Genomic DNA, 144,179 nt, shown 5'->3' on the forward strand with positions numbered 1-144,179 from the left:
GATCACCAGTTTCATGTTCCTTTTATTCTCTGCCAACATTAGTTGATAATTTTTTTTTTTTTTTCTGATGGGGTGACCCAAATCTTCACTTCTATAGAATCCAAATCTCTAGTGGTCCTGTCTTGGTATGTTGTCCCAATTTCCTATTGGCAACTGATAGAATGGTTGTATTCATAGGTATTAAAATGTTAAAATGAATTGCTTGGATTTTAAAATTCTCTTTGCCCCACTAGTTGGGAGCAATTTCTCCTTGGTAATTATTTCTTCAAACCAGTACATTAACCTTTATCTTTACCTGTTGGTTCATCAAAATTAGGAACCCAAGATAGCGTGAGGCCAATCTCAGTTTCTATTTCCATAGAATCTTGACTGGGTTCCCTGGTGAAAGCATCGGCCTTTGAAATACAGTGACATCACTTCTAATGCACTATTAGGTGAGATAATGAGAAGGTCTTTTCCCACCTCCACTCCTTGTTTCCCAGGCTCATGCAGTCTATCTACAGAGGAAATAACTCCAGTTATTGTTTACTGACCTATAGTATATTCTGCATCCTATAGAAGAGCACTACAAACTCACAGGATGTCTTCACTTACATACTGTCATTCCTAAGCCTTTGGTGGCTAATTTATCACTTTGTCAACCAGCTGCTCTTTCGGGGTATATGATAAGACAAGAAAATACCTTGAGAAGACACATTGCTTGCTGTATTTATTTCACTGTAAAATGTGTCTTCTCAGAAAAAGTGATTTTTTTAGGGTACTAAGTTATCCTAAAAATGAAGAAGGCCTCTTGTTAGTCCCTGCAAAGCAATATTGATAGAGTTTTGCAAACACAAAAGGAAATCTGTTTCTGGGATATGAGTATATTACCATGGTAACATCCTTTGTGATAAAAGGGCTCCAGAGTGATCAACTTTCACTTGATGAATGTCTAGCTCCCCAGGAAATGGTCATATCAGGGGCCTAGTATTCACTTCTGCTTTTGGCATGTTAAATACTCAGCAGTAATTGTGAGCAGATCAATCTTAGTGGAGGAAAGTCTATGTTGTCTGTTATTGAGCCCAATGCATAGCCTCCATCCCAGCCACAATGGCCACTTTGTAAATGGGCCCGTTAAACAGGCCATTTAGCGGCCAAAGATGGAAGCTGACTTATATTCACATAATAGGTAATTTTGTTCATTTGATTGGTGAGTGCCTTCACCTTACTGCAGAGAATTTATGTGGCCTGTGAATATTTTCATACTCTGAAATGTTGATTCGCTATCCTTTCTTCTAGATTCACACTTGTCACTTATTTTCCAATCTGTTCTTTCCAATACCATGACCAACAACTTAACTTGTTATCTACGGACTGTGAATTAATGTAGATGTTTATTTACACTGAGTCATCCATGTCTCCTTCCAGATGTTCATAGGAAGGGGACAAGCAGATATACTGACCAAAAATCCCTTTCCCAATTTTCAAGGTTCTATTTCTTTCTAATTAGTAGCCTTAAAGTTAGCATAAGAAACCTGAGGAAATTGTTATTCAACTGGCATTGCATCTTCACAGCACTTACAATCAGGCTTTGTATCTGTTGCGTGTCATGTGAGAAAAAGCTTCATGGAGGCTTTCTGCACTTTTAAAAGGAATTCTAGGTTTTGAGTTAATTTTTGTGTTCAGTCAGAAGCAATAAACATAAGCCAGATTTTTACATTAACGATGTTAACATAGCAACTAAATGCCATAGCAAATTGAACTCTCAGAGCTTTTTTCCACTGTACCTCATTTCATGCCACCTGTGATAATTTGAGTAACTCTGGTACCACTGCAATCATGAAGGTAGTACCACTGTCTTCTATCTGCCCCTTAATAAGGAGATAATCTGTGTGCTCATCAAATATGTGAGACATCATCCTAAAACTCAAACTTTAGAGTCTGTTTCCTGGGAACACTACAGGAAGAATTCTGTTATCAGCCATGGTATTTGGCAAGAAATCACTGATACTCCAAGAGGTCATTAAACAAAGTATGAAAATGGGATGATTTCTAAGTGAGAACTGAATTAAGGATAACAATAAGAAATGGTCTAGTCCCAAGGAATTAGCAACAATTATTTGAAGTTACCATGGACTGGACCAGTTTTAAGGGAGGAAGAAGGGAGAAACATTACTGGAACTCATTGAGAGGAGGCACCTAACTAATGATTGAGTGGAGAGGATTCTAGCTATGGCCAACACTGCAGATCCATAGGGAGAAGCTAATGGGCTCTTTCCTGATCTCTGCTGGCCTTCCAGTGCCTCCCGTTGATTGAATGCAACTGGAAAACAGAGGGGAAGAGATCCTGACTGATGGCAATTCATAAGGTTCAGAAACCAAAGCACAGAGAAGGATGAGGCATAGATCTAGAAGAGTATGTAGAGAATCCAACACAAAGCACAAATTATGTTTTATTTATTTATTTATTTATTTATTTATTTATTTATTTATTTTCATTTATTTATTCATGAGAGACACACAGAGAGGCAGAGACACAGGCAGAGGGAGAAGCAGGCTCCATGCAGGGAGCCCGATGTGGGACTCGATCCCGGGACTTCAGGCACACCCTGGGACGAAGGCAGACACTCAACTGCTGAGCCACCGGGAGTCCCACAAATTATGTTTTGACTAATAAATGGATTCTTTTGGATTGACATATTTTCATTTCATTCTTTTAGGTGCAAATCTGTAATTTTGTTAATTAGAAAAAACCCCTACAACTTCTTTGGAGGTGGAGATACAGAAAAATATGGTGATTTATTGCCAGCAACTGGAATATAGGCACTGTGAGGGTGGGAGATTCCCTGCTCCAGTACTGTATTAGTTTGATAGGGCTGCCATAGCAACATAGCACAAACTGGGTGGCTTAAATAACAAAAATTTGTCTCACAGTTCTGGAGGCCATAAGTCTAAGATTAAGGTTTTGGCAGGGTCAGTTCCTTCTAAAAGCTGTGAGGGAAAATCTGTTCCATGCCTCTCCCCTAGCTTCTGTTGGTTCGCTAGGGCTCTTCGGTATTCTTTGGCTTATAGAAGCAACATACCAATCTCTTCCTTTCTCTTCACAAAGTCCTCTATGTGATGTCATGTCCAAATTTCTCCTTTTTATAAGGATACCAGTTATATTGGATTGGGCCCAGCCTACTCTAATATGACTTCATCTTAACTGATTATATCTACAATGACTATTTCCAAATAACCTCACATCTGAGGTTAGGACATTAGCATATGAATTTGGAGGGATGCAGTTCAACCCATAATAGATCCTAATGCCTAATACAATGTATGGCCCAGAGTAGATGCCCAACAAATATCTTTGAGTGTGTGTATGAGTAGTAGAAGAATAGATGAGAACCCGTTTATCTATTTTTAAAATTTGGTAAGTGCTAAATTTTACACCCTATTCATTAATTCTACATTTGATTCTCTTCAAAACTATTAAGTTAAGAAGCTTGAGTTACTATCAGACAGGGTTTTCTATTTGCTCCTAATTAATTAGTAGTAATAAAAACTGTGTACTATGTTGGGTAATAAATCCTTTTACTCAAGTTCTACCTCTGGTGGTGCACACTCAACTAGTTTCAGAGATAGAAATCTCTCAATCCCATAAATGTCATTCTGATCTCTGAATGATCAGTTTACTTCCTAAATCATGAGGTTTGGTTAAAAAAGTATTGCTTGAACTGGTTAGGTGCAAGTACTTTTGAAGCTCATAAAATAATCCAGTCACTTTCAAATCTAATTTTTATATTTATTCCAGTGATAACCTGTGCATAAGAACAATTAAGGTAATTTTTGCCAACACCTTCTGAGTCATTTATCAAAGTTAATTTCATTTGCCATCCTGCTTCCTGTCCCGCTACTTCCTACACCTAAATCCGTCTTTACTCTCTAAAATTCAAAAACAGCTTTTTATTTTTCAACATCTAAAATATACAGGAAACTTTCTTTTTCAATAAACACTGTCCAACATTTTTTGAATATGGAAGCAAACATTATATTTTCCTTTTCTCTCTCTAATTTTCTCCTCTACCAAATCTTGAATAGCAATAAATGTTTATAAAGCCTTTCTGTAGGAGTCCATCCATAGTACTTTGCAGTATAGTGCTGTGTAGTGTAGAGAGCCCTGGAGTTGGAACCCAATCCTTGAGTTCGGAATGGTGTTAGGAATTTAGGTGTTAAATAAGATAAGGTTTTATATATCACTATGTATAAGCAAGTTTTCTATGTTTTCTGTGATTATTTAGCTGTTATTTGATCCTCTCATTTTTACTACAACCCTGTCATAAATTTCATTTAACAGATGAGCAACTTTTCAGAAATTGGCCAATCTGCCCAAAGACATGACTCAGTAGTGGTAGCAGAGTTAGATTTAGAACTACAGCTGTCTGACTTCAGAGCCCACCATCATTTCTATTACCTGCTATTTATTTAAGATCAAAGATCAATTCAACAAAATAACAGGCTGGACCTTCTTCTGACCACATGTGATTTTTCTGCCTTGAACTCTCTTTGAGTTAAAACAGATAACTAGATAGCACTTACTCATCCTTTGGGATTCTGCTTTGACATCAATTATGCAGTGATACCTTCCCTGCTCATACTTGTCTTTTCTCCTTGGTGGGATTTGTTTCATTCTTAATTTCTCAATGTGTAATGTCTATCTTCCTCATAAGATGGTAAATTCCCTTGGCGTAGGGATTGTCTCTGATTTCCTTACCACCATATCTTCAGCATAAAGTTCTCTTCTTGAGTGGGCACCATATGGATTCCTTGATACACAGATGAATAAGAACACATATATCACCATATTTGTCTTGCACAGGACCCAAACGGCAGAGATACAGTCCCGCAAGTTTTATGCTCAGTAAGTCTCAAAAACAATTCAGAAAAAAACAGAGTTTGTAAAGTAAGTACCTCTTTCTTCTCAAATGCTCTGAAAATTTATACAGGAGATAATAGCACAATGCCTACTTTAGAGGCCATTTAGACTCTGTGAAATGCTATAAAAACACATACACATATATAACACATAATACTCTTTTCTACTAAGCTATAAAAAATTGATGCATTTGATTAAAATAAGAATTAGTGCTCCAAAAGACACTAGCTTGGGGTAATATTTTCTATTTTAATTGGAATTTTTATTGTTCACAGCATATGTTCTTACAAACATTGAACCTATGCTTTGCATCTTCCATTTTAGAGATCATAGTTTATTTACTAGATTAGATCTACTTAAAATTCACCTTAATAAGGTTTTAATGCAAGCATGAATCAGAAATCAGAAATAAAATGATTTTCATTTAAGCATATCAAATTATTTCTTCATAGTAGAATGCTTAAACCTAAGATAATTCATTAACACTTGATACCTATTACTATGGAAAACCCACAGGAATTAGCTCTCCAAATTTTTGTCTAATAACTTGTAGTCAAGTGGTTCTCAAACCTTCTGAATATCAGAATCATTTGGGGGAGCATCATAGGCTAACACAAATGATAGCACCCCATTTCTGGAGATTCCTAATATGTCTGTGTAAGAGCCCTGAAATCTACATTTTGAGGAGTTCTCCAGGGACTTATATTTTCACATGGAAACAACCAAAGTCTTTAGTAACAAAAAGCAAATATGATAAGCCACGTTCTTAATGATGCATTAATAATTTGGGGAGATGAATTATTCCAGACAGCAGTCACTCATACTTTTAATATTCTTTTTCCAACTAAAATAGGGGCTGGGAACTTTCATTCATCCATAATTTAAATAAAATAGGACATAAGGGTACACAGTAATCTTAGGGGTGAAATTAAAATAATGGCACTTGAGTGCCATTATGTTTTTGCACTGCTACTATATTTCAAAGTGTAGTAGGAGGCCACATAAAACTCAATTTGCCTCTTATACATATCTCTCCTCAACATGTGGTTTTCTTTTAAAAGCAGAATAAAGATTCATGACCAGAAAACTGAGCTAAAAATGGGTATGATGAGTATGTAATTTTCAAATCTTAATTTTGCTATTTCTTAACCTAAATCCCAAATTACTTTCAAAAGCCTCCATTACTCCTGTATTATATAATGCTTCATTTAAGAAGCCAAGAAACTGTAGGAGAACTTTACTTAGAGCCGTTATGCATGAATACCAGGACTACCTTAGCCAAACTTCACAGAATTGATGCACAAAGAGATGGAGGTGGAATGGGAGAGAGCTTTTATTTCTTATGAATGCCTTTTTTTTCTTTTTGAAATGCTATATTTAACTGTGAAACCATTTTCCAGGTCCCAACAGTATTTGTGTAAGCTAGAAGCTCAATAAATGTTTTTCTACAGCAATCTTCAAAGTGTCTGATAGAAGTGTTAACAATGACAGAAAAGGCAGTTTAGAGTGGTGTTTACCACGATGGAGTGACATTACAAGAGGCATAGCCAGTCTGGATGAAGCTACATGCAGATCGCATATTATAGTTAGCTTGAGGACAGATAGTTCTTCTCTGTTGAACAAAAATCAGAAAATCTAATAGCTCATCTTTGTCTGTCAAACTAGCTTAATTTCTAAATATCTTCATGTCTCAATTTTTCTCCTAAAAGTCTAGAATTGATAAATTTGATTTACCTTGGGGGAGTTGAATTTGCAAATTTGTTTCTTAATGTTTTTCAAGTTTTATTCTGTACAATCTTAGGAAATAATTCATGATGGTCTTGAGAACCAGGAAAGAGAAGAAAATCTTAGAGATCTTCTTCCCTAATAGTTTCCAATTCTCATTTTAATTGGAGAAACAGTTTAGTTTTTAGTTTTGCAGCATTGTTCTAGCAATTTAGTTTGTAACGTAATTAAAGCACAAAGCATATTCATTGGGAAGGTTTGAATCACTATTTCAAATAGTCCTTTGACATTTGTGGATTTAACATTGGCAGTTTCAGCAATTTTCCAGTGACCATAAAAGGTTGTGTCATGCAAAAATTTATTATTTGGACTAGGCACAAATTTGAACTCCATATATTGAGACAATGGAGCCTCTCACTGATATAGACACTTAGCCAACTGGGTCTTAGGTCATCTTTGGGCCTCCATTCATTGTCACTCCTAAAGTAAGTGACTTGAGGTCCCAAGAACTTTATACTTCATGAAAAAGTGGCTAAAAAACAATTTTGTATGTATTACAGAGATAAATAGATTAGAATCTACATATAGGAAAACTATACTTTTTCTTGGAAATGAGGTTTGAGAAAAACTGGGAACCTGCAGCCACATTTCCACATTTATGAAGATAGCAAGATGTATCATATTCTGAATGTCAAGATTTATCTCTTGAATGTCAAATGTCTCAGGTAGGAGTCTCTACTTTGATAGGATGAAATTTATTATTTCTTCTCATGAAAGCTGTCATTGAACTTTGTAGCACTTTTAATTCAAACTCAAAAGTGAGGACTAATTTAATCCTCATTACCTTCTCTTTTCTTGCATTGTGCCACTGTTTGAATGGTAAATTTTAAAAATATGCTTCATGGGATCGAATTCCTCAGGCAACTCTTTTCTCTCTCCTACTCTCAGTGAATAAAAATCTGTCACAAAAAATAAAAATAGCCACAAAGAGGTTTTATTTGAAGCTATGGCTATGAAACATGTGTGTGTGTTGGGGTACCTAGATGGTGCAGTTGGTTAAGCATCTGGTTGTAGCTCGGGTAGTGCTCTGAGGGTCATGGGTTTGAGCCCCACAATGTGCTCCCCACTCAGCAGAGAGCCTGATTTTCCCTCTCCCTCTCCAGCTGCTCCACCTATTTGTGCACTCTCTCTCTCACTAATAAAATCTTAAAAAGAAAAGCAAAGCAGTAATCTATACAAGTAAGTTTCAGTGGTGCAGAGAACTAAGTTTTCAGGCCACGTTCTAGAGAAAGTGGAGGAGTTGCATTTATAAGAATGAATGACAAGCAAGTATCATTAGTCTTAATAGAGGGATCTGACTAGGAAGCTTGTGGATTTGGAAGTAATCTTGAAATAAAAAGTACATATGTGATTTAGAAATTATTAATTCAGGTGAAAACCTTATAGAGTTATAGCAAAATTTATGCAAATTACCTTCTCGAACTTTTGGAAATGTCATTCCCTTCCCCCAGCTTTCTATGCTACCTAAGATCCTTATTTGGCATATCTTTAAAATTAAGGTTAATTAATATAAAGTTTTATTATCCCTGACATAATTAGGCTTTCAAAACACCAAGATGAGCATTTTAGTAAATTATTGGCAGATAGAAACAAAGGGGATCAAGAGAGGAATATTAGAAATTCTTTTGAAAAGAGAGATAAAGAGCTATAATAACAACAACAGCAACATTAATAATGCAGAAAATCAGTCAAAGGATAGGATTAAGGCAGAACTAACTGACGGAAATGTAATAAATGTTTGAGTAGATTTTTATGCAACTTACAGGAGATATTAAGCAATTAAGGAAATTTGCCACATAGTTCCAGTTACTGAGCTGAGAAGCTAAACAATGAACTTGGGGAATGAACAGAGAATAAATGAAAGGATTTAGAATTGGGCTGAAGGAGATAAAGAGATGGTAAAACAATGTAAAACAGTTGGCTAAGTCTAGTGGTAAGTATTAAAAAAGAGGGATCCCTGGGTGGCTCAGTGGTTAAATGCCTGCTTTCAGCCCAGGGCGTGATCCTAAAGTCCCGGGATCGAGTCCTATGTCGGGCTCCCTGCATGGAGCCTGCCTCTCGTTCTGCCTGTGTCTCTGCCTCTGTATCTCTCTGTGTCTCTCATGAATGAATGAATAAATAAAATATTTAAAATATATATAAAAAAGAGGACATTAGAGAATGGTGAGTGCTTCAAGTATGACTGAACAAAGTTATACTTCCCCTAGGACTATATATCAGGATATTAATAGATTCAAAGCAAGTCCAAACAAAGCCAAGAGGTATAGAAAAGACTATGGAAATATGAACAGGAGATGCAAATACGTGATAGGAGTTTGTTCAGTGGAAGCTAATAAGTAGCAGTGACGAAACAAGGACAAAAGTAATGTAACACATCTGAGGCATGAAATACAGGATGCTCCTGAATCTGGACCACTGCTGACAAGTGAGGCAACTTAGAAAAGGACAATGTTAAATGAATATCTCATCCTTTTAGACTTCACCAACAATATCCTGTGGAATCAATTATCCAGTTGTTTTTTAAGACTTATTAAACTATTGAATACTCTACAAATTCTTCTGGACTTTTTGTTCTATGGCCTGAATGCTTGATTCAGAAGCGTTTAAGGTAGGATTGAAAACCAGAGAGCAGGGCCTCTGAGTTGCTCATTTCCCATCATTCTTTTCATCTGTGATCTGCCTCCTGGTTTTTCTAGTGTTCTGCTAATTTAGTATCAGCTCTTCAGGGTAAATGGTGTAGCTGGAGGCAGTCAATTAGGTTCTTTTTTTTTTTTTTTTTTATGGGTAAAGATTTATAGGACTTGTTTATTTTTACACTTAGAAATTAGGTTCTAACAGGATACCTGGAGGTCAAAAAAGAAGTCCTGGCCAGCTATTGGGAGTCAGAGGCCTGTCCTGACAGCACTTCAAAACCAAGCCAAAAGAAGCTGGATCAAACCAGACTGGCCCAAGATGGTGGTGGGTGCCATGACAGAAAACCCACAGCCAAATAAGGAAAAAACAAAACAAAAAACAAAAACAAACAAACAAACAAACAAAAACCCAAAACCCTGCTTTCAAGATATCCCTGTCCGAGTAATGAATATTCCTTCCCCTTGTTAACATTTATCTATAAAAGATAGAAACCCAAATCCCACGGCACACAGCTCTCTCTTTCTTGAGTTTACTTGCTTTCACACCCCTAGAAAGTGCTTTCAATTTAATAAACTTTCCTGGTTGTGTCACTCATCCACTGTGTTGCATCTGTTCTTGAATTCTTTCACATGAGGACGAGAGCCTTCAATGATGTCTTTGAGATGGGCTGCGCAGAGGCCTCAGGGCCGGGAGTCTTTCCAGTCCACTTGGCAACAGTGTCTCATCTTCATTTTGGAAGGATTAGAGACACACAGAAAAACATAGTGGTACACACCCAAGCTTTAACAAATAAATCATTTTTTAGGGTTTTGAGCAAATATGGTACCTAATTCCTAATTCTTTTTTAAAAGAAGTATTTATTTATTTGAGAGAGAGAGAGAGAGAGAGAGAATGTGGGCACATGAGCAGGAAGAGGAGGGATGGGGAGAGGGATAAGCAGACTCCCTGCTGAGTGGGATCCTACCATATCAGGACCCTAAGATCATGACCTGAGCCAAAGTCAGACACTTCAATGACTGAGCCACCCAGATGCCCCTATCCTACCTTGTGACACTCCTTGGATAGTTAGCCTGCATAAAATAAGATTTTTCCTTTCCTATCCTCTCATACCTATATTACAACATTACAACCCTTGAAAGTATCAGTTTCATGAAAAAGTAAGAAGCTATATAACTATAATCCTGGCAAACAGCTAATTTAAATTAATTTCATCCCTGTTCTTATGCATAAACATATGCAATTTTCAAAATTTTTATTATTGCGTTTTGTTGTAGTTGACATACAGTGTTATATTAATTTCAGTATTATATTATTTTCACATAGTGATTTGACAATTCTGTGTTTCACAGTACTCCCCACGATAAATGTAGTTACCATCTGTCACCATACAAAGTTATTACAATATTATTGAATATAATCCCTGTGCTGTACTTTTAATTTCCATGACATTTATTTTATAACTGAAATTTTGTACCTCTTGATCTCCTTTATCAGTTTTGTCCATTCGCCCCACGCCCTTCCCCTCTAGCAACAAGCTGTTCTCTGCATTTATGAGTCCATTTCTGTTTTGTTGTTATCATTTGTTTCTTCATTTGTTTGTTTTTTAGATTTCATAGATAAGTGAAATCATGTGGTGTTTGTCTTTAACTTATTTTTTTATTAAAGATTTTTATATATTGACAGAGAGAGAGAGAGCGCACGAGGGAGTGGCAGGCAGAGAGAGAGGGAGAAGTAGACTCCCCTCTGAGAAGGGAGCCCAATGTGGGGCTCTATCCCAAGACCCTGGGATCATGACCTGAGCAGAAGCAGATGCTTAACTGACTGAGCCACCTAGGCTCCCTTATTTAATTTATTTCTTGTAGCATAATACCCTCTAGGTCCATCCTTATTGTCACAAATGGAAACTTTGCAAGTTTAGTTTGAGTATAATCACGGTATAGACCACAAACTTACCCTACATCTTTTAATATGATTGGTAATAATCATGATACTATGCTATGTAATATTTTAAAAATCGCTTTTTAGAGGTCACTTAATATTTAATTGAATATTATGAAATCCTCCAAATAATTAATCTTTAGGGAAATGAAATGAAAAGTACACTAAAATACCACTACGAAACCACAAGAATAGCTAAAATGAAAAAGATTGGCAATATTAAACTTTAGTGAGCTTGAGGAACAAATGTAACTTTTATATATTGCTAGGGGGGATGTAAACTGCTACAGGCAAGTTATAAAATCACTTAGAAATACATTATAGAATTTATAGTACGTAATTATATTAGCTAGAGATAGCTCTTCTAGATATTTACCCACAAGCATTAATCATATATGTGTACATAAAGAGTTTTACACTTGTAAAACCTCAACCTGGAAATATCCCATATGTCTATCAACTGATGAATGAACAAATTTTGTTTTGGTTACATAATAGAGTGTAATTATTCAGCAGAAAAAGGGAACAAATTACTGATAAATTCAACAGCATATATGGAGTGCTAAAACATAGTAAGCAAAAGAAGCCAGATATAATACTACATGATATTATTGCATTTATGTGAAATTTGTAAATGGCATTGTTTTCTTGATTTCAAATTCCAATTTGTAGATGCTAAAAAATAGAAGTGCAGTCAATTTTAGTGTATTGATCTTATGTTCTATAATCTTGTTACACACATTTATAACTTTTTGTAGTTGTCTTCCATATTCCTTAGAATGTCTTATACAGACATAATTATATCATATGAGAGTGAAGAAAGTTTTACTGTGTTTTCTATCTGGATAAGCTTGGAATTTTCTTTTTGGAAAGCTTTAAAATAACAAATTCAATTTCATATATATATATATATATCCATCCATGTATCATATATAGACCTATTTATATGTATAATCATCATCTTTGAAAACTCTTATCTTTGAATGAAGTTGTCCATTTTATCTGAATTCTCAATTTATTGATGTAAAAATGTTTGTAATATCTATCTATTTATCTATCTATCTATCTATCTATCTATCTATCATCTATTTTTTTTCTATGGCTGTAATATCTGCAGTGATGTCCCTTATTTCAGTGTAGATATGGGTGGCTTTTTTAAAAAAATCTTGACCTAAGGTAAATGGTTATTTATTAATTATTTTCAGTTTTAAAGAATCATTGCTTAGCTTTGTTGATTTTCTCTGCTGCATAACTATTTTTTGTCTCATTAGTTTATACTTTTATGCTTACATTTTTTCTTCTGCCTACTTTAGGCTTAATATTAATTTGTAGTTTCTCAAAGGATGTTTTGTTCCTGGATGCATAGACTCTTATGATTATTAACTTCTTAGTGAATTATATCTTTTTCACTATAGGATGAACCTTATTATTTCTAATAATACTCTTTGTTCTGAAGTTTACTTATCTGATATTAATATAGCTGTTCTACCTTTCTATTGATTAGTGTTTGTGTGGCATGTATTTTTTCATCTTTTACTTGTAAACATTCGGAGTCTCTGTATTCAATGTGGATTTCTTTTAATAGGTTATAGTTGCATCTTGCTATTTTATTTCCTCTGACACTTTCTTGTCTTTTAATTAATGTATTTAGATCACTTAAAGTTCATGTAGTTTGGTATAAGTTTAAAATCTTGGTATTTGTGTTCTATTTTTCCATCTTCTGTTTGTTCTTCTTCTTTTTTTTTTTTTTTCCTTTCCTGGTCTTCTTTTCAGATTATTTTTTTGGTTCTATTTTGTCTCTACTGTCTACATATCTATCTATCATCTATCTATCTATCTATCTATCTATCATCTATCTATCTATCAATAATTTAGTAGCTCCTCTCAGATCTCAATATATCTAATTTATCACGGTCTGTAGTCAGATGATCCCAAACCAGTTCACGCACAGTGAATGAACCTTCCATTTACTCCCTGCTGGCTTTTGTGATAATGTTGTCATGTACCTTACTTCTACTCATGCTATAGTCCTGACAAACATTATTTTTTTTGTTACATATCATTAATTACCATCTTCAAAGACTAAACACTGAGAAAAATGGCTTTGGTATTTATCCACATAATTAAAATTTCTTGCCCTCATAATTTCTTTGTGTGTATAGATCCAAATTTCTCCTTGGTATCATTTTTCTTTTGTTGGAAGGATTTCTTTTAAGATTTATTTCAGTGCAGTTTCTGCTAGTGACAAGTTCTGTCACTGTTCTTTTAACAGTTTATAGATGTAAATTAATTGTATCTTACCTAGTGTCTTACCTTGTGTCTTACTGACTACGAAAGAAGCCAGGTCTTATTCTTAGATTTTTTAAAAATATAATGTATCTTTTCTCTCCTATAGCCACTTAAAAAATTTTCTCTGTCACTGATATTTTAGTAATTTCATTATGATGTCTTATCATATTTGTTATATTATTTTCTTTGGGATTAGAGTTTTCATTGACTTTGATATTATGGTAGTTATTTCTTCATTTTTTTCTTTCCTCACACCTTTATTTTTTCTGAGACTCTGATTACACATATTTTTAGCAACTTAATATTTTTCCACCATCACTGGTGTGCCATTCAGCTTTTCAAATTTATTCCTTATGGGCCTTATTTTGAGTAATTTTATTGCTTTGCCTTCAAATTTATTGATCTTTTCTTAATCTTCGAATCTGATGTTAATCTCATAATTACTCAGTTGAAATATTGTATTTTTTATTTTTACAAGTTCCCTTTGACTCTTTTTTATAGCTGCTTTTTGTTTCCCCATCATGTTCATATTTCTTTTATGTCCCTGATCATGTTTGTGATAGTTATATTTTTTAAAGCCTTTAGTCATTTCTTGCTCTGCTTTTATTAGTTAATAATTCTCCTGGTTATAAGCCTTTTTTTTTTCTGCTTCTTCGCATTCATAGTAAGTTTTTATTGTATGATGAATATTGAAAATTTTACATTGTTGAGTATGTGTGGATACTGAACAACGTTTAGTTAGGTCTAATTTAGATACACATCTGAGGTGATACCCTTCAGAAGATTGAAATTGCCTTGTAAATTTAATATCATACTACTTCAGATGGTAGGTATGTGAACCATTCCAATCCTTATGTAAACTGCAGGTATTACTTGACCTACTAAATGCTTTCCAGTATTTTATTTCTTGGTCCCATGGAATTTCAACCCATGCTTATTCAGATCAGTATTCCACAAACACGATAGATTTCTGGGACTCTTCCTTTAAATAGCTCTCTTTATTCCATTATTCTGCTCTAGCAAATAATGGAATAACAAATTCTAGCTGCCTTGACCTTGCTGAACTCCTTTCACTGTCTTCTCTCTTCAATTCTGTGAGTCCTCTGGACTTCATTTGTGCTCCCCTTTGTGATCTGCAGCCCGGAAACTGGCTCTCTGTTGTAAGCTTGGGCAATCATAGAGTCTACCTCATTTGTTACCCTTCTCTTAGTGATCACAGTATTTTGCTGCCAGTGTTCCAATGTCTGAAAATGAAGTTCCTGTATTTTATATGGTTCTAGGTATTTTTTTGTCTGTTTGTTTTTATTTCGTTTTTATTTTTGATGTTTGTGGAAGAGAAATATCTATGGCAGTTAAATTTCCATGTGTGGAAGTAGAAATTCTTTCAAGAAATTTCATAAATGCGTAATTCTTACTCTTCTGGTTACTTTTGCTGAGTAAAAATTACCTGAATGGAAAAAACTTAAAACAATCATTTTATTTAGTCCAGAGCTTTATATCTCAGAAATTTAAGGAGGTCTAGCTACAAAATTTTTGCTTGGGAGTCTTTTTTATGGTTGCCATTAAGTGTCTTGAAAATTGAAATAGACCGAATTCCAGTAAGGCTTATTCATATGGCTTGCAGCTGATACTGACTATCAGCTTGTCTCTCCAGCATAGTAGTCTGGGTATAGATAGTCTTTTTGCTTGTCATTTGATTTCTCTTATAGTAACTATCCCAAATGAACTGAGCATAAGCTTTATGATTCTTATGATCTAGATTTGGAAGTTATAGGAGAGTCTTATAATTTACCATATTGTTGAAGATCATATAATCCAGGTTTCAAGGAGAGAAGACACCAATCCTCTATCTCAGTGCGAGGAGTGTTAATGAAGTTGTGGTCATTTTTTAAAACTCTCACATGCCTTTTAAGTTTCTTCTCACTTGAAATATCTAGAGTGATTTGCTTTTCTGAATAAACTCTGACTAAATTCAGAAATTGGTGCCATGATTTGGGTGCTGCCATAAAAACAGAACTAAAATAGGTGTTAATTAAGCAAATAGGAGACGAACAGTAATGAAAATGCTACATAGCTAGAAGACTGTGATCCCTCATGCTATGGCAAGATATTTGGTAAAATTATCACTTTGATAGCTTGGCAGAAAGCAGAATCTTTCTTAGGGGAGAGTTTGAAAGGGAGTGACAGTGTGTGCCTGTTACTATTGGTGATATTTAGCCAAAAGATTAACTCAAGTAAGAATTGAGTGATTTTGAAGCAGAGATCAAAGGTAATAGAGCAAGTTTAGAATACAAGTGCCTTATGAGATTGGAAAAGTTGACTGTTTCACAAGACCAAATGCTAAGTTTGTAGAAGGCCTTAAGTAACCAGGATCTAATAAGACTCTTTGTTTAAAAAAGTGAATAATATGTGTGGTAATTATCAGATTAATAATTTTCCTCCCTTATGTAAACCTGGGTAGCCTTAGTAATATCACCAATACTGTGAGAAAGAAAGAAGTGGGCTGAGGAAGCAATGAAATAGGCAAGCTTTAATGCATAATCTAGAAAACAGCTTTGCATATAGTTACTGGGGGGTAAGGATTGGATGAGAAACAAACAGGAAAGAACCACCAGCTTAAAAGGATGGAATTTGTTAACATTTGGTAGTCTTCAAAAACATAACCAAAAAAGTCCTGGGATCAAAAGTGACTATAAAATTGGTTCAGCTCCAAAGGAAGGCAGACATTTTTCATACTTAGCTAGATAATGGATATTCAACAAGGAAATACTTCAAAGAGGGCAAAAACAAGGTTACCAAAGAACTATTCTTCCAAGAAAGAAGATTTACAGCGTAATTAAAATATTTCTTTATTCTCAGATATCTGGATTTTACAATGCTTTCCCAGCAGGATTTCATACTTTCTGTAGATTAGTAACTGCTTTGTGTCATGCATTCCTCTCTTTTCCAAAGGGGAGATATTACTGGTGTCTTCCTTTCCTACTCCATTATTGGGTGTTTTAGAGGTAGGGAGAAGACAACCTGTCAGTTTGGTTCCCAGGTTGCTGTGTCATAGAAAGATGTGACTTACCTGAAGATAAGAAATGTGTACCACTTGCAGTTTCTGGACATTGAACTAAATGCATGAATTGGTGAAACTTTGGGAATGAGTATGATGTGTAAAAATAAGTGTGATATTTGTAAGAGAACATTTATTTGATATTTTTATGAGAATAAGAGAATAGAGAATAGCAGCAAATTTGTGTGTTTATCACAACAAGTCCTCATGGACACACAGCTAGATTAAGTTCAGTCTGCCTTGCAGTTAGATGTGACCATATGACTAAATTCTGTCTCATAAAATAGGGGCCAAGTGATGTAAGCTATTTCCTGGATTGATGGATGGAAATCTGCCTAAATCTTATGTTTTCTTTTCCAATTTTATTATTAATATTATTCAAGAATTTTAAGGAATAAATAAGCGAAGGACCCGAGTCAATTGAATGACTGCATGGAAGGCTATGTAACTATGAACTTTTATAGGACTGAGATATGAAAAAAAAAAAAGACTTTTTATCATGTTAAACCACTGAGAATTTGAGGCATTTTTATTATAGCAACTAGAATTACATTAAGAAATATATAATCAGGGGATCCCTGGGTGGCTCAGCGGTTTAGTGCCTGCCTTCGGCCCAGGGTGAGATCCTGGAGTCCCGGGATAGAGTCCTACATCGGGCTCCTGGCATGGAGCCTGCTTCTCCCTCTCCCTGTGTCTCTGCCTCTCTCTCTCTCTCTATGTCTATCATTAATAAGTAAATAAATAAATCTTAAAAAAAAAGAAATATATAATCATTATGAAAAGTGGGGAGGGATGGCTGCTTTGTACCACAGAACCTATAGAAACAAAAGATAAATTTAAGATTTAAGATTCTCAACTCAAGCCACAGTTAAAGAACTAAGAAATATTTATGAATGCCCTAAAAGAATTTCTTATCTTTTATAATTGTAATAGGGCCAGTGGGGCTATAATCTGTCTCAAATATATCCTGTGGGAAGCAGAATTACAACATAGTTAATTTATTCGGCTACCCAGGTCTCATGTTAGAGAAGTGGCTGAGAAAGGGTGACTCTTAGGAGTTAGAACAGAAACCTATGTATATATTCAGATAATCTTGACCACTCAAATTTCAGTGAGCCTCTCTTGACACCAGAAGTACCCTGTAATAAACTCATTGAAGGCAAGCAAATTTCAGGAGGATCTTAATACCCCTGAAGAGATTCCACCAATCCTCTTGGCTTTTAGACCTATAACAAAGGGTCCCAGCACACCTAAGAGGAACTAATATACTGTGTAATCTGAGGGAAGATGATTCTCAGATCTAAATGATTGCAAAATTGTATTCATTTATAGCAACAGAATCCCAGAGAGTATATATGGATGATCAACTATAAAAGTATTTGACCAAAGAGAAAAGTGCCTAACATTGGATTGGGTTAACCTACTTATATGGGTTCACGTTTCATAGACTTCATAGATTCTATATTATAGGTGAAAGAACTAATAGTGAATCATATTGCCTTCTTGGTAGATTGACTGAAACCTGGAATACATTATGACCTACATTAAATTAAGTCAAGATTTCAGAATTTCCTTGGTAAAATATAAGAAAGTGAATCCAAGGTCTTAGTGACAAAGCAAATTTGGACTGGATTTACCATATGCAGCCTGATATGTCCCTACCTTCTTATATCCCACAAGTGATTTAAAGATACTCCCTGTATAATAACACTGAGAAATATATTTGTGAGAGAATATCAGAATTCTTTAAAATCTCTGTAGTAGCTTATTCATCAAGTTGGGATGACAGTAGTATTATATTCCACCACTGAAATGGGCTAACAGGGGCTTGATGGGATCCTGGAGTGGTAGTACTCAAGAATGTAAAAAATGGATATGATTTTTTACCCAAATGGGTAGCAAGGCTGAAGAAACAAACAGAATGGTCTAATTAATCTCAGTGTTTCTCTAGTACTGACATAGGTGGGACATCTACTGAAGCTATTTGATCCACATTAATAGAGAAAAGATGAAGAAATTTAGTTTGGGTGAACAGGGAAGGATATGACTTAAAACCACTATGCTGATGTGTTTTCCACATAGCCCATAAGATATGGGTGATTTTGAATGGAACCCAGAGTAAAAAAAAAAAAAAAGTTTCTTCAACTGAGCATTAACAGATAATACCTAAGGTTATTTGTGGAAGTTGCAGATGCTCTATAAAGTTCCAGCAAGCTCAAGTAGGGGAATCAAGCATAGGATCCTAGAGTTTTCAAGCAACACCATGCACTTCAAAGATGTAATAAAGGTTATTAATCAGTTAACTTTGAAATAGGGAAATTATTCACCATTATCCTAGTGGGCCTATTCTATTCTAATCAACTGAGCCATTGCAATACAGGTATTTTTCTCCAGTTAGTAAAGAGGAGAAAGTCAGAGATTTGAAACATGAAAGGGATTATGATACACTATTGTTGACTTGAAGATAAAGAGGGCCATATGTCAAGGAAATGGTGAGTTCAGTTTCATAATCTTAAGAAACTGAATTTTGCCAACAATCTGAATGTTCTCAGAAGCATCCAGAAAGAAACGCAGTCTTGCTTTGATTTAAGCCTTATGAGACACTGAGCAGAGAATACATTTATGCAGTGCCAGACTTCTGACTTCCAGAACTGTGAGCTTATCAATGGGTGTCATTTTTAGTTACTAAATTTGTGGTAATTTTTACATAGCAGTAGAAAACTAGTACATTATCTGATCCACTAAGTTCTAATGCCAGACGTATAGAGTGGTACTCCATCAGGAAATGGAAATGTGTCTATTGGCATAAGTAAATGTAAGTCACTGTAACTTCTAAGGCACTTGCTACAGCTACAGTGCAACCTATCTCTTCCAGTTCCATCTATGGCGTCATGGAGGGTTTATATGGGATTAACTGACTAAAAATAGCACATCAGGACCTTATTTAGAGAAGGTTTCACATGTTATGTTGGCACCAACCTGCAATATAGGTATTATAGCCCCACTCAAGGATGACCAGGAAAGACTGGGGGACAGGAAAAATGGAAATACTCCTAGTGAGTTGAACACCTATATATTCAGTTTATGTTGGAGGAACAAAGGCCAGAGGTGTGGGATTATATCTGTTTATGGGCAAGGGCTAGTTTGGCTAAGTGACCAGTGTCCTGGAAAAACAAGATGATTAGAGAATTGTTGCCAAAACAAATATGAAGAAGAGATACATGGATAGAATTCTCAGAGTTTAAAGATGTTCTTGTGCACACAAGTGCCCACCAGAGGAAGGGCCCTTGGGCGGCTCAGACAGTTAAACGTCCAGCTCTTGATTTCTGCTCAGGTCATAATCTCAGGGGTGTGAGATAGAGCTCCACTTTGGACTCTGTGCTGGTTGTGGAGCTTGCTTAAGATTCTCTCTTTCTCTGCCCCTTCCCACCCCTAAAACTCAAAAACAAAAACAAAAGAACAACAACAAAAACCCCAGTACCCACCAGAAGTTATCTACTCAATAGAGGCTCACAGTATTCAAGTAAACAAAATGACCCATTCTGTGAATGTCAAGCATCCTCTTTCCTCAACCATCCTTTTGCTACTTCAATGGGCTCACTAACAAAATGTTCATGATGATGGGAAGAGGGATTAGCTATAGATAAATAAAGTGCACATCCATTCACCAGGTCAGCTAAGGTTATTGCCACTGATGAATGCCCAATTTACCAATGGTAGAGGCCAGTGCTGAGTTCCTGATCATGACACTGGTTCCTGGGAGGTCAGCCAGTTTCCAGAGGGCAGGTGATTACATTTGATATCTTCCATTTTGAAGAAAGCCATCATATGTTCTCTTTGGAATTGCACTAAGTCTAAGTATAGATTTGCCTTTCCTATGCACAGTGCTCCTGCCAGCACCACCATGTGTTGACTTTCTAAATGTTTACTGCCATGTCTGACAAAGTAATATTTTTATAAGAAAAGTTGTGTTATATACAGTTTTATCATGTACCAAATCAACCATTATAATGGAAGAATGGTTTAATGGAAGAGTAGAATAACTTACTAAAGATACAGTCTCAGTTTCAATTGGATGATAGAAAATTGCAATATCGTAGTACAGTGTAAAAGATGTCCTATATGCTTAAAACCAGTGACTGGTGTGGTGTGGGAGTGGAGGCATCTCCTGTCACTAATAGCCTATTCATAAGCATTTTGTGTTCTATTCCCATGGCTTCGGGCTCTGATGTCTTAAATGTGAAGAGGAAAGTTTTCATTAGAAGACATAATGACATTCCCACTGCGATGCAGGCTAGTTGGGCCTGTGGGACCACAGGACCAGCCAAGAGGGTCCTTGGCTTTACATAGGATATAAATCAAATGTGACTGATAAGAAGTGAGAACAGAATTTATTAAAGATATACAGAGAATATCGATATGGACAGAGTGTCCAGGAAACTCAGAAAGGAAAGAAGAAAGAATCTGGTCTTTGCCTGGGACCTGAAGTTTTTATTGAGGACTGTGATCTGGTGCACATTTCTTCTCAGGTATCCAGGAACAAAGAAAAGTGTTTAGGAGTCTTCCTTAAGTCATTTACACTCTAGAGTGAGGGGTCTTGGTGAGTCAGTAGCCTTGGAAAACATTCATGATGACTCTGTCCAGTCACTCCGTAGAGGTTATCTATTGTTTTAGAAGACTCCAAAGAAATCATTAAATCCTTGACCTTTACAAGAAGGACATATATGATCTGTTCTATAAGGTGTATGTGAGGTAGGAGTGTAGGTCCTAGCAAGAATAGAAGCAGGAAAAGGAGAAAAAAATCAGTGTTTCATAGAGTCCCTTTAGTTTCTCTGTCTCAATTGGATAGGAAGTTGTGACTGCCACGTGGCCACATCGCACATCACTGAAAAAACAGTCAAACAAGAGAGTTAAATTTAGTACTTTGTAGAGTGACTAAACCTGATTTTAAAGGTAAAATTGGTTAGCAGGGATAGGATTGTTAGATAAAATACACGTTGTCCAGTTAAATTTGAATTTCAGGGAAATGTAAGTGCAATATTTGGGATATATTTACATTAAATAATGATCTATCTGACAATCAGATTTAACTGGGTTTCCCATGTTTTTATTTTCTAAATATGACAACTTTCACTGGATTTAAGCTAATGTTTTTCTGGAAACCGGAGGATTCTCAGGTACTCTTGAATGTTCTTTATTCCCCCTTGCTAATCATTTTAGTTCACATCCTTACTACCATACAAACTATTGCTATAGTCATGATAAACCTGCTTGGCTTTGGTTTTTCCTGTACAATCCTATATACCAGGAATAGAAAAGTCAACCTAAAATAGCTAACATACCATATCATTCCGCTGCTCAAAAAGCATCAAGGACTCTTCTTTGCTACACAGATAAAGTTCAAACTCCTAAGCGTCGAATTCAAAGCCTTTCATGCTTCATGCTCTTTTCCCACAACATCCTTAAGTGAACTCCTTAATCCAACCAGGGATGTTTTCTTCACTGATGCATGTTTTCTCACATGAACTTATCTAAATCTGAGATTTAAAGTTCCCCGTTTTTAAAGTTTCTCTTGCCATTCAAATGATTAAAAAAAAAAAAACTCCCTGTGAAATAATACAATAAGATAATGTAGATTTGTACTTCTTTCTCTATATATATTTCTCAGAATTGACAGTAATCTCTTTTCTTGGGATCACATTAAACTTCTGAAATATTTTAGATTATGTTAAGTTATAAGTATTAACAAGTATTATGTACTAGAAATGCTGCTAAACTCTTGAGGTATATAGAACATTTTAACTCAGTTAATCATTAAATATCCAAAATGATATATAAGTAGATGCAGTTTTTAATCTCTATTTTACAAATAAAATAAGCAAAGGAACAAAGAAGTTAAGGAGCTTGCCCAAGGTCACACATACGTAAATAGCAGAGTTGGAATTTAAAACCAAGCATTCTGGATTTCTAACCATTCTGTTATACCGTATCCATGAGAAATGCATTCTCCTGATTTAAAAATTGAAACAATAAGATTAAATTTTTCTTTGACTTACCAATTTTTGAAGTTCAGTTACTCACCCAGAGATAACTATTATTATAACAGTCTGGTTTGAATTTTTTCAGACCTTTTTCTGTGTATCTCTCTAAATATGAATGTGTACCAGAAAAAGCATATACTGTTGTTGAGTTTTAATATGTATGTACAATATGTATACAATATATATAAATAATAACACTATACTGTACACCAGTGTACATGTCTATTTGGGAATATATTCTGTAGGGTAGATGCAGAGCAAGTGAATTTTTAATTTAAAAAAATGCTTATATCTAAAAAACTTCTGCACAGTGAAGAAAATAATAAAACTAAAAGACCACCTACAGAATGGGAGAAGATATTTGCAAATGATACACCTGATAAGGGGTTAGTATTAAAAATCTATAAAGAACTTATCAAACTTAACACTCAAAAATCAAATAAGCTAGGTAAGCAATGGGCAGACATGAATAGATATTTTTCCAAAGAAGGCATCCAGGTGGCTAGCAGACTTATGAAAAGACGCTTAGCATCATTCATCATCGGGGAAATACAAATCAAAAGCACAATGAGATACCACCTCATAGCTGTCCGAATAGCTAAAATTAACAACACAGAAAACAACGGTGTTGGTGAGGATGCAGAGAAAGTGGGTGTGTAGTGGATGGAAATCAGTATTCAGATCAAATACTAGCTAATACTGACACTTTTGAGTACCACCAGTGAGAAGGCCCCAGAGGCACAGTCAACGAGTACAATTATTTTGTAACCAAGAGTTACACATTATCAGAACTTATTTTAAGGTAGATGACTGAAGTAGAGGATTTCTTTTCAAGACGGGGGGGGGGGCGGAGATATTTACTAAAGAGGAAAAATACTTATGAAAGATCAGGTTTTATTTTCTTCTTAATAGAGCACTTATTAATTTGGCTAAGGAATTTATAGAAAAGAATTACAAAAAGAGGAAAAAAGTTAGATCATCTAATATAAGAAGCTAATATATTTTTCCTTTATTTTGCATATTTATAGAATGCGAAAAAGCTGTTGCTGTCATATCAGGGTTATTAATGGCGCATTAATTTTAAAAACATAATTTTGGGTGGAAATTAGTTGTACCTGGTTGCATTCTTATTTGCTGAGGCAGTATATCAGGGAGGATTCAGTTGCAGAGTCAGGATTACTATGAGTAAAATAAAAAAAAAAAAGTTTATTGTATTATTAAGGTATCTACAATTGTGGGAGGTGGTAAAGAAAAAAATTCTCTAGAAGGCTGTTGTCTCTGTTCCTGGAGGTGGGCCTGAAATTACGTGTAGGTCAGCAGGGCTGAATGTGAAGAGAGGAGAAAGAGGATAGACCAGAATGAATGAGAACAAGCTAGAACCCACATTTGGTCTTCACTGCTTCTAACCTTGAATGACCTTCAGGATAAGCTGGACCTTTTCACTGTAGCTCTGTTCACCTGTCTGAACTAGGACTCGTAAAAGCTGAAAGAAGAAATACTCCAGAAGTTGAAGGAGACTCAAATGAAAAACATCCAGATTTTGTAAGGAGGGACTTTATTTGAAAGCAGCCAAGTTGGCCTTAACATTCCCCTCAGCTGGATTAAACTTGAGACAGTTTTCCTCCTGATGAAAAGTCCCTGACCTCCTTTTTTTTTTTTTTAAGACCCCTTACTTTAGAAAACTTGGAATTATATAGTCTTGCTCTACTTCTTAGAAATATATGTAAATCTTCAACCTCTTACCAGTTTTATCACCCAGGAAATGACTTTCTCAAAGATGAGGGATCATCTCTTTGACATGTAAACATTGAAGGAGATAGCACTTCTATGTCCCAGTCTTTGTGGGAATGTAGGGACCTGACTTCCATGGGCATCTATTAGTGAACACTGATGGCCTAGTCACAGAAAAAAAAAAAAAAAAAATTTGCAAACTCAACAATAACTCAGTGTGCTGGACACATTCCAGTGATCAACCTCCCCCTCAACAGCCTGCAGTACTATTCTACTAGCTCACCCCAGCACCTAGAAACTTTTCTGCCTTTTGTTTCAATGGAGTAGGGTTCAATCTCTTTCCCCTATCGCAGTATCTTCAATAAATTATTTCTTGCCTACTTAACTTCATCTGGTGCAGTTTTTATTTGACAAAAGAATTATTGCAAAGGGGAAGGAGAAAGTGAGGGAAGGGACAGTTGCAATGGGGTGAAAGCTGCGTCCATAAGACTTCAAGCATCTCAAAGTCTAGGTAGAGGTTTATTCTTTCTCCTTTCTTTCTTTCCTTTCTTTCTTTCCTTTCTTTCTTCTTTCTTTCTTTCTTTCTTTCTTTCTTTCTTTCTTTCTTTCTTTCTTTCTTCCTTCCTTCCTTCCTTCCTTCCTTCCTTCCTTCCTTCCTTCCTTCCTTCCTTCCTTCCTTTTTCATGAGAGGCACAGAGACACAGGCAGAGGGAGAAGCAGGCTCCCTGCAGGGAACCCGATGTGGGACTCGATCCCGAAACCCTGGGATCATAACCCGAGCTGAAGGCAGACACTCAACCCCTGAGCCACCCAGCCACCCACCCCCTCCACGAGGGTTTTTCTTTTATAGAGGAGTAAATAAGGCTAGAAAGAAAAGGATGTAGGGAGGTGGGATGAAAGCATGGCAGATAGTAGATCACAGACTGTTTCAATCAGAGGCCAGCTTATTCTCAGAAGTGGATGCTAAAGCAAATTTGTGTGTTGGCCACAGTTGAGCAACCTGGGAAAGGAGAGAAGTTTAATCAAAGTTTGGTTAAAAAGGATTTTGTTCCCAGTGATCAGTGGGAATGAGCAGATCAGCTTATCATTTATGACACAAAGTTCTGTGTCTGTCCTTGTCATAAGTAGACAAGTGGAACATATGTAAGTCATATCTAGTCATAAGGTAGGGATGGCTCTTTGCAGTAAGCTTTTTTTTCTGGAACACAAAAGGTTGTGGGAGAGGGAGGAGATTTCCTTTTTTTAAAAGATTTTATTCATGAGAGACACAGAGAGAGGCAGAAACATGGGCAGAGGGAGAGGCAGGCTCCATGCAGGGAGCACAATGTGGGACTGGATCCCCAGACCCCAGGATCACACCCTGAGCGGAAGGCAGATGCTCAACCACTGAGCCACCCAGGCATCCCAAGTGGGGAGATTTCATAACCATCCATGTTTTTGAGAATAAAAGGCTCAAGTAAGATTGAAAATTATTGGGATTCAGTTGTGGGACTGGCCGTTGCCGCCTCACACCCACAAGTTGAGGCAGCAGACCAGCAACAAGGTGTGGGAGCTACAATGACCCCTGGTTACCCTACACTGCCCTTTCAGAGGATAATGCCTGTTGTTTCCTTTCTACCTAAATGGAAATTTCTCTTGTGGCCAACCATGCAGTGAAAGAAATTCTGGAAAATATGGTTTCAGCTTGGTAAGTTGATACAATACAAAATGAACCTAGTGAATGAAACTGAAAACAAAGAAACTCAAAGAATCAAATAAACAAAAATCTAGTGTGATTCTGAACAACTCGAACTGTGAGAATAAATATATCCTGCTAAGGAAGTCTCAATTCTATATGGATTAGAAAATCATAGTGGATAGGATGATACGTGGATAAAAATTGCCATTTATTTCAGAAGCATCTTTGGCCTAATTAAGTGCAATGTCTTTGATGTGTCTATGGTACTTACACCTAATCTTGTTAAGAGTTATCACCTTCTATTGTAATTACTTTTCGGTGGTGTGGGTCTTCCAAACTAGACTTGGATTCCCAAAGTCATAAAATTTTTGCATTGTTTTTTAACTTGCAAATAAGATTATGCCCTACTCATACAAGGAGTTCATTATAGACTTGCTGAAAGAATGATTGAAAGAGGTAATGACTTCTTCTAGAAGGTAAACATTGAATTCAGGACTTGAACAAAAATATCATGATAAAGGAAATAAACAAGTTACATAAAAATGAATATTATCTTACTTTTTGGTTTGATTCAGCATTCTGACCAAAGACAAGCTTGTAAGGGCATTTTGAGCGTTTCAGCGAGAAGTCTCCAGAGCCACAGTCAACTAGCACAATTGTTTTGTTACCAATGGTTACAGATGAGCAGATCACTGAAGCAGAAGATTTCTTTTCAGGATGGGATTCTTTTCAGCATTTATTCTTTTTGTGCTTTTTGTTTCATTTTGTTAACAAGAACTATACCCAGAGAAAAGTAGTTCATGTACATAGCCACCTGTTTTTTGGGACAACACAATAATGCAGTACATCTATAGTATATGTACATGTACCCTATTAGAATCATTGCTGTTTTCTCATCTTAAGCCTGACACTGTCTCTGCCTTATTCAAAATGCTATCCAGTAGGCTCCCATTCTGGATCTGATGGAAGCCAGACAAACTTCATTATCCCTTTCACATTATCCTAAAAACCTTGTCACACTTCTCTCTGAGTTGTTACCTCTTTCCATCCCTATCTTCCTCCGACCCACTGTTCTTCTCAATCGTGCAGACCTCTCAGAAGCTTCCTGATTTCTCACCACTACTCATAAGAGAATCAGCTAACCCTCACTTTTAAATACAATTATGGTAACCAGAAAGACCATAAAGGCCCTTTTTGTATGTAAGTATTGCTTTCATCCCAAGTCCTTAATGTTCTGCCCCAAATCTTTTCTCTTTGACCCCCCTTTAGCCCACTCCAGTCATTGTTCCTACTTAATTCAGTATCACTGTCTCCATTACTATTTCTATAATATTTCTGATAATAAAAATTGCAATTAACCATTTAACTTAGTTAGCAAATGGCAATAGAGATCCCTATGAGGATGAATCAGAGAAAGCTCACAAAAACTGTATGAAAATGTTATTGTTATCTTCATTTTACAGGTGAAAAAACTAAAACCCAGGGAGTTTATGTAATTTATCCATTATTGCTACTAAGTGTGAAACTTGGTACTCAGACCTGAAAAGTCTGATTCCAGAGACCATACTCTTAACCTCTGTATTGTGCTGTCCTCTGTGATAATGAAATGAAAAAGGAAATATAAAAGAAAAAAAAAGTCAGAAAGTCAGCTATAAGAAATGACAAAAACTAAGAAAAAAAAAAAAAAGAGGGGATCCCTGGGTGGCGCAGCGGTTTAGCGCCTGCCTTTGGCCCAGGGCGCGATCCTGGAGACCCGGGATCGAATCCCACGTCGGGCTCCTGGTGCATGGAGCCTGATTCTCCCTCTGCCTGTGTCTCTGCCTCTCTCTCTCTCTGTGTGTGACTATCATAAATAAATAAAAAAAAAATTAAAAAAAAAAGAAAAGAAATGACAAAAACTGAAAGGCAGATTAAGAAAGAGACCTGCAAAGATGAGTAATGATACAGAATGATAGTAATCAGAGAAGAAAAAGAGAAGAATGGAGGATGATAGAAACACATATGCTCAGAGAGGCAGAAACAAAATACATTGTCACAAAAATAGCAGCATAGAGGTAGAAATTCAAGTTTAAAAAAAGAGTAAATAGCTTAAACAACTGTTAGACATAGTGGAACAGCTACACATAGATAAAGCAGCTTACATTTAGACACATGTGATCTATGAATAAAGATGATGAGGAATAATTGAAAACCAAATGTGGAGAAAGAATCTTAAGATGAGTAGCTTAGCAACAGTAGGCCAGTGACACATTTACGAGATAGTGGCGGTACTCACTGTTTGTAGGGAGACCCTAAAATTCGTCTTTTTCTAAGTTACTTGGTGGCACGTATGCTATGCTAACTAAACTTGGAAAGAGACATGATTTAGAACTAAGGGAGCTGTAGTCTCTAAATTGCCTGCACAAGAATCATTCCAGTGACATCTTTGAAGTACTAGTTTTATACCAGAAAAATGTATAGGCTTTCCTTTTTTAGGTCACAGTGGTTGTTGGAAGCTTGGGAATGAGTAGACCTGTAAAAGGTCTCCACAGAGGAAAGGTTCTGGTTGCCTCTTCAGAGCAGGGGGAAACACATGTATAAACTGTGTTGGAGGGTGGTCTGCTATTATTTCCATTTTTTCCCCCACATGTTCTATTCCTGAAGTGTGGATGGGACTACAATAAAGTATCAGACTCACCAAGCTGCCAGCCATGCTACTATCAGTTGAAAGGTGTGGTTTTTGTTCTGCAGTTGGCACAGAAGGAATGGGCAGAGATTACTGCCTATTTCCTCAGAATCTCAGACTAGCTATTGTATATTTCTGTAATTGAAGGCTTTGTTCTGCAAGTTACGGAAGCTCCTTCATTCATTCATTTGAACACGAACCAACAATTTTCTTCACAATTTCATTGGAGTATAACCGGAGTACAGCAGTTACACTGTAGTTGATCCTTGTTTGCAATTCCGTATTTGCGAATTCACCTACTTGATACAATTTGTTTGTTACCCCCAAATCAATACTCATGGCACTTTTGCAGTCAGTCTCACGCAGGTAGAGAACAGAAAAAAATTTAAAAAACAGTCTCTGTTTTCACACTTCACTTCTATTATAAATAAGTGTGCTCTTTTTGGCAGGTCTATTCAATAACACTTTGTTCACATTTCCGTGCTTTTTTGTTAGTGATTTTGCTGTTTAAAATGGTCTCTCCAGCCAAATGCTGAAGTGCTGTCTAGTGCTCTGAAGTGTTAAGAAGGCTGTGATTTGCATAACCAAGAAAATATGTATTTTAGATGAGGTTTGTTGAGGCATGAGTTCTATCTAGTGTTTCTGGCTCTGAGTTCAATGTTCATGAATCAACAATATAATACATACCCAAAAGGAAGAGGAAATTTATCAAGATATATGTGAGGCTGCTCCAGAAGGTACCCAAGTAACATCTATCGATGAAACTATCGAAAATGTGGAGAAGTAGATAAATTTGTAGATTCATCAGATGAGGACTAAGTGGAAAAGGCAATAGTGGACTGGAGTATGGTGAGGCTGAAAACTAAAGAAATTTATGTCCAGAAAATATGAAACCCTCCTTGACTGGTGCTGGCTGGCTTCTGTGTTTCAAAAGGCCATATGATGTGTTTCATTAAAGAAGACAATTTAGGTGACACAAACAAACAGTATTTCAGTATTTAACACTTCATGAAGTGATACTTTCCACTCCCAGGAGTTTAGAGAACTCCAAAGTAAGAGAGAAGGGTTTGAAGCTTCTATAAAAGAGGCAACCAGGAAACAAGGAGGTACTCAGCTTAAGTTGATTGGCTGGTTGATCTTATTTACAGAGATCGAGAAACAAGGAAGTAGGGAGCCCAGAGTTGTCTTGAAGTGTTTGTGGACTGGCTGACAGGACATTGCTGTGCTTCCGGTTTAATAGAGGCGTGTTTACTGAAGTTTCAGTTTGCTGACTGCTGATATGGTACCCTGAGGAAGGAGTGGCTCCATCTCAGGGCTAGAAATTTATTTCAACACGTGAAAAATGTTAAACTCACGTACGAGGTAAGTTCTGCAGATGAAGAGGCTGTGAAAGAATTTTAGAAATACCTGCTAAGTGGTAATGTGGAAGAACAGATTTTCAATGCTGAGGGGACAGGCTTATTTTACAAGAATGCTGGCAAATATAGAAATTGGTCAGTCCATGTGCATACATACACATAGGTGTCTATATGTGTGTATATATGCATATGTGTGTATATGTCTGTACACATGCAGGTGTGTAGATAGGTACAGATGTATTTATATCTGAGAAATAATTACAAGATAATGAGTGTTTTCATCACAACCAAAAGTTTTCTTGTGCTCTTTTTTTTTTTTTTTTTTTTTAGATTTTATTTATTTGAGAGAGATTGAGCGTAGGAGTAGGGCAAGGAGCAGAGGGACAAACAGACTCCCCACTGAGTACAGAGCCTGACATGGGGCTCAATCCCAGGATTGGAGATCATGACCTGAGCCAAAGTGAGTTGCTTAACTGACTGAGCTGCAGACCCAGGAGAGCTGGTGAAAGTTGCTTAACTTTCTTAAGCCGTTTTGTAATTCATTCCTCTCTTTACCATCCTCCCATCTCCAATCACTAAGTTGTTTTCTGAACCTATAATAGTTTGTTCTAGAATTTCATATAAATGTAATATACTTTAAAAAATCTGGCTGCTTTTACTCAGCATTATGGGTTTGATATTTTTTTTCTGTTCTTGTGTCCATCAATAATTTATTCCTTTTTATTGCTGAGCAGTGTTCTAGAGAATGGACATGCCCATTTCTTCCTTCCTACACATAAATTTATATTTATTTATATTTACATTTATATTTATCTCAGTGTTTGATTATTACAACTAAAGCTGCTAAAAACATTTTTGTATACATGTTTTGTGGACATAATGTGTTTGTATCCTTTGGTTAAATAGCTTGGAGTATTATGGCTGGGTCAGGTGGTAGGTGTAGGTTTGATTTTTAAGAATTAATTTTAGCCATTAATATCTCATTATGATTTTAATTTTCATTTCCCTGCTAACTAATATTGTTGAACATTTTTTTCGTGTACTTTTTGGCCATATACTCTTTCCTAAGATGACTATTCAAGTGTTTGTTTTATAAATTGGATTGTCTTTTTATTATTATTATTAAAGTTTAAGAGTTCTTTATATATGTTCCAGTTACATTCCTTTTGTCTGATAAATGTGTTGTGAATATTTTCTCTCAGTCTGTGGCTTGCCATTTTGTTTTCCAAATGGTGTCTTTCAATGAGCAAAAATTTTAAATTTGATGGGGTCCATTTTATCTATTTTCTTTCATGTTTTGATTTCTTAAGTTTCTTGTAAGAAAGCTTTATCTACACCTATGCTTCTAGATGGTCATCTTCTCCCTGTATCATCACATAGTCTTCCCTCTGTGTATGTCTGTGTCCAAATTTCTTCTTCTTATAAGGACACCAGTCATGTTGGACTAGAACCCCACCTTAGTGATCTTATTATACTTTATCTATTTTTTAAAAGATTTATTTATTTAAGGGAGAGAGAGAGCAGGGGGAGGAGCAGAAGGAGAAAGAGAGAGAATCCTCAAGCAGACTTCCCCACTGAGCGTGGAGCCTGATGTAGGGCACAAGCCCAGGATCTTAAGATCATGACCTGAGCCAAAATCAAGAGTCCACCACTCAGGTGCCCCTTTAATTACCCATTTTTTAAAAAGAATTTATTTATTTGAGAGAGAGAGAGAGAGAGAGAGAGCACAAGAAGAAGGTGAAGCAGACTCCTCACTGAGCAGGGAGCCCATTGTGGGACTGGATCCCAGGGACCTTGGGATCATGACCTGAGCTGAAGCCAGGTGCTTAGCCAACTGAGCCACCCAGGGGCCCTTAATTACCTAAGGACCTTATGTATAAATAGTTACATTCTGAGGTCCAGGGGTTAAGGCTTCAATATATGAATTTTAGAGGGACACAATTTAGCCTCTAACAAAATGTATCATTTTTCCAACTGTTTTTATTTTTTTTCATTTATGTTTTAATGTAGCAGTTTGATGATAATGTGCCTATATTTGTTGTTATTTTATTTTAGTTTAATTTTGTTTAGTATTCACTTAACTTTATGTCTTTCATCACACTGGAGAAAATTTGGGTGATTATTTCTTCAAATATTCTTTGTGCCTAATCTCTTTCTCCTCTCCTAATACTTTAATTTTCTTAGGTTAGGACTTTTGATATTCTCTCAGTTATTTGAGCATCTATTAATTTTTATTTCCAATATTTTTTCTCTGTTCTTCAGATTGGATAACTTCTACTGACTATCTACAAGTTAATTTCATCTCCATTCTCTCTAGCCCATCTAGTTAGGTGTTTTTATTTATTTGCTTTATTTTTTTAATATTTTATTTTATTTTGAGACAGAGCAACTGAAAGAGAGAGAGAGAGAGAGCATGAGCAGAAGGGAGAGGGAGGGGGGAAGAAGACTCCCCCTGAGCAGGGAGCCCGATGCAGGGCTTGATCTCAGGACCCTGGGATCATGACATGGGCTGCAGGCAGATGCTTAACCGACTGAGCCCCCCGCAGGCAGCCTTGTTTGCTTTATTTTTTTGAAACAGTATGTGAGTCATATTTGAAGTTATTTATTGAGGTCTTATAATGTAGGACATCTTGCTAATGAAAATGCTAGCACCTCACTTCTTGAGCTCTTACAATGTGTCAGATGCCGCACTAAGTACTTGCAAGGTGGGCAGATAGGCAAGGCAAGGCCCAGCCTTCACCCTGGTATAGTCAACCTTACAGAAAAAAAAAAAAAAAAAATTATTTTATTTTAGGTATTGCACTTTCCACTTCTTATCATTACCATTTGGGTTTTTGTTATATTTATCTGCTGAGAGCTCTTATCTTTTCATTCAATTTAGTGCCTTTTGTTTACCTCAGGAGCATAGTAATAATAACTGCTTTAAAATCTGTCAGATAATTTGCTCTATTTGTGTGATCTCCTGGTTGGTATTTGCTGATAATCTTTTCCCTTGATAATTTTTCAGATTTTCTTGATTTCTTTATATGCTGAGTAATTTTGAGTTGTGTCCTGAATATTGTGAATGTAAAAGTCTGTAGACTCCAAGTCATATTATAATCCTCTGGATAATATTGATGTGTTTGTTTTAGCAGGCAACCCATCCAGTTAGGTTTAGTCCTTAAGTTCCGTTGCCATCCGTGACTGCTTTGCTTGGCCTAAATTTATCTGGGGAGAACTGGGGATGATTTTTAAAGCTCTTATAAACTTTACCCTACCCAAAAAGTATAAAACAGGAAAAAGAAAAAGTTGTTTTACATTGGATTTATTTTAACCAAGTCTATTATCTCTTATTTTGAGCAGTCATAACTTTTAGCCATAGTTTATATAATTTGAGTATTTTTTCACTTCAGATTTAGATAGATACTGCTGTGATTTACTATTATTTAGTGGTAGATTTTGGATTAAAAGTTTTATTAAAAATAGTTGTTTTCAGCATTTTTGGAAATCAAACCTGACAAATCTTGATACCTCAGGAGTGGAAATATAGACCTAAGAGTTAAATGAATGTATGATTTTCATATGAAGCTTTTTCTTATATAGAGAAATAATCAGTTTTACAAAGTGTTAGGGATACATATTTCCCAATGTGCCTGACTGACCTTCAAGGCCTAGAACAGTAAGAACAGTGCCAAAATGCTTCAAATACTCCGTCTAGTCGCCCCATGATGATGTTTAGTGGTGGTGGTGGCTCCCTGTACAAAATCTTTAAGCTCCTCTGGCCATCTCTACCAGAGCAACTAAGTGTATCACAGGGAAATTATGTTTCACATATTTTTTTCCACACTAAGCTATAAACTCCCTCAGGCAGCTTCTGTTATTCGTTTCTACACTCTCAAAACTTAACAAAACAGTTTGGCATATTGCAGACATACTTTAAGTATTTGTTAAACTGAAGTAAAATGTTTGAGAAATACCAAGAACACTTCCATGCTATGGGATTTATTCACATATTTTCCTGTTTGCTTTCACAAATAACTGTTAACAATTATATTGAATAAGCAGGAATTTAAGTGACTGAAATCATAAAGTAAGATTCCTTTTCTCTCTAATTGTCCCTACACACCACCTAGGCTTTTTTTCCCCAGGCTGTGGAACAGATCTTAATCAGTCCTTATAGATTTTTCCAGTTATTCTTAGACAGTAAAAATTTCCTGGTAACTGCCAGTGTAATAATGTAACTCACTAAAGAACATATCAAATCCGCTCTGTGAATTTAAACACCTGGGACACAATTTGAATACACTTGCTTCAGTCTGGGAAGCCTGCTGTGAGTTAAGGAAGTGAGCATGATCAATTTGGTGAGCTCTCTGTTTCTTCCATTTTGTGACCATTCTTGGATTGCAACAGGGGAAAGGAGAAGAGATAAGGGTCATAACCATCTACTTTGAAAATATAATTTTGACCTGGCATCTGTGTGCTCAAGTTCAACACTAAATCTTTCTCTCTTGAGACATTCTGATGATTTTCTTGGAGATTTCAAAGATTGCAGCCTGCCTTGTATTAGGCAATGCCTCTTTGTTGTTGGGAGCTATGTGGTAACACCCTCAGCCTCCCCATCTAACAATACATCTCCAGTCTCTTTGAAAGTGACCCTAAAGGCAGCTACCATTTGCATGATCTCTTCTAGACTATGGGAAGCACTCCTCTACTCTATCAGAAATGGCAATATAATTTATTTCCAGTATGGTCATCTCTTGACAGTTTTAGCTGAGCCAAAAATCAAGAGGTTCTCCAGAGAAAACCAATAGAATGTATATATATTCCTTATAATAAATCTTTTGTATATCTGTATTATATAAATCTAGATGTATATAGTATCTTATTATGTATATTTCCATATAAGCTGCAGACCCAGGAGAGCTGGTGATTTCATTTTGGCCCAGTCCAAATGCCTGAGAACCAGGAGACCTGATGATGTAAATTCTAGTAAACAAGCAAAACAAAACAAAACAAAACAAAAAAACACAAAAATCCAGGAGACTTGATGGTGTAAATTTAGTCTTGAGACCGAAGAAGAGCCAAGTTTCAGTTTGAGTCTATAGGCATAAAAAGACTGATGTTCAAACTCAAATAAATGGTCAGGCAGGAGGAGCTCTCTCTTACTTATGGGAATGTCAGTCATTTTATTCTATTTAGGTCTTTAATTGATGAAGGCCACCCATCTTAGGGAGGGCAATTGGCTTTACTCATTCCACCTATTCAAATGGTACTCTTGTCCAAAAAACCCCTCACAGGTACACCTAGAAAAATGTTTGGCTAAATATCTGGGTGTCGCCTGGCTCCATCAAACTGACACGTTTTTATAAAATTAAATTTCATGTTAGCTATATCTTTTTATATTATATTTCTCCATTATATATATCAAAAACTAACTTCATGATATGTCAAGTTGTAAAAAATATAGCTCTTTTGAAGCTTTTCTCACCTACTTGGAGTAAAGATGAAGTATTTACCTCTCCTCCCTTATGAATTGGATAGGGAAAATACCATAAAAAGCCAATAATTTTCTCTGAAAAAGCTTCTTTTTTGGCTTCTCACCCTCAATTCATTTATACCTTTGAAGTTCTATTGAGTTTCAGGATGCAGGGATTTGATTTTCTCTTGTTATGGGGCTGAATTGTGTTCCTCCTAAATTCATTTGTTGAAATCCTAACCCCCAGGACCTCAGAATGTGACTGTTTTTGGAGGTTAGGTCTTTAAAGAGGTGAAAGGAGATTATTGGAGTGGGCCCAAATTCAACATGACTGGTATCCTTATAAGAAGAGGAAATTTGGTCATAGATGTATAGGGAGAAAACCATGCATTGCATAGACACAAGGAGAAGACAGCCACCTACAAGCCAAGGACAATGGCCTCAGAAAAATAAACCAACTCTCACAATACCTTGATATTAGAGTCTAGCTTCCAGAATTGTGAGGAAATAAACTTCTATTGTTTAAGCCAGCTAGTCTGTGGTACTTTGTTATGGCAGTCCAAGTAAACTAATATATCTCATTTTTAAGTCTTGCTTAGATGGTCTAGCAACTGTAGTTTGGAAGGCTTTCCTTTATTTTGTTCTTGACCTGTGGGGGTTTTAGCAGAAACTTTGGAGAGAAAAAAAATCCTATTATAATGTTACTATATATTTCACATTCTTTAGAATTTACTATGTTTGTACCCTTTTCTAAAAATTTCTTAGCTTGTTTTAACTAACCCCATCTTGTAAAATTTCAGATTTATGAACATATATTCTAAGAAGGCCAAACCATTGGCCAAACCGTTCAAGGTAATGCTGTTCTCTATTTAGGAAATTTAGGAACATCAATAGAGGGAAGGTTTTTAAAAGGCATGTAAAGTCACCAATATAACCCCATTTCACTACTCAAAAAAGAAGAAAATGAATGAATATATGCTTCTGATTACTGTCATTAAAAATGGAACCCATATTTTCTTCCATATCCTAGTGGGACTTGCTTGGATGAGCAAATGTGATGATGATAAAATAGACCAAGACATTTCTGTTGCCTCTTATGTTAAACTATAACACTTAGAGATAGCCAGTGTCTCTGTAAATGTAGATATCTGCGAGTTAAAGGTTTAAACAAAACAAACAAAGAAGAATAGTGAATGAAATACTATTTTTTTTGTGGTCCAACAGTAAATCAACATTCTGTTAGAACATAATTGATTATGTTAGGACATAATTGATTTATCCTCAGTTGTAAAGAATAACAATGCTTCTAAAAATATATAGCCATGCCATACCTCTGATTTGGTCTCACAATGCCATTGAGATATGATCAGTGTATGCTTATAACATGGAGATTTAAGTTTGCCTTTCTTCGCTAAGATAAATAAACATATTGATGCTACATACTTTAGTTGACAGCTTATACATTTCTTAAGGAAAACGTGTAAGTTGGAAACATAAACAATATTTGAAAATTAACATTTGCACCCAGAATAACTCCTCATTAGGTTTCCTAAATTTATGTACCTTGTCATATTGTAGCTTTATCCAGGAAGCTTAGCGAAATCCTGAACATAGAACATACTCAGGTCTGCAGTTTGTCAGATACTTTCACATTCTTCTCCTCATGGTGCCCAGACTTCTGTAAACATACAGTCTTCATAGATTCTTTTTGTTAAGAGCTTATTGGAAACAGAAGTCTATTCTGTCTGCTAAATGTGAGATTGAGGTTCTGGCACAGTTAAGCTGTCAACAAAATGCAATGATTGGGCTGATGTCCAATTTTCTGATATTGACCTGGGTCTTAGGAATCCTAATAAAGTACAAATGACAACTACAGCAAAAGGCATGCTTTGGACACCTTCATGTTTTATGGGGACCCATATCAGTTTTCTGTGGCAACATACAATATCTGCTTTATTACCTGTGATGTGTTAGCACCAGGCTCCTGATGACTAACAGGCTCCCAACCCCGAGGCATTACACAGCCATAGAAATCAAACACTCAGACCCTGGTATTCAGAACTCACATGAGCCACTTTTACAAAAAGTCCAAATATGCTTGGGGATCTGTGAAGATATTTCAAATGAAATTCTTAAAACCTTTCTGATTCAAATTGGAAACAGTTGAATCTTCTCTTATAAGTTTGGGGTAAGAAAAGGTAGGAAGTTTTGTTTTGGTTTAGTTAACTCTTTCCTTTCAGGGAAGACTGATTTTAAAGAAAGTGTAGAAGTTTCAAACTGTCTCTCCATGTTTCTTTAAATTTTACATTTCCTCTGTTTAAGAGGAAATTGTCCAGGGTTTGTTTGTTTGTTTGCTTTGTGAACTGAATGTCAGCTTAAGTCACTCGGTTGAGCTTGGAGTAAAAATCAGGAATCCCCATCTCATGTGCTGTGCAGACTTGAAATTTCTGCAGATTCCTAGGGAATTATAGCCTTGTTGTCTCTTCTGGCTCTGACTTCCTACATATACTGATCTCTTATTATCATTTCTAGTCCTTTCTGTCCACAGGACACTGAACTAGACTGATAATCTCTCTTCCTTAATTTTCCATGAACTACCCAGACAAATCATTTATAGGTACAACAGAGTCTACTGAGATTTTAGGGCAATGGAAGGAACTCTGTGTTTCATCTCTGCAAATTGTCTTAACCTAAAAAAAATCTTTTAGTCACTTTGCTACTTGAAATTTTTCACTGGCTGTGATTTACTGTTAAACTATGGTGAAGCACCTCTTTCCTGTGCTGCCTTCCCCAATGAAACCCCTTTCATTGTTTGTTTGTTTGTTTTTCCTGGCTTCTGGTGTTTATCTTCTGCAAGTTTGCTGAAAACAAGGTTTTACCCTTTCAATTTAGTTTTTCTTACTCCTAACTTTTCTCTGGGACCCTACTTTATATCCAGAGAGTCATTACTGTGTGTGGTAAAACCAACTGTCACCACTCTTTGTCTTGTCCTTGAACAAACTCAAATGTTGGAGTTTTTCTTTCTCATTCTCCTTCAGTCATTTTAACTTAGAAGAAATAAACAAAATTGTTTTTCCTCCTCTGGAAATTAAGCACACACCCTCAAAGATGGATATGGTTATATTTTGTCAGCTTTGGGTTTAAATTATCAAAAATCATGGCATATTTAAAGCTTAGTTTGGATTTTATATTTTCTAGGAAAAAATACCCATTGCCAGCTTTTTTGGGTTGGATTTCACCAATGTGGGTATTTGAACTTTGCATTGGCAGGACTTCTGGGAAAAGGAGGATTAAAAATAGTTCCCCTAAAACTTTTTCTTCTTTTTTTTTTTTTTAAGATTTTATTTACTTATTTATTTTGAGAGAGAGCACAAGAGCATGAGAAGTGCAGGGGGACAGAGGAGAGGGAGAGAGAGAATCTCAAGCAGACTCTGTGGTGAGCACAATCCCAATACAGGGCTTGATGTCACAACCCTGAGATCATGACCTGAGCTAAAATCAAGAGTCAGAGGCTTAACCAACTGAGCTACCCAGGTCCCCCCTCCTAAAACTTTCCTTAATGATTCCATATTAAATATATTAATCTTTTAGATTTAATTAAGAACATGTTTAAACACTCCTGAATTATTTTCCAGTTGCTGGATCAAAGAATTGCCTTCCCCTGCAAGAATAGTTCCTGTGATTATTACAAAACAAGTTAAAACATATACTGCTAGTCATTTTCTGAGATGTTCTGAGAACGGTCTTTTTTTTTAATATGGATATATTTTTTTTAATTTTAATTTATTTATGATAGTCACAGAGAGAGAGAGAGAGGCAGGGACACAGGCAGAGAGAGAAGCAGGCTCCATGCACCAGTAGCCCGACGTGGGATTCGATCCTGGGTCTCCAGGATCGCGCCCTGGGCCAAAGGCAGGCGCCAAACCACTGCGCCACCCAGGGATCCCCTGAGAACTGTCTTTTTAATCACTGATTTCGAAGCCAAAGATTGAAGTACACCAACACATATGAAAGTATTGCAGATTCAGACCTCCAGGTGCTCAATAAATGTTCAATGAATCAGAAAGACATGGAGCTTCTCCACTTTGTTTCGTGATTGGTTATACCAGTTGATGATTTTTTTGCTTGTTTATTCATTCATTTTCCTTCTAGTTTCTAAAATATTATCTTGCAAGAAGATAATATTAGAAATGAGAAAGAAAGAGTACAGAACAAACAAAAAACTAAGGCGTATAGAACAAAGAAATTAGGAGCGAGACCTAAAAGAATATAGTAGCAAGGAATAAAAGAGCACATACATTGGAACTAGGGGTAAAACTTAACAAAATAAAAAAAAATAGCAAAATAGCATAATATCCTACTAAAAGTCATTTTAGATGTGTATACCAAGAAATTGGTAAGAAATAGTAATTTGAGATAGCTTATTTGGCTTTGTTCATTTGGGGTAGGGCCATAACTTTCAGACTTAATCCCAACAGGATGTCTGCAAATTTGTTCTGATTGTTATATTGAGGAAACCCTGACATTAATTTAGAGAGGCTCTTTTGATAATAGCATATGCTGCAGTTTAGAGGGAAGAATGGAAGAAAGTCTCCAAATATTTCCTTTTTCTGGAATATCTTCATGGTGCTCGTATTTATCACTAAAGAATGCTAGCAACATTTTCTTTAGGAAAGCACAAGATATCACGATTAAACTTTGAGTGATAAAAAGTCTTCACAAACTCTCTAAAATTCAGTGACTTCTGGGTAGAAATATACTTTGAATTGTATGAAAAGAAAAGTTACTTTGCTCTCTGAAGTCTGTTGGTAGCTTTGAAGTGATTTTGTGGATTTTTTTTCCCTCTAAACCCCACTTAAATCGGCTTCCTAGAGTTTTGGAGCCAAAGAGAAGCTGTCGCTCAAATCAAGGGGGTTAAAGATTTGAGAGAAAAAAGGAATTAAATATTTTTCACATTTGCACTTGACTGATTGCTATGGTAGGCTAAATAAAACATGCATTATACTAACTACTAATAGTTTAGGATTCATTGGTAATGTAAAATGAAAAAAAAATAGGATTTATATGTGTTTCTGCGTGTGTATGTGTTACTCTGTATTTGATGAATTAAATGCTAACTCTATTTACATACTATAGGGTGGATATGCATATGATAAACTATCGATTAATTATTATAAAAGTGATCATTTTCATAGGGAACTACCCCAAAAGAATTTAGTATAAATTAAAATTCAATGTGCATATTTTCAAATATAACTAGTCTTTGACTTTTAAATATAAGCTTATCAGATACCATAAAGTGCAATCAAGTCTTGTAGAAAGACTTTGTTGTTAAAATACTGCTTCATAAAGGGATTATAATAATTAAGAGTATGGGGAGTTTGGGTGATTTCATGAATTCATGTAGAAAATAGCTTCGTTTATCTTTTTAAAGGACAGGCCTGAGAATGGCCTAAATCTTTAATGTTTTCTTTTCTATTAACTTCAGTAAATTACCAAAATCCATTTCTGATTTCTCTTTTTAAAAAATTTTGCATCTGTGGGTCAAAGCTTGGCTCCTCTAATTGCTAATATTTTAAACTTGGCCAATTTCTATGACCTTTCTGTGTTTCCTCAACTGCATAATAGGGATGAAAATAGTACCTACCTAATGAAGTTACTGCAGCGGGCATTAAATAATACGTGTGAATGCCTGAAAGAGTAACAGATGCATAAATGTTAGTTATTATTATTACTTTATTACTTAAATGAAAAATGAATGCATGTGGTGGCTTAGGTATTTTCTTGGGAAACACATATGAGAAAAATCTGGATCTACCTAGAGTGCATCATGCTTTCCTTGCCCAGAGAAAGGGTGTAAGCCGCTGCAGAAGAAACCTCTTTGATTTTTGCCTGATACACCCTGTAAGACTGCAGAATGGAGTTTATCTTTTGGACTAAGACATTTTGATTTTAAAACCGTTGATTACTTACCTGTTCTAAAAATGTCCTCTTCACCCAACCTGCTCCAAAGAGAATAACTTTGCTTTATATACACATGTTAATGAAAACCTATTGACCCTGTTTATCATTTCTAAAATCTTTTCTCTGCCCTGCTCTTCTTCACCTTGAATACAAGTGGTGCATTTCATGTAATACATTCTTCTATTTCGTATTTTATGACCTGGTGCTTAGATGAGGACTGGTGGTTTTGTTTTGTTTTTTTAAAACACTGAAATTCACTGGAGCTCAACTAAACATTTAAAAGAAACAATTAAAATCTCCAAAATTGTATAAACTGGTGTGCCTTAGACTCTGTTTTACGGATTGGATCACAGACAGAGATAAAGAAGAGTTTAATTGGGATTCTGTTTCACCCAATAGCACAGCACTCTCAGTGGTAGGAAGAGCAGTGAAGGAAAAAAAAAAATATGATCTCCAATTCCAATTTTTGTAAGCTTCAGTTTAAGTCAGCTAATGTGGAGAATTTGCTGAGAAGTTGCTTTGAATCTTTGTTTATTTACTTATTTTTATGTAGTTAACAAAAAGCCTGCATTTACTATTTACTATTAAGATATTGACTGAAACTAGGAATTAATGAAAATCTTAGCATCCTCCAAAGATTATTTAATAGAATAAAATTTAGAACCTATAATAGATGGATCATTTTTCTTAAATAAATAAATCCTCTTTAATACCATATTGTATTTGGAAACATAATGTGTTTTACCATTCACAAAGCATACAATAATTAGGATATTTAGAACTAAATATATCCATTTACACATATATGAAAAAGGTAATTACTTTTTAAATACTAATTGGGTGAAATACATTGGACAGATTTTGCTTTTTAATTACAGAGGAAAATATATTTCTAAATAGTTTTCTAGATTTTAGCCCTACATCATTTTTTATTCAGTTCTTTTTCTAGAAGGATAAATAATCTCATGAGGATTTCTTTTAGAAATTTGTTTTCAGGGATGCCTGGGTGGCTTGGTAGTTAAGTATCTGCCTTTGATTCAGGGCATTATCCCTGGATCCTGAGATTGAGTTCTGCATTGGGCTTCCCACAGGGAGCCTGTTTCTCCCTCTGCCTATGTCTCTGCCTCTCTCCCTGAGTCTCTCATGAATAAATAAATAAAATCTTTAAAAAAAATTTAAGGATGATATTTGCTGTGGGTTTTTCATAGATGGCTTTTAAGATGCTGAGGAATGTTCCCTCTATCGCTGCACTCAGAGTTTTGATCAGGAATGGATGCTGTATTTTGTCAAATGCTTTCTCTGCATCTATTGAGAGGATCATGTGGTTCCTGTTTTTTCTCTTATTGATGTGATCTATCACATTGATTGTTTTACGAGTGTTGAACCAACCTTGCATCCCAAGAATAAATCCCACTTGGTCATGGTTAATAATCTTCTTAATGTACCATTGGATCCTGTTGGCTAGTATCTTGTTGAGAATTTTTGCATCTGTGTTCATCAGAGATATTGGTCTACAATTCTCCTTTTTGGTGGAGTCTTTGTCTGGTTTTGGAATTAAGGTGATGCTGGTCTCCTAAAACAAGGTTGGCAGTATTCTGTACCTTTCTATCCTTTGGAACAGCTTTGGTAGAATAGGTATTATTTCTTTAAATGTTTGATAGAATTCTCCTGGGAAGCCATCTGGCCCTGGACTTCTGTGACTTGGGAGGTTTTTGATGACTGCTTCAGTTTCCTCTTTGGTAACTAGCCTGTTCAGGTTTTCCATTTCTTCATGTTTTAGTTTTGGGAATTTGCGGTTTTCCAGAAATGCATCCATTTCTTCTAGATTGCCTAAGTTATTAGTGTATTAAAATTAAAAATAGTGTATTAAAATAAAAAAATAGTGTATAAAATACATTAGTGTATTAAAAATCATTTGTATTTTCTTGGTATTGGTTGTGATCTCTCCTTTTTCATTTAAGATTTTATTAATTTGTCTTTTTTCTTTTTAATAAGTGTGGCTAATGGTTTATCCATCTTATTAATTCTTTCAAAGAACCAACTCCTGGTTTTGTTGATCTGTTTTACAGTTCTAGTCTCCATTTCATTGAGTTTTGCTCGAATCTTTATTATCTCTCTTCTTCTGCTTGGTGTAGGTTTATTTGCTGTTCTTTCTCCAGTTCCTTTAGGTGCAAGATTAGCTTGTGTATTTAGTTTTTTTCCAATTTTTTGAGGGATGCTTGTATCACAATGTATTTCCCTCTTAGGACTGCTTTTGCTATGTCCCAAAGATTTTGAATGGTTGTATCTTCATTTTCATTAGTTTCCATGAATCTTTTTAATTCTTCTCTAATTTCCTGGTTGACCCATTATCTTTTAGTAGGATGCTCTTTAACCTCTATGTGTTAGAGCTTTTCCCCTAAGATCAGGAAACATGACAGGGATGTCCACTTTTACCACTGCTACTCAACATAGTATGAGAAATCCTAGCCTCAGCAAACAGACAACAAAGAGAAATAAAACGCATTCAAATTGGCAAAGAAGAAGTCAAACTCTCCCTCTTTGCAGATGACATGATACTGCACATAGAAAACCCAAAAGACTCCATCCCAAGCTTGCTAGAACTCATATAGAAATTCAGCGATGTGGCAGGATACAAAATTAGTGCCCAGAAATCAGTGACATTTCTATACACTAACAATGAGACTGAAGAAAGAGAAATTAAGGAGTTAATCCCATTTACAATTGCACCCAAAAGCATAAGATACCTAGGAATAAACCTAACCAAAGAGGTAAGGATCTATACCCTAAAAACTACAGAACACATCTGAAAGAAATTGAGGAAGACACAAAGAGATGGAAAAATATTCCATGTTCATGGATTGGAAGAATTAATATTGTGAAAATGTCAATGCTACCCAGGGAAATTTACATGTTCAATGCAATCCCTATCCAAATACCATGGACTTTCTTCAGAGAGTTGGAATAAATAATCTTAAGATCTGTGTGGTATCAGAAAAGACCCTGAATAGCCAGGGGAATACTGAAAAAGAAAAACAGATCTAGGGGCATCACAATGCCGGATTTCAAGCTGTATTACAAAGCTGTGATCATCAAGCAGTGTGGCACTGGCACAAAAACAGACACATAGATCAATGGAACAGAATAGAGAACCCAGAAATGGGTCCTTAACTCTATGGTCAACTAATATGCAACATAACAGGAAAGAATATCCACTGGAAAAAGGACAGTCTCTTCAATAAATGGTGCTGGGAAAATTGGACAGCCACATGCAAAAGAATGAAACTAGACCACTCTCTTTCACCATACACAAAGATAATTTCAAAATTGATGAGAGATCTAAACGTGAGACAAGAATCCATCAAAATCAAGAGGAGAACACAGGCAACACCCTTTTTGAACTTGGCCACAACAACTTCTTGCAAGACACATCTATGAAGGCAAGGGAAACAAAAGCAAAAATGAACTATTGGGACTTAATCAAGATAAAAAGCTTCTGCACAGCAAAAGAAGCAGTCAACAAAACTAAAAGACAAACTTACAGAATGGGAGAAGATATTTGCAAATGACCTATCAGATAAAGGGCTAGTATCCATGATCTATAAAGAACTTACTAAACTCAACAGCAAAGAAACAAACAATCCAATCATGAAATATGCAAAAGACATGAACAGAAATTTCACAGAGGAAAACATACACATGGCCAACAAGCACATAAGAAAATGCTCTGCATCACTTGCCACCAGGTAATACAAATCAAAACCACAATGAGATACCACCTCATACCAGTGAAAATGGGGAAAATTAACAAGACAGCAAACAACAAATGTTGGAGAGAATGTGGAGAAAGGGGAACCCTCTTGCACTGTTGGTGGGAATGTGAACTGGTGCAGCCACTCTGGAAAACTGTGTGGAGGTTCCTCAAAGAGTTAAAAATAGAGCTACCCTATGACCCAGCAATTGCGCTGCTGGGGATTTAACCCAAAGATACAGATGCGGTGAAATGCCAGGACACTGCACCCCGATGTTTCTAGCAGCAATCTCCACAATAGCCAAACTGTGGAAGGAGCCTCGGTGTCCATTGAAAGAGGAATGGATAAAAAAGATATGGTCTATATATATAATGGAATATTACTCAGCCATTAGAAATGACAAATACCCACCATTTGCTTCAATGTGGATAGAACTAGAGGGTATTATGCTGAGTGAAGTAAGTCAATCAGAGAAGGACAAACATTATATGGTCTCATTCATTCAGGGAATATAAAAAAATCGTGAAAGGGATTGTAAGGGAAAGGAGGGAAAATAAGTGGGAAATATCAGAGAGGGAGACAGAACATGAGAGACTCCTAACCTGGAAAACGAACAGGGGTAATGGAAGGGGAGGTGGGCAGGGGGATGGGATTACCGGGTCACGGGTACTGAGGGGGGCACTTGCCGGGATGAGCACTGGGTGTTATACTATATGTTGGCAAATCGAACTCCAATAAGAAATGTACAAAAATATGGGGCAGCCCGGGTGGCTCAGCGGTTTAGCGCCGCCTTCAGCCCAGGGCCTGATCCTGGAGACCCAGGATCAAGTCCCACATGGGACTCTGCATGGAGCCTGCTTCTCCGTCTGCCCGTGTCTCTGCCTCTCTGTCTCTCTCTCATGAATAAATAAATAAAATCTTAAAAAAAAGTACAAAAATAATTAATTTTAAAAAGAAAATTGTTTTCAATAATATAAATATGAATTATTTTCTAATAATTATAAAAATACAGAATGCTTCGTTAAGACAGCTTTTTAAAGGAATGATAATAAAACACAAGACCATTATTTGGATACTCGAATAAAATTCCAAGATACCAATGTGACATTGAGAAACACATAGACGAGGCAGTGTTAAACGTAACAGTGAAGAAAGTTTAATGAATGATAGAGGAAATCAATACCTGCTATTTACACTGTACCTGATATGCAAGGAGGAGAAAAACTGCATAATATGCAGATATGGTCTAAGAGTAATAGACTAGAGTGGATAGTTGTGTGATTTCTACAGGTGAAGCAATTAAGCTTTCACTTTTTGGTGTAACACACACGCCCACGCACCTCAGTATTTTTTCCATTTCTTCTGTTCAGTTTTGCAGTGTCTCTCACCTTGGTTCTAACTCCTTTATCTCCCTTTGACCTGTTTTTGACCTCAGCTGTCAATGGCTAAAGTCTCTCACAGGAGAAAAATTCTTTTTCCATTTTTATTCTATTTCACTTCCGCACACACTCTACATTTCAGCACCGTGGCCTAGGTCCTCAGTGACCAATGGCTATGTAGAAATGTGTCTTAAAGTTCCACAACAATGAGTGTATAGGGTAGGATGTTCCCACGACAAAGCAGATCATTTCAAAGAGTGTAAAACAGCTCATTTTTGACCCCCCCCCCGACTCCTTTGCCTTTTATTTTGAAGTCATTTTGGCTCAATGGCATAATCTGCATACATGGGCCATGATCTAGAAAGCAGAATTTTAAAATTGTGAACCAGGAATCACTTCAGTGAAGAATTTATTATTCTGCCTTAGGTGTTCTCAAAAATTATATATCACCCATAAAAAACTTAAATAATTATTTAAGGGTAACTACCCCACGGAGTTTGATTATAGAATATCTCTTACTTCCATGAAGTATTTTAATTTGCCTTCATTATGCAAAGATTCACTTTGAAAATAGTTTACTTGGCAAAGCTATCGATGTGGGGGGCAAAACACCAAATGTTTCATTTCAGCCTTAAACAGAAAATGTAGCAGAAACAGAAACAGGCCTCGGTCACAATTAAAGAAGAATCTTCCTAGAAGAGGACTCTGTTGACACAGGTGTTTTCAGAAGCCAAACCTTGGGGACAATTCCATCTTGTTAGGTAGATAAATATTTTTACCTATTTGTGGTTGCAAAATGTAAGTTAAATCTTTATTCTACTTAGCATAAAGTTGAGTCCGTCTAAAACTGTATGCTAAAAAGGACAACGAATTTTCCTCTTTAACTGAACATTTCATATAATGGTCTCAAGAAAGATTGTTATGCAAATTTGAAATCAAATGCCTTTTTTGGCTTCAGTTTTCAGGGTTTGCGCTAAATAACCATCTTTGTTAAAATATTTGTTAACTGTGTTCTCTCAAACTTCTGAACTACAGTTACAGTTAGAGATTGAATTTGATTATTAATCTGCTAATAATTACTTATATATTGCTAACAGTTCTAAGTAATCCAACACGTATAAAAAGACTAAGTAGATTTTTCTTAAAGGTAGGAACATTATTAAAGACACATTTTCTTCTTTTAAATTGACAAATAAAATGACTTAAAAGCCAAATAAAGTAACCAAACCATTAACTTTAAAACACAGTGCAAAATCTTAGTTTTTGATGATAGGGAAACTACTTAGCTTAATGCTAATCATGGAGTTAACATTGCAAAAATTAAATTTGAGATTAATATTTTAAAACTCTTCATTCTAAATTTGAAAATATTACACGCATATTTTAGGATAAAGAAAATAACTATGGGGATATCATTTGGAAATCCAGCAAAATTCTTTACTTAAAAAAAAGAGTTTGTTTATTTGAGAGAGCACATGTGAAAGAGTACAAGCTGGGGGGGGGGGGAGTAGGGGGAGAGAGAGAGAAGCAGGCTCTTCACTGAACAAGGAACCTGGCTCTGACTGGGACTGGATCCTAGGATCCCAGGATCATGACCTGAGCCAAAGGCAGAGGATTGACTGAGCCACACAAGTTTCCCAGTTCTGTACTATTTCTAATAATTTATCTGTAGTTACTTTTAGATTTTATATATAGACAATTTTATATTCCCCCACATAGTGAAAATCATATTTGTACATTTTCATTCAATGTACATTTTATTTTTCTCTCTTTTTTTTTACTGTAACCGGCTAATACCTTCAGAACATTATGGTATAGAATCTGTTGGGGTGGGTATTATCTCTTTTTCTGATGTTTTTAATATTTAATTATTAAGTAAGATGATGATGACTTAGTTTTATTAAGATTTTCACTAGATATATTTTCTCCTGCTCTTAGTTTTCTAAATGTTTGGTTTTATATCCAACATGTATTGAGTTTTTATTTAAACATATTGCCTCCTTTTAGTGAGATCAAAGTATGATTTTTCTGCTTTAGCCTGGAAATGGGGTGGATGTCTTTTTTTCTCTTTTTCTTTGTTAATAAGGTTTTATTTTAATTCCAGTTAGTTAACATACAGTGTTATATTAGTTTCAGGTGTCCAACTTAGTGATTCAACAATTCCATCATGCAGTGCTCATCGCAAGTGTGCTCTTTAATCCCCATCACTTATTTTACCCATCTCCTCCCACCACCTTGCCCCTTGGTAATCACCAATTTGTTATCTATATTTAAGAGTCTGCTTCTTGATTTCCTTTTCTTCTTTCTCCTTTGTTCATTTGTTTTGTTTCTTCAATTCCACATGAGAGAAGTTATATGGTATTTGTCTTTTTCTGACTGATTTATTTCACTTAGCATTATACTCTCTAGATCTATCCACATTACGGCAAATGGCAAGATTTCATTCTTTTTTACAGCTGAATGATATTTCATTATATATATATATCACATCTTCTTTATCCATTCATCAAGCAGTGGACACTTGGGCTACTTCCATATGTAGGCTATTGTAGATAATGCTGCTATAAACATTGGGGTTCCTGTATCCATTTGAATTAGCGCTTTTGTATTCTTTGGGTAAATAACCAGTAGTGTGGTTACTGGAGAGTAAAGTACTTCGATTTTTAACTTTTTTGAGGAACCTCTATACTGTTGTCAACAGTGGCTGTACCAGTTTGCATTCCCACCCGCAGTGCAGGAATGTTCCTTTCTCTCCATATCCTTCTCAACACCTTTTGTTTTGTGTGTTGTTGATTTTAGCTATTCCGAAAGACATGAGGTGATATCTCATTGTAATTTTAAATTGCATTTCCCCAATGATGAGTGATGATGAGCATCTTTTTAATGTATCTATTGGCCATCTGTACGTCTTTGGAGAAATGTGTTCATGTCTTCTGCATATTTTCAATTGGATTATTTGTTTTTTAGTGTTCAATTTTATAAGACCTATTATGTATTTTGAATTTATTTTTGTGTATAGTGTAAGGAAGTGATTCGATTTCTTTCTTTTTCATGCTGCTATCCAGTTTTCCCAGCACCATTTGTTGAAGAGACTGTCCTTCTCTCATTGCATATTTTTGCCTCCTTTGTTGAAAATTAACAGACCACATAATCGTGGGTTTATTTCTGAGCTCTCAATTCTATTCTTTGTAATATAACTTGAAGTCTAGAATCATGATGCCTCCATCTTTGCCTTTCTTTTCCAAAATTGCTTTGACTATGCATGGTGTCTTGTGGTTTCATACAAATTTTAGATTGTTTGTTCTAGTTCTGTGAAATACACTGTTGGTATTTTGATAGGGATTACATTAAATGTGTAGATTGCTTTGGATAGTATAGATATTTTAGCAATACATATTCTTCCAATCCATGAGCATGGACTACCTTTCCATTTCTTTGTGTTATCTTCAGTTTCTTTCATCAGTGTTTTATAGTTTTCAGAGTATAGGTTTTTCACCTCTTTGATAAGTTTATTCCTAGGTTTCTTATTACTTTTTGTACAATTCAAATTGGACTATTTCTTAATTTCCCTTTCTACTTCTTCATTACTGTTGTATAGAAATGCAACAGGTTTCTGTATAATGATTTTGTATCCTGTGACTTTATTGAATTCATTTATCAATTCTAGCAGCTTTTTGGTGGAGTCTTGATTTTTCTCTATTTAGTATCATGTAATCTACAAATAGTGAAAATTCTACTTCTTCCTTGCCAATTTGGATGTCTTTGACTTCGTTTTGTTGTCTGATTGCTGAGGCCAAGACTTCCCGTACTATGTTAAATAACGGTGGTAGAGAGTGAACATCCCTGTATTGTTCAAAAAAAGTGTATGATATGACTTTGATCTTCCTGAATTTGTTGAGGCTTATTTTGTGGGCTAATATGTGTTCTTTTCTGGAGAGTGTTCCATATGCACTTGAAACAAATGTGTATTCTGCTGTTTTAGGATGGAATGTTTTGAATGTATCTATTAAATCCATCAGTTTCAGTGTGTCTTTCAAAGCCATCATTTCCTTATTGATTTTCTGTTTAGGTGATATATCTATTGATGTAAATGGGGTATTAAAGTCACCTATTATTATTGTATTATTATCGATTAGTTCCTTTATGTTTGTTATTAACTGTTTTATGTATTTGGGTGCTCCTATATTGGGTACATAAATATTTACATTTATTATATTATCTTATTGGATGATCCCTTTTATTATTGTATACAGTGCTCTTTTTTGGCTCTTGTTACAATCTTCATTTTGTTTATTTGAGAGAGAGAGTGAGAGAGAGAGAGAGAGATCATGCATGAATGGGGGGAGGGCCAGAGGGAGAGGGAGAAGCAAACTCCTTGCTGAGAAGGGACCCTGACATAGGGCTCAATTCCAGGATTCTGAGATCATGACCTGAGCCAAAAACCGATGCTTAACCAACTAAGCCACCAGGTGCCCCGTCTCTTGTTACACTCATTGTTTTAAAGTCTATTTGTCTGAAGGGGGGAGGAGCAAGATGGCGGAAGAGTAGGGTCTCCAAATCACCTGTCTCCACCAAACTACCTAGAAAACCTTCAAATTATCCTGAAAATCTATGAATTCGGCCTGAGATTTAAAGAGAGACCAGCTGGAATGCTACAGTGAGAAGAGTTCGCGCTTCTATCAAGGTAGGAAGACGGGGAAAAAGAAATAAAGAAACAAAGGCCTCCGAGGGGGAGGGGCCCGCGAGGAGCCGGGCTGGGGCCGGGGCGAGTGTCCCCAGGACAGGAGAGGCCCGTCCCGGAGACGCAGGAGCTGCACCGACCTTCCCGGGCGGAAAGGGGCTCGCGGGGAGGTGGAGCAGAACCCAGGAGGGCGGGGATGCCCTCGGGCTCCCGGGGACAGTAACAGCAACTGCGCACCCAGGAGAGTGCGCCGAGCTCCCTAAGGGCTGCAGCGCGCACGGCGGGACCCGGCGGGACCGGAGCAGCTCGGGGGGGCTCGGGCGGCGGCTCCGCGGAGGGGGCTGCGCGGCCCGGGAGCGCGAATCCACCAGCGCAGGCTCCGGAGCACAGGGCGCCGGGACACAGCCCAGGATCCGGCCTCCTCCGGGACAGGCAGAGTCCGGGAGGGCCCAGGACAGCGAGGACGCTCCTGCCCCAGCTGAGCACATCAGCGGCCCCGCCCGGAGCCTCCAGGCCCTGCAGACGGAGTTCCTGCCGGAGCTGAATCCAGGTTTCCAGAGCTGCCCCGCCACTGGGGCTGTTCCTCCTGCGGCCTCACGGGGTAAACAACCCCCACCGAGCCCTGCACCAGGCAGGGGCACAGCAGCTCCCCCAACTGCTAACACCTGAAAATCAGCACAACAGGCCCCTCCCCCAGAAGACCAGCTAGACGGACAAGTTCCAGGAGAAGCCAAGGGACTTAAAGAACACAGAATCAGAAGATACTCCCCGGTGGTTCTTTTTTTGTTTGTTTTTGTTTTTGTTTTTGTTTTTGTTTTGTTTTGCTTTTTGATTTGTTTCCTTCCCCCACCCCCTTTTTTTTCTCCTTTCTTTTTCTTTCTCTTTTTCTTCTTTTTTTTTTCTTTTTTTTTTCTTTTTCTTCCCTTTTTTTTTCTCTTTCTCTTTTCTTTCCTTCTTTCTCTCCTCTCTTTTTCTCTTTTTCCCAATACAATTTGCTTTTGGCCACTCTGCACTGAGCAAAATGACTAGAAGGAAAACCTCACCTCAAAAGAAAGAATCAGAAACAGTCCTCTCTCCCACAGAGTTACAAAATCTGGATTACAATTCAATGTCAGAAAGCCAATTCAGAAGCACTATTATACAGCTACTGGTGGCTCTAGAAAAAAGTATAAAGGACTCAAGAGACTTCATGACTGCAGAATTTAGAGCTAATCAGGCAGAAATTAAAAATCAATTGAATGAGATGCAATCCAAACTAGAAGTCCTAACGACGAGGGTTAACGAGGTGGAAGAACGAGTGAGTGACCTAGAAGACAAGTCGATAGCAAAGAGGGAAACTGAGGAAAAAAGAGACAAACAATTAAAAGACCATGAAGATAGATTAAGGGAAATAAACGACAGCCTGAGGAAGAAAAACCTACGTTTAATTGGGGTTCCCGAGGGCGCCGAAAGGGACAGAGGGCCAGAATATGTATTTGAACAAATTCTAGCTGAAAACTTTCCTAATCTGGGAAGGGAAACAGGCATTCAGATCCAGGAAATAGAGAGATCCCCCCCTAAAATCAATAAAAACCGTTCAACACCTCGACATTTAATTGTGAAGCTTGCAAATTCCAAAGATAAGGAGAAGATCCTTAAAGCAGCAAGAGACAAGAAATCCCTGACTTTTATGGGGAGGAGTATTAGGGTAACAGCAGACCTCTCCACAGAGACCTGGCAGGCCAGAAAGGGCTGGCAGGATATATTCAGGGTCCTAAATGAGAAGAACATGCAACCAAGAATACTTTATCCAGCAAGGCTCTCATTCAAAATGGAAGGAGAGATAAAGAGCTTCCAAGACAGGCAGCAACTAAAAGAATATGTGACCTCCAAACCAGCTCTGCAAGAAATTTTAAGGGGGCCTCTTAAAATTCCCCTTTAAGAAGAAGTTCAGTGGAACAGTCCACAAAAACAAAGACTGAATAGATATCATGATGACACTAAACTCATATCTCTCAATAGTAACTCTGAATGTGAACGGGCTTAATGACCCCATCAAAAGGCGCAGGGTTTCAGACTGGATAAAAAAGCAGGACCCATCTATTTGCTGTCTACAAGAGACTCATTTTAGACAGAAGGACACCTACAGCCTGAAAATAAAAGGTTGGAGAACCATTTACCATTCGAATGGTCCTCAAAAGAAAGCAGGGGTAGCCATCCTTATATCAGATAAACTAAAATTTACCCCAAAGACTGTAGTGAGAGATGAAGAGGGACACTATATCATACTTAAAGGATCTATTCAACAAGAGGACTTAACAATCCTCAATATATATGCTCCGAATGTGGGAGCTGCCAAATATATAAATCAATTATTAACCAAAGTGAAGAAATACTTAGATAATAATACACTTATACTTGGTGACTTCAATCTAGCTCTTTCTATACTCGATAGGTCTTCTAAGCAAAACATCTCCAAAGAAACGAGAGCTTTAAATGATACACTGGACCAGATGGATTTCACAGATATCTACAGAACTTTACATCCAAACTCAACTGAATACACATTCTTCTCAAGCGCACATGGAACTTTCTCCAGAATAGACCACATATTGGGTCACAAATCGGGTCTGAACCGATACCAAAAGATTGGGATTGTCCCCTGCATATTCTCGGACCATAATGCCTTGAAATTAGAACTAAATCACAACAAGAAGTTTGGAAGGACCTCAAACACATGGAGGTTAAGGACCATCCTGCTAAAAGATAAAAGGGTCAACCAGGAAATTAAGGAAGAATTAAAAAGATTCATGGAAACTAATGAGAATGAAGATACAACCGTTCAAAATCTTTGGGATGCAGCAAAAGCAGTCCTAAGGGGGAAATACATCGCAATACAAGCATCCATTCAAAAACTGGAAAGAACTCAAATACAAAAGCTAACCTTACACATAAAGGAGCTAGAGAAAAAACAGCAAATAGATCCTACACCCAAGAGAAGAAGGGAGTTAATAAAGATTCGAGCAGAACTCAACGAAATCGAGACCAGAAGAACTGTGGAACAGATCAACAGAACCAGGAGTTGGTTCTTTGAAAGAATTAATAAGATAGATAAACCATTAGCCAGCCTTATTAAAAAGAAGAGAGAGAAGACTCAAATTAATAAAATCATGAATGAGAAAGGAGAGATCACTACCAACACCAAGGAAATACAAACGATTTTAAAAACATATTATGAACAGCTATACGCCAATAAATTAGGCAATCTAGAAGAAATGGACGCATTCCTGGAAAGCCACAAACTACCAAAACTGGAACAGGAAGAAATAGAAAACCTGAACAGGCCAATAACCAGGGAGGAAATTGAAGCAGTCATCAAAAAGACACAAGAGTCCAGGGCCAGATGGCTTCCCAGGAGAATTTTATCAAACGTTTAAAGAAGAAATCATACCTATTCTCCTAAAGCTGTTTGGAAAGATAGAAAGAGATGGAGTACTTCCAAATTCGTTCTATGAAGCCAGCATCACCTTAATTCCAAAGCCAGACAAAGACCCCGCCAAAAAGGAGAATTACAGACCAATATCCCTGATGAACATGGATGCAAAAATTCTCAACAAGATACTGGCCAATAGGATCCAACAGTACATTAAGAAAATTATTCACCATGACCAAGTAGGATTTATCCCTGGGACACAAGGCTGGTTCAACACCCGTAAAACAATCAATGTGATTCATCATATCAGCAAGAGAAAAACCAAGAACCATATGATCCTCTCATTGGATGCAGAGAAAGCATTTGACAAAATACAGCATCCATTCCTGATTAAAACTCTTCAGAGTGTAGGGATAGAGGGAACATTCCTCGACATCTTAAAAGCCATCTATGAAAAGCCCACAGCAAATATCATTCTCAATGGGGAAGCACTGGGAGCCTTTCCCCTAAGATCAGGAACAAGACAGGGATGTCCACTCTCACCACTGCTATTCAACATAGTACTGGAAGTCCTAGCCTCAGCAATCAGACAACAAAAAGACATTAAAGGCATTCAAATTGGCAAAGAAGAAGTCAAACTCTCTCTCTTCGCCGATGACATGATACTCTACATAGAAAACCCAAAAGTCTCCACCCCAAGATTGCTAGAACTCATACAGCAATTCGGTAGCGTGGCAGGATACAAAATCAATGCCCAGAAGTCAGTGGCATTTCTATACACTAACAATGAGACTGAAGAAAGAGAAATTAAGGAGTCAATCCCATTTACAATTGCACCCAAAAGCATAAGATACCTAGGAATAAACCTAACCAAAGAGGTAAAGGATCTATACCCTCAAAACTATAGAACACTTCTGAAAGAAATTGAGGAAGACACAAAGAGATGGAAAAATATTCCATGCTCATGGATTGGCAGAATTAATATTGTGAAAATGTCAATGTTACCCAGGGCAATATACACGTTTAATGCAATCCCTATCAAAATACCATGGACTTTCTTCAGAGAGTTAGAACAAATTATTTTAAGATTTGTGTGGAATCAGAAAAGACCCCGAATAGCCAGGGGAATTTTAAAAAAGAAAACCATATCTGGGGGCATCACAATGCCAGATTTCAGGTTGTACTACAAAGCTGTGGTCATCAAGACAGTGTGGTACTGGCACAAAAACAGACACATAGATCAGTGGAACAGAATAGAGAATCCAGAAGTGGACCCTGAACTTTATGGGCAACTAATATTCGATAAAGGAGGAAAGACTATCCATTGGAAGAAAGACAGTCTCTTCAATAAATGGTGCTGGGAAAATTGGACATCCACATGCAGAAGAATGAAACTAGACCACTCTCTTTCACCATACACAAAGATAAACTCAAAATGGATGAAAGATCTAAATGTGAGACAAGATTCCATCAAAATCCTAGAGAAGAACACAGGCAACACCCTTTTTGAACTCGGCCATAGTAACTTCTTGCAAGATACATCCACAAAGGCAAAAGAAACAAAAGCAAAAATGAACTATTGGGACTTCATCAAGATAAGAAGCTTTTGCACAGCAAAGGATACAGTCAACAAAACTCAAAGACAACCTACAGAATGGGAGAAGATATTTGCAAATGACATATCAGATAAAGGGCTAGTTTCCAAGATCTATAAAGAACTTATTAAACTCAACACCAAAGAAACAAACAATCCAATCATGAAATGGGCAAAAGACATGAACAGAAATCTCACAGAGGAAGACATAGACATGGCCAACATGCATATGAGAAAATGCTCTGCATCACTTGCCATCAGGGAAATACAAATCAAAACTACAATGAGATACCACCTCACACCAGTGAGAATGGGGAAAATTAACAAGGCAGGAAACAACAAATGTTGGAGAGGATGCGGAGAAAAGGGAACCCTCCTACACTGTTGGTGGGAATGTGAACTGGTGCAGCCACTCTGGAAAACTGTGTGGAGGTTCCTCAAACAGTTAAAAATAGACCTGCCCTACGACCCAGCAATTGCACTGTTGGGGATTTACCCCAAAGATACAAATGCAATGAAACGCCGGGACACCTGCACCCCGATGTTTCTAGCAGCAATGGCCACTATAGCCAAACTGTGGAAGGAGCCTCGGTGTCCAACGAAAGATGAATGGATAAAGAAGATGTGGTTTATGTATACAATGGAATATTACTCAGCTATTAGAAATGACAAATACCCACCATTTGCTTCAACGTGGATGGAACTGGAGGGTATTATGCTGAGTGAAGTAAGTCAGTCGGAGAAGGACAAACATTATATGTTCTCATTCATTTGGGGAATATAAATAATAGTGAAAGGGAAAATAAGGGAAGGGAGAAGAAATGTGTGGGAAATATCAGAAAGGGAGACAGAACGTAAAGACTGCTAACTCTGGGAAACGAACTAGGGGTGGTAGAAGGGGAGGAGGGCGGGGGGTGGGAGTGAATGGGTGACGGGCACTGGGTGTTATTCTGTATGTTAGTAAATTGAACACCAATAAAAAAAATAAAATAAAAAAAAAAATAAAGTCTATTTGTCTAATATAAGTTTTCCTACTTCAGCTTTATTTTGACATCCATTTGCATTATAGATGTTTTTCCATCTTCTCACTTTTTTATCTTCAGGTGTCTTCAGGTCTAAAATGAGTTTCTTGAAGGTAGCATATAGATAGGTTTTGGTTTTTTAATCAATCTTCTTGCCCTCCATCTTTTGATTAGAGTGTTTAGTTCATATACATTCCAAGTAATTATTGATAGATATGTATTTATTGCCATTTTATTATTTGTTTTGTTGTTGTTTCTGAAGATTTTCTCTGATTCTATCTTGTATTTCTCTCTTTCATAGTTTGTGGTTTTCTTTAGTGTTGGGATTTTTTTCTCTTTTTTCTTTGCATATTTATTAGTTAGTGGTTTTTGATATATTGTTACAGTAGGTTTGTATATAACATCTTTTGCATATAGCAGTCTATTTAAGTTGATGGTCTTTTAGGTTTGAACCCATTCTTTACTCCTCTCTCCCTCATGTTTTAGATATACATTATTATATTTTACATACTTTTATTTCGTAAGTTCCTTGACAAGTTTTTTTTAACAAAAAGATTCATTTTTAATGCTTTTCTGTTTTCTACCTTAATACTGTCACTTTTGGTCTCTCCTTTCCATTCAGTCCCCTTTAATACTTCTTGCAGGGCTGGTTTAGTGGTCATAAACTCCTTTAGTTTTTGTTTGTTTGGGAAACTCTTTATCTTTCCTTCTATTCTGAATGACAGTCTTGCTGGGTAGAGTATTCTTGGCTGCAGATTCTTCCCAGCACTTTGAATATATCATGCCACTCCTGGCTTGCAAAGTTTCTGTTGAAAAATTTCCTGCTAGCCTCATGGGTTTTACCCAATAAGCTACTGTCTTCTTTTGTCTTGGTACTTTAACTTTTTTTCTTTTTAAAAATATTTATTTATTTGAGAGCAAGAGAGCGAGAGAGCAAGAGAGAGCACAGAGGGAGTGGCAGAAGCAGAGGGAGAAGCAGGCTCCCCACTGAGCAGGGGGCCTGATGCAGGGCTCAATCCCAGGACCCTAGGATCTGACCTGAGCCAAAGGCAGACCTTAGCCAATTGAGCCACCCAAGTGGCTCCTCCAATTTTTTCTTTATCACTATATTTGGCAGTTTAATTACAATATGTCTTGGCATGGATCTGCTTTTGTTGATTTTTATGGGAATTACCTGTGCCTCATGGATCTAAATATCTTTTTTCCCCCAGATTATGGAAGTTTTTAGCTATCATTTCAGATAAATTTTCTGCCTCCTTTCCTCTCTCTTCTTCTGGGACTCCTATAATATGAATGTTCTTTCATTTGATGTAGTCACTGAGTTCCCTAATTTCATTCTTGTTTTGCATAATTCTTTTTTTTTCTCTTTTGTTCAGCTTGATTATTTTTCATTATTTTGTCTTCTTGGTTCCTAATTTGTTCCTCTGCTTCTTCTATCCTGCTATTCATTTTATTAAGCATGTTTCTAATTCCATTTATTGAACCTTTTATCTCTGCTATATTATTCATTATCTCTGTGTTAAGGATCATGTCTTCTACTCTTTCTCAAGTCCAATGAGTATCCTTTTGATTATTTTTTTTAAAGATTTTATTTATTTATTCACGAGAAACACACACACACACACACACACACACACACACACACACAGAGGCAGAGACACAGGCAGAGGGAGAAGCAGGCTCCATGCAGGGAGCCCGACGTGGGACTTGATCCCAGGTCCCCAGGATCACACCCTGGGCTGAAGGCAGCACTAAACTGCTGAGCCACCCAGGCTGCCATATCCTTTTGATTATTGATTTACATTCTCTATCAGACATTTTATTTATAAGTTTTGCTTAGATCTCTGCCCATGGCCTTGTCCTGTTCTGGTATTTAGGATAAATTTCTACTTCCACATTTTGTCTGCCTCTCTCTCTCTCTTTCTCTGTGTTAAGGAAGCCAGCTATGTATTCTGCTCTTCAAAATATTGACGTTATGAAGAAGAGGTCCTGGAGTGCCCTGGAGTGCAGTGTGCCTGTTCACCAAATTCTGGCACTTTAGGAGAATATCCTAGCTGTGTTCCTTATGCCCGGCTGTTGTGTCTGAGTTACTTTTCCTTTCAGTGCTGTCTTTTGCACTGACTTGTGCTTATTGTGGGCTGTGGTTATTCTCTGTGATGTTAGTGGGACATAGGCAGGCCAGTTTAGGGGGTTCATGCCTGCCAGGGAACTTGGGAGTGGAGCAGTGGTGTTAACAAAATTTGTACTGGGGCACTAGTCCTATACTGGATCCCTCATAGTGCTGCAGCAGCCAAGGATACAAGGTTGGGTTCAGCACCCCTGCAGCTAGGCCTGGCACCCAAAGGTGGCTGGGGACATGTGGCTGGGCACAGCACTTTGGCAGCTGTGCACCTGGTGCCTGGGTGCAGCACCCTCAACTTTAACAAAATTTGCCCTGAGCCCAGGGCCAAGGCTACCAGGCTTGAAGTGAATAAATCTTCAGGAGAATTGGTGGGTGTGGCACATTGCTTGCAGCTAGGTGCCAAGTGTTTGTGCAACCCTGCCTCCCATAGATGGCCTTGTGTTTTTGCTGAGGGGTGAGGTTAAGATAGCATCTGACAGGTCCCTAATTTTCAGTTAAGTCCCCAACATGCCGTAATTCAATATGAACAGATCTCTCTCCCGTTTGCCTTCATTGTTGAGTAAACTGATGTTTGCCTTAAAGTTGCCTCTTTAAGAAGGCTACTGTCTCATTAAAGTTGGCAACCCAGCTATCACTCACCCTCCTGGCTAGACCTATGCTGAGTCAGCTGACTTTTTTTTTTTTTAGAAAAAATATTTAAACTATTTTATTAATGTTTCTGTTTATAGACATATTTGAGGATCAAATTTGGTGTTTTCTGAACATGAGGTGTAATATGAAAGGAGATGATTCTAGGCTTGGGTCTATGGTTACTTCCAATAAGTTTGGTAATAATTGCAATCTTCAAAGTCATTTCAAAGTAATTGAACCAAAGAAACAAAGGAAAAAACAAAGCTACATCACCAATAATAACAACAAATCCTATTTTTTACCATGAAAACAGGTATCGATTATTTTTACACAAGTTACCAATCCCAGTTATCTAATTCTATTGTACATAGAGGGTGGCCAACCATATCAGGGCGAGGCACAAATACAAACCACGGTCACTTGACAAGGAAAGCTTCTTGAAGACTTCAACTCAGCAAATGTTTTTTTAAAAAAAATATTTGTGATATTCAATGAAGAGTTTCAAGAACTAAGTTATTTAGTGGTGGAAATTACTATCCCAAAAAGGAAAAGTTACATAGTCAGTAAAGACATAATGATAGAAATACATAAAATTACAGCAATAAAATGCTAGGTTAAGAAGCAGTTAGATAAATTGAAGACTCCACTCTCTGTTGGTATAGTAAGTTGAAAGAGTGAAGACATATCACCTGAAACTGAAGAGATTTGAGAGCAAATAAATAGAAAAACAAGTCTTTTCATATTGATGAGTAAACAGATTTCATCATTAAATATCAAGACTCAGTATTTGTAAAAATTGTCAATGTTGATGAAATTCACAAATGATGTTTTCTTGCTGCAACAACAAAAATCCAAGATATATTTCATGTTTTGTCCTCATATCTAGAAGGTTCTGTCCAGGAGGAATTGTGTTGGCTTCTTTACTAATGTTATGCCATTAGTGGTTGGCTCCATGAGAGCTTTTGCCTCTTGGTATAAAATAAAATATTTTTTTTCTAGCTTCTATTATTATTATTATTTTATTTAAATTCAATTTGCCAACATATAGTATGAGTTGACTTTTAAAGCACCAGGCTCCAAGTCCCACTGGTCAAATAAACATGGAATTCAGTCCTTTTGGTTTTTGAAGCCTGACCTTATGGGGATTAGTCTTTCCTGAGTGAGTTTCCTGGTATGAGGACCCATTCCTCAGCCCTCTCCATGCTCAGCCATCTCCCTCCTGTGGGCAGCCTTTCTCTGGCTTTGTGACCTTCCTAAACTTACAGATGCAGCTTCTTCTCTATATTTAATTGTAGAATTTGCTCTGCCAATCTTTGGCTTCCTCTCCACTTTATTCGTAAACATGAAATGGGTCTGATTAGGGTTCTCCTACTCTGCCATCTTCCCTTAGGGTTATAATTTCTTTTAATAGATTTTTAGAATATTAAAATAATATTGCATTCTTGCATAGAAACAAGGTAGGTATTATATATTCATAAATTTTATATATTTATATATTAAATTTTATATTTTATATAATTATATATATTAAGTTACATATTATATATTTATAATTTTTAAAAATTTCTTGATATGGTTTATCATTCCTTTCCTTAGGGTTTTTTTTGTTTTGTTTTTGTTGTTGTTTTTCTCTTTAGGGATTTGCATCTGTTATTGCCTTTTAATTTTTCTTTAATAAAAAAAATTTTTTTCTTTAATATACTGTGTTTGTTGGTTTATTTATAATTGTTGTACCAGCATATTTTATAAATGAGTTGAAATATATTTTCTGGTTTTTCATTTTCTAGAAGAGTTTGTATAGGGAAGAAATAATCTTTCTTTTTTTTTATTTATTTTTTTTAAAATTTATCTATGATAGTCACAGAGAGAGAGAGAGAGAGGCAGAGACACAGGCAGAGGGAGAAGCAGGCTCCATGCACTGGAGCCCGACGTGGGACTCGATCCCGGGTCTCCAGGATCGCGCCCTGGGCCAAAGGCAGGCGCTAAACCGCTGCACCACCCAGGGATCCCTCAAGAAATAATCTTTCTTTCAAAGTATAAAACAGCCACTGTTAGGTGGTTGGTGTGGTGGTAGGAGATTTTAACTATACCTTCAATTACTTGTAATTGTGAGCTGTGCTTCTGTTGCTCAGGCCCCACTAGGCTACCAGAACGTTTGAAGGTAGTAATATCCCAGGTACACTGCGGGCAATTGTGCAAGAAGGACTATACAGACATTCTAGTTTTAAATCTTTGCTGTAGTCACAGTTACTGGCTCCCATTTGTTTGTGCTTTTTATCCTTTCCCTTAACGTCATTAGATGTTTTCTTATTTATTATTCATTGTATCTATCTATCTATCTATCATCTATTTATTTATTTATTTATTTATTTATTTATTTATTTATGAGAGAGAGAAAGAGGGAAGGAGTATGACAAGAGGGAGGGGCAGGGGAGAAGAAGAAGCAGACTCCCTGCTGCGCATGTGGGGCTCTATCCCAGGACCCTGAGATGTGGCCTGAGTGGAAGTCAGACTCTTAAATGACTGAACCATCCAGTCACCCCTGCTATTTATTTTAAGGAATTTTTAGCTATTTTTATCTTACCTATTATACTGGTTTGCTATTGCATTTATTCTGCTATTTATTTGTTGCCAATTATTTTCTTTGGGTTTGTTCTCTTTTCTTTATAACTAAATTTAGATAACAGCCTCCTAATTATCTTACTTTCTTCTTTTCTACTGTAAGAATAACTTAACGTTTCTTTAAGATTTCTTCTTTGACCTTTGAATTATTTAGAAGTGTAATTTTAAATTTCTAATTTATTCATTAGTTAATTTAGTCAGATAATATGTTACTGATTGTTTGAAAAAAATTTCAAATATGCTTTATGGATGAATATATCATTTTTTGTCTAATACTCAATTTTTAAAATATTCTGTATGTGCTTGAGAAGTATGGCTATTATCTATTTGTGAGGTGCAATGACCAAATATATGCTTATTAGATCAAGGTGTTAATTATGTTGTTCCAATTTTCTACATCCATAGTAATTTTGTTTGTTTCTTTTGTTTTTTGTCTGCTTGTCCTAACATTTTCTAAGCAAATTGCATCAAGGTCTTCCAGTGATGGTGAATTTATAAATTTTCTTTTGTTTCTTTGTTTATGCTTTTTAAGAGTACCTTATTAGATACATATGTTTGGAAAATTTTAAATTACATTGTAAAAGGAATCTTGGTCATTACTTAAAAACCCTCTATAGCTTTGATAATGCTTTTTGTTTGGTTGCCTGATATTAAACTAATTTTTAACATACTGTCCAGTTATCTTTTGGTAATTTTTTGTTTGGTTTGCTTCTAGCTTCTTTTGTTTCAATTGTCTCCTGAAAGTCACATCTAGATATAAATATGTAGACATGTGTATATTTTATCTGGAAATTATATTTGGAAATCTTTGGTCTGCCTGATGTATTTTGCCCATTTATCTTTCATATACTCATAGATTCATTTTTTTACCATATTATTTCATATTTTATATATATATCTCATTCATTTATTTTCTTCTCTCTTTTTCCCTCTTTTGAAGATAGGTTATCTTTTAATATTCTGATATATTTCCTTCAACTAGATTAGAATTTATGTACTTATAATTTTTTATCATTACTCTTGATATTTTACCACAAATAATTTCAAAGTCTAAAGTTTTTTTTGCAAAGTCTAAAGTTAATTAGTATTTTTTTCATCACAAAATAGAGCAAAAGCCCTAGTACTATTTTAAACTCTGAGAAACCCTCTTAAGTTCAACAAGAGTAGTGTTTTATTTCTATTGTTTATTTTAGCTTCACACTTTAGGCTTGTTTTTAATACTTGAGTTTAACTAATTGTCTCTGCTATTAATTTTTCATTTTTGGATTTAAAGGATTTATTAAATCTTTTATCAGGCATATTAGGGCCATGAGTTAAAATGTATGATATCCATGTCATTAAGAAGTTTCATGTGTAGCTAAAAGGAGTGTCAAAATCCTCACTATGGGTCTTCATTAAGAGTGATGTGAGTGCAGAAGGTAATGTGACTAAATAACCAGGAATATTTCATTTAATTTCTATTGATTTTATAAGCAATTATTTTTAGATTTACTTCCATATTTATGTATATATTTTTGCGCACAATTCTTTCTTACATCTTATACATTTTTTTCTATATAGATAATTAAATTGTGAAAAGACAATTTTCTTTTCATTCTGTATATCTTTAAAAAGTCTTATTGTCTTGTGCTGGCTTGGACTCCAGTTTTTGTTGAACAGAAGTGAGAGTGAGCTTCCAAGATTTATTCCTGAATATAAGGAGGAAACCTTCAGATTTTTACTATGTGTAATGTTACCATAGGATCTTTTTGTAGATATCTTGTGAGTAATAGTTTAAGAAATTATTTTCTAATCATGATTTGCTGAACATTATTATCCTGTTTGTAAGTTGAATTTGGTCAAAGTTTTTCTTCTATCAATTTATATGATTATATAATTTTCTTCTTTAGTCTGTTCATATGAAAAAATATACTGACTTATTTTGGGAAGTTAGAGTACCCTTGCATTTTCAAATCAATCAACACAATACATCACATCAATGAGAGAAAGATAAAAACCACATGATCATTTCAATAGATGCAGAAAAAAACATTTGGCAAAGTACAACATTCATTCATGATAAAAGCCCTCAATAAAGTAGTTTTAGAGTGAACATTCCTCAATATAATAAAGAATTTATTTATTTATTTATTTATTTATTTATTTATTTATTTATTTTTAAGGACATATATTTAAAACCCACAGCTAACATTATCCTCAATGGGGAAAAACTAAGAGCCTTCCCCCTAACATCAGAAACAAGACAGGCATGTCCACTCTCACCACTTTTATTCAATATAGTACTGGCAGTCCTAGCCACAGTAATCATACAGGAAAAACAAGTAAAAGGCTTCCAAATCAATAAAGAAATAAAACTTTCATTGTTTGCAGATGACACGATACTATATAGAGAAAAACCAAAAGACTCCACCAAAATTCTACTACAACCGAGAAATGAATTCAGTCGCAGAATACAAAATATACAGAAACCCATTGCATTTCTGTACACCAGTAATGAAGCATCACAAAGAGAAACTAAGGAATCAATCCCATTTACAATTGCACCACAACAATAAAATACCTGGGAATAAGCTTATCCTGTAAGTTTGAGAGATGAAAGTCCTGTACTCTGAAAACTATAAAACTCTGAAGAAAGAAATTGAAGATGACACAAAGAAATGGAAAGGAAGTGCATACTCATGGATTGGAAGAATAAAAATATTGCTAAAATGTCAATGCTACCCAAAGCAATCTACACATTTAATGCAATCCCTATCAAAATACTAAGAGTATATTTCATAGAACTAGAACAAACAAGTCTAAAATTTCTATGAAATCACAAAAGACTATGCATAAGCAAAACAATCTTGAAAAAGAAAAAAAAACTGGAAGTGTCATAATTCCAGGCTTCATGTTATACTACAAAGCTGTAGTAATCAAGGCAGTGGGGTACTGGCACACAAATGGAAACATAGATCAATAGAACAGAATGGAGAGCTCAGAAATAAACACATGATTATGTGATCCATTAATCTTCAACAAAGAAGGCAAGAATATGCAATGGGAAAAAGAAAGTTTCTTCAACAAAGAGTGTTGGGAAAACTGGACAGCAACATGCAAAAGAATGGACCAAAAAAATTGGACCAATTTCTTACACCATACACAAAAACATACTCAAATGGATTCATGACCTAAATGGGAGACTTGATACCACAAAAATCCTAGAGGAGAGCATAGGCAGTAATTTCCCAGACATTGGTTATAGTAACTGTTTTCTAGATATATCTCCTGAGACAAATGAACCAAAGAATACACTGCCGAGACTACATCAAAATAGAAATCTTCTGCACAGCAAAGGCAACAAGTCAACAAAATTAAAAGACAAGCTACCAAATGGAAGAGGTATTGGCAAATGAATTTCTGATAAAGGGTTAGTGTCCAAAATATAGAAAGAACTCAATACAAGAGAAATAAATAATCCAATTAAAAAGTGGGCAGAAGACATGAACAGACATTTCTCCAAAGAAGACATACAGAGGGCCAACAGTCAAATGAAAAGATGCTCAACATCACTGATTATCAAGGAAATGCAAATCAAAACCACAGTCAGATATCAGTCACCTCACATCTGTGAGAGTGGCTAAATAATAATAATAAAAAAAAAAACCCACAAGAAATAATAAGTGTTTGAGAGGATGTGGAGAAAAGGAACTCTTGTGCACTGTTAATGGGAGTGCAAACTGGTGCAGCCATCATGGAAAACAGTGTGGTTTCCTCAAAAAATTAAAAATGGAAATAACATATGATCCAGTAATTCCATTACAGGGTATTTACCCAGAGAGTATGAAAGCACTAGTTTGGAGAGATGCATGACACCCCTCCTCCCCCCATATTAACTGTAGCATTATTTACAATAGCCAAACAACGGAACCACTCAAATGTTTATCAATAGATGAATGGAAAAAGAGGATGTTAGATACACACACACAATGAAAATTATGTAGCCTTATAAAATGAAATCTTGCCTTGCAGCGATATGTATGAATCTAGAGAATATAATGTTAAGTGAAATAAGTCAAAGAAAGAAAGATACATGATTTCAATTATGTGTGGAATTGAAGAAATAAAATAAATGAATGAAGAAAAAGAGAGATAAACCAAAAATCCCAAACGCTTAGCTGTAGAGAATAAACTGATGGTTACCTGAGAGCAGATGGGTGGGAGGAGGAGCTAAATAGATGAAGAGGATTAAAAGGACATGTATCTTGATGAACACTAAGTAATGTATAGAATTGTTGAATCACTATATTGTACACCTGAAACTAGTATGACATTGCTAAGTATACTGGAATTAAAAATAAATAATAATAATAAATGAAGAAGCCTTGCATTCTCAGATTAACCCTGCTTGTATATATTATCCTATTGATATATTTCTGAATTTAATTTGCTAATATTTTGTTGAGGACTTCTTCATCTATGCTCATGAAGACTATTAGTCTGTTGTGTTTTTTTTTTTTCCTTGTAATACTTTGTCCAGTTTTGGTATCAGACTAGTCTCAGATTCATAAAAGGAGTTGAGTAGTGCTCTCATCACTTCTATTTTCTGAAAGATTTTATTTTATTTTCTCCTTAAATATTTGGTAAAATTTACCAAAGAAGGCATATGTGACCTCAGTTTTCATTGTCTATTATTCTTTAATAAATATGGGGATATTCAGATAATTTGGTTTTTGGAGTGAGTTCTGGTAGTCTGTGTCTCTCAAGAGATTTGTTTATTTTATCTAACTTGTTGAACTCAGGGGCATAATATTACTTTTAGTATTGCCTGATTAGCTTCTTAATGTCCTTCTTTTACCTTTGATACTGATAATTTATGTCTTTTGTCTTTATATTTCTTGGTCAGTTTGCCTAGAGATTAAGGAATTTACTCATGTTCTCTTTTGGTTTTATTGAGTTTCTCTATTATGTTTTTAATTCCATTCTTTTGTATTTGATATTTAATATTACTTCCCTCCAGTTTGCCGTGAATTTAATTTGCTCTTCTGTATTCATTTCACAATTATTTTTTTTCAAATATAAGTATTTGATTCCATAAATTTTCCTCTGAGCACTGCTTTTGCTGTATCCTCAAAATTGGTGTCCTGTGTTTTGCATTTTCATTCAATTCCAAATATAATAAAAAATCCCTTATGATTTCCTTTTTAGCTCATTAGCAACTTAGAAATATGTTGATTAATTTCTTATATTTGAGGATTTCCCAGGGGTCTTTTGGTGAGTGATTTCTAATTTTATTCCTTTATGGTCAAGGAACATATTTTGTATGATTTCAAATTTTTATGTGGTTGGTTTATGGCCCACTTTGTGGTCTATCTCAATGAATGTTCCATGTGCGCTTTAAAAAAATGTCTATTCTATTATTGTTATGTGGACCTTTCTACAGGTGTCAATAAACATCAATTAGGAAAGTGAGTTAATCATGTTAACATAGTCTTCTGTATCTTCATTGATTTTTCATTTGTTTCATAGCTTAGTGAGAAAGAAATGTTAGTCTTCAATTTTAATTGTACATTTTTCTGTTTTTCTTCTTAGTTCATCAGTTTTTGTTCCATGTATTTTGCACATCTGCTATATGCATATACATTTAGGTTTGTTATGGCTTTTTGGTGAATTGAAACATTTACTGTTATAGAGTGTCCTTTGTTATTTATTCTTTTCCTGAACTTTATTTTGTCTATGTTAATATAATCATTCAGGTTCTCCTTGTTTTCATGTTGTATCTTTTTTTTATCATTTTAATGTATTTTTCATTTTATATTTTAAACAGGATTCTTATAAATGACATATACACAAGTCTTGCTTTTCATCCAGTCTATCTGTCTTTAATTGGCATGTTTAGAGAATTTACATTTAATGTTAATATGATGTAGTTGAACTAAAGTCTACATTCTTACTAGTTGCATTCTATTTATTCTGTTGTTTGTTGTTTCTGTTTCGTTTTTTGTTTTTTTTTTTAACATTGACTCTTTCTTTATTTAGCTTTTTTTTTTGCAACTATAAATTACAATCACTAGTACACCTGTAATTCTTTATAGTGTGTTCAACTAAGAGAAAGCAAACACAGCATAGGTCAATTTAAAAGAAATCACAGTACTTAGTGTAATCTGCAAAAGAGGGAAATAGTCTTGGGCCCACTCCTTGGAAATAAATATCAAGTAACCATAAAAATATTCAGCCATTTTCCAGGTATTCAGGGAGGTTCATGCATGGTCCCCAGGCAGAGCATCAGAGTTCCTCTTTATTTATTCTGTTTGCTGTGTGTCACTCTCACCTTTAAAACTTTTTTCTTCTTGCTTTTGGATTATTTATGATTGTATTTTAGATTTACTAATGTTTTTAATTATACCTCTTTAAAAAAATCTGTTGTTGTTTTAGTGTTTGCTCTAAGGTTTACAATAGAAATCTTTAAGTAATTGCAACCTACCTTTATCTGATATTATACTGCTTCATGTGTATTTTAAGCACCTTATAACCATACACTCTTTATTTCTTTTCCTTTTTTGTGCTGTTTTTATCATATATTTTACTTGCATATATATTTAGAATCCTCAATAGATTCTATTTTTGTATACACAGTCCATTATATTTTAGACTTATTACAAATAAAAATCATGTATTTCATATTTACCTTCATTTTAACTATTGACCTTACAGACTCTTAAAACTGTCTTAGAGCCTTCAGGATTTCCAAGATCACATTTTGAGACCTGCTGATATAATCCATCAAGATTTATATAAACTATGTTATTTTCTTTCTTTATGCTTTCCACTTTTTATTCAAACTTTAAGATACATCTTTCTAACTCAGTACTCTACTTTTGGCAGCAGATGTAAAAGATATTTTATTAAAAAGCATGATTGTTTGCTTTTGTAAGACTAACACAAAAATGTGTTAATAAAGGAGATTGGGACCTACATATTCCTGAGAAATATTTTTTGAGAACTAGTGATTTTATTTTTATTTGGCACTTTGAGCCGTTTATCACGAACACATAGTATTATTGTATATACTTTTATCTTTTAAGTCATAAGAGATAGTACCATGGGATCTGGCCCAGTTATTGGAGCATTTAATTTTCTTTGTATAACTCAGTTATCACTTAAATTAGTTGAACCATTTCATTGCATTATGAAATGTCATATAACAATTGGATGCACTCACAAGAAGCAATGACAGATCCTCTGAGCCATGTAGAGGCTTAAGATGATCAGTTTTGTTTAGGTCAGTCTACTCCTCAATTGCTCCCACAACTGATCATCTCAAATGGAAATAAAGAACATGTGAAACATATCCAATTTTGTGCAGATATGGAGAGCAGCTCTTATCAATTACATTTCCTACATATGGTAATGGGAAAATGTTTTTTTGAAATATTTGAAAGGGATTAAACTATGAGGACATTATTTTGTCTAAAAATATTCTAAGAAGACATTCTGACTCTTACTTTTTTGCTTGCAATACCCATGTCATCTGCTATCTATATTATTTTAGGTGTCTTTTATTCTCAGTTATTCATCATTGGAAAAAAGTTATAAAATATCTCTGTGCCTCATCTTTATTTGATAGGAACATCTTTCTTGCTTTTAAGAAATTGCTACTTTTAATATGGTTATGTAAAACTTAGTTGCTTATACTTTTCAGGTCTCCAAAAATGTTGTTAAAATTTATTTTTTTGCACAAAAATATAGTAGTGTGATTTTTAAATCACATGTTAAAATATTATAATTATAAGCTACGAAATTAGTATCTTTGTTTGTAAATGTTAAGTTCCAGCATTGGGTAATAGATGTGAACTTAAAAGTAAGATATTTGTCTAAGAATCATTACTTAGACAAATATACACTATTAGAAACTGCTTAAATATTTATTTGACATAGTTTTCATATATATGAAATAGATGACTGCATGATGTTTATTATGTTCACAAAGTCTTACAGAATACTATATCACAATAATAAAATACCAAATTCAAAAAATTTACAAATTAAAATCAAAACAATATTTGAAAAAATTGAAGGCATAGTTACTTGCTTTTCAGAGATGTCATTGAACTTCAAATAATTTTATCATGTCTGATGAAAGATATAAGAGGCATCATTTAATGCTATAAGGATTAACTTCTTATATTGTTACAAATCTTTTATGAAGTATTCTACAGTAGATATTAACTTATTTAATTAAAGGTGAAGTTTTTATGGGTAATTGTTTTCTAATTTAACCTGAATTTATTGTTATTTTCAAAGCGTTGGAAAATGTATCTCATTTATATTGTAGACAGGTTGATTTAGTTTAACATGCATCTGAAATCAAACTTTAAATCTTGGGCCAAATGACAGCTTCTTGCAAATAGATAGTTTTCATTTTAGGCTGGTTGTTGTATAAAAGTTACAGAAATTTAGAGGTTTAAAATGGTAATTATTATTTCACAGTTTCTGTGCACTGGACGTCTGGGTACAGCTTAGGTGCTTCTGATGCAAGGTCCCTCATAAGACTGCAATCCAGGTGTTGACCAGGGTTATGCTCTCATCTGAAGACTTGACTGAGGAAGAATCTATATTTAAACTTATTCATATGGTTCTTGGCAGAATTTCCTCATATGCATTTTTTCTGACAGGGCCTTTATTGCTTGCTTGTGGGCTTCCAAACTCTTTTGGTAACTGAGTGTTTTTCTATAGGTAAGCACTTAAAAGGCAACTAACTTCCATCAAAACTAATTAGCAAGAAAGCAAGAGAAGACATGCAAGATGGAAGCCATAATTTTGTAACCTCTCCTTGGAAGTGACATTCTATCACTTTGCTATAGCTTATTGATTAGAAGGGAATCACTAAGTTCAGCCTATTTACAAAGGGAGGGGAATACATAAAAGTATGCATGGTAGATGGGAATCTTTAGGTCCCTATTAGAAGCTTTCAATGACATTTGTTTTAAGACACTCTTGAATTTTTGATACATTGAAAGAAGAATTTAAAATGAACTCACATTTGGTAAAACCAGTATATGATATTGAAATAGACGTAGTAAAGGGACAATATTTGTTTCTTTTAGAAAGTATATGTTTTATTTGATCAAAACATACCCAAATTTTCTCTGTAAATCTGTTATCCATTTTTATTTTATCCTTTTCTTTCTGGAGACATGAATTCTCAGATAGCAAAATTTGTGTTTCTAAAGCTTGTGCCATTTTCTACAAATGCAGTGTTTGATCTGCCTAAATTCAATTGAACAGCATTTATTTATAGGTCAGAGAGCCCTAGGGAAGTGTTCTACTTCAACTTGAGTACACCTTTGAGATCATAACTTAACATGAATATACCTTTGCAATAATGACTTTGAGGTTCTCAATGAACTATTTGACAGTCCCTTAGCTTTCTGAGATGCAGAAAGCTCTATTAAGTAAGGTACATTTAGGGCCATGAGAGAAACATCTCTGGATGTGCTTAGTCTAAATTCTCTTGGACAGAGGATAGAAAAATCATTAACTTTCCTCTATTTGCTCTCTTAATAACTCTTGATCTTCTGGATGAACATTAAATTTTCGCAAAAGGCAAGACTATGAAACTAGAGACCAACTGATTTTATTTAAAAAGGTGATATATAAATTCCCTTTAGCTTATCATTAATTCTCCCATGTTCCAATTTCTCTTCAACAATCAATTAAAATTTTCTCTTGTAGAGAGATAATACTCTCCTTTGTCTCATTATTTATGTTAGCTACTTTTAAGGTGGCCCAGTCACTATGACAAGGAATCCTACCACCAAGGCAGTCACTATAAAATATAAGACTATCCAAACTCGAGCTTTATTAGGTTTAGTGCTTGTTTCAGGTACAATTTTAGAATTTGAATACAGAGGTTCTCAGGCATTGCATTCTGTGACTTGATACTGCTGAATGCCCACCAGTATGCCTTAATCTGTCTAAAATAGTTGTAATGACCCTAGATTTGCATCCCTAGGAATTAGCACTTGGGAAAGCAGATAACTTCCTTCATTATTTATCACTTCTTGCCTCCCATTAGCCCAGTTAACAGCTGTTCTGCCCCAAATGATGAGGGTAGTTTCAAACTATTCAACAATGTTGATTGAACAAATGAGTTGTTAGTTTTGTTTGACATAGATTCAAAGAATTGCTATTTTTGTATGTCTATTGCATTTTAAATGACAATTTAAAATGTAGAAAAAAGTGACCATAATTGCAAAAATTAAGCTTTTGCTGGTCAGAAGACATTATAGATAGAAAAATGTTCATAACCATATTGCCTCTATATCTTAGTATGAAACTGAAATTGAGGTAAGCTCTACAGATACTATTAACTTTGTTCACTTTATTTTTTCTTCATATAATTGTAATCACGTCTGCCCTGTGTTTTTACTTCATATCTTTCATGATTGTGTTTGTAAGTAATTTCCTTTTTTTCTAATGAAAGATATATGATCAGACTTTCTCTGATGTTGCTCACTGTTTCAGCAGTGTCAATTAGGGATTGCTGTTTCCCAGAATGCAACTAAGAAGCATGTATTTGTGATGTTCTCTGTCCTTCTCTCCTCTTTTGTCATTTGAGAGCTTTATCATTCAACTCCTAACATTTAAAATTCATGCTTGGTGAAAAACATGCTTGGTGAAAAACATGATTTGTGTCTCCAAATTATTTAATAATTTGTGTGTGTGTGTGTGTGGGGGGGGGGGTCAGATTAATATACCAAATGAGTAAGGAGGAAATGATTAGAGAATGAGATATTGAGTACTTGAAACTGAGATTTCAGAAATGGGGCAGTTATTGATGATGGCAGGGGCTAGTTTACCAAAGGAAGTAAGTACCTGAGATGATGGCAAGGATATTCAGATATTGAGAAGTCAGGGATATATCTATATTGATAGTTGAAGTCAATAAGAAGGCTAATATGAGTAAAGGAAGAAGAGAAAATAAATAATGAAGTAAGTGTCAAAAGCATCAGCAAATAAAGGAGATATGAAGTAATTAGGAAGTGAGAGCAATAAATAGAGGAAAAAATGGTATCAACTGACAGACAATGACTACACTGAGAGAACATTGTTTTTCCTATCACTCTTATCAGGGCAGAAATTTTTAACTCTCTTATTTCCTGTATTTCCTTATTGTGTTACAGACCTGCGTTTTGCTTTATGATTATTTTAGGCATATTTAAGTATGTGGTAACACTAGAAATTTATAGAATGAATAGAGGAGATGTCAGGATACAAAATCAATGCACAGAAATGAGTTGCATTTCTATACATTAACAATGAGACTGAAGAAAGAGAAATTAAGGAATCAATCCCATTTACAATTATACCCAAAACCATAAGATACCTAAGAATAAACCTAACAAGAGATGTAAATGATCTGGACCCTAAAAACTACAGAATGTTTCTGAAAGAAATTTAGAAAGACATAAAGAGATGGAAAAACATTCTATGCTCATGGATTGGAAGAATAAATATTGTGAAAATGTCTCTGCTACCCAGGGCAATTTACACATTCAATACAATCCCTCTCAAAATACCATGGTCTTTCTTCACAGAATTTGAACAAATAAGATTTGTATGGAATCCAAAGAGACCGCAAATAGCCAGAGGAATACTGAAAAAGAAAACCAATGCCATGGGCATCACAATGCTGGGTTTCAAGCTGTACTACAAAGCTGTGATCATCAAGACAGACAGTATGGTACTGGCACAAAAACAAACACATAGGTCAATGGAACAGAATAGAGAACCCAGAAAAGGCCCTTCAACAATATGGTCAACTAACATTCGACATAACAGGAAAGAATAACCACTGGAAAAAGGACAATCTCTTCAATAAATGGTGTTAGGAAAATTGGACAGCCACATGCAAAAGAATGAAAGTAGAGAATTCTCTTACACCATACACAAAGATATACTTAAAATGGATGAAAGATCTAAATGTGAGACAAAAATCCATCAAAATCCTAGAGAACACAAGCAACACCCTTTTTGAACTTGGCCACAGCAACTTCTTGCAAGACACATCTATGAAGGCAAGGGAAACAAAAGCAAAAATGAACTATTGGGACTTAAGATAAAAAGCTTCTGCACAGCAAAACAGTCAACAAAACTAAAAGACAAACTTACAGAATGGGAGAAGGTATTTGTAAATGACCTATCAGATAAAGGGCTAGTATCCAAGATCTATAAAGAACTTATCAAACTCAGCACCCAAGAAACAAAAAATCCAATCATAAAATGGGCAGAAGACATGAGCAGAAATTTCACAGAGGAAGACATACACATGGCCAACACGCACATGAGAAAATGCTCCGCATCACTGGCCATCAGGGAAATACAAATCAAAACCACAATGAGATACCACCTCACACCAGTGAGAATGGTGGAAATTAACAAAACAGGAAACAACAAATGTTGGAGAGGATGTGGAGAAAGGGGAACCCTCTTGCACTGTTGGTGGGAATGCAAACTGGTACAGCCACTCTGGAAAAAGTGTGGAAGTTCCTCAAGAAATTGAAAATAGAGCTACCCTATGACTTACCAATTGCACTACTGTGCATTTACTCCAAAGATACTGATGTAGCAAAAGGATGGGACACCTGCACCCCAATGTTCATAGTAGCAATGTCCACAATAGCCAAACTGTGGAAGGAGCCGTGAAGTCCTTCAACAGATGAATGGATAAAGAAGATGTGGTCTATATATATATATACAATGGAATATTACTCAGCCATCAGGAGAGATGAATACCCACCATTTGCTTTGATGTAGATGGAAGTGAAGAGTATTATGAAAAGTGAAATAAGTCAATCAGAGGACAATCGTCATATGGTTTCATTCATACGTGGCATATAAGATATAGTGAAAGGGATTATATGGGAAAGGAGGGAAACTGAGTGGGAAAGAATTTGAGAGGAAGACAAACCATAAGAGATTCCTAACTCTGGGAAACAAACAAAGGGTTGCGGGAGGGGTGGAGGGTGGGTGAATGGGGTAATTGGGTGATGAGCACTGAGGATAGCAATTGATGGGATAAGCACTGGGTGTTATACTAAATGTTGGAAAATTGAATTTAAATTAAAAAGTGTAAAAAAAAAATAAAAGGAGAAAAAAGAAATTGCTTACAACAAAAAGTTCCCCTAGTCTTCATTATTTTAGTAACAAATGAAATCGTTTTGAGAATTGTGATTTTCATAACTAATTAGCCTTTGAATTCACAAATCTTTGCATCTTTCATTATGTTTACTGAAATGCCCAAACTCACCAATCCAGTTCAGCTCTCCTGTGAATATTAACCATGTAAGATTAATTACCTTAAGACCCTCAAATCAAGTAAACTCAATGACATTTACTGTACCATTCAGCCATTTGCCCCTTTTCATCAATCTCGTAATGCTTCTTGAATCACAATTAAAACTCGAAATAAATAAAGATGCTGGAAGTTTCAAGTAGCACTTCTTAATGGCTTAACATTTAGGTTTTTGTCACTCTCCAAAAAACAAACTGGGAAATAATTTCTTGGAGAATGAAAGAAGCAAGGAAGAAGTCTTCATATTTCTGTGGTCTGTAATTCTCTTATAATGGGTATGAACTCTAGAGACACCCACAAAGATCAGCAATCCTTATGAACAAAACTGGCCTTAATTTCAATTAGGATAATATCAACAGGAGAGTTTACTAATCAGGGGAAAAAAGTAGAATGGTCTCTGATGTTGTTTCAGTATTTAGAGTTGTTAATGATGTGTTACTGATGACATTTAGTACCTTATTATTCTCTTAAAAGAGTTTAACATCAATGGGAAACTTGAGGAAAGAAAATTAAAGTAGGCTAATTTAACACAATCATGCTGTATAATTTTATGTGTTATTTCTCTCTCTCTCTTAATCCCCTATATCTTATTGTTATTTTAAAAATTAAATCCCAGTCTCTTACGGAAAAATCTATCAGTAACCCTAATGCTAACACATCTATCTGAAAACACTTTCCCCATGGAGCCTTGATATCTAGACTTGTGTTTAATTTCAAAGTCTACTTTTCTTTTGAAAATAAAATGTAACGATAACATACTGATCTCCAGATTCATGCACAAAAAGGGAACTCTATCAAGAAACTCATTTTGTACTATTCACATAATTTTCATTTAAAACAGAGGACATTAGGTATGGAAAATTTTGACTTGATATGAACATCAAAAATAATGTAGGAAAGTATGCAAAGAACCAGTGTAGGAAAGACAATAAATCCTCTGATGGTCTGTTTCTTGTAATCTCTACTTAATGCATTCATGGAAGCAATAAATAAATATTGTAGAATCTGAACTACTTGTTCCATGAACTAGTGTCTGTAGCAGTAAAAACAAAGCTTACTTTATGTTAGCTAGGCAAAACTGTATGAGAGTCTAATGATTCAAAGAAGTCAAAGTATACTGCTAACTTTTCCCAATTCTTTGGAATATTGGCATTGTTATAAAGTGATATAAAGTATCTGATTTGTATCTTACAAAGATAGAAATGATGAGCAGAAAAGAAAACTGAATATATATTTTATAGATTTATAGAGAGGGCTTGGGCACATAGAACTGGGGTCATGGATTCTTATTTTAATGACATCAGGTACATTATTTTTATGTTCTGGCCTTTAGACTTCAGGTCCATAAGTAGGCAATTAAACCATTTGTGACTGGATAAAATGTTCTATCTTCTAGTGTCCTGCATTTATTTCCCTCTTATCTAGGTAAGGAAAATGTCTTTTTAATAAAATCAAGTAAAAAGCTATTATCAATTTAACATTAATTTATCAACTTCTTGGGATCCCTGGGTGGCGCAGCGATTTAGCGCCTGCCTTTGGCCCAGGGCGCGATCCTGGAGACCTGGGATCGAATCCCATGTCGGGCTCCTGGTGCATGGAGCCTGCTTCTCCCTCCGCCTGTGTCTCTGCCTCTCTCTCTCTCTCTCTGTGTGACTATCATAAATAAAAATAAAAATTAAAAAAAAATAATTTATCAAATTCTGCTATTTAGAGGTATGCAATATCAGCCCAAGAAGCCTTTGGTTATATTTAAGGCCCTTCATGCTAAAATTAGAGAAACATAAGGATCATCATCACCGTAAATAAGTGAATGAAACCATAAATAAAAATCTTTATAACCTTGACCTCTGAGAAAAAATCAGGATGGGTGGGAACAGGATAATTGGGTAGAAAATGAAAAGGAAAACAAAAGAGAAATAACTGTACCTGAGGAATGGAGATGACAAAAAAATTGAGAGGAGACAGGAAAAAGGGGACACCTACCTGAAGCCAACTTTGAAAAACAACTTGATGAAGCAAGTTAAGAACTGTTTTGAACTGCCTTCTGTAGTCTCTCTGTGTTAGTACTAAGGACTGAATTGTGTTCTTCCCCCAAATTCATTTCTTGAAGCCCTGACTCACAAAGCCCCATTATTTGCTAATGGGGCCTTTGGGACACAGTTAGGTTTAGGTGAAGTCATGAGGGTGTGGACCTCATGATGATTAGTTCCCTAATAAGAAGAGAGAAAGAGTTTGCTGTCTCTCTTTCCTTACCATGTGATGACACAGCAAAAAGGTGGCCATCTATAAGTCATGAAGGGAGCTTTCACCAGAAACTATGCTGATGCTTGATCTTGGATTTCTACTGTCTAGAACTTTGAGAAAATAAATTCCTGTTTTTTAAGTAACCCAGTCTTTGGCATTTTATTATGGCAGCCTGAGCTGACCAAGACAGTCATGGCATGTTAATTTTAAGGTTTTTTTTTTTCTCTATTAATGTATTACAGTTATTCGGGAGATATAAGTAAAAGATCTCACAGAGGTTGATGGCTAACTTTGATATTCCAATGTTTGAAAGTTAGCAGGCTCTATTCTTGTGACTTCTGTGGTCATTGCTTTAGTTTAGACTGGAAGGCAAGTTCAGCGTGAAGTAAAGGTGGATTCAGGTGGATTCAGAAAAAAGAATCCATGTAACTATTTATTTAACATTTATTTATTTGTTTGTTGGTTTAATGTATGAATGAATATTTATCCATTTAATATTAATATTTATTGAGTATCTGCAAGTGCTAGACACTATTCTGAGACTGGAAATCCAGTGCGGAATACGGATGATTCAAATCCCTATTTATGTAGAGTTTAAATTATAGGAAGTGGGTGCACACAGTAAACTGAGTAATGAGATCTATATAGTATAGTAGATGATGACAGGTTCTATGGAGAAAAATAAAGCAGGAACAGGGTTGCTGAGGATGGGGTTTTAATTTTAAAGAGGATGATCAGGGGATTCATCAATGAAAATGTGCCATTTGAACAAAGACCCGAAGTAGCTTGGGGACAAGCCATGCACATCTGGAAGAAGGGTCCAGACATGGGATCCCTGGGTGGCGCAGCAGTTTGGCGCCTGCCTTTGGCCCAGGGCGCGATCCTGGAGACCGAGAATTGAATCCCACGTCGGGCTCCCGGTGCATGGAGCCTGCTTCTCCCTCTGCCTCTCTTTCTCTCTCTCTCTTTCTGTGTGTGAGTGTCATAAAAAAAAAAATAATAATAATAAAAAAAAGACAAAAAAGAAGGGTCCAGACAGAGGGGACAATAGGACAAAAGGTCATCAATGACAATGTGCCTGTATATTTGAAAACAGGCAAGATGCCCAGTGTGGCTGTAGCAGAGTGAGTACAGAGCAAGAGTTAAGAAAATTGGCTGTGTTAATGTTTTTGTGTTGAATTTTTGAAGGAATGCTAATGAACCAAACTCAGGTTATAATTACATGTAGTCACAATCGCCAGAAAACTGTTAATTTCTAGAAAACTTTGCAAGTGATACAGGGGATTTTAACATTTTCGTGTTGACAGTTTCTTAACAGATGGTTATTTGGTTAACCTGTAGCTCAGATTCCAGATGCTGTGTTTTAAATAGACAAGAAGGCTACTATTTGAGCAAAACCTATAAGCTCCAATCTTTTTGATGAGGCAAGGTAAGCCAGAGTTTACCTTCAAGGCCAAATCTATTCTATTTGAGGCTGAGGATAGCATTCTCAATCTGTGCAATTTCTGGACGTAGTTGATATAAAATGAAACAAGAATGTACTTTACACAGCATAGTCGATACTCTGAATAAAATCAATGCTTCACAGTCACTATTAGATAAAGATTTATTTTCAGCCCTTGGGTATTGATTCTGGACTTTTAGTAGATTTTCAGGGTGTTTCATTGCCAAAATGGTTACCTCTAATTAATATAATTAATATAATTGTTTCAAATAAAGGTTAGCATTTTAAACATGTATCTGGTTTTTTTTATAGTTAGAATATTTTGAGCATTGACACACCATTAAGGGAAAAAAAGCTGGAAGGATATCTGTTATAAAACCTCTGAAATATGGGTATATTCACTGTATATTCTCTCAAAAGTGAGAGGTCTATGTACATCATTGTTTTAATATCTGTCCTTATATTTAAAAAAAAAAAGTTTGTCTGTGGGACATTGAACTAAAATGTTTCTGCACAGCAAAGAAACTATCAACAAAATGAAAAAGCAATCTACTGAATGAGAGACTACAAATCATATATCTGATTAGGGGCTAATATCCAAAACATACAAAGAACTTATACAACTCAATAGCAAAATAACAAAGCAAAACAAAGCAAAAACAGAAATAAAATAATCTGATTAAAAATAATCTGTACAGACATTTTTCCAAAGAAGACATCCAGATGGCCAACAGTTATATAAAAATATGTTCAAAATCATTAGCCGTCAGGGAAATGAAAATCAAAGCCACAATGAAATATCACCTCCCACCTATTGCAATGGTTATTATCAAAAAGACAAGAAATAGTGTTGGTAAGAATATGGAAAAAAGAGAACCCTTGTCACTGTTGAATATACAAATTGGTATAACTGCTATGGAAAATAGTATGGAAGTTCCTCAAAACATTAAAAATAGAACTCCTTATGATCCAGTAATTCCACTGGATATTTATCTAAAGAAAACCCAAACACTAGTTTGAAAAGATATATGTTCCTCTATGTTTATTGTAGCATTATTTACAATAACAAAGATATGAAAAAACTTAAGTTTATCACTTGGATGGATGAATGGTTAAAGAAATACACACACAGAATATTATTCAGTCACTAAAAAGAATAAATAATAAAATTATGCCATTTGTGACAGCATGGACAGACTTTGAAAACATTATGCCAAGTGAAATATGTCAGAGACAAATATATATGATCTCTCTTATATGGAATCTGAAAAAGAAAAGAAAAGAAAAAAAGATAAAAACGAAGCTCATTGGTACAAAGAACAGATCAGTGACTGTCAGAGAGAGACAAGGAGTGGGATAAGAGATATGGGCAGACTTTGTTGTCGCTGCTTTTAGTTTAAACAACTTCAAAAAAATGTAAAAAAAAAAAAGACTGAAAACAGAAAGACTCAGAATTGTGAAACATAAAGATACTATAAAAGAAAAAGATCAAGCATATTTGATAAAGAAATATCAAAAATTCTAGAAAGGGAGAAATTCTAGAACTGAAAAAGATATCCTTCAAAGTTAAAATTTTTATGATTGAACAGCAGATTTAACAGACTCAAAAGAGAATTAGCACACTTGAAAAATAAATCTAGACACCATCCAGAATGACAACTGAATGGAAAATATAAGAGAAATTAAAAGACAAAGATGATAGAATGAAAAGATCCAAAACATAATTAGTAAGAGTTCCCAAAAAAGAGAGCCAATTAAAAGGGAGAAAAGCAGTATTTAGAGAACATGTATGTGTTCAAACCAAAGTAAATTAGTACCAATGAAGAAAGTGAGATGGTCATTGAGTATCAGTCTCTTAACTTTTTTTTTTAGTATGATTAAATAGTAACTTTAAAGAAGTTTTTAAATTATGCTCTGCTTTATGAAGATTTTCTGAAGTATTGGGGGAATATCTCATGTAAAATTTAGTACCAGATAATCTTGATTATTATGTAATGGTTTCAGCAACTCATTGGAAAAAAAAAGTGAGATCACACTGTAACTTGGCCATAGTAATATTCTCCACTGGTTTTAGAGCAAAGTAATGGAGATGTACATAGCACAGGATGAGGCAGAGGATAGCTAACCCACTCTGTGGACCGTGTCTCAGACTCTTCCTTCAGTATTAATATGTACTGTTAAGCCCTCATTATTTTTCACCAAGGCCATTTTGCTAACATTCTATCTGAACTCTTTGGCTTTTAACTTCTTCTATTCCTTTAGTCCATCCTTCACATCACCATTGAATTCTAATTATAGAATTTATCTTTAAAAATATGCAGGTCATGTGAGTGGTTGTAGAATAAATCCTGGACTCTAAGCTCTAAAACCCAGACCCTTGTGACCTGACACATCCTCTCTTTGCAAACTAGTTTCTCACTAAGACGTCCGCTACCACAACCCCTATCTTGCAGTAGTACTGATCAGTTTTGTGGCCCAGTGACTTGAATCTTGTCATGTGCGCAGAATGGGTTGCTCTTCCACACTCAGGACCAGAACCTTTCTGGGGCGTAGTGCAAAATTAAAATGCGAGTCTCATTTTTCAAAAATTATTAGATATTTCAAGACGGCAACAGTAGAATTTTAAACCAAATGTGGGACCCTTTTGAAGTAGGGCCCTGTGTCATTGCACAGGTCACATATCCTGAAGCTGCCCCATTTTGTACTCCTCTCTGACCAGAATTTAATATTTCATGGAACAAATCACATGTCTTTGTATGAGAAATCTTTCCAAGTCCTTTAAGTTGGTATGAACCATGCCTTCCAATTACTGTGCTTCAACAGACTCAACCTATGTACGTATTTTAGTCCACCTCGTAGTCATGTATATGTCAAGAATCTAAAGAAAGGGACCAAATCTTAATCTCCATCTCTCCTTCTTCCTTCCTGTATGCACAATTGATGAGATAGAAATTATGATCCTGTATTTCATGTAAGATAGAAAAGAAAGTTAATGTGTGTTCATCAAGGGCCCCAGAAAACCATGGAATTGGTTGTACCAAAGCCTATTTATTTTCCATAGCCTCACGATTCTGCCCTATAACAAACATAATGCACCTGCGTCAGTAGGTGACACAGTAAGGAGCTTGATCATTTTCTGGCTCCCTCTGTCACAGTGCAGTCGGTTTGGCACTTCCTTCTTTCTGGTGAGACGGTTGTTGTCATTAGAATGGTAGAAAGAGAAAATAAGCTTTAAACCTTGTGGATAAAGAAAATAATAAATATAGAAAATAAAGATTGGTTCTTGGGGATGGATAAGTCAGCAAGTTAGCAAAAAGATTCTCATTGAGAATATTTACTTCAAAAGCTATATATTTGCTATAAAATATATTGAATAGCATTATGTATACTGCAAGGGACAAGTTGCAAAATCTCCGATTTTATGTCTACAATATGGACATACTTGCCAGTAATTCAAATGTCCCTGGAAGTTTTGTTAAACAAAACAAAGCCCAACCTTTTTTTTTTGGGGGGGGGTAAGGTGGGGGGTTGGGAGAAGGAATGTGGCCAAAATATTGAGGAGACACTAGTCATGACCCTGCTTCCCTAGTTTCAAAAGATAAAGGGGGTGGGGTCTTTGATATCAGCAGGTAAAATTAAAATTAAGTGGGCATTTATTAAAACCACACTACCTATTAATTCCAGTTACTGAGTTACCATTTAGCCAGAGAATCTAGACTGATTTTGGACAAAATTACAAAGTTCATAATATTTGCCTTTTACAACACAGATTAATTACTCTTTATCCCTTCCACATACCCTCTGGGTACAGTTCATTTGCTTTCACTCACTGGCACATTCCTCTGGTCATTTCTCTTGCATTCAATATAAGTGACTGAGAAGATGTTAAGATGTTAATAAAGAGGACTACACATCCTGGGCTCCCAGAGAGCCTGGGCTTGCACCTTCTGTCCTGTTGCTCTCATGCATTTATTAATAGTATCCTCTTCATATGCATCTCACACAGCTTCATTCTTCACACAGCTTAGATGATAAACTATTTACCTAACCCAAAGGAAATTTATTTTAACAGAAACCAGAATCCTAAAGGGATGAGGATATAATGGTAAAATTTTAGATACCAAGCAAGTGGCTGGAGAGAATTATTAGTGGGGGGAGTATGGGATGAATGAGAAGGAAGCTACATTTTGGTAGCCTGAAATCATATAACTCAGTCTTATTTTCTTAATACTAATACCAAGCCATCTAGGGAAATCTCTTTGATGTTACATCGCCTTGGCAGAATCAAAATATCCATTCCTAGATATTTAATTGAAGGTGAAGATTCAGGGATTTCATCATGAATCCAGAGCTTCATGGGCCAACAGCAGAGTTTCTTAAGTAAGGTAAAAGATGAATACACTAAAGAACAGATACTCTAGATTCTTACCACTTAGAACAAGACTAATTTAAGTTTCCTCATGTTTTTTTGTCATAATGGTACATCTTGTTATATAATGCAGAGTGTCTAGCTTTTGGCCTCCTACAAAAGTGATCCCAGATCTGTCTTAAGGTTTTATGTTTTTCATAGGAATCTGAATTATAGATAACTAGCTAGAAGGAAAAAGAGAAACTATGGGGAAGGAAGAGTGGAATAGGTTTAGTGAGAGATAGTGTGTCTGGAAATAACTTGCCTGGAAAGACTATCAGAAGGCAACATTTCCCTTCCCATTGATATCCTATTGGGCTTACACTTTGTACACACAATGTAGAAATCCTTTGTTTGTTTATGTGTTTATTTGTTTTCACTGGCAGCTCTTACATTAAGAACAGCCCAAGGGGAAACAGTTTATGTAAAATTTTAGACACAGAGGAGTAGCAAACTCTTTATTAGGAACTTGGGTCTTAGATTCGTTTTATAGACCCAAAGTAAAATTATCCGTGACTCTTCATCCTCAAGGATGAAAAGGGAAATGTGACAGCTCTCTCTATTTTCTTCAAAACGTTATTTAATGGATTAGTGAGGCAAAGTTATGAGAGTGTTTTGAACATCCAATATGGGTTATATAAATGTAGATTATAATGAGGGTAGGCAGAAAAATTAGCTTACAGCATGGTGAGAAAGTTAATGAATTCAGCAGAAGCAACCCATTATGCAGAGACATCTAGGAGGAGTCAAAAGAAACTATTTTGTTCTTATTTGCAAAATGACCTTGAAAATTCATTACCTGACCTCACTGTATGCATCAATACATTCTGCTGTATTTGGAAAGACCCTGAGGGAAATGAGGCATTACCAGAGTACTGGCAATGTTTACAAGGTCTGAAACAGTAGGACAAATGTTTTCATTGTGTAGAGGGTCTGTGTTGTGCCACAGTATAATTAGGTTTAGTCTGATTTCATTTTCAATTAAAGCGATCAGCTTAATTCACTTTTCTTCCAGTTACTAACAAGGTACAGTTGATAATATTTCAGGCTTATTAAGAGTGTGTCCTTATTTCTTGTAACTATTTAGGATAGTTTTATTTCTCTGGGTTACTAAATGTGAATAAGGTTCTCGCCTTATTGTAGATAAGCAGCCGCCAAACTCACATTGGTCAGTCTTTACTGAGAGCCTACTATGTGCTAGGAAAAAAGAGAGAAAGCAAATAGAAATACCTAAAAGACAATGCTGGGTTTGAAGTAGGAGGTTTAGAGGGACAAAATCATACTGTGATTGAAAGAAGCAGAAGGTGAGGTTATATAGAGTGGTTAGTGACAGATTGTAGAAGACCATGGATGTTACATCCTAGAGTTTTTCCATTTATCTTTAGACAATAGAAAAACAAACAAGTAAAAAATTTTTAAGTCACTCCATTGGTAAATAAAAGAGAAATTGTGCTTATCCTCAAGTTTCTTAAAACTTAGAAAGGGATGGTTAAACAACATGCCTGTAATCTATGTGCAAGTGTACATAGTGGGTGGGCAGGGCACTTCTGGGGTGGAGAAGGGGAGAAGGCAAGTGACTGGGTCTGATGTCCATACAAAGTAATGACAAACTGCCAAATAAGCCAAATAATTTTCGCTACCAGGAAAAATTAGCCATCTATGGAATGCTTTTAATGAGACATACCCATCGTTTAGGGATTGTGTAGGGTAAACATACATGGATGTAACATCTATGGATTAATATGTCATGGCTCCTTGGAAATGTCACATAAGGTATGAAATTATTTGATTATATAAAACAAAGACGTTTTGGGGTATCTGAGTGGCTCCATCAGTTAAGTGCCTGCCTTCAGCTCTGGTCTGAGTCTGAGGTATCAAGCTCCTGAAGTAGAAAGTTTAGAGGGGCAAATATTCCCTAAGTGGGGAGCCTGCTTTTCCTTCTCCCTCTGCCCTTCTTCCCCTCCCCACCCCCCTGCTGGTGCAAGCTCTCTGTCTCTGCCTCCCTCAAATAAATAAATAAAATCTGAAAAAAAAACCAACAACAAACCATAAAACAGATGTTTTACAACCAAAATGTCATCTCTATGTAACTGAGGTGACTACATAAATTATTTAGAAACCTCATCTGTTAAACTGGGCCACGCCATGCTGGAGTGCTTGGTGTGCTGGAAGAAAGGGCCTGGTAGTTGTAGTAAAGGCCGCAGAACTCTTGCTGTTTTACCTGTATCTCATGCTGACTTGTATTCTTGAAACTATTAGTAAGAGTTGATACTGGGTAAGTAAGATCGCAATCCCTGCGAGTCTGATGGTATAATATGAACCTTTGTGTTACCTCAGGTAATACAGAATGCCCATGGATATACAAAAAAGTAAAAAAAAACTTTCAACAATATCTGAATTTTAGAAACTTTGTTTAAACCAATCTGTCCTGAGCACTCTCCAACCTTATTCTTTAATTCCTTTCTTTTTATATCTATGTGAGGATAGCAGCATCTCTAGGTAGGGACTCATATAATAAGAAGTCCATTTTGAGCTATGTGGCCATCTTAGAGAATATACTGTATCTGGTAGTGGGAAGGGGTAAGTCAGAGATGGAGGGATCTCTCTCAGCATTTGAAAGTGGGGAAAGGATACAGTCAACAAAACTCAAAGACAACCTACAGAATGGGAGAAGATATTTGCAAATGACATATCAGATAAAGGGCTAGTTTCCAAGATCTATAAAGAACTTATTAAACTCAACACCAAAGAAACAAACAATCCAATCATGAAATGGGCAAAAGACATGAAGAGAAATCTCACAGAGGAAGACATAGACATGGCCAACATGCATATGAGAAAATGCTCTGCATCACTTGCCATCAGGGAAATACAAATCAAAACCACAATGAGATACCACCTCACACCAGTGAGAATGGGGAAAATTAACAAGGCAGGAAACAACAAATGTTGGAGAGGATGCGGAGAAAAGGGAACCCTCTTGCACTGTTGGTGGGAATGTGAACTGGTGCAGCCACTCTGGAAAACTGTGTGGAGGTTCCTCAAACAGTTAAAAATATACCTGCCCTACGACCCAGCAATTGCACTGCTGGGGATTTACCCCAAAGATACAGATGCACCTGCACCCCGATGTTTATAGCAGCAATGGCCACGATAGCCAAACTGTGGAAGGAGCCTCTGTGTCCAACGAAAGATGAGTGGATAAAGAAGATGTGGTTTATGTATACAATGGAATATTACTCAGCTAATAGAAATGACAAATACCCACCATTTGCTTCAACGTGGATGGAACTGGAGGGTATTATGCTGAGTGAAGTAAGTCAGTAGGTGAAGGACAAACATTATATGTTCTCATTCATTTGGGGAATATAAGGGAAGGGAGAAGAAATGTGTGGGAAATATCAGAAAGGGAGACAGAACGTAAAGACTGCTAACTCTGGGAAACGAACTAGGGGTGGTAGAAGGGGAGAAGGGTGGGGGGTGGGAGTGAATGGGTGACGGGCACGGGGGGTTATTCTGTATGTTAGTAAATTGAACACCAATAAAAAATAAATTAAAAAAAAAAAAAAAGAAAGTGGGGAGATACTATCTGGCCAAAGAAAAATATGACCTTATTCAGGAGTATTTAGAGAATTTGGTTCCTGGGACTGGAGCTTCTCCCATACCAGACTAACAGAGACACATATAAATATCTATAGGAAACAAATTGACCCCTCTAAGTCTGGAGCTGGGAGGTAAATATGTTATCCCATAAGCCAACTATCAGACTATATACTCCACACACACTGTCAGAGAGAAAAGACCAAGTCTGAATAGATTATTTCTTGTTGGAGAAGGAGGAAAAGAAAATAAATAAAAGTAGAGGAAAGGAGGGGGGAAGAAAAAAAAACAAAACAAAATCCTAGAGGCAACAGGGAAGAAATTCCATAACCTAAAAGAAATCAATAAATTTTTTTAAGATTTTATTTATTTATTCATGAGAGATACAGAGAGAGAGAGAGAGAGAGAGAGAGAGGCAGAGACACAGGCAGAGAGAGAAGCAGGTTCCATGCAGGGAGCCTGATGTGGGACTCGATCCCGTGTCTCCAGGATCACACCCTGGGCTGAAGGCAGGCGCTAAACCGCTGAGCCACCCGGTCTGCCTGACTTCAAGAATTTTTAAGAAAGAAATTTTACTTCTAAAAACTGTCTAGTGCAATAATAAATGGTTATTTATTGTTGTAAATAAGATTCAAGGAAACATATCTTATTTAAAACTAGAAAAGCAAGTGATAAACACGTAATACATAAGGATCATATGTATATATAGAACATACAGAAACAAAATAGTAATGCATGCATAGTAAAATCTTGTGGAAACAACAAAAATGTTTGAAGGAAATCCAAAGTTCAATAATTTAATTGATATACTAAAGGCATTAAAAGAGCATAACTGGTATTTGCAGAGAATCAAATTATTGCTCTAGAACGTAGCTTTTAAATTTATGAGAATGAAAATGATGAAGACATAAGGAAGACAAAGATATGTAATACTATATTGAATTAATAGACATTCCTAAGGAAGAATCCAGAACAAATTACATATTCACCAGGTCGGAATCAAGAGAAATAAAAGTCGCAGTAACCTTATTTACCCCTCTAATAATTAATGCTAATAGGCAAGGATATATAGAATGTATAAGAAAGCAGGCTGCCTTTCACCCAACTTGTGGAGTATTTGTGAAAGTAATAGGAAGATATCCTTGTATGCACCCTTTCTGAAAGATATTGATCACAGATCGGTACCAGTTGAACAAGAGAACAATAAAAATTAGCAATTAAAATCTTTTTCATGTAAATGGGGAAGTCAGCACTGATTTTTCTCTTAACTTTGATAATTTAAAAATATCTACATTTCCTACCCATTTAATGGTCAGTTTCTTACCAATATAATTTAATGCTTTAATTCATAGGATGAAAAAAATAATTAAGGAACAAAAACCAAAAATACAAAATAAGCAAAATAATACTAGATATATGTTAAGCCATTGAAACTATGTTTACCATTGAATTAAAGGGTAGATATTATTACATTGAGTTAGAAAACAAGACTCAAAAGCATTCTGCTTGCATAAGAAATAAAGTAAGGATATACAGTATCTTAAAGATAGTCATTAATCTTTATGAATCATGAATCTATACAAGAAGCAAAAAATACAACAAAATAAGACACACATTAATATAAATAACAATGTTTCATAAAGAAATATAACTACTAAGAAGTTACCATTTATCTATGATAACCATATATAATGAGCATATTTATAAGTGTTTATATATTTATGTGTATATATATACATATATATATGTATATATATACAGTCTTTACCATAGAAAGAATAATTCTTTTAAGCCCCTTTAGAAAATTTGCAAAGTATGATCATGAACTAGACTGCATATAGGGTTAAAAAAAAGCAGACATCACTCAGCGATGTCCCTAAATGATAATGAAACAAAAAAGTAATAAGTATACTAACCCTCTGGAGGTTAAATAAATCTCCCTTAAACTACTATTGTTGAATAGAGGAAATAAAATTATATTTGCAGACAATACTTTTGAGGAGATATAGATATCACAATAAATTTGCTATAAGAAAATCTGTCTGGAGATAAATACCTTTAAATGCTTTACTTTAAAAGATAAATGAAAATAAGTGGACTAAACATTTAAGTTCAGAAATTAAGAAAGGATTCAGTGTGTGTATGCGTGTGTGCACATGAACAAGCCATGGGTGCATAGAAAACAAAAGAAGGATACAATAAACATAAAAGTAGGACTTGTTGTTAACCAACTAGCCAACCAATCAACCAATCAACAAGTTTAAAAAACAAACATGGAATTGATAATGAAATCTGAGATATTCAATAATTACCAAGAAAATTATTGAAAAAAAATGAATCAATGTCAGCATAATTTTTGTTACAATAGGAATAGGATGGGTTGTGTTTTGAATATTTTGAATTCAACTGTTCAGCACCATTGTTGCAGAAAGAGTTCAATATTGGACACTTTTATCAACCAGCTTCATCTTTGGGACAAATATATTAAAATCTGATTGTTATAGTTTTGGGCTTGCCCAGTTCAAAACAGTAATTTACTTTCATATTATTAATATAAATATCAATTCTACTTCAATCAACTTTGCCTAATGTTATTCATTAATGTTCATACCATCTTACTATATAGTTATAAAATAAAAATCTAGCACTTTTGATGTCTTTCCACTTATTGCAGAGTACAGTGTTTTTCTTTCTAAAATGAACTGTCAGCTCACCTCTGCCCTTACTAGTGGTCTCTTATCTTTCCTGTCTTTATTCTATCAAGCTTCTATTTCTTATATCTTCAATCTTTCCCTATCCCTGGCCTTCTTCTCCATGGTATGTCAAATTTCCTCTGCTCTTTAACCTCCCCCCTTTTTTTTAAAACCCTGTCATCCAGTCTCTTCTCTTTCAAATAATTTATATACTCATTGCCTCCAATTTATTGCCCCCCATTACCTTTAAACCATTTATGATTTTCAAGCAGATAAGATAGATGGAAAGATGGATAGAAGAATAGACAGATGATAGATAAATAGACAGATGGGCAGACAGACAGAAATAGGTAGATGGAGATAAAAACAGAGATGTAGGAGATTATGTTGTAATGATAGTTGAGATGAACATATCAGTGCTCTTGACTAAATGAGTTCCCAGTTATTTTCATGAAATTAATTTCAGTAGAAATTTTTCTTTTATTTATGACTCTTTGTTTACTATTTGTTTCAACCACTAGACTGTCTTTTATGTATATATAATAAAATGTGAATGCCACAGAGTAAAAACCCAATATGTATTTGTTGAATAAAAAATGCATTTGTTGAATTAATCATTGGTCAACTTAGTCAAAAGCATTTTAGACGTGAAATAAGATGACAAAACAATAAATTAATTCTGCAGTATGGAGGTATCTGGTGATTCTAACCAGATCTATTTCAGTGGTGAGTGTGAAATCCTGCAGTTTCTATATTTAATAGGAAGTGGGTATGTGGATACTGCATATGTAATCAATTCATTTGAGCAGTTTGCCTATAAAGTGGCAGCAGAAAAATAGAGGCAATGGATACTGTCAAAATTAGAACAGTTTTTAAACTGGGATTGACAAGATGAAAGTACCAAAATTTTTAATCCTTCCCCAAAACCTATAATAAATTCTAATAATGTTTTGCCTAGAAAACTGCAAATGCTATGTTTTAGTGGTCTAAAACCACTAAACCTCCTCCATATCACCTCCTCCTGTCCTCTTGGAATATAGTCTCACATTACTGAAGGAGTGTTTTTTTCCACCTCTATGTTTGAAGTCATTCAATAACTTTCCATTAGTCTTAGGCTATCAACAAACTTCCTAAACATGTTCCACAAAGTTCTGTATCTTCTGATCTCTTCCCGCTTCTCAGTCCAATTTCATTTGATTTTCCCCTTATTTTATTTTATTTTGCTCTAGTAACATTAGCCACATTCAGAAACTTAGAATACTTTCCCATTTTGTTTTCCTTTCTAGAGCTAACTTCTCTTCTTTCGGTGCAATTAATATGTATTGATCCTCCATATGCCAGCAAAAGTAACACTTCTTCTGGGACTTCTTCCTAGTTTCTCCAAGAACTCTTGTTGCATGATTTAGTTATTTTATACTAATTAACACACTTACAAGTTTACTTGTATAATTGTTTGATTAATATCTGAGTCTTTCATATGCTGGAAGCTTTATGAGTGGAATCTTTGTGGTCACTATTTTATCTCCAGTGCCTAGTGTGATGTATTATAAAGAATAAGTGCTTGGTAAACATATATTGACAGAATTAATGAATACTATTCTTTGAAAAGCTGGTAAGGGAGAGATTCCAAAACACTTGTATAAGAATTGGACTTTATTAAAAGAAAAAAGATTCACTTTGTCACTTGTAACAGGAAAGAAAAATATGGAGGTAGGTATGAATTATTGTGTACATTTGTGGTTGAAAGATAATAACATTTTTATCTAATGATTTCTCTTAAGTATGAGGCAATCATATGTACTAAACTGGTGGAATGTGGGTTGTGGAGAGAAATTAAGATATGAAGTTATCTTGTAAAAGGGAAAGGCAAACTTTCTTGAAACCTGAGGTTTCAAGAGGAAATGAACATTCCTATTGCTAGATTGGATTTCACTTTTTCAATCTCTGCCTTGCTCTTTCTTCCCAGCCTTTTAAATGGGTAATTAAATCATAACATTGTTTTATTTCTGTCTTTCTTCCTTATTGTTCATCCTTAATATTCTTTCTTTTTTTTTTTTCTTAATATTCTTTCTTTAGATATTACACATTTATGTAACTGCCACTATTTTCTAAGTGGCCTTCATATCCCTGATCCCAAGCCTGAACTTGAATTTCTAAATGTTTTGTAGAAGAAACAAGTTTCATGTTTTTGTCAGAAAATAATCTTTTAGAATAACAATTTTTATAAAAGGGGACTAAAAGGAGAAAACAAAGTCTAAGGGTCTTAAGGCTTTTTGACTAGCAAACAGTGGAATTATAGACTAAATTTAGGTAGAGAACAAATATGAGTTAATTAGCATAGAGTTGGTGTAAATAGCAATTTAGGTATGTAAATTTTATTTCCTATTAAGAATGCTTCTTATTTTTTTTTTAATATTGTATTTATTTATTCATGAGAGAAACACACACACAGAGAGGCAGAGACACAGGCAGAGGGAGAAGCAGGCTCCATGCAGGGAACCCCACGTCGGACTCGATTCCGGGACTCCAGGATCACACCCTGGGCGGAAGGCGGCGCTAAACCGCTGAACCACCTGGACTGCCCAAGAATGTTTCTAACAAATACAACTTTTTATTAAAAATGTAGGAAGTAAATAAAATGTTCCTTAAAAATATGTAGGAAAAACTTTTACAAAAGCAAAAAATATATATAGAAAATAGAAATAAAGCATAAATAAAAAGAGGAGAGTATCACAGCAGAGCTTTCATCTTTTCAGCATATAAAATAGCCCCAAATTCTATTTCCTTATGATAAAATAGAGTACATATTAGCATCAAAGGGACCTTAACCCCACAAGCTAAATGCTCTTTGTTCATTGTGTCTTTATAGTAACTGGTATGTATGTAGCCTACAAATAACTTCCTTATCTTATTTAACAAAGGGTAACAACTACTTCAGTAGTTATATTCTCAATAGTGCTTATAAAAACAATCTTTAATCTTTTTCATTATGAATAATGTCAAGGTTTCTCATTACTCTTTTGGCTTTGGCTTACTACCTTCAGAAACAACTTTAACCGTAATTGAGAAAAACTTATTTTGGGACACATACACACACACACATTACTTATGCAGATTTTATTTATTTTCACATGTTGACACCATCTTGAAACCATAAGAATTCCATTATGTTGTTTTTTGTGTTTATCTCACTCTAACCCAACTGTACTTCCAAATCTATATTGTGTATTTCCTTTCTAATATCCTGAGATTAACCTTTCTGCATTTCCTTGAAAAATGTAACTTAAATAACATTTCTTCAACATTATTGACACATATAAGCAAATTTTATTGTCAATATTATTATAAAGTATTGCATAATATTAATTTCCAAAATTCTTATTATGTTACCAGCTCCAGAATATAGTTTTCAATTTTTGTCTTGTTCTGGTCTGTTAGTCTCCTTTAAACATGAGGTCTGAGTGATAAGCAATGTATGAATATTATTCTTTACCTATGGCACATACATCCTCACCTTTTATTGACTAGGATAAAATTATAAGGTAAGCTACTCTCATATTTCTTATGTCAACAGTAAAAAATGGATAAAATTAAAAATAAAAATTCAATAGTATCCATATTGACTATCAGTATTAAACTTGAAATGTTATTTGAGACTTTCTGTGGTTTGGGATCTCATTTTGCTTTGCTTCTACCATTCCCATTTGCATCTCTGATACCTTAATCTATTTGTGCAATCCCGAAATGTGCCCTGTATTTTATATATCTAATCCTTTTGTTGTTTTTTTCCTCCTAGCTATTTCCTACATCTCTGTGTGTCAAAATGCACCTCTTTCATAACTGGTTACAAGAAGTTCCAACCTTAAAAGTATGTTTCTTTGAGGTGGTACTTTTGCATAGTCTTTTTAAAATATCTTCTGATTACATGGATAATATATTTTCTATTTATGTTGCAATATATGATTTGGTAGGAATTTTAATTAATATGATACAAATGGGGAAGAACTGAATTTAGAAAAATGGAGGAAATTCTCTCATTTTAAAAAATGTTTGTACAATCATATCACAACATTCTGTGTTGTTGAATGCTTAGTTTGAAGATTAATTTCTTTCTTTCTTTCTTTTTTTTTTTTTTTTTGGTCAGGGTATTAGGCTTTCTTTGTCATTTAAGACAAGTTAAACACTGCATTTTGCATCTGAAGTGTCAGTTGAAATAGTTACATAAAAATAACCTCTTAAGTTTTTTTAACAACCTGGGATTTCTTTATTCTTTTTTTATTATGTTTTAATTGGTGATTTCTTACGGAAATGTAATTTGAGAGGTTTGTAGTTGTCTCATATGCCTCAGAATGGGCCAACTGTGGAAGTAGAAATAGATCCAGGCTTTTAGGATGAAATAGGTATTGTGAACCCACAATAGTTAAAGACTTGATAACTAACAGTGCCTATGTTGTGATAATGTTTATTATTAAATCTATTTTGACATATAAGTATATACACAAGTCAGTTTTGCATGTAATGAATATTATTGTTATGAAATGAGTGAAAGGATTATTGAATAAAATCCCAAATTTTAAAAATTTTATGTATTGGGGAGGATGGGCATTGGGGGAAGGAGAGAATCTTAAACAGATTCTTTCCTGAGTGCAGAGCCCAATGTGGGACTTGATCTCATGACCCTGAGCTTATGACCTGAGTGAAAATTAAGAGATGGATGCTTAACTGAGCCACTCAGACACCCTAAAATTTCAATATTGTTATCCAAAATGTTTACCTCTAAAATGAGACAGGATTGTCATTGGACAAAGAGAATTGCTGATGTTGGCCAAGGATCATGCTGTATTCAATAAGACTGCTGTCTCATGGAAAACAACTGAAGCATTCATCAAAAATGGGTTGGTATGTAGGATACCATGCAAATTTAGATATACCTGTTAATATGAATTGGGATGGTGGGAAGTCATACTAAAGAAGAAAAGACAAATAGCCCAGACACACAGGGACAGCTCCTCTAGGTTTCCTATAATATAAAAATGGTTCTGTATATTTTCCTAGATCCAGAATAAATGTATAGAAATAATGTTGGCTCTATTAATAATGGATTAAATGGGGGATATAGAGATCTTACAAAGCATGAAGACAAGAGATAGGCTGTTATTGGTATTACTTCTTAATTCATTGAGCTGGCATCTTTGTGATTATCTTGGGCTTTTATCTCATGGTACAAGATGGTTATACCACCTCCAAGCATCGCATTCTCACAGCACATTCAAAGGCAAGAAGCAGGTAGTTTGAGTAAATCCTCCTTATGTGTCTGCTGTTTTTATCAAGGAGCAAGAGTTTTCCTACACCATAGAAAATTCACCTTCTATTTAATTGACCAGAATAATGGGTTGGATCATCTCTTGCTGTGAATAAAAAGACACTAGAAAAATTAGTATCTGGAAGAAGAGGACAGGATGAACATGACTAGCTTAAATCAATTATGATTATTCCTTGAGGTGAGTCACTATGCAACCTTGAAAAAAATTAACAAGTAAGCAGTGAAAGATGGGGATTGGGCATAAGCTAATAATGTCTATGACAAAAATATAACCTGAAAAACTAGCTGTTGTGTACATTTGTCAAATCTTGAAAAACTGTTACCTTGAATCAATTAATAAACAAAAATATGCATTCCCGGAAAAAATTATATGATGACTGAATACAATTGGGAGGCAGTATAATATACAGATGGCTCAAGATTTGCAAATAGTTTTCTCTTAATTTAAAAAAAAAATTTTCAAAAACTATTATTGATTAAACTATTTAAATAGTTTAATCCCATGAGCATAAAAAATATTCCTTCTCTTTCATTTTATGTTGTACTAAATAGTATACATTTCACAGGATGATCTTTATCTGTATATTGTTGAATATCAATTTACTTTCTATATTAAAGATACGTGAGACTGAAGAATGGGAAGTTTGGGAACAATTCAGAGAAAAGATTTAAAATATAGGAGAGATGAAAGGAAAAGGAGAATTTTAGAGTTACAACTGAGAAAACTCAGGAGAAAAAAATCAGCTAATATTTGGCCAGAGAAGCAAGGTGATGTAGAAAATGAGAGTGATCGTTAAAGTCAATGAGGATGGGGAATAAGAAGAACTAGCGGTAATTTGGGATTGGGAGAAGAATATAGAAGCAATAGATGACACAGCAGGAAGTAAGTCTTTTCGACAATGAAGCATTGAGAGAGTTAAATAAGCTAAGGATCATTTTTCTTCTTTTGGCAGAAAAAAGAGAGGTTGGGACATGGGATAGAAAGCCAGGGAGTCAGGAAATTGTATTAGAATAAATTTTATCGTTAAGTTGCAATCACATCATTTGTATAGATCTTTATTTTTGGTGATACATTTGGTGAAGTACTCCCTTGAGTACACCAGGAATATTCCAGAATTGGGATCGTGAAATGGAAAAATAAGAGTTCCAACATAAAACCTTACACAAGTCATACTTCACTGCAAGAAGCTCCAAGGTTACATGTTTCAGCAGAATATACAGGGATACATCTGGTTAGAGTTGTTCAGCGAGTCTTGGAATTTTTCCCACTTCTCTTAAGGAAAAGACACTTGGGTGGTGGCAGTGATTGGCAGTTTCTCAAAGGTGAGATCTGGTTTATATAGTATATATGGTTAGTATATGTTTATAATTATATAATAATGAACAGATCCAGCTCTATTCACTGCAGCAATATAAAAATGACTCATTATGGGCAAAACTATGTTTTCTCCTTTCTTGTGCAAAAAAAAGTCAATGAAAGGGGTACAGGGGAGACCAAACAAAACACATCTATCACTCCATTTTATCTAATTGGACCTTTCCCATCTCAAGCACTTTAGTTATTTACCATTTCCAGAGCCATAATGAATCTGAAAGATAGAAATCAATACAGTGGGCATTAGAAAGCACTGAAAAAATCAAAGAGATGTGGTGAAAACCATGTTTTAAATCTTATTAATTTTCAATTATCTTTAAGGAAGTCAGTGTTGGGAAACAGACTAAGAATCAGAAAACAGGATAAACTTGACCCTGTATCTCTACTTTCTTCAGTTGCTCGCAGCACTTATATTGAAATTGTTAGCTTCCCTCTGGATTTTTATTTTTCATGTTTTGGTTTAATGATTCAGATTATTTTTCTGCCTAAATATAAATAAGTCAGTACAATTTCTACTGTTTTCTGGTAAATTGGCTATGACTATATTCATGTAAAATTCTGATATAAAGAGTAAAGGAAAACAGAGCTATTTATTGGTTCCTCCTCAAATTTTATTATGTGCAATCCTCCACCTAATATGGCTAGCTAATGTATGATTTTCAGCTTAAAGCTAAGAATACAGAGGCCCAGAGAAAGCACATGACTGACTGACTGCCTATGGCGACTAGAATCAGGGACCCTAATTTTAAAGTCTGCTTTTCTTCTGCAACACTACCACATCACTGTATCTGCTATAGTAACTTGAATGTCTCGTTCATAGATGTCAATTCATTAACGATAGAGATCCTTCATAAGGAAGTTACAAAAATACCAAGGGAGGTTGATTAAAACAAGCTTTCACCTATATAGGGTCCCTAGAACATATGTATTCTCTTACTTTGCTACCAGAGAGACAGAGCCAGCTCTAGCGTATGTGCAGTTGGTGATACTGCCACTCACGAAGAGGTCTTCTGGTACTTAGCCAACTATATGTCAGTGTGGCTCTGCTTTCAAATCTTGAAATTTACTTGTTCTATTCTAAAAATATGTGAATGTTCAATTTAAGAAAAGTGTAGAGGCATCATGCTCAGAAAACAGATCCTGTGAAAAACCCAAACATTTCTTACCAGAGGAGGCTTATCATTTAGTTTTCCATGTAAGAGAAATATTTCAATATTACTTGTGATTAAAAAAAATAGAGGTAGGAGCAATACACACTTAAGGAGGGTGAGGAAACATTAGGCATAAAGCATCTGTTAGTCTATCGAATCAACTGAAGAATATAACATCTAAAAAAAAAAAGTTTTGTGATGAGTGTGAAAACCTTGAAAATAAAAAGAGCCTAAAAATTGAAGCAAGTTCTGTGTCTTCAGGTAATAGAGCACGCAGCTCATGAGACCTTTGCCACACCATTATTAAGATGAATTATCAGTTGTGCACCAGTAACTGATATTTTCTTTCACAACTTTGTTTTAAAAATATCCATTCTAAAAGTTTTCCAATGTTTATGCCATCATTAATTCTTAGGATAAAGCTAAATAAAAGATTATTGTGTATAATTCATAGGCAATGTCAACAGGATTCAGACTTGCTTCTTATATATTATTTATGTTGGAGATGATTATTTTGGATTAAACAAAAAATAGTCTGGGTAGGGATTGAATTAGAAAAAAATAGGCAATTTTGTAGTAGTGATTAAAAGATTATTGTAGTGGTGTTTGAAAGTTTGAAAATATATTCAGTGATGAAAATATATTAATATATTAAGTGATGAAAATGTAACAATATTGATTTGACTTTGTTCTCAGACCAATAAAACGTAAAGCTTTTTAAATTGCTTTCTTTAAAAAAGTGAACATAGATCACCATCCATTTTTTAAGAATTGTCTATCTAGATATATGTATGGGTCTTCCCCAAAATAAACTAAGGAATGACCATGGGCTTTGCTAAAGGAGATTCCATGTCACTTTTTTAATACCTCATTTTTTCGTACTCATTTATGCATTAATCCAGGAAATAAAAAAAATAAATAAATAAATTCCCTCACTACTCTTAATAGAAGAGTAAAATTAGTACTCTTAATATTAATTGGCATTAAATTAATCTATATAAAAATTTTTATTAGAATCTTGGCTATATTATCTTTACATCTGTGTTTCACCAAATCAGATCAGCCTGGGGGTAGGGGGATTAGGGTTCCACACTTATAGTAGTAAACATTTTCCAAATAATTCTCTCTACCCTTAATGCCAGTCCTTGAGGCCTCCTCTATATTGTTTTAGGTGTCTACAAGAGAGTGCTTAGTGAGGGCTATTCTCAACCTCAGTATAATTCTTAGGGACCCACCATCAGGAAGCTTCCTGAGGAAGCCTTGTTATCAGTCCTGATTTCTATGATACTCCCATCTCCTTGCCTAACTTTATAAGAATAGGAGTTATCCGATGGAAAAATAAGAGAATCAAATAATGTCCCTGATCACATAATCAATTTAACATTTTGTGCTTTGTATTTTCAAATATAATGATTTCTCTAAAAGTAGGAATGTTCCTAAGTTAAACACAATTAGGGATATAGATTAATTAGGAAACATGATTTGCATCCTTCCCTTGTGTCTCAAGATATGTGCTGCAGACCTCTTCTATCAGAGAGGTACTTACCCAGAGAGGTACTGGGCACTTATTAAAATGCAGATTCCTTAGCCCCATAGCAGACTGTATCAAAAGGTCTGCAATGGAGTCTGAAATACGGATTCTTAAGAGTCTTACCAAGTGATTCTTGCAAAAGCACAAAGGCATTGGGAATGTCTGCACCATGCAGGCCCTTTTTGATAGTAACCACATTATGACAAAAAACATGGTGGTGTTTATCAGCAGGGTTATTCTATTTTAATGGTTTTGTGTTTTGTTGGAAATACAACTCAGTGATAGCAATGTGTAAAAAATATGTGGTATTGAGAAAAAATGAGCCATTGCTCTTGAGCAAACACAAGAAAACTGTTGAAGGCTGAGTGTCTTAAGGAAGTTTAGCTGCTGGATATGATATTTAGTTTCTATAGCTGCTTTTTGTTATAAAAGCATGTTATTATTTAAATATTGCAAGAAAAATACTTTTTTTTGTCTGAAATTCCCTCTTAATTCCTTTTTTACTAGTTTTATTAGAAAATACATATAATAAAATTGCTATATTATTATTTTTATTCTTTTGAGTTGTCTTAGGAACTCTCATGTTATAGAGAGTAGGCTATGTGCTACTTTTTTTCGTGCTACTTTATTTAATATGTATACACCTATGAGATGCCCATTATTATCTTCATTTCATAGATAAATGAACAGAGCTTCAAAGAGGTTAATTAACCTGACCAAAATCACACAGCAAGTAAGTGGTACAGCAAATGCTGATCTCAGGCTGCCTGACTCCAAGTCCAAGGGACTTTCTACAATATCATGCTGCTCTCTTGAAAGAACATACTTTGTTTTTTCTCTCTAAAATGGCTGTTCTTGTTGTCTGTACCGAATAAGCATCATGAAAGTCTGCAAATGGTATTCTTTAAAAACAGATTGGTTAAATGGTTTTGATACCAGTACTCTTTTAAATAGAAATTCTAAGAACAAACTCATAAAGTACACTGTTGTGTGTGTCTGCATGTGTGTTCTATGTTACGAAGTGAATAAGGGATAATAACATTATGAGCAATTATTTTTTTTAAAGATTCTATTTATTTGAGAGAGAGGCAGAGAGAGCACATGAGGTGTGGGGGAGGGAGGGCAGAGGGAGAAGGAGAAGCAGGGAGCCCTATGCAGGGCTCTATCTCAGGACCCTGGGATCATGACCCGAGCCAAAGGCAGACACTTAACCGACTGAGCCACCCGGGTGCTCCATCTATGAACAATTATTGTCTGAATGACAAATAACTTTCCATTCCGTCACTCATGAGCTCCTTCCCTCATGATATTTGCATCTTTTACTACAACATTCTAAAAGGAAAGTGCATGTCAGGCTAGTTGTATAGGCATGCCTTTTCCATTTTAAAAGCATATGTGGAACTCTGCAAATAATCAACCACAGACTACTAAAATTTTCTGAGATTTGAGCCTTCTGCACTATTCCAATTAAAGTGGATCTTTCTCTCCACCATGGGAATTGCACTGTATAACTGATTACCAAGCACATCATGTAAACGGCTCTTAGAAACTGCAAACAGCGCATTATGGAGAATGCACCTTATTAACAAAGGTCATATTAGAATTTCACCCTGGTAACTAATCGCGTCAAATGTACAGTACATCAATAGACACATAGACTAGGAAGCAACGTTTTCCAATTAAGTGAATCAGTTTGACCTTCTGAACTATAAATAAACTGCAGCAACAGCTCCTGATTAGGCTTAAGGAGTCTGACTTCCACTGCAAACAAATGCTTCAGAACTTAAGCATACTTAGAAAGTTAATCCTGTAAAGAGTCAATGAACAGATTTAAAGTTGCGGCATTAATGCCTTGGACCTGAGTTTCCTCCAATTTCTGCAGTGCAGGCAAAGTGGGAATGTATTCTTCTGAATAGATATACAAGCTCTGAATTAGTTTTTACCCTTCTTCAGGATAACTAATTTAACAGAGGCAAACCAATTTTCAAAACAGAATAAAATATTTACTTCTCTGAGTAATTACTAAGCTATGGTTGGTTGAGCTACTGCCCCTACAAGAATGTGTGTGATTAACTATACTCAGTCGAAACTTAAAGTACTCCTTAAAAAAAAAAATTTTTGAACCTTGTTTATCTGTATTTGATGTCTCTCCTAGAACTAATTCAAAACCCATTCATCTGATTTAGATCTGAAATGAAAACCCAATCCAGTTCTTTACTTTAACAACATTGTTATTGGTAACAATGCTGACAGTGCTGACCCTCCTTGAAAGGAGACCACATTTAGGGTTTCTTCCCTAGTTGGTGATGAATTTTCATAATATTTCTGGTCTCAGTTTTCTCATCTGTGAAATGAAAGACTAAGATTTAAGCCTCTTACGGCTGAATTTCTTTGTATTATGTACATACATAGGTAACAAAAGCTTAGATATTGCTTAACTAGCCCAGATAGAAGTGATTCATTTTCAACATTATTCACTGTAATTTTTGTCAGAAATTATGGGACAGAGATGCTAAATAAATAAGAATGTAAATTCCTGCAAATTGAAAGAAATAATGGCTAGTAAATTTTCCTATTAGCAACACAAGAGATTTAATAATTAAGGATCCAAACTCACTTTGCATAAAGATCACTGTAGAATTTTCTGTGAAACTTTCAGTTTCTGAGAAAGCTTTGAATAGCTATGTGGGCTCTTTAAATTTAAGCAAAAAGTAAGTCCTAATATAAGGCTCTGGCTACTAATGAAAGATGGTAGGGACTGGATTTCTTCATACCATTTCTTCTTTTACAGGAACGCTAAAAACAACGAACTGTATTTAGAAATCCCCCATGTAAGATTCATAGTAAATGAGAATGTATTTCCAAAAAGCTATTAATTTCTTAATGTTTCCTCCTGTTGGATTTAATTTGACTGATTTATGCACTTATGGGGAAAAAAAGAGGTGTAATAATTTTTTATTCCTCTACCAACATATTTCAATGATATTTTGGGGCTACTTTTTACAAGTTTCTCCACTTAGATTTTAATCTCTATAAATTCCCATGAAGTTCAACCACCACCTCAGCAGGAGAGCATTCCCTAATACTATACCCAACAGTCGTTGGGTCGTTGATCCCACTATGTGTTTTTAAAAAAAGAAACCATGTGCTTTCCTCAATCATAGGCATATTACCCTGATACAACTATACCTAAACTTATGTAACTTCCATATTAAACTATAAGCTTAAGGAAATGCTTTGCTTTATTTATTTTTTTAAATATTTTATTTATTTGAGAAAGAGAGAGAGCATGCAAGCAGGGGGAGGGGCAAGGGAGAGAGAAAGGATCTCAAGCAGACTTCCTCTGAGTGCAAAGCTGATCTCAGAGCTTGATTTCAGGACCGTGAGATCATGACCTGAATGGAAGTCAAGAGTCGGATGCTCAACTGACTGAGCCACCCAGGCACCCCTGATTTGTTTTATTTCTACACTTAGGTAAAGTAGATGCCTTAAAAAATGTTACTAAAGAAATAATACTGTAAATAAACATTGTCATTGCATTATATTATTTTAGTTCCTAAGGCTAGTGCTATGTAGAATGTCAAGAATGTAGTAATACAGTAACTGCCATTTTTGTGATGATATATAAAAAACCTCATTTTTTAGTAATATAATTTACATTTAGTGAGGTGTGTACAGTGTACTAATCTTAAGTATACAACTCACTAATTTTTCATATATGTATTCATTAATTAGCCTCCTCCTATTTCCCACATACCAGGAGTTTCCCTCATTCATCTTCCCAGGTAATGCCAATGCCTCTGCCTGAGATAAACATTATTCTCACTTCTATCATTTATTCATATACTTAAAAAACTATATTACACTTAAGACCAAATATCACAGTTGGTCAAGTAAAACACTGTGACAGGGCAAAAATGTGAAGAACTGACTTACAATATAGACTACTACCCACTTCCCAAATAACTCCTGAAGGGCCTTTGATGAAAGATAAAACTTTAGAGTTAAGAAACTCAGTGCCTAAGTTGGATAAATTCAAAGAAAGCCACACCCAAACTACTGAAAAACAAAGATAAAAATAACAAAGATAAATAAAGGCTCATGCAATACACATGCATACTCCATTTAGCATTTATTGCTATGGTAATCACAAAAGATTTTCAATGACTGAAAGCTCAAGAAACAGCAAGCACTGTGCTTGTAGGAAAAAATATGAGAATGGGGTGTTGGTGACCTGATGTAATGTCTTTGAAACGAAAATTTGATTTTTTTTACCCTATATGCTGTGCTTCTCAACAAAGGAAGAAAGATGGAAAGGAAAAAAAGAATGTGATGAAGCGCACAATGCAGGTGGAAGTCAACCACTTGACGCTTACATCTTTTTTAATACTAGAACCTTCAGCAATATTAGGTTAAAAGTTCACTGCTGTTTACGATATGGAATGAACCTCAGTTCCTCAGAGTGTGCCAGCCAAATGCTTTTGAAGAAGAGGAAGTCATAGGTAAGTTTGTCCCATGTAACTAGTTATTTCAGGATATAATCAAGAAGTATCTTTCTGCACTTTAAGATGCAAAAGGAACACGAACTGTGAGGCTTTCCCAACAAAGCAATGACAAGAATGCAGACTGTTCCTTTGAGTCAGGTACTTATTTGTGTTCCAGTGGGTAGCTCAGTTTTGTCATAGGAATTTTTGTTTTATTTTGTTTGTTTCCTTTAAGGTATTAGGATTCTATGAAGTTGAATCAGGTACACAGTGGCAAGTTCCCCAGAATAGGAGAGGAAATTGTTTCAGCTAACTCTGCCTCTCAGGCAATTTTTACTGAAGAACAGCCATTAATTAATCTTGGGACAATAAAACCCTTTTCCTGTCCTATCTCCAGTTAATAATGCATGACTAAAAGTTATGTTCTAACTGTAAATCAGGGCAAACAAAACATACCACAAACTTATTTTCCTCTCAAGTCCAATAGCTTGATATGTGTGTTGTTTTAATATTCCCACTTGGGGCTACACATCTAATGTTATCTTTGAAAATGTGCTAACAAGCCTGAAAGTATTAGGGCTTTTTAATACATTTTTATTACAACAGAGGATTTTGAAAAATGAAATCTGATGCTTCTTAGTCAGAACATAACGTGAAAGCAAAATAACAAATAAGAATATAGCAATAGAATGTATGCCGCATGGTAGCATTGTCTTAATTCATTATCTTTCATTTATGATATGACCATTTTTATGTTGCTAAGATATTTTTAATAAGATTTTTTTTGACGTTCTTTTTTTTTCTCCAAAGGCTCTTACATAGTCCAATTGAGCTCCAAGAAGGGGGTTTGAATGATCCAGTAATAATGTGTGAAGACCTCTGGCATTGCCTTAGAAAAATGTAAGACTTTAGGAATAATATTGAGGTGAAGCTCTAAAATATCTTCTCTAGAATTTTAGAATTCTGGGGAGAATTGGCAAGTTGGAAATTAACTCATCATTCAAATGCATAATAGTCTGGTTCAAACAAAATGGGCTTCTTTAAAAATATCTGCTTTAAGAAATTGCTGGGAGTTATGAGTTATAAATTCATAAATTTACCATAACAAGAAACATGAAGCCAAACTGAATACTCCAGCACAGACCAGTTAAGCTACTGAATGGTTTTATAAATTGGATAAATTACTGAATTCCATTGAGACCTGTTTCTACACAGTTAAATGCAAAGATTGAATTAGACCTGTGTTTTTAAAAACTGAACTTAAGGGTTCACTAGGGTTTTATAGATAGATATCTGGGGACTTTGTGAGGAGAAAACTGGTATTAAGATCTAAATTGAATAGCCAACTGCCATGATGGGAAGTAATGTAACTTGTGCAGGTCTCATGCCTCCAAAGATTCCAGGAATGGACAACAACAAAGCCTTTATGATAGATCTATTTTTTTTTTTCTTACCTTAAGAAATAGACATCCAGCTACAGAAAGTTCACCTTATTTAAAGGGGGCATAAATCAGATTGTTTATCCTAAGCCTAGTTGTCATCAGAGATGACATCAGGGTGGGCACAATGAGCAACTCTTGCACAATGGACAACTCTTGCAATAGTTTCCCTGGGTGAGGGGCTCCTATGTTTCCTACTAGGGGTAGCATTTAGCTATGACAGAGGCCTACAGTGTGGAGCTTGTGGTATATGATGTTTCAGGAACTTCTGGGTAATAATTGGATCAGTATTGGAAATACTGGGGAAGTAGTCAGGATGGAAAAGTAGCAATGGTAGCAGGAATTCTATCTGCCAGAAATAGAGATGCAAACTCCAATTTTACTGACTTAAACAAGCACTAAGTAACAATGATGATGGTGCCAACTATGTCAGTTGATCATTTGTTATTTAACAATAATTTTCCCAAAGATGGAAGTAAAGTGTTTTAGTCTTGCAGAATTCATATATTAGTATAACATTTTGCTTTGACTTATGACAGAGGAATGAGTTTGGTAACCGAAAGCTTGTTGATCTAACAAAATTTAAAATTAGCTATGTTTCCACGTAACAATCTTATTTTTTACTTTTTAAAATTAAAAGGAAAAATTTCTCTATTGTAGGTCAGCTAGTAAAGTTGATACGTAATATTGTTCTTTGTATCATCTGCCATATGTTTATAGTACAAAAATCAGATTGCTGCATTCACAATAGAAATGAACAAGCATCTCATTACATGAATCACTATGTAACAACTAATAATACTGTGATAATTAATGTTATATGTTAATTTGACTAGATCATAGGATGCCCAGATATCTCATTGACTATTTCTGGGTGTGTCTGAGAGAATGATTCCAGAAGAGATTGGCATGAGTTGGTGATCTGAGTTAAGGGTCTGTCTGCATCTAGTGCACCGAGGGCCTGAACAGAACAAAAATGTGGAGGAATGAAGGATTCATTCTCTTTTCTCAATCCGTCTCTTTCTCTCTCACTCCCCATGACTTTTTGGACATTGATTTGTCCTGCCCTTGGCATTCCTGCTTCTCAGGCCTTTAAACTGACTAGAATCTACACCATTGGCTTTTCAACTCTCAGTCCTCTAACTTCAGCATTGGCCTTACTGGGTCTCCTGCTTACAGAATGTAGATTATGGGCTTCTCAGCCTCCATAATTCTATGAGTCAGTACCTTATAGTTAATTCCTAACTAGCCAAAATACACAAAATAAAATTCTAGAGAAGATATTTTAGAGTGTCACTTCAATATTATTACTCCTAAAGTCTTATGCTTTTTAAGAAACAGAAGAAAATTGGGGATCCCTGGGTGGTTCAGCGGTCTGGCGCCTTCCTTTAGCCCAGGGTGCGATCCTGGAGTCCCAGGATCGAGTCCCACATCAGGCTCCCTGCATGGAGCCTGCTTCTTCCTCTGCCTGTGTCTCTGCCTCTCTCTCACTCTGTGTCTATCATAAATAAATAAATCTTAAAAAAAAAAAAAAGAAACAGAAGAAAATTATATATATATAATATATATATAAATTACTATAACTATAAATAAATTATCAGCCAATTGTTTGGCTAGTTATATTTGAGCAAGTGTTTTCTGTTGTTAAGGAAATTTTTGTTAGCACAAAAATTACATGTTGTTAAGTTTTGATGAATTTATAATGTTCATGTATTTCAAATTGTTACACATTTTAAAGTTACTTTTAAGGTTATTATATATTGCATCACCCACATGTCAGGATAAAGAGATAAGTTTTAGAAAACAGAATGGAAAGCTATCAGAGAAATAAATGAAAGAAAATCTTCTGCATTATTTGAATACATTTTTGAAGAAGTAAATAGAATGCTATAAAAAGATTTCAGAGCTATTAGTCTTAGTATAGTGTGGCACTATTATGCCACTGATGAAGAAGAGTGTGAATTTAGCCTCTACCTTCATGTCAACCATAAGTGATACATTTCAGGAAAAATTGGGATAAAATATACTTAAAGAATCCATTAAACCAAATATATTTTCTGAGGACTGGGTACTTGATGATGTAATTTGAATATTAAGAAATGGAAAAATTTTAAATTACCAAATGATGAAACAGACTTCAGAAGCATAATAAATTCTTCTAAATTGCTAAAAATATACCAGATCCTTGTTACTTTATTACAAACCAAAGGGTTCTATATTTTTTTATTTTACAAATTAGGCAGGGATGGAAAATATTTAATTTAAGAATAAGAAGGGGCAAAACATAGGCAGCATGTATCAAATGGTCTTGGCAAACATGAAAAGAGTGAAAAGAGTGGTAAGTATTCAACATTTAAGTCCAGCAAACTATTGAAGCTTCCTAAATAGATAGTAAATTAGAGGAAGAATATTGACAAAATCTCATTGATCAAATTTTATACAGTTAGTTTTTCCTAAAGCAACAACTAGTGTGTAGAGGATAATCCAAGAAACTCTATGATGTATCATGGATTTTCTTCCGTTGCAGAAAAGCTATCCAAATGAACATTTGAGTTATTTTATCCAGTAAAAATATAAAATTGTCTCCCTTTACCACAGTTTCACTTTCAGTGGTTTCAGTTACTAGCGATCAACTGTGGTCCAGAAGCAGATGATCCTCCTTCTGACATATGGTCAGGAGGTCAGCGATAGCCTAACACTAAGACACAATCCCTATGTTATTTACGCTTCATCTCATCACACAGACATTTTATCATCTCACAGCATCACAAGAAGAAGGATGAGTACAATAATAAGATATTTTGAAAGAGAGACCACAGTCACATAACTTCGATTACTATTCTGGTTTAAAGCATCCACATGGGCTCTTCGAATGTATCCCATGTAGATATAGGGGGGACTATTATAATCATAGAACAATATTCTTGGAAGAATATGTAAAGGAAAAAAAAAACTCTTAACCTAGACATAAAAATATAACTTGAGGTGTCAGAGGTATAATATACTGTACATATAATAGGAGAACAGATAGAAGATAATCAAAATGGTTAAAGATATTTTATATTTCTTGTTCTGTGTGTTGTCTAAATTTAGTGGTAAACAATGAAGTAAAAATATTTACTCTGATACATTTTAAGAAATTTTTCAGTGAGCAAATGTTGAAAGATACTAAAAATTCATTTACCTGCATAAATTTGCAACCATTGTCACAAAGGCAATGGGAAAGTTGAATTGATGCTTTTGTGTCACAGAATACTCATTAGAGGATCCTATTCTAATTCTCTTGTAGAAATTGTTGATGTATTAATAAGATCTAGATTCCATGATGAAAAACAAAGATATATTTTAAAAATATATACATTTAGAATTGATTTGTTCTTCACTAATGATATTTTAAGCAAAATTGATATTATAGGCAAAATGATACATGAACAAAAGTCAATGTAAAATAATCACTGAAATCATTGAAGAGATTATGAAATTCTTTGAAGAATACAAGTTGTTGATGTTTATGGAAATATTATTGATGCCAAATAAATTACAGATCATCATAGACACCAATCTCTCCAATTCAAAACCACACTAGGAAAAGAATAAAAAAGACTCATGACTCATTTTGAGTGTGAATCTCACAATCAGCACATTTATGATCTAAACATAATCTCAAAATCAATTTTTTTCTCATGTCAAATGCAAATTTTTCCTTACAAAAAATTTGTTGTGTTGAAAGAATTATTTTTTTAAATTTATTTTTTATTTTTTGAAAGAATTAATTTTTATGCATTTAACATGACATATACATTCACCAGGAAGTTGACTAATGGGTATAGTAAGTACTATTGATGAAACCTTTATTCTTGAAGAACTAAAATGCTTAAATTTTATAAGACCTAAGGTAGCATTCATTATAGTTTTGCAATATATATTTGGACACAAACTTGCCGGATAACATAAAATATATTAAAAATTACTTAAGGTCCCCTCTGTTATATGACTAAAATCTACATTTGTTTGTTTGTTTGTTTGTTTTTTTAATGGAAAACAAATACTGGAGCAAATATGACTGGAAATTGTAATAAACACATTTATTTCCATGCAAACAAGCTACATAACTCTTTTACAACAAATTATTATATTCTAGTGATCTTACACTTAATAATTACAAATTCAAATTTGTTATATTATTTTCAAATTTCGATTTATAGAATTTACATTACCTCACAAGTCAACATACAGAATGACTGTATGTTCCTTATCATTGTTCTTATTTTTAAAAAAATACCTTTCACCCTTTCTTCAACTTGAAGGTGTGAGGTTGTTTTGTTTTGTTTTAATTTCCCCAAAGCCAGTCTGCTCCAAATTCTCCCCTTTACTTTTCAAGAGCCTTCTTTGGGGTACCTAGATCATAGAATTTTAAGTCATTGTCAGGATAGAAGATATGATGTAGCGTAAGTTTCCATCAGATGAAGAAATGAAGAAGAAAGTGTTGTGTTTTGTAAATGGGGTCAGAAGAAAGGTGACTAGGAGGAGACCACTGTGGAAATAAGGAGGGGCAGGGGAGTTGCTTAAAGAAGCAGGAAAGAAAATATTTGATTTTTTAAATGCACTGTGTATTTTCCAAATAGCAACAGATGTCCAAAAACACTGTTTTAAAACTGAAATATACTAAGGTAGTTTTAGTGCCAAATTGAAGATTCCATTACCCTGCCTTCTTTTCACCAATGAGCTGGAATGAGAAATCTGAATTAGAGATTTTTTTCTGGTAAAAACACAAGTTACATATTTGAGCCATCTAAATTATAGTGTGTAACTGTAAACTCATGCTACATTAATATTTATTTAACACCTATTATGCTTTAATGATACTCTAATACTTTTACATCTATTCAATTATTGTTAATAAAAATTTATGAAGGTTTAAAGAAATTAAGCAAATGCCCAAATCATAGAGAAATTCTTGCCCCACCAGACAGTTGTGCTCTTTGCAGTTTACTTTTAAAAACATGTATAATTATTTCTGGAGAAAGAAAAGCAGATGGGAGTGAAAGGCGGAAAGAAAAAGAGGCCCAGGCAGAAAGAGGGAAGGAGGAAAGGAAGAAAGGAAAGAAGAGGGAGAGAAGCAAGAGGGAAGGAAGGAAATGATCCCCATACTTGGATTTAGAAGTATAAATATTAATGAGAAAGATGTGAAGATATCAGAACTTCTCAAATTACTGTCCACTTAGTCAAAGCAAATGGTAACTGGAAAGGAAAAAAAAAAGGAGAAGACATACCCAAAGGATAAAGAGATTGTATGGGGTAACTGGATTCTAAAAGTAAGTTTTTTATTTATTTATTTTTTGTCTATGATTAGGTTCTATTGTATGACCGAGCTTGTAAAAGGAATATTAGAGAGTAGCTTTTAAGAATGATAAAGACTAAGATAAATGCCAAAAAAAGAGTTTGAAAATTGTAATTCTAATTTTCACCATGATAATATGGGTTTAGAGAGAATAGCACTATCAGATGGATTTATCACAGGTTGATGGTGTCCAAACAGTGACAATGGATAGCTTGATTTCAACTAGAGGGAAAAAACACAGAAGCAATGGGTTTTTGTCTCAATACTAAAAATGGTCCACGTTTTATACCAGTGACTTATATGGGAGGACATGGGAAACGTTTGAATTTGGAAATTACATAAAACTGAGAGACAGTAGAATATTGCCTGACAAAAATTAGAGGCAAGTTGATGCAATATGTTGCTGTGATAAATATAGAAAGAAAATATAAACCATTCTGTAGTCTATTTAAAAAAACACACAAAAACTTTGCAAGTATAAAATGAGAGATATAAAGCTTAGACCAGGTGACCTAAGGTACATTTAAAGGGTACATTACCTCACAAGAGGAAATACCATGACTAGTTGTGTATGTTACTCATTCCAAGAGATGAGGAAAACAAGCAAAGGATAGATTTGGAAAGAGTGACCAGTTCAGGGTTATAGAGCATTGGAAGCTCTTTAGCAGCCAGGCTTCATTCACATTGCCCTGTATTATTATTTAAAAGCCTATGTGGTGAAAAGTCAACATGCTCAGTAAGAGCTCAAGTTCTGTGGAAATAGTGTTAATGAATAGAAATTGCGGAGCAACTGAATTTTTACTTAATATAAGGCAGTATTGGCGGTGCTTTCGGCGGTCCTGCGGATCTGTCTCTTGCTTCAACAGTGTTTGGACGGAACAGACCCAGGGACGCCCCTTCTACCAGCCAACGGCCACCCTCCAACCTTTTTTCCAGTCGCAACCTTCGGAGCCATCTTCCTGGCCATCTTCTGCCACCGGCAGCGAACACCCAAGTTTGAATTTAATTCCTTGTCCAGGATCAACCATGAGCTCCCAGATTCGTCAGAATTATTCTACCGAGGTGGAGGCCGCCGTCAACCGCCTGGTCAACATGCACCTGCGGGCCTCCTACACCTGCCTCTCTCTGGGCTTCTATTTCGACCGTGACGATGTGGCTCTGGAGGGTGGGGGCCACTTCTTCCGCGAGTTGGCTGAGGAGAAGCGCGAGGGCGCCGAGCGTTTCTTGAAGATGCAAAACCAGCGCGGCGGCCGCGCCCTCTTCCAGGACGTGCAGAAACCGTCCCAAGATGAGTGGGGGAAGACCCTGGACGCCATGGAAGCCGCCCTGCTTCTGGAGAAGAGCCTGAACCAGGCCCTTCTGGATCTGCATGCCCTGGGTTCTGCCCGCGCGGATCCCCATCTCTGTGACTTCCTGGAGAACCACTTCCTAGATGAGGAGGTAAAACTCATCAAGAAGATGGGCGACCACCTGACTAACCTCCGCAGCTGGCCACCCCCGGGCTGGGCTGGGCGAGTATCTTTTCGAAAGGCTCACTCTCAAGCACGACTAGGAGCCCCTGGAGACCAGCAGCCTTTGAGGGGCTCCTCTGGCAACCCCCCGGTGCCAGGGCTTGTGCCTGAACCTTTTCCCATGCAGCCACTAGGCAGCTTTTTAACCATTCTGGAGCCCTTTCCCAAAACGTGGACCAAATGGAGACAATAAAGTTTTTTGCAGCAAAAAAAAAAAAAAAAAAAAAAAATATATATATATATATATATATATATATATATATATATATATATATATATATAAGGCAGTATTTCTCATAAACACAATTGCCTGAATGAGCCACTTCGGGAGGTAGTAGGTTTCCCATCCCTAGAGGTCTTCAAATAGAAGTTTAATGACGCATTGGGGGAACCTATTTGATATTGTTCATTGCTTTGTCACTTGTTCCCAAAAGAGAATTTGACACCCATTAGCCATCAACAAATTTTTATTGAAAGAATGATGGAATAGAAAAAGGTTATTGATAACTAACATTTATGGAGTCCTCATTATTGGTCAGTCAGAGTTAATTTTTCAAAACTTTATAGGAAGAGGCAAGTACTATTTAATTTCTGCAGCTCAAGACAATGAAGGTATTACAGGGAAAGACAAAGGAAAGTGAGTGGAAAAGATGGAATTCTGACTGTGGTATATCAGCCTCCTGAGCCAGTGTCAAGTGTCTGAAGGTGGTTAATTTAAATAATACATAAAGCTCTTTCACCAAACATTCTCTGATATATGCTGTTAATAATTAAACAAGGAGGCCATTAGACTGAGGTGGTTCTAATACCTTAGTATCCTTTGTAAAGCAAACCAAAACCTCAGCCTACAAATGCCTCAAGGTTAACAAATCAAAACACAAGAACAACCAATCATAGCCAGCTAGGCTTTTCCAAATACGGCAAGTGCTTAAACTGTAGCCAATCAAATAATTTTCTCGTTTGGCTTCTTCCTTTCCTCTCTGAAAGTCTCTCCCCTAGCTTTTGTCAGTGGAGTGCTCCAACCACTTTCAGTCTGTCACTACCTGATTGGAATGGGTTCCTGCTCGGATAAACTCTTAAAATTTTTAATATACTTACTTTATCTTTTAAGAATGCCAATAGGAAGGGCTTGAATTTACCAACACTTACTACATTGGATCCAATTTGCTTACTCTGTTTGTTAACATTAAAATGGAGGTGTGGGGATTTGGTCTCTGAGACAATTAAATATGTTGTGGGAATTTTAATTAATTAGCAGGAAAAAGCACAAGAATGTATGTAGTTAGGCAGACTAGTATAGTATATGAGTTCAAGTAGCTGGAGGCCAGGGTGGCTGTGGGGCTTTATTATTTTGGATGACTAGAAGAATTGTAAGGAGACAATGGAAGCTGGAGCCAATGACAGATTCTACTATTTTGCAATTTTGCCTGATTTAAACTGCTGGTTAGATTTTGAGGATTAATGTAGAATGTCAACTCTTGAGGCCTGATTTAATTCCTTACTAATATCTATATCCTCTGAGTCTTGCACAATGACTTCAGCACTGCGCAAAGAATATGGTCCGAACAGAATAAATATGTGGCAAATACCATTGCCTCTGGGGCAGCTGGAATGGTGCTAGTATTCATTTGTAACTTGCTAGTAGAAAGTCCTTGCTTGCTATGGTATTTCTAAAATTTACCAGTAGCTTATCTCTACGATTTACCTCAAGTTTTGTTTTGGAAAGTATTGCATGACCTACTTGTACAGCTACCTTTGTTATCTTTTAAATTATTTATCACTTTGTGTGTGCCTTTTATAACACCACTGTGACAGATTCTAATGATCTGTTTAATTATCTGCATGTTCCTCCTTGCCTCTCTGCCAGTTCCTTGACTCTGAATTCCTCGAGGGTATGGTAACCATTGCTACTCATCTGCATTACCCTCAATGCCTAGCAAAGTGCTTAGTGAGAAATTAATGCTGTGAAAGCAAAAATTGCACCCAGTGAAGTTAAACAGGCAAGGAAGACTTTATTTGATGCTATTGCAATACAAGAGAGGCCAAAACTCCATCCGAGCCCAACTCTGCTGAAACAGAAGTTTGGAAAGTTAAGAGCTGGGTGGAGGGACTGTAGGTAATTTCCCCTGTCTTCATGACAGGAAGTGGTTTTATAGCTGAGAGCAAAGTGCCTGCCTAAGTGAGGCTCCTACTCTTCCACAAAAGTTGGGAGATAGGGGAGCTGTTTTTCTTCGTGATTACATTTCAGAGGGATGGCTCCTAAGTTCTTGAGAAATACGTCTGGTTTGTAAAATTAACAAGATGTTTTTTAAAAGATTTCAAAGTTGAAAAAAATGAAAAAAAAAAAAAAGATTTCAAAGGTTAGAGAAAGTATTTATAACTGCAAGTTTTCTGAAGAAAATCCTGCAAGTAAAGGGAGTTCAAGGGCCTAGAGTCAAGAAGAAGCTCGTCTAAAGTTTAGTCAAGCTGAGGGGAATATTAAAGCCGCTTTGATTTGTGCTCAGTGAAAGTTTGCTGCATGAATGAACAAATGAAAAACTTTACTTATAAATATAGACTTTATAATTTATTTCTTAGGATCTTAATTTAAATGTGTCAGCTTATGAGTAAAACTTAAAAAGTAATATAAATTAACACCAATTAAAATAAGCCCTCTTTTACCTCTGTGACTTATTTGATACTCTATTGTGCAGAAAACACCACACTCCGCAAAAAACACATGTTGAACATGCATAATGTCTTAAAAAATTAAAAAGACCTCAAAAACTTTTCAGCTGGAAGTATATTTTATAAGTGATTTCTTGCAGTGGAGTACACAATGATATATTAAATGACTTTTAAAAAAATATTTCTTCAGAAGCTGTTATATTTTCAACATTTTTGTTTATTCTCAAATCAAGAGCATTACATCATACCCTGAAACATTATGTATAAACTCTCTGTGGTAGCTGTGGCTATAAAATAGGAATAAAAATGCTTTCTCTTCCTACCTTGATGGGTTGTTTATGGGGAGCAAATGAGAATGTAAAAGCACTTTAGAACCATAAAAATAACTATAGGAATGCAAGGAATTATTAAAATGAATAATGAACATATAAGGTCAATTTTGAAGGTATTTTTATTTTCTTTAACAATAATATCTAAAAATGTAATAAGATGTGGAGACTCAGGCCATCTCCTAAGATGGAAAGTAATATTCGGTAACCATTACCTTAAGATAATTGGCAAGTCTGGGTTAGGGATATGTTTAAATATTGGATTTTTTAACAATAACTACAGTTGAAAGTACCTCAAATATACTGATTAATAGTCTCCCAAAGCTTGATAATTTCTGGGAGAGTAATTACCAAGGTGATAGTATTAAGATTACAGACTCTATCTGGATTCAAGTAGTCTGTGTTCAAACTCCAGGGCTTCCACATCCCAGGTCTATAATTTTGAACCAGTTTATATGAACTCTTTAAGCCTTTGGTTGTCACCTGTGAACAGGAAAATATCTACCTCCTATGGCTGTGAGGATCAAATAGGATGGAATATGTAACGCTTTTGGCATAGTGATTAACTCATAGGAAGTTCTCACAAATTGTAGAAAACACACAGATGTACACACAAATCACTTATGTATAATTATATTTTCCTAGCTTGTGTAGATTAACTTTGGTTTTATGTCATTGGAACTTCCAGTGGTCTTAAAATAGTGCATTTTTATGTTTTTTTTTTAATATTTTATTTATTTATTCACGAGAGACACAGAGAGAGCGCAAGAGGCAGAGACACAGGCAGGGGGAGAAGCCGACTGCATGCAGGGAGCCTGACGTGGAACTCAATCCCGGGACTCCAGGATCATGCTCTGGGCCGAAGGCAGGCACTAAACCACTGAGCCACCCAGGGATCCCAAATAGTTCATTTTTAAAAATAAAATGGTAATATTTTTCTTATAATCCTTATCATACAGTTATTTGAGATATAAATCTTTTCTGTTTTTTGCAGAATTTTCTGTAAAGAAATTTTTGCAAGTTCCATATAATACATCATTAATTTTAATTTGCTTTTGAAATAAAGACATTTTACCAAACCGTATTTGGAGAATGTATCACAGGTACTGTAGTACAAAAGCATAATGCTGAATTGGAGTTTTTGAGACTTAGGTCTTTCATTTACCATCTGTCTTTGGGAAAGTCGCTCATTTCCTAGAAATGACTTACAGTTTACTGGTCTGTAACCATTTAGATAATTAAAACCACCTGAAAGGATTATTGTAAAGATCAAAAGAGGTAATGCATTTAAAAACACTTTACAGAAGTTAAGAACTTGTTTGAGCCATACCACAGAAAAGGATGGGCCTTCATCCAGACTTTGGTTTGGATGTCAAGACTGATACCAAAAGGGTATTAAGTGGTTTATGTCTCACATAATGAGGCTTCCTGAGGAGAGCAGGACAGACTCTCAGTCTGGCCGAAAATGGCTTGAGAAAGCAAGAAAAAGAGACTGGCATGGGGTTTTTATGGTAATTAAGGACTGGGCTAGGGTAAGGGTCCCATTGCACGAAATGTAAGAATGTCTGGTTTTATTTCTTATCAGCTCATCCAGATTGGGTGGCTGAAGGGGGAGGAAGAGAGATGGGTCTCAAAAACTATCAGCAACCAGACCTCAAAAATAGAGCCGAATTTTGTTACAGTACAAATTATGGGTTTTAGTTTTAAACTGTGTGCTAGTATGGTGGTGTTGGTTGCTGTCCAAAAGCCTCCTCCTTTCCTCTTCTTTATTGACCCCAACAGATCTCCCACAATAGAAGCAGAAACTGAAACCCACCAATGGGACCTGAGAGAGAGTATGCTGGAGGGCTCTTAGGAATGATTTTGTTCTCTCAAATAGGAGACGCATAGAAGTCAAAGGCTTTGTTTCTTTATCATCAGGATTTTTTTGTGATTCAAAGCTGTAATTGAATAATAGATTTTAGCATTATTCAAGAACATTTCAGCACGTGTCCAAAATATCCAAAGTGTTCCTAAAGGTCTAACCTGAGCACCTTAAGATAAAGATTAAGTAAATGAAGGCGAATATGATGTTTCCTTGTGGTATCAACTCATTTTAATAACAGTGGCTACTTCCTGGTAGTCAAAAGGTCTAATTGTTAATAATAAAGTACTTTGATGAATATAAATGCAGTTCATTTCTAGCCACTTTAATGCACTTTAAATGCACTTTTAATGCACTTCAAATGCACTTTGTTGACTAGATATAAAATTTCCTATTATGGAGTCTATATGTGAAGAATTCTTGGTTGTGATCAGTCTATATATCTTGATTTAATGTGACACCTTTCTTTAGGAGTCAGCATTTTAAAAGGAGACTGGGATAGGCAGATGAAAATGGCTCCCCAAAGATGCCATGCCAAAAATCCAGAACCTGTGAATATGGTACATTACACGGTGAAACAGACTTTATGGGTCAGTGAGAAAAAGAGAATTTTAGGCGGGAAGCTTTGCATTCTTCAAGGTGTTAACACAGATGTGGCTTTCTAATCTTCATACCCATCATCTTAAAGCCATGAGCCAAAATAATTGCATATAACCGACTTAATATTTTTTTCCTCCTGCAAGTCTTAATAAGATGTCATCATGGAGATATAACTATTCAATATCTGACAGTTTTCCAACCAAATATTGTTGTCTACATTCTCTAGACTCTCTTAATAAGTTACAGCTTATTAATGAAGAGACCCATCTTTTCCACGAAAAAAACCCGTCTTTTCCATGAGCTCTGAAATTCATTATACAAGAGCATGCATAATTCTTATGGAGTTATTTTAATGCATTGAGGAGAAAATTATTATTTTCATCTTCGCTTAGAGCCCAAGAAAGTAAAAGTTGTAGATCCTTCCTTATTCTTAAGTCTGACGTCAGCTTTTGTTTATCTTTTAATGTTGGTTATTAGAATTATACAAGAGATGAGTAAAAAATTTCAATGAAGCACTTTCTATTTCAGAATTCTCTTTTTTTCCATCTACCTTCCTCATTATCTCTTTTTTCTGTGTGGCATTTGAAGCAGAAATGTTGAAAGCAGAAAGGCTGTTTTAATTGTTGGTAGATGGGGCAGCCTGGGTGGCTCAGTGGTTTAGTGCCACCCACAGCCCAGGGTCTGATCCTGGAGACCTGGGATCGAGTCCCACGTCAGGCTCCCTGCGTGGAGCCTGCTTCTCCCTCTGCCTGTGTCTCTGCCTGTGTCTCTGCCTCTCTCTCTCTGTGTCTCTCATGAATAAATAAATAAAATCTTTAAAAAATAATAATAATTATTTGTAGATGTAGCTTCTAATGGGTATCTTTTGACAATAATACTATGTAAGACTAATAAAAATGACAATGCATCATCATATATCTTTAGGTTATATGTCTGATTGCTCCATCCAATCACTTACTAAAGAACCTTTAGTCCAGACACTATAAGGAAAAATCAAGGAATCCAACTTTTTTCTTCCCTTAATTTTCCATTTCTTAATTACACAGCAACATTTTCACAGTAAATATTTGGAAAATTATGTGTGTTCTCATGTGAATAAATATGAAACGAGCCTGGCTCACTTTTTCCTGAAAAATGGCCCCTGTCTCAGAATCCCTTTCAAAGCATGTATTGATCATCTTATGGTTATACAGGCAGCCATGCATAGCTGAAACATGATCATATTAAACTTGTTTCTTAGATACACAGTTTTTGTCAGTAAATTGCAATTCTGAAACCACATCTGTAAGTTACTCTATCTTATAATATCATAAAATCTGACATCCTGGTTCATCATTTTGGGTTACTTATTCCTTGCTTTATAACCCTTATCATTAACGATGAGATGAAGAAATCAGCAGATAATTTTCCCTACAAAACCTATAAATCGGGATCCCTGGGTGGCGCAGCGGTTTAGCGCCTGCCTTTGGCCCAGGGCGCGATCCTGGAGACCCGGGATCGAATCCCACGTCGGGCTCCCGGTGCATGGAGCCTGCTTCTCCCTCTGCCTGTGTCTCTGCCTCTCTCTCTCTCTGTATGTGACTATCATAAATAAATAAAAATTAAAAAAAAAAAAACTATAAATCTTAGGGGGCTTGGTTTTTCCAGATATATTCTGAGAGAATTTATGCAAAAACTACAAACTTGGCAAGTCCAGGTTATGTCAAAAAATATATGTGAAGGAAAACTTTCCAGTATTTTACTGTTGAGTGATAACTCTGTACTCCTTGTGAACTTTAAACTCCTATTCCTGTTAATTGCCATGTGTCCTGTATATGAATCAAAGTGTCAGCACTATAGTGTTATCTTTAAATTCAGAAAATGCTGCGTACTTTTAGAAGCCATATTTCCAAGTCTTCACCTTCTAGGAGAATTTTTATATTTTGATTCGAAAGCATACTGTAAGAAACAATTTTGGTATATCTGGATAATATATACCAATGTAAGTGGTAGGAAATGACTCCAGGTAGCTCCTTGAATAATATCATTCGTGGCATATTTAATTATGCAGTTGGCATGAGATTAGCATATTGCTACATAACATCTGTTTTAAGGGAATACAAAGCCTGAGTAAATAAAGTCCTGCTGTAACCACTGAAGAACGTTATTGTGTTCCCAGGAATAAAAACTGACTCACAGAGACAGCCTATGTATTTTGGAAAAGAATGTTCTTATAATTCTAATCTGATGAATCAATATGGTTAAGAACTATTTCAGTAGTTCTTCGTTTCTTTCTCATAACAAAGTTACTCATATATCTTCTCTACTAGAATGCCCCCAATTGAAGGGTACACCATATGTATTTAGAAGCAAAGAACAGTTATTGAATATATTATTGTGGAATTAAATTGAATAATGTAGGAGAGGAGAGAGAGAAATTGGTGAAAGTTGAAAAAAGTAGAACAAAGTCAATTTGATACCATTGATGCTCTATGGTGTCAAAGACCATCAAAAGAAATTGAAGGGGATTATAAGCACCTTACTTATGAGTAAGTCTTCTCTCTGGCAACTTCAACAATACAGATGCACTGAGTATATGCTTCTCTGCTAACCATCTCTTTGGAGGAGATGGCTCCTCTTTCACTCTTGGTCTATGTAGTTAATGTGGGGTTGATCTTACGTCTCGTTCTAGGCATAAAAATGTCCTGTGCAGACCTGTGCAACCACAGCCCCCTAGTGGAGGCATCAGAGCACATGACTCAAGCCAAGTTGATAGGAATCACACCCCTAGGATTAGGTTAGCACGATTGGAAAATACATCCCTTTCTTTCCTGGAATTGTTAATTCTCCAAAAATTTAAGCCTAGGACTGATGAGGGTTATCTTTGTCATCCTATAGGAAAAATATACCCCCCAAATAAGCCATTGCAGGAGAAAAACGGAGAAGAGTGATGGAAAGAGATTCACTGATGACTTGTTTAGATTACCCATTGAATTCGGCAACCCCTCTGGCCAGTGGTACCCCCCTGAACTTTATACTTAGGACATTTGCAAATATAAGAAAACTGGCCAATGTAATAAGCAAAAAATGAGCTTATTCTTTCTGGATATCAGACCCTAAAATGTGGAATGTGCTGAATAGAGATAGATTGAACAATGGGAGTTCCTCTCCATGGCTGCAATGTTGGCATATTTTTATGTACATAAGTAGAGTAGTTGCAAAACTGCTATGTTTTATAGATAAAGTGTCAAAACATGTTTCTTTCAAGGTTGATATTTTAGATCCCTAAAATTGCCAGAATGTGAAATACTTCAGATAAATGTTGCTGGTTAGAACAGACATCACTCATAGGTGATGATCTTGGAGCTAGTAGCAGTAATTGGATAAAAACTTGAGTTATTTCCTTTTGTGGATGATTTTACTTTTTAAAAAAAATCTCTTCTGTTTTATTGATAAACAGTTGACAAACATCTGTATAAGTTTATGGTATACAGCATACTTTGGTAGAGCTGAGTAGTTTCTCTACTAAACCTAGGGCTAACCAGACTATATTTGCATATTTGTCTTTTCTAGTATTAAATTCAATAATCCACAACCAAAAGTATTAAAGGATCCATTCTTTACTCAGTATCTCTCAAGGAATTTCAATTCTAATTTTTAGCTAAAGCAATAGGTCTTAAAATTATTTTCTCTAGACCATGCCTTCAAAGCTCCTCTTTGAGCTCCATTTTCCCCTCCTCACCAAAAACACCTCCCCAAATGCAGCTGAAGTACTTTTGGCTTTTTCATCGCTCCTGTAACTTTCTTGGACCTATGGCTTTCCTTCCTTCTTTTATACAATGTCTTCCAGTGCGGGACCACTCTGAGAGTGGTGTGCGGATTCATTACAAGCCAGAAATGTACGCTGCCAAGGGCAATGAGGAAAAGTACAGAAATTGAGAGGAATCGTTTAGAACCTTTTACAGCATATTGATAGAGGTTTTGTTGTTTGGTGAATCTAGTAACAAAACATGGGTTTGATTTTTGCCTTTTTTAAAATTTCATTTTTATATTATTTTATTTTAATTATATTTTTAAAATATATTGGTCTGTGATAGATTGTGTAGTATGGAGGGAAGCTGGTCTTTTATCATGGCTAGTTGGAGAAACATCGTTCTAGCTTCTTGTTGAGTTGATAATCAGTGTCTCTAACTACCTTTGCAACACATACACCGTCCAATCAGAATAGAGGCTCAATGCAAATAGTATTTTTTGGCCTTCTAAACTAGGATTTGTCTGAATTATTTTTTTCTGCCTCCCCTCCTAGGCATCTCCCTTTTCTGATTCCCTCAATCCTATAAAACAGCCCAGTAACAAGGCAAACCTTTACATGATGGGGACAACAGGAGAGGCCAAGAAGCCAAAGGCAGTTGTCTTTTGCAGCCGACTAAGTCAAAGTGATCCACCCAAAGGAAACTTCTGTTACAGTTAGATTACTTCTCATGTATCTATTATTATCCTATTCATTTGATTGTGTCTGATCTTAGAGTAAAAATCCCACAAACACTGCAGCTATTGCTGTACTTTTAATCCATGCATGCAACATAGTCTACTTAGAAGTTCCTTTAATGCTTTCTTGAGTTGTTAATTTCTTAGATGGCACTGTTTCTAAAAATAAAATGTTTATGACATAATTTTCCTGAGAGATATACAACTGTAAGGCCATTTACATCCCATTTTGCAAATGGCTTCCAGTTGGCTTTTTGCCTCCTCCTTTGTTTTCTAAAGGTATTTCCTTGGGACCTACATACTTTGCTTCCTTAAGGCTTTTATTATACAGGAAATATTTTGCATTATTTAGAAAGCATCTGAAAATAACATGGTTAGCCTCTCTCCTTCTAGCATTAGTAATGTCTCCCTTCCTTTTGCTCACATTATCCTTAGATTTCAGATGTTGAGTCATACTCATTGCCTTTCATAAGTTGACCGTTTTATGAGATAAGTAGGCTGTGTAAACCATTCTCTACTCAGAAACACTGGTAACATCTTTCTGTTTCTGAGCAAACCCTTTCGTGTCTGCTGCTTCATTTGTTATCACTATGTGGGTAGCTCTTAAATCACCTTCTTCAGCTTCAAGCATTCTCTTTGTTGACAATCTGAATTTTCGAGGGCCTGATGAATCTCTTTGCTTGTGTACACCTTAAACACAGTACATTTGAAATGAAATGGATTTCTTACACCTACCCTCATTCTCATCCCTGATGAAATAATCTACTTTTTTATGGTCATTGTTTTTATTAGTGGTGACACCAATCTTCAACTAGCCTGGAATACAAGAATTTATTCTTCTCCCATTCTCCTTTTTCTGATTAGTCACAAAATCTTGATTTTTTACCCCAAAAATATCGTTTGTATTTTTTCCCCATCTTTCCTGTACACTTCTAGTCCTTTTGGCCTTCACTTTACCTCTTGCTTTTAATTTCTTGCCACTCAATTTCACTAGCCAGACTACCACTAGGATTTTCTTTCTAAATCACAAGTTGGTTCACAATGACCTTTTCCCATCTCAAAAATCTTTCAGTTTCCTGCTACTTGCAGAATAAATTCAAACTCTTTCATGTGAAATGTAATGCCTTTAAGATATGTAGTTTAATATAAATCAAAACCTCAATGAATTCAGTGTATTCCCCATAACCAAGACTTGCCATTTCACATGTCTCTATCATTTAGAATACTTTTTTTCTGAATCCTTTCCTTACATGTCATTGTCCTCCTAAACTTTCAAGACTTAGCTGAATTCCTCCTTATTTCCAGTATACAAGAGGCTCATTCATGTGAAATCCTAGGGAAATTGGTTTGGATCTCTACTCTGCTTTGGTTTTATTATGAATATAGTGCCATTTTATTGCAGATTCATTTAGCTTACTCAATCATCTATCTATGTGCTCAGAATCTCAATAGTACTGTTGAATTCATCTCTACTTGCATTCTTTTCAAGGAAAGTATAGGTTGAGAGTCATGGATTTTAAGGTTATGTAGATCTCAGTTCCCACAGGCTTTTGATAGGGACATTGTGCTGAGCTATGGCCCAGTGTGGCCCTAGTTTGGGAGGAGATAGCATTTTTTGTATATTTCAGCAATGTCCCAAAATACAAGGCCAATGATAAAGAAGCCTTTTTCAATAGGTCATTGCTTCTCTGTGCTGAACTTACTAAGAAATGTATGTTTATTTCCAGCGTGGCATTTCCCTAAGGAGATTTTTCAAAATTTGAAAAAAGCAGCACATCTCCTAATTTTTAGGTCTTAAACTTTTAGCTCTAGAGTTTGAACTTCCTACAGGACCATATATGTCATTTGTTTTCCTTTTAGCAGGTATCACAATGCTCTGCTCATAGTAGTTTTTCTTGCTGTTGCTGTTGGAGTTCAATATGCCAACATATAGCATAACACCCAGTGCTCATCCCGTCAAGTGCCGCCCTCAGTGCCCATCACCCAGTCACCCCGTCCCCCCCCCCACCTCCCTTTCCACTAGCCCTTGTTGGTTTCCCAGAGTTAGGAGTCTCTCAAGTGCTGTCACCCTCTCTGATATTTCCCACTCACTTTCTCTTCTTTCCCCTTTATTCCCTTTCACTATTTTTTATATTTCCCATATGAATGTTCCCCGATTGACTTACTTCACTCAGCATAACACCCCCAGTTCATCCATGTTGAAACAAATGGTGAATATTTGTCATTTCTAATGGCTGAGTGATATTCCATTGTGTATATAGACCATATCTTCTTTATCCATTCACCTTTCGATGGACACCGACGCTCCTTCCACCATTTGGCTATTGTGGACATTGCTGCTAGAAACATTGGGGTGCAGGTGTCCAGGCGTTTCACTGCAAATGTATCTTTGGGGTAAATCCCCAGCAGTGCAATTGCTGGGTTGTAGGGAAGGTCTATTTTGTAACTCTTTGAGGAACCTCCACACAGTTTTCCAGAGTGGCTGCACCAATTCATATCCCCACCAACAGTGCAGGAGGGTTTCCCTTTCTCCACATCCTCTCCAACATTTGTTGTTTGCTGTCTTGTTAATTTTCCCCATTCTCACTGGGGTGAGGTGGTATCTCATTGTGGTTTTGATTTGTATTTCCCTGATGCCAAGGGATGTGGAGCATTTTCTCATGTGCTTGATACATGCCCTTTAAACTGAATTTATTTAGACTTTGTCCAAACTTCATGGGTCTCATAGAGATGGTAAATAGTCTCAAGCAATTAGGATTCTTTATTCTGCTGTCTTTGTTAGGGTGGGAATTCTGTATATTTTCTCCTTTAATGCTTCATGATCAATTGAACATTCTTCAGGAAACCCTTATGACAGCTTGTGACTAACTGGAATGAGAAGAAATCTTAACTTCATCCTCTAGTAAGTAAAAGTGCTAGACTGATCTGATTGAATTTGTTTGAAATTCAAGGAGAATAAAGTTTACCTCAGTCTTCCAAAGAGAAAACAGTGCCATGTCGCTCCCAAATGTGATGAATTCAAACTCACCAATTATAGTTATGTCTTTCAGGCATAGTCAGTCTTTAGTTAGGTAGAAGAAAAGAGTAATTTAATGTGGTTACATGAATATGTTTATTATATAACATATATACTATATTATAAATATATACATTATCATGTAGCTTTATTATACCTCACACTATTTACATAAGTACATTTTCTCTGTATATCTAACATTATCACATCTCAGAAATAATACCCTCTCCTTTTCTTTGATGTTGTGACATTTTAATGCCATTGCAGGAAAAGATGACACAGAGTCCCCTACAAGTTATAACGTTTCAATTTTACACTTTGGAGATTTCATCTTTTGATGGAATCCCTTTTATAATGTGACTAATGTCAGGTTATGTTGTCTCTCATTACCACCTTTGATCATCCTTTCAGCAGAGCAAGGATAATGTCATCATCATCATTAAACTCGAAGAATTTCCTGCTGTTTTTTTAGATAATCACAATAGTTTTCATTTTATCAAATATATAAAGAGAGTTTCTATTTCTATTTATTTCTTGTTTTGAGTGTTTGGGTGGAAGTGAAAAAGGGGTTGTAAAATAAGAATCCTGAGTGGAGCAATCTTAACTGTATTGTCTAAGTTAAATTTTCTCCTACTAGTATTGTCTCATGTGTTTTCTAGATGGGCCTCTGCCTGCAAATAAGGCTTTGAATTTAAATATTTATCTAAATTGTCATATTTCAAGTAGATTTTTAAATCTCATCATTATTTTTAAACCACAATAACCAAGTATAGTAACTATCAGAAGTCTAGCCTAAAACTGGAAGCTTATGGTTTTTAGTGTCTGGCTTTCTATCCGGCCTAAAATTTCTACCACCATTCACATTTTAATTAAACTTTTGAGAATATATTAGTCTTTTTATGTTGATACTATCTTTTGCGTTGTTTTTGGTAGAATTTTTCCATAATTGAAATATGTTAACTATTAAATGAAATTGTTTCATATATCAAATCATATGTGCTGTGTTTATATCAATGTCAAAGGAATATGACTAGTATCCAGACCACTTTATAATGACAGTGGAATTTGAATAATTAGTTGGCTGCTGAAAGGTCAGCTTGACTACTTCCACAAACATTTAGGAAGGTACATTATGTTTCAGTCATAAAGTACTTTACCATAGCTTTGATTATTTATTTCTTACCACCATTATGAGGTCAGTAAGAATTATCTTTATTATTATGATTCTATGATTAGAATAATTGAAGGATATGGAAATAGATGGAAACTGTGGTTAAGCCAGCTACCCAAAGTTAAAACCAAGGTCACAGATACAATAGAAATCTGAAATTACATGCTTAACTCCCTATGTGTTGTTTCATTGTTAAATCAAAGGAGGCAGATTACTTCTTATATGTGGTGTGTTTACAATTTTTCAGCCTGTACCAAAATAATATTTTATATTTATATAACGCTTTTAAATTTCATCTCATCCAGTCATTCGGCAAATATTCTTTCAGTACCTACTATGTAAGCTGTACTATGAAACAGTGTGTACATGACAATGTCACATTTTCTGTCCCTAAGGACCTTCATATGCACAATTCATCTTAACATAAAACACAAAGGAGAGAAAGACTTAATAAAACTTCTGAAAAGAAACATATGTTCAAAATCAAAGGGTAGGCGTTGATTTTTCTTCCAAGTATCTCTTAAAACTATTCTTGCCTTCACAAATTCAGATGTAGTCCTATGGCTGGGTTGTATATCCACCTGGACAACCAAATGAGTTGGCATACTTTTAAATTGATAATCTTTAAATATTTCTTTAGCAGTTGAGTGGATAAGAAAATTAATTTCCAATTTACTAAAGGTATAAACAAACTTTTTTTTAGTTTCAAAAAAAGCTATTTATAACATGTCAGGATGAATGAATCCTGGTTCACAGTCTCAGATGTGAGATTTAACGTTTTAAAATTTTAGAATCTTTCATCTAATTTCTACTTTTGAATACTCGATTACTCGTGGACTGATGAAAAACTTTGGGCTTTCTAGGAGTTCCTGCTTTCCCAGGGTTTTGGATGGTGATAAGAGAGGGATAGAATATATTAGTTTTTTAGGTACTGCTATAAATTAGGTATTAATAAAAGAAATGGAAAAAAAAAGTAAGAGCAGAGTGGGCACAGATTAATATCTCAGAATATCATGTCAGCCACATTTTCTTTCAGTAGATTGTTGTATAGTTATGAAATTTCTTACTTAGACTTTTGTTTTTGCAGAGCTGTCCAAGAAGATCGGACATGATTTTTTGTCCTAGACAATAACTGCCAGGCTTTGGAAGTTGAGTCGGGTTGAGTAGGTTTCTCATCAGGAAATGTGGCCCCATCGCCCCATGAGATTCTTTATGGCCTCTAGTGTCAACTCTTTTTCTAAAGCTCAGAGACAGGCAAGCAGAACTTCCCTCGCAGGACTGGAAGATAAACAGCTATCTCTAGTTAATGTCAGCTATGTGGGAATTTTAGGTACTAAGCTGACAATGGCATTCTCTTTCACTAAAACCCTACCCTTACTTGTTTGTTTGTTTGTTGGTTTGTTTCTTTGTTTCTTTCTTTCTTTCTTTTTTTAAAGAGAGAGAATGAGAGAGAAAAAAAAGAGAGAGAGAGAATGAGTGGAGGTAGGGGATACAGAAGAAGAGGGAGAGAGAGAATCCCAAGCAGGCTTCATGCCCATCCCAGAACCTGACACACGGTTTGATCTCATGACACTGAGATCATGACCTAGGCCAAAATCAAGAGTTAGTCACTTAACTGACTTAGCCACCAAGTGCCCCTACCCTTACTTCTTTCTTCTCAGATTTATAATTTTCTATCTAGTCTTTGGATTTCTTGGACTGAAACATCACCTTATACCCCTCACCTCTGTTTAAGTTTGTCCACAAAGAGCCCTGAAAAAAAAAAAAGAAGAGCCACCAAGCAAGTGATGAGGTTCTTACTTCCGTGTTTCCATCATGGGTGGGTGTTTCTGCCTCTGTCACCATCATCTGATATAAGTGGAGAAAATAGAGCAAAATGAGACTAGACCCTTATGGAGTAGAGAGGCTCCACTCCTGATCCATCTCTGGATTCCTGAGACCATGCCTACAGTCCTTAACTTCCACATCATTAGTGAAACCCCTAGTGGAACCTCTCAACTCCTCTGTATAATCCATTATGCAATGTTCTACTTCACAGACAAATAAATCAAAGAGGACTCTATCCATTTTTCTAATTGCTAATTGCTGCCCTAGAATGTTCACCTTCTAAGGCCAGGCAGCTCTCTTTCAAACCTTCCTACATAGGTTTTCTTTTCCAGGACCGCCTTCTTGCCAGTTGTGCCATAGCCATGTCTCTGTTGCATTATAAGGCCAGTTTTGTTAGAACACATCTGGTGACTTTAGCACTCCCAGAAAAGTTTCCTCTTGGTGTGTAAGTCTCATTATCTGTAAGCTCAGTTTTCAGTAAAAAGAGCTTCTCCATTCTCAATAATTCAAGTGCATTTTTGGCTCAAGGCTGGCAGAAAACTTAACATTGGTCTTTCCTGGGGATATAACCATCTAAATATCAGATGTAGCAGAACCTTCAAGGAATTGAGAGGATATTAAGTGAAACCCCAAAGATAACTGAGAAGTGTCAATGACCCTGTTTAAATGACTCTTTCAAATATTTCCATGAATTCTAGGGGTGTAAAAAATATTTTATAAAACTGGATCTTGCCACTTCTCTGTAGAAATATCCTCTATATTTTAAATTAATGAATTCAGAATCCTCAAATCTCAATGTCTCCCTGTCTCTTCAATTTCTGGCATTAATACTTTTCTATATCAAGAAATCCTATTTCATGGGGAAAAAAAAACGGGATAAAAGTAAATACCATGAGTAAAATCTGAAAATATTTTCTAGGTACTTATGTACCCAACTAAACATGCTTTTGTCTCATTTCAATTTTTGTCTATTACTTTCATTGATCAGATATACATGAAATGAAATGACCATCAACTTCCTTTTTTCTTTTCTTTTTTCTTTCTTTGTGTGTGTGTGTGTGTGTGTGTATGTGTTTGTTTCCCTTATTAACGATTTTTCCCCTACTTCTTCATAGGTTTTGGTTTCTCTTTCAGATGCTTTGATAGTTTCCTCAAATATAATTTCTTTAGAAAGAATATCAAAACTCTTAATTTAGGTAATAAAATAAATCTTTCAACTTGTGCCATATACCTTTTGGTTTATAATTTCAATTGATCACAATTTTGGACTCAAGGTTTTAGGGCTGGATGTTTGGCTTATAGTTGCATCCCTCAGTGTGAATGTTTGACCTCAAACAAACAAACAATATACTGGACAATCACTGAAAATTGCTACTCTCTAATTCAGGAGCATGATCAATCATATGCACTTTGCCATTTTGTTATTATTTTAGAAATCTTTTCTATTTAATTTGTATCATATTCTCAGTTCTGTCCAGTGATTATTTGGGCAACTTTTTCTGTTGGTATCTCAGGTGTTTGGCTGACTGGTCTATCCTATAATCTGACAGTTTGGTCCACTTTCATATCTTGCTTGGACCACTGTAATAGCCATTACTCTCCTGCCCCTGGTCTTGCTTTATTCCAGTCATTCAACCGCAGGGGCACCAGAGCTATGTGTCTAAAATTCATATCTAAGCATGTTACCCTCTTGCTTAAAAGCCTTCAGCAATGTCCCAGAATCTATGACAGTGAACTACATAAGCTACCTGCTTAGATTCCCCCTGGAATGTCTTTAAAAAGTACAGAATACTAGGCTTTGCTATACAAATACTGACTGAGAATTTCTGATGGGACTGGGAATTCTCTGCTGGGGTTTAGAAATTTGCATTTGCACTTGAATAAGAACCCAGAGAAATTCTTATGCCTGATAAAACTTAAGAATCACTAGTTTCAAGACATTAACAAAATAAAAGTCATTAAATATGATTGCCTTGCTCATACGTCGACTATTATTATGAACTCCCTTTTCAAGCCATTCCTGATTACTTGTATTTTCCTGTTTCTTTTATGCCTTCTTGCTTTTTTCGCAAGTCATTCCTTCCTTCTTGAATGCCCATTCTTTCCTTTTTATCTGGCTAATTCCTACTTGTTCTATCAGAGGCAGTTGGAACAATTCTCTATCTTAGAAGCCTTCCTTGACCTCCCACCTCCCACAGAGAACCATTCTCACCCTTCTAGGTGCTCCTATCACACTTAATAAATACTATCATTACAGTGAGAAAGAGTTCATGTTAAAGTCAGCGGGCAGCTGCAAGCATTGTGGCCAAAGACAGGGCATGAACTAATGCACCTGACTCTTAACTGTGAGTGTGGTAACTGTTTCATCCGTTCTTGATATTATCATTCGCTGCAATGGCTGTCGTTTGAAGGCATTTTGTAATTTTTTGAATATGTTAAAAAATAAATATGTGATAGGTAATATGATAGGACTTTTCTGTTACTTTAAGCCGAAGCTGAAGAAAACATCACAAAATGCATTCTATTCTGAAGATAGCTACCAAAAATCAGTGCCATATTTCTCCTCCCAGGCTTTAGTAAGTGCAAAAGGAATCAGTTCTCCTTTTACCACTTACCACCCTAACCTTACTTCCTGCCCAATATATTTAAGTAGTGTAGGGAGGCAATAGATTAAAGTGTGTTATCAGCATTATTGGCCTCATGGGAAGTGAATTGCGGATGGTGAGAGGTTTTTCTACCATGAGAATGAAAAGTAGGCATTCTACCACCAATTCAAATGATGCGGACACTTTAAAAGAATCACTCACACACCTTTACTACAACAAAAGAGACTGATGTTCTTCCTTATTTGAATATACACTTAGGCAGTGGATTTCTGACTTTCCCTTTACGTTTATGAGCAGAGGAAAAGAATTGGAGAGGAGGGACAGGGAAGGGTGGGGTGAGTATGAAGCAGTCTGCGTGCTCACTGGCATGTAAGCATGTGTGAATTTTTTGTGTTAAGTGTACAGTGGGGAAGGTTTTTAGCTATCCTTGTGGGAACAAGTGCAGGAGGATGATGGCCAAGGAAGATGCCTTTGCCCCAAGTGGATAACTAGGAGTGGAAGATGGGAAGACCATGGTGAAAGGGGAACTTGAACCCCCATATTCAGGACCTGTGTAGTGGGAGGAAGCTCCGAGAAGTCCATCATGAGGGAGACACAGCTGGCACACAGTGGATGTCAGCGTTAGCCAGCAAAGCAGCGTAGCCACTAAGAGAATTTAAGCTCTTCTCAGTTAAGTACACTGATGTTCACCTTCCTTTCTGCTTAGTTTCGTTATTAGAGGAACTATTTCCTGGAAGAGGAAAGAAAGGGAAGGACTGGAGAAGAAGGCATGTCTCATTTCTGATTAATGTTCCTAAAGTCACAATTACAGCAAACAGTGGGAAAGATGAAAGCTTTAAATGGATTATCATGTAGAATTTTAAATTGAGTTGGACTGACTATATGTTCAACAATATCCAGAAAGCTACAGAAGCTTCCTAGGATGATCATTAAAAAATCTGCTTCCTGTTGGGGAATAGGAATTAACAGAGCATTTTGGAAGGCAATGATTAAAGAATAATAAACCATTTTATATTTTATCTATTTATTTATTTTTTTAGAGAGAAAGGAGAGCACATGAGTGGTGGGGGGCGGGGAAGGAAAGGGAGAGAGAGAATATTAGGCAGATGCCACACCTAGCAGAGTCCGATGTAGGAATCGGTGTCAGGAGCCTGAGATCATGACCTCAGCTGAAATCAAGAGTCTGATACTTAACCAACTAAGCCACTCAGGTGCCCCATCATTTTATATTTTATGCCATCAAGTTGAACTCTCTTTTAAAAATAAGACTAGAAGGCAATGGGAGTTCACCAAGGGCTAGTTATGTCTCAATATAATTTCACTTTCTAAAAGTGTTTCTAGAGATTTGGAAATACCCAACTCCAATCAAGATGAACAAGGAAGCCTCAGGATAAGAATGGAAATAACAAAAAACTTATAGTTTGTACAAGTGTCTAAGGGAATTAAAGTGTCAACCAGAATGGAGTGGCATTATATTGAGTTTAGAAAAGAGAGAATAAAAACAAATTTTTTGGTCAATTTTTACTTGGTGTTCTGCATTCCAGAAAGGCATTGCATCGAAGTAGAGGTTAAGAGTTTTGCATGAAATAGGAAATTTCTAGGTTGGGTTTTGATGTCAAACAGGGCTGAATATGCATTCTGGCTCCACTCCCTAAAGCAGGGAGACTTTTTCTCTTGACTTCAGATTTGTTCTGGGTAAGTGAAAATAACACTATCATCTACTTTGGATTGTTGTGCAAATAAATGAAATTTTATACACGTGTGATATGATATCAGACACAGTGTAAACCCTGATAAGTGTGAATTTCTTTCCTCTCAAGAGAAGTGTGTTCCACAGCTGGAAACAGTGTTAGTTCCTCACATTTTCTAATGGATGAAGCCTCTTTCAAAAATGTCTAACTTCTTTAACTGCGTGCATCAAGCTACTTTTGCAAGGTAAATTCAATCTCCCAGGTGCTTTGATTCTGACAATGGTTAATTTGAATGGAGATACCAGTGTAGCTAGGTTTATGAAATCCAGAGTTCCATTCTGTGTTAATGAAACATCATTCTTCATGTGTTTGGTTACTCACACCCTGACTCAATTCCCCAAAGCCTGATCAGTTCTTGATGACATGATACAACTAGGTATCTGGATGAGTAAAGCTGGAGGCTAGCACTTTGAAAGTGGTGACCATATGCAGATGTGACTTCCCTCTAAGGACCCACAATCTTCATGTGTCACATTACTAACTATCTCTCTTTTGAATTGCTCTGTGGAACCACTTTGTGTCCTCACGAATAGACAGTTTTGGAAACAAGACAACTCTAGAATGTGTCATGAAACTACAGCTATAATGCAGGCATGCACGAAATGGCAAGCTCATCAGGCAGGATAGTTAGGCAGATTAAACAGCAGGTACACTCTTCTCCTCAGGGCAGAAAATGACATGAAACTGCAAGCAAGACATTAAGGAAAAAGGTTCACAGTGGTAAAAAATTGTTAGCCACCTGCCAATTCAGCACAACAGCAGGTGCACATGTTAAATGTCCACGCAATCAAAATGAGTTTTTAAAGCTTTTACATAGTTATAATGTCACTTTTTGCCCTTTGAAAAGAAGACAATGCTGGAGTGCTTTATGTGTTTTAAGTCTTTGTCTTGAGAAGAAATACTAATTTTATTTCTTGAAGATGAAATATTTTAAAAATTATGAACAACTCTATGGACATGGATTTTTTTTTTAATTTTTATTTATTTATGATAGTCACACAGAGAGAAAGAGAGAGAGGCAGAGACACAGGCAGAGGGAGAAGCAGGCTCCATGCACCAGGAGCCCGATGTGGGATTCGATCCCGGGTCTCCAGGATCGCGCCCTGGGCCAAAGGCAGGCGCCAAACCGCTGCGCCACCCAGGGATCCCTGGACATGGATTTTTATAATAAACTTACAAAATCTAAACTTTTCCCTCCATTGCAACATTCTAAAATGAGGGGCACCTAGGTGGCTCAGTTGGTTAAGTGGCTGCCTTCAGCTCACTCCTGATCCCAGGGTCCTGGGATTTAGCCCATGTCAGGCTTCCTGCTGAGCAGGAAGTCTGCCCCCACTGCCTTTGTGCTGTCTCGACACTCTCTTTTTCAAATAAGTAAATAAAATTATAAAAAAAAATCTAAAATGATTAGGAATTAATTAATTAACTCTGCTATTGATTTTGATTTCTTATGCAAAAATAATTACTTTTACCCAATTGCTGCTTGATATTCTAATTCATTGTGGTTTGCTGATGACAAAGTTTATTGCAAATGTTACCTGCAAAGCTAGGCTTTCTGAGATATCCTTGGGATTACATATTGGGCCCTTGTCTAATTGGACTTTGTTCACATTCATGTCAGAAATTATCATGGTATCTGACACTCAATAAATATTTTTTTCAATCAACTCATTAATTATATTAATAGAATTAGAGCATGCCTTCAGGAGTATAAAACAATTTAAGTTGACAAAAGGTTTATCAAATCATAGATGTTTAGTGTTGAAAAAGATGTCAAAGGCCATCTATTTCATCTCCTTCATTTAAAAAATAAGTAAATGACCAAGAAGGTAAAATACCTTGTATACTATTTTTGGCTGATCATTTAAATAATCTAAATATAAGAATAATTCTTTACTTCAATATTCCAATAATTTTCAAGCATATATTCATCATTATACTCGAAAACTTAAATGTTTAAAGAACTAATTTTTTTTTTACATCTTTAATTCATTTCTGGATGACATAGTTCTGTGATTTCCATTGGTGATTTATATCAATACAGAAACCATTTAGCCTCAACTAAGTAATAGTCTAAATTTTTCTTTGGTATTTTCAGTAAGATAATGTCTTATAACAAATATAACTTTATATTCACAGCTAATGTGAATAAGATATATCTAATATTGTAGCATAGACCCTTAAAACTTTAAAATATTTACATTCTGGCCCTCTGCAGAAAGTTTGCTGACCCTGCCTTAAACTTTGAGAAATACAACTGTGATATCTGATTTATCTAAACTAGTTTCTTTTTAAAATCTTTGACATACTGTGTCTCTGCCTCTCTCTCTCTCTCTGTGACTATCATAAATAAATAAAAATTTAAAAAAAAAAAATCTCTGACATATTCTTGGTCCTCTGAAACCAGATCAGAACTAGAAAAGGTATCTCAATAATCAAGTGACAAATATTTGAATAATCCATTAATAATCTATCAGGTGTGACCTAATTTTAGAATATCAGAAAAGTAAACATATTAATTGTTTCATAATCCAATAAGTAAATTATTTGGAGGTTTTTTTTTTTTTTTTGAGCACCTGATTTATGCTGGAAACTGTGGTTATTCAGTGTAACTTTTATATAGTTTACATTTTCCTAGAGTGGTTGGTTAATCAATAAGTAGTCCCATAAATAAATTAGTTCTGATAATAATCTATGTTTTGGGAAAAAAAGCGAACTGAAACCATAGCTAGTGGCTTATGAAGGGTGGGGAAGTACCATTAAAACTTTTGTCAACATTTATCAAATGACTACAATGTGCCAGATAATGTTCTATTGTGGTTTGTACCATTAACTCACTAAATGTTATCAACCATTCTATAGGGTAGATAAAATTAAATCCATTTGACACATGAGGTAACTGAAACATACCTGCCTAAAGTCATCCAACTGACTTATGGTTGAAGCTAGGATTTGAATCTAGGAAATACAAACTCAAGAATTCAGCACTCTCCTGGATGATCAGTGATTTCTCTGAGCTTAGTTACTGAATAAGAACATGGAGCAAGCCTTGTGGAGGAGAGCTCTAGGCAAAAAAAAAAAAAAAAAAAAAAGCAAGATTATGGGATGGGGCTGAAATGAACTAGGGCTGTTTGAAGACTAAAAAAAGTAGTGTGGCAATAGCAGGAGATAAGGGGAAAATTGTAGGAAATGAGGTCAAACTATAGATTGGCATATAGGCCATGGAAAAGGACTTCGATTTGATTCTAGGTATGATGGCTTTCTACCAGGAAATGACTTGATATGATTTATGTTGTAAAAAGACTATAGGAGGACAATAGTAAAAGCAAGATATAAAAGAGCCTGCCAATTACCTGCTCAGTATCTGTTCTCTCTCTCTCTCTCTTTCCCTACTAACATAACCCCCATTTTTCTTCAGGTAACAATGCACACAGTAAAAATTGTTTCTCAGTTCACCTTGCAGCTTGCAGTGGTCATGTAACGGCTGTAGCCAATAAGAAAGAAGCTGAAGTCTCTGGGTGGGACTTTGGGAAAAAGCTCTCTGTTTGGAGCTGACTCAACCAACGGAGTTTTCCCTTCTTCTGCTGCTTTGTCCTCCACAGAACATGGAGGTAAAGGATGGAGATGCAAGGACCAAATTGCAATTGTAAGGAGGTCGAGGATGGAAGCTATGATTCAAGGATATCTGAGAGCCAAAATGGGTCAGGGACCATGGACTATTATTGCATAGGACCTAGACTATTACATTCCACCTCTAGTTTCATGAGACAAAAATCAGCTCCAATTTTATCTAAGCCACTCTTATTTGAATTATTTTTCAATATGCAGTTGAACTTCTTCCTTAAATTGAAAATAGAGATAAGTCAGAGCATTATCAAAGTAGTCCAAATGAAATATAGTGTTGTGGACACAGTGGAATTTATGGAGATGGCAATTCAAAGTAATGCTGTCTTGGAGAATGCACCGTGTAAATATTTACTTTAAAGAAACACTGAATGAATGAATAAATAAATGAATGATATACTAAAATGATAATTAAGGTAGTTAAAAGACCACTAAACCAGAATTCACCACAATTGCAATCAGGTTAGAATATATATAATAAATTAAATAATATATAAAAGGGAAAAAGAGTTATGTCAGTCTTCTATTATGCCTTTCTAGTAAAATAAGTAAATGACTAAAAACTTAAATTTAGCTTTTTAAAGTTTCATTTGGTCATAGCTTCATTTGGAAGGGAAAGCAAACTTAATCCATCTAGATTACCTACCAAATATAGGAGCTTCCCAGAGACAGATAAAAATTTAAGTCCTTTCAGATGGGTGATACTATACTCTTTCTGAATGCTAAGGAAGCAAAATCCTTAATCTCTTCTCTCCCAATCCTTCCTGTTCTCCCAATCCATAAAACACATTTGCCAGAATGAAAGCTTGGGTGGTTACATTAAGGACATTTTAATCCCCATTTTGATAGTCAGTGTACTCTTACTCTCATCCACTGTCTACTTCATACATTAGGAATTCTGTAGACCAAGGGACGTATTCAGTAGCAGTGGTGGCTGATGCATTGGATAATTTAGAGATGCAGCCGCCTGACAGCTGATTCTTCAGTGACTTCACTTCTACTGACAGAGGTAAAAGAAAATGCTGAAGTTGTCAGTCCACTTCTATTTTTTATGAGCAGATTTTGTACTTTTTGGAGCTATGGGATGCAGGTGCATTGCAGGAGTGAACTTCATGTGCCAATCTGCAAAGCAATCCTTGCTCTTTCTTGTGATACGAGTAACACTTGTGAAACATTTTTCACCTGAGGATGGCAAAGCACCTCATTAAAATAGATTTATTAAACCTCTAGGGTCCTCTGTAGAAGAGGGATGGTCAGCTGTTATTTATCAAGATGGCAAACCTGGGCAAAAAGGAATCCAAGTGACTAGCTCATAGTATCAAAATTTGGCAAACTTTGTATGCTTTCTGCCCTGATTTTATAACTGACATCAACATAGCCATTTGGCATATTGGCATTTTAAACATCAGTAGGTAGGCAAGGAAGGGGGAAATGCTAGATATAGGGTCTCTCAATTTCTATACTATTGACCTTGTGGAGCAGATTATTCTTTACTGTGGGATGGAGCTGGGGGTTTTCCGATGTGTTATAGAATTTTTAAATTTTTTTTAAAGATTTTATTTATTTACAAGAGAGACACACACAAACACAGAGAAAGAGAGAGAGAGAGAGAGAGAGAGAGGCAGAGACATAGGCAGAGGGAAAAGCAGGCTCCCTGCAAGGAGCCCTATGCGGGACTTGATCCTGGACCCCAGGATCCATAGACAGTCAACCACTGAGCCACATAGGTGTTTCTGTTATGAGATTAAACAGCATCCCTGACCCCACTGGATACCAGTAGGGTCCCCCATTGTGGCCATCAAAAAATGTCTCTGGATGTGGCCAGTGTCCCATAAGGGACAATATGCCCATCCTCCCTTTGTTAGGAACCACTGTGCTTTATATAAACTGCAAAAGAGGCCTAAAAACACATCTTGATACTTCAGAAGAGGATCCAGGTTCACACATAGAATATCTGAGGTAAGACAAACACAAACTTGATTTAAGCAAACATTGTGTAATAAGACAGAAGATTCAGAGCTCAAGAATTTTTCAGGTGGCAAATAATATTATAGGCATTGGAGCAGGCAAGAGTGATTTAATTTGAATGACCACTCATTCAGCCAAAGTGGAAGAAAGCTTACAAAAGATAAATGAAGTCTCAGGGCCTTACAAAACAGACTGGGATAGAGACCTAGGTGAGTCAGTCAAGAAATAGTGGCATAGAATGAACCAACTGAGTGGAATGAAAGCTTTCCAGGTGACTCCTAACTGTACCAGATGGTAACTTCTGAGGCTGAACACATCCCACATGAACTGCCCAGCAAGGGGGTGGTGCTGAAACTGCCAGGAAAAGATAGAAATACCTGGTGAGAGGGGCAAGGGAGAGCAGGGGTCACCATTGATCAGCTTCACTCTCTTCATAATTACTGATTAGTTGCCAGATGGTCATTTATCCCCTGAGTCTGCATTACATTCTGAATCTACAATAACTGGGAGTAGTATTTTTTTTTAATTTTTAAATATCATTTAAACATTTTAAAAATAGTAACCATAAGAAGCATTGCTATTGTTGATCTTGTCATCTAGTATGTGGGGCTGGCAATCCTTTTCATCCTGTGTGACTAATTGGAGTCTTTTGAAAGCACTAAAAGTATTTTTCCTAGAGTAAAATGTACTCAAACTAGTTTAGAATTTATATGGGATATGGTAATTTTATAATAATCTGTCATTCCTTAATTCACCCATTCATCCAAATGAACTACAAACATTTCTTTGAGCATTTATTGGTGTGAGGCACACATCACACTATGGGGCATGCAAATGTAAATAGGTGTAGTCCCTCACCTCAAGTAGATCACAGAAATTTAGAGATATAATATTTAATTGTGACAAAATATTAATTCATGCCACTTGCAACACAGTACAGGTAGCCATGACAAAGACATAGTATTTCCATTAAAATTTGAAAAATTATTGCTGTTTCACCAGATGAAAACACAGATTTTAGGACATAGCAGTCAGGACGCACAGGGAATGCAAGATGCGAAAGGTCTCATGATCAGAGAACAGGACCACAACTGACATGAGTAATTGCAGCTAAGCCTAGAAAAGTGGGCAGGGGTGAGTTTGTGAATATTCTTATTCAGCATGTTAAGTGATGTAGGCTTTGATTTTTCAGCAGAGGACTTTTACAGCATATAATGACTTGACCAGGTTTGTGTTGTGGAGAGATCACTCTGATGGCAGTGTGGAAGATTTATTAGACTTCACACACATTAGTAGCAGAGAGACCAAGAGAGACCTCTTAGCCCTGCTGTTGCAGTAGTGGATGTGACAAATGATGATGACCTGAACTGAGTCAGTGACTATGGGATGGAGGAAAGAAAATTGTTCTGAGATATCTTTAGCTCTTAGGAGTAGATGGATTTAGTAATTGGGTTGATTTTACATAAAGATGTTAGAAACCAAGGAATAAAGTACCAGTGTTCACTGAATCTGCCTTTAGGTCTACATGATCAATCCAAAAAGAGTTTGGCATTATAATAATCACCCAGGATTTTTTGGATATTGTTGCCAGTTGTGTGTGTTTTTCTTTAGCTTTGACTTAGGGTATTTCTTTTGGTTTTGTTCCAGGCTCAGCAATTATTTCTTCTTGACTATTTGGAAACAGGACCACTGACCTCTCCCTAGTTTCTTGGTTCAAACTCTAACATGAACATGTGTTATCTACTCAAAATGAGTTATGGCAAATTTTTATACTGGATGACTGGATTAATGTAGGTTCTTTATTAATGAGGGAATATCTAGTTGCAGATGTCTAATACCAGTTACAGATTTATCTGGCAGCTTATGAATCAGTAAAGGGAAAAATGCAAATATGAGTATTCTCAAATTCTATATTTGGCCACTGAAGTCATTAGCATGAAAATGATCTTGAGAAACAAATGTATAAAGTAAGAGAAGATCAAAGATAGAAATTAGGAAATATTTTAAGGCTTTGTAAAGAGGGTAAAATGCTAGAAGAAAAGAAATTAGTAATAGAGTTAGGAAAAGAACTACATCCTGAGGTCAAGAGGGAAAATAATTCTTAAGAAGACAACAATGGCAAGTACCTCTGAGAGAGCAAGGAAAATAAATTAAAAGTTCCTCTGGATAGTGAAATTAAGAAGTACCCAAGTATATTATCAAAAATTACTTTCTTAATAAAGGCAGAAGTCATTTCTGTGGATTAAGAAGGAAATGGTAAGTGAGAAAGTACAGAAGATAAGTATAGTCTTTTTTTTAAATATTTTTATTTATTTATTCATGAGAGACACAGGGAGAGAAAGAGAGGCAGAGACACAGACAGAGGGAGAAGCAGGCTCCATGCAGGGAGCCTGATGTGGGACTCGATCCTGGGACTCCAGGATCACACTCTGGGCTGAAGGCAGGCGCTAAACTGCTGAGCCACCCAGAGATCCCCTAGTTTATTCTTTTAAGAACTTGTACTATAAAGTGAATTACAGAGCAAGGATTATGCTCCGAGAGGAACATATGACCAAAAAATATATACTTCAATGGAAAAGAAGAAGTGTGTTCAACTGCTTGAGAAGAAAACTGCAGAGTCCAAGAGAAAGTAGGTGTCATCAATCAAGCAGGGTCTCAGAAGGAACAGTACAGGAATTAGTTCTTTAACATAGATGGGGCTATCTGTTTGGAGGTGAGGTGGTGCATCTCTTCTTTTAAGGCATAAATGAGAAAAGAAAGAATAGGTATGGGGAAAACTAGTAGGTTGGTAGATACAGATAGATGAGTATGGATGTTGTAGGAGGGAAGTTGATGGAGTTCACGTTTCATAGCCTTTTAGATTCTCAGAGGTGTATGGGGAAGATAATTTGTTAGGATTGAGAAAAGCAGACTGAAACGGGCTTATAAAAATATAATAAGGACCTAGGATATCTAAAAGAAAAATAGATGTTAAAGGGAACAGCTTAGAGAGAAGTAAAAGGAATTTAAAGCTTTATTGGAATTGTTTAGTTAAGGCCTTTTTTTGGGGGGGAGGGGGTCAAATCATAGTTCAATAGCATAGTTGCAGAAGTTGACCTGTTTGTCCGTTAGGACTTAGGAGGAAGTTAGCAGTATGAATTCTGTAGAAGGACAAAGAAAATGAGAAGGGGGGGGGGGGGGGATTGAACTTTAGCCTTTAAATCTACTGATTAACTTTACTCACATTACCTCATTTAGTCATAACAAAGTGTTCAGAGATAGACATTATTTCTCTTATACTGAATATGAATCTAAAGTTGAAAAATCTTTAGATTTTTTTTAGACTTAGAGAAAGCCGTAAGTTCTAAATGGCAGAAACAGAATTTTTACTTGTGTATGTATTATTTTATATTCAATGCTCTTTTAACCAAATTTTGCTAGGTAAGAATTAGGAATTATCTGAACTCATCAAGCAATGGGTCTAGATGGTGTGAAGAAAGCAGATGAAACATAGACAAGGGCTTTTGAAGGAAGAGACTAGAGAAGAGTCAAGGAAAAGGGTAATTAAATGTCATTGAATAATTGGTGCGTTTGGAGCATAACCACAGGGGATGTAAAAGAACAGAAGCTGGAGCCAGAAAGTGGGAATTGGGAGGTTGAAATTTCAAAGATGAAGAACATCCAAATGATAGAACATCCTGATGTGAGGTCCTAAGAGTCCTTCCTTAAATTATAAAGCTGCATTATGCTGGAGTCTATATGTCAAGGAACAATGATATTGGGATGTTGATTAAGTTTGCCAGTTAACCATGTGAAAGCTGAAATGGTCCTAATTATGGAAGAACTTAGGTTGGCAAAGAGGATAAAGCTCGTAATTGAGGTCTCAGAGAGATAAGGGTAAAAATTCCCTGCCACTATTAGATGTTACCTGTGCAAACTTAATCTTCCTAAGTATTGAAAGACAAGAACCTCAAGAATAGGTGGAGAGGAAGTTTTATTCTATGGTTTGTTTTTAACCAGCCTTTGCTTTCAATCAAATTTCTATTCTCGATGAATTTTGCATTGGCCCCTCCCTCAAATTACACTTTTTTTCATAGTCTTCTAATATGTTTTGTCTAAACCTGGAAACTTTTTTTCCAGCATTAATAAATTATTTATAAATATTTTTAGTTGACTTCAGGTGACAGGTGAAGATTTAGAAAATTTCTGTTTTCTTGCCCCTCCCAATTCATTTTGAAGTATAGAATAGTGGACTGGATTAATCCTGCTCAATCTAGAGTGCTGTATTAATAACCAAAACTGCTTTTTTAAAAAAGTCTAATTATGTCTCAACAAACCATAGATAAATGGTTTTACTATAAGGGATTTATGCTAAGTCAAATCACCGGAAAGGAATAAAATCTCTCTGGTTCTAATTACAATACTTCCCATTATTATTAGAGAAGAGAATTTTTCTAGTGGGTGTCAAAAATATGAAAAGCATTTTAATTTTTTCTTTAGTGGAATCAGAAAAGGGGAACACTAAAACCAATGATAAAATCCACTAGTGGCCCTAACAAGAGTTTCCTGTGTAGAAGAATGAGCCTTAAGCACGTGTCTGATGCAGCCTCTGACCAGGAATCAGTTAGTTGCCTTTCACTGTGTGCTCTTCCAGGGCCAACATACGTAACTTTAACATGGCTATTTTTTCATTATTACCTGTGAGTGCCTTCTGGGAGTCAGCTCCTGCCAGAAGAGGAGCTGACTTATATCCTAATACTATCACTAATAATGTAAAATAGGCTGTCATAAATTCATTTGGTAAATAGCACTTATAATGGGAGTAAAGTTTTATCTTTTACAATCAGAGAACACATTAAAAGCAGCTTTCTTTAGGCAAAAAGGATGCTTTTAATCTCTAATCTATTAATAATTCTCATGTATGCCCCCACAGGTTCATTTTGTTCTTTGGATTTGATCTTTTTTTTTTTTTTTTAACTTGGTCTTATTCAGTATATTCTCTAAAGGTGCTATAGTGGACCATTTTTATCACCATTCTTGAAAATACTGCTTCAGATTTTGTTTAGATTCTTTTTGTGTTGCTAATGATCGGGTTAGATGAAAAGGAACCACGTTGGTGAAATAAAGAGCAGAGCGGTAAGACTTCTAGTTTTCGTCTTACATTATTGTAAAAGGAATGGTATAGAAATCAGTGATTTGGATTGATAAATATATGAAGTAACATTTCAATTTCAAACCCATATAATCATTGTGGGGCACTTTTGAGTGTGGAAGGGGCCAATGCCAGTAATTAAACCAGAGTAGCAGTGCAGGATTAATCCAGGATTTTCCTGCATACACCAAATGTACGGTTATCCTGCCTTTTTTTTTTTTTTTTTAAGATTTTATTTATTTATTCATGTGAGACAGAGAGAGAGAGAGAGAGAGAGAGAGAGAGAGAGAGAGAGGCAGAGACACAGGCAGAGGGAAAAGCAGGCTCCATGCAGGGAGCCTTATCTGGGACTCGATCCCAGGTCTCCAGGATCACGCCCCAGGCCAAAGGCGGCACCAAACCACTGGGCCACCACTGCTGCCCCGGTCATCCTGCTTTTATGCCCTTTATCCCATTCCATGCTATTTTTCATGATTATTTGTGACACTGATTTATCTGGTTTTGGTGGGCTGAAAGCTACCCGAACTGGTGTTATTTCTCTCTCACTCCGTTGTATTTCTCACAGTGTCAG

At 35.6% G+C, this 144,179-nt stretch overlaps 1 protein-coding gene across 1 annotated transcript; it reads left to right on the forward strand.

Annotated features, from left to right (window-relative positions):
- The first annotated feature begins 111,793 nt into the window (after window positions 1–111,793).
- On the forward strand, window positions 111,794–112,799 carry LOC112652261 (ferritin light chain-like). Its single transcript, XM_035712721.2, is given in 2 exon segments — window positions 111,794–112,563; window positions 112,565–112,799. Coding segments are annotated over 2 exon segments (822 nt in total). The 5' UTR covers window positions 111,794–111,808; the 3' UTR covers window positions 112,632–112,799.
- The last annotated feature ends 31,380 nt before the right edge of the window (window positions 112,800–144,179 follow it).

The sequence above is a fragment of the Canis lupus genome, chromosome 13, assembly GCF_003254725.2.
Source record: "Canis lupus dingo isolate Sandy chromosome 13, ASM325472v2, whole genome shotgun sequence".
Lineage (NCBI taxonomy): Eukaryota > Metazoa > Chordata > Mammalia > Carnivora > Canidae > Canis > Canis lupus.